We start from the raw sequence: 144,179 nt of genomic DNA, 5'->3' as shown, positions 1-144,179 counted from the left end.
ACATACAGTTTACAGTATGCACATCATCCTTTGAATACAAATTTGAGTGGTCTGAAACCTGCCATGGGTATTCGGTCACCATTGTACGATACTGGTTGTATGTCCAACCGCTCCAGCTCCGGGCCCAGGTGCAGCTTAAATTTTTCATCACATACTGCTCGTTGCACGATCGTGTAGGGTGACCCCGAAACCGCCACTATGCTGATTGGCACTCCTCCAATGTGCATGTCCTGCACAGGTTTGCTTGACCTCTTGGTGTCCACACACATAACCTGATCGTAGATGCACAGGACCGTGTCATCCTCTTCGTGGTCGCTGTCCTCTCGGTCCTCTCGACAGTGGTCCACGAATTTCACTACACTCTTCGCCGTCTTCCTCCGTCACACCTTCTCGTAGTGTCCCACAATCCCGCAGAACAGACATTTGGCGCGAAACGCCGGGCACTTCCTATCATGCGCTTCGTGAGATGTGCTACCGCACCGATAACATGGGTTCCTGGTGCCCTTCACGTAGTTTACGGGTGGACCTGGGTTTCCTTGCCATTTGTTCGGGCCCTTCTGTGGTGTTCCCTTGATCCTGTTGTCTCTCCTAGGTGCCTCCTCTTCAATTCTGTTGACTATGGGTCTGGCTAGTGTTTCCTTTCTTGCGGCCTCTGCGCATCCCCTCGCCAATTCTGCCTTTTGTACAATTGCCATTACTTCCTTCAAGGATGAGTCTCCATTGGCCCACAACTTTTCCTGAGCCGCTTTACTCATCGTGTGCATCACTATCTGATCCTTTATAAATTCGTCATGGAAATTCGCATACCTGCACGTGGACGCTAGTTTTCTGAGCGCCTCCACATATTCCTCGATCGACTCCCCTACTTCCTGCTTGCGTTGTTGGAAGTTGTATCGGTCAATCGAGATGCAGACGGCCGGTCTGTAATGTTCATTTAGTTGCTCTATCGCATGGGCATATACGTCATCATCCGTATCCTGTCTCTGTTTGGGTACTAGATTCTTGAACACCCTCAGCCCCTCCGGGCCTAAGTTGTGAAGCAGAATCCTTCTTCTCCTCTTGCTAGTGAATGGTTCTTCGTTCTTCGTCCTCCCACTTCATTAGGGGTTTCGGTAGAAAAGGTATGGGCGCCGTCGTGGAGGACGCTTGTGTGCACATGGTTTCGCGCTTCTCCGCCGGTATTGTCTCGCCTTGTCCCTTGGGGCTCCCTGGTGTGTTGTCAGCCCCTTCTCTTTTCGGGCTCAGTGGAGCGTTTTGGGCTACATCGGCGCTGCTGCCCCCTGTAGTCACCAGGGCTATGCCCAGCCAGTTTGTGGCCGGACGCGGTGGTCCTGCGTCTCTGCTCTGCAGTCCACTGCTGGCCAGGTCGCTGTATGCTCCAGCCGCCCTGCTGTTGTGGCCCTTTAGGTCTGCCCCTTTCACCCTGTGTGCCTGGGGTTGCATATGTACAAGGCGCTCGTACCTAGTGTCTTTGTCTGTGTTGTACTTGCTCTCTGCAGCTCTGGGGTCCAACCACTGCCCTGCCGTGCTCTCTGTCGTCCTGGGACGTCACCTGTAGTCCTTTCCAGCGTGCGCTGTGAGTAGTGGACTCTGCCCTGACTGTGTTCCCTGCACGAGGGTTCATTTATTTTTTCCTTTCCGTGTGGTTCCGTTTTTTCATCCGGCCCTCGTCGCCATTGTAAAGTTATCTCTCCTCCATAAATGAAAGGACAACTTCTTAGGGCTATAATACTTTTATTTAAGTATTCCCAACAGAGAGCGCCGAGCCTGTGGCTACTCCGGCTCCGGTCGCTCTAATGAATCTTCGCGCGTTCAACCTAAGATGGCGGATCGGCGTGCTACGTCACCACGCCGATCCGGGGACTAGAATGCTAACTCTACAGTATAGCTGCGTCTGTCACCTCCGGTTCCCTCTGGTTTTGCCTCCGTCCCTCCACTAACCTCAATGAGTGAAAGGCACAGCACTGATAATATCCTTGGGACTGGCAAGATGGGATAAGTACTTGAATCCACCAGTAAGTTCTTCCTTCAAAACCAAGGAAGCGCCAATTATCTGCTCAGCTGGGCACATGAGAGGGAATAATCCACCACAATAGGGCCAAGGGAGGACCCCCTACTTGTAATGATGGGAACGCACTGCAGCTTGATTCCAATGCAGCCCAGGGTAACCAACAAGATTCCTCCAGCAATTATGGCCCATGGTATAAAGGGCAGCAGACACACTACCACATGTTGAGGTTGCATGAGAGTAGCTTCGATGCAGCAAGTAAGACCCAGGCTAATAGCCCGCATTCACCTGACCACTGCAACAGGGCAGCCTCCGCGAATGGCACCATTGCTGCAGCATCAGATCATCCAAGTAGGGCAAGTGGAGTCCAGTATCCAAGCCGCCTGAAGGTCAGGCCGGCTGCATCATTTACTTCACATCGGGGCATAGGCCGCAGGCACAGGTCGCAAACGGCTTCTACGCCAATGTGCAAGTAGATGGCTATGAACGCAGCAGATGATAGCGCTATGAGTGCCTGGCCCACTCTCACACGTCTTGATTTTGTGAAAGGAGCTCTGGCACGGCAGAATGGGACAAGGGATTCGCACGTACTCCTCCGATCACCTCAGCAGGGGGGCCTCTGCACAAGGCACCAATGCTACTGCGTCAGCCAATCCAGGCAGAGCAAGTCAGATCTAGTATCCGAGCCACTTGCAGCTCAGGTCAGCTGCGCCAAATACTTTGCGCCAGGGCATAGGCCGGTGGCACAGGCTGCACACGCCCTTTCCGGCAATGTTGAACGTAGACGGCTGGGAACACAGCAGAAAAGAGCACTTAGAATGCGCAAAACAATCTGCCTGTTTAAGGGAGGAATCAATTCACCGATGCCAGGATAAATGCTAAATGTTGTGGATGGCGCGCAGAGCACTCTCCGAGCGTGGCCATCTTGAGCCTTGGCAAGCCCGCCCCCTTTTACCTTGTTTTTACTGCTTTCTTCATTCTCTCTCCCCATTTTTTCTAGGTGCTTTTCCTGGTTTTGCCTCGTTTTTACTGATTTCTGTCCCCCATTTTCCTGAGTGCTTTTTCTGCTTTTGCCTAGTGTTCTACTGCCTTTGCCTTCCTTACCTCCCATTTTTTTGTATGCTGTACTTGCTTCTGCCTTGTTTTTTAGTTCTTTCTCTTACCTCCCCCCTGTTGCTTTTCTAGGTGCTTTTTCTGCATTTGCCTAGTTATTGCTGCTTTCTCCTTCCTTCCCCATTTTTCTGATGTTGTTCTTGCTTCTGCCTTCATTTCATCACTTTCTCCTTCCTTTTCCAGTCTTTATGAGTGGATTTCCTGCTTTTTCCTCCATTTACTGTTTTCTCCTTCCTCCCCCCATTTTTCTTTCTACGTGCTTTTCCTGCTTTTGCCTCATTCTTTACTGCTTCCCCCCTATTTTCTGAGTGCTTTTCCTGCTTTTGCCTCATTTTGTACTGCTTTCTCCGTCCTTTCTCCATCTTTCTGAGTGCTTTCTCCTGTGTTTTGCCTCGTTGTTTACTTCGGTTTCCTTCCTCTCTCCCTTTTTCTGAGTGTTTTCTCCCACTTTTTCTTAGTTTTTACTGTTTTCTCCTTTCTTTCACCCCTGTTTCTCTGTGCTTTTTCTTGCTTTTGGCTCTTTTTTCACAGCTTTTTCTGCATAGAAGTTAGCAACTCCGCACCGTGAGACCCTTAAGGGAGATTTGCTGTGCTTCATAAATCCTGCTAGAAGCTGTGGAAAAGATATATACACAATATCTTGGTAATTTGGGAGGGAGATCTCATATTGCTGAATGATTTCACAGAATGGCTGAACTTGAGGGAAAAAAAAATTAAGTTTACTTGTGAAAACAGCAAGACTACTCTTCCGCTTCTTCATTTACTACTGTGTGCTAAAGATGCTGTGTTCTATTCAGAATTTTATACAAAGCCAGTGGCCCATAATTCATTACTGTGCTATGACATCCTTAATCCTTGTGCTCTACGGGACAACCTTCCGGTAGGACAGTTCCTCTGACTCAGGAGCAAATTTATTGAACTTGAAACATTCGAGAAATATGCGACTGAACTGAGCAATCATCTTACTAAGAGGCACTACCCAAGGGACTTGATCGGCAGAGTAGTGAAACATCCCCTGAATAACAACAGGGAGGCCCTTTTGGAGTCATTTACAGAACCAAAGTCAGGGAGATTGGCATGTGTCAGCACATACAGTCATATCCTATACACAATTAAAAAAGTGATCACCAAGAACTGGCATAGTCTTAATACTGGTGAGAGGAAACTAACAAAACTGTTGTTTGCTCTGAAATGCAACAGAAACATTGGGGACATTATAGTTCACACAAGACCATGAACAAGTCCTCATAGAGAGGTTCCACAGCCTTTATAGTCAATGCCCCATGTGAAAGGACATATACCCTGTGGAACTTGCTCTGTATTCCATTTCACACAACCAACCACTCAGATTGATCTTGGGCTAACAACACCATGGGTACTATACACTCACACCAACTGTAACACCGGTGGAGGGATTTATCTCATCACGTGCCCATGTAAATTGATGTATGTGGGCACGACTACCTGCAAAGTCAGAATAAGAATATTCAAACATCAGAGTTCAGTGAGATGCAAGAAGGCCAACACCAAACTCACTAGACACTTCCTACAATTTGAGCATTTAGGTGCTTTTTAGGCAACCCCCACTACACAATACAGATGAGCAGTTTGGAGACAGTGTTGTCCTGGAGGAAACAACTCTGGATCTTCCAACTTAAAAGACACTCCAGAGGTCTGAATGATGACATTCCGTGGACCACCTTATGACTGTAACTTTCTGAGTCTTATGCCCACAGCCTGTGATATTGAAGTGGCTTACATAAGAATTTATTAGTGTGTTTTTCCTTGTTTCCTTGAAACCTCTTTATGGCCCACTAAGGAGTATGTTGAAACTGATGTTGCCACCTGCTTTGGGCTCCTACAGACCATCCTATCTTTCTGGAACTATAGTCCTGGGCACTTTTTGAAAAGTTATATTGGTCTTTTCACCTGGCTTTCTATCCATATAACTACTTCTGTGAGCCCTATTCAGATGTCACTATATTGAAATACCAAGCAGGTCTACCTTCACCTCTCACCTGCCATTTTGCAGTGAAGCACTCCTCCGTGGTTTCCATTTCAATGTTTTTGGCCTCCATTCCTAGTTGTGTATGGACTTGTGTGCCTGTGATCTCTATTGATTTTTTCTGGAACCCATTCCTGGCCCTCTAGAGGCTACACTGACATTGATGTGCACACCCTACTCAATGGCCCCTGTAGACTTCAAGACTGCACCTTATATCTCTCATGTTACTGAGCTATGTATCCATTGATTTAATTGCCTCTATGAGCCCGGTTTAGATACAACTGTTGTGAAACGCCAAGCAGATCACACAATTCTGAGTTGAATTGCTGCTGTTACCATTCCTTTGCCTTTTTTGTCCGAAGTGTTCCTGGCCTTTATGTTACTGGCCTCTTGGTTTAGATTTGGATGGACTAACAGTCAGACCTGGTTGGTATTCACTTATGAATGGCTGGAGGACGTCAGGATTTGAGACATGGACTATAGGTCCAATGTTCCCCTTGAGTCCAGCCACACCTAGCTTGTTCCTGGTTGAAGGCCTCTTTAAAAAAATGCCTGGCCTTATTTCCTTCCTCTCACTGGGCTCCCCTTGGGAGATGCTGTTAGTTACTCATTAGGTATGTGGACTGTGTGGGTGACTACGACACCCGGGTTCTTTTCAGTTTTGCTTTGCTTGTGAGTTTGGGTGAAGCAACTGACCTGCTCCCTCTGTATTTTGGCTCATAAACCATGTTATGAGCAGACACAGATACACACCTTACATGAAACTGGAAGGCTTAAAGCGACAGCCCAACTCTATTAACTAGCCCTCTTGGCCCAATGCACACTTCCCCCTAAATAGGCCCCATGCTGATAGCAGTACTGAGATGCATGAGGAGCCCCCCCACCCCCGTTACAAGAACCATTGGCTGAGTAGACTCAAGCCCCACAAGTGTTTTGGTATGCATATTTACAGTTGTGCTTTCAGGGTCCTTCATTACATTTCCAGCTTTTGTCTCAAAATGAGTCTTCAAGTATAGTTCTATATCCCTCCATTTTCTGGAGAATTTGGAAGTACAATACATTCATGCTTAACTGAGTCCTGCTCATTTTGTAATGTGTATACAGCTCTGTGGCACAGATGACTGTCTGAGGCTTGGGAGCGGTATTATTTGACATGCTCTAGGTAAGACTGCCCTTCATTCCTTCGTGAAGCATGTGTGTGTATAATGATGATGGGCACGGCAGGCACTTATTCACATGAGATCACTAATCTCAGACAAAAGCTCTTTTTGACAAGCTATGTGTTACCTTGTGTAAGCCACCTCATTATTCTTTTGTTTTTTTCTTCTAGTACGACAGTCGACCCTTGATTTTTGGTCGGCCACCTCCGTAACAACCTGACTTACTTGTATGAGTCCAGAATTTTCCTATTTTAGTTGCAGGGTAACATTTCCATACTGGTCCTGACTAATGCCTTTAAAGTCCTAGTAGGTGACCTAATGGATGAAACAATCTGAATATATAGAGGGGGGATTTTTTCCAAAGCACCTGTCTTCTCTTCTGGTTTAACCCAATCCACAGGGGGCACCAGAATAAAGTTTAGATTCAGCCCACCAGAACATCATTTTTTATATCACTTGTCCTCTTTGCACTCTCCCCCTCACTCATCGACCTCCACTCTGTTTATCTGATTGAATACACTTCTGCTACTCTCCTTCGGAGAGTTGTAGCCCACACCAGGTAGCTTGTTGTCCTGGTGTGAGGAGGGAACCCCCTGATGAAGCATGTCACCTTCCAGTGAGTGGGATCTCTTAAGAGGGGAAGAATGTTTGATTTATTCAACATTCGGTCCATCATTTGTTGCCGCAACATTTTTCACCCTAAGTGGGATTGGTATGAACAGATGTGGGTTTCTTGCTCGCTGTGCCACTGGATTCCAGCTAGTTTGGCTGATGAGGGGTGATATACCTCAAAACCGGTTCTAGGATGCCTGTTTCTGGTCCAGGGAGATATCGGCTTGGCAGCTCAGGCTGGACTGTTCTCATAAGGAGCAGGGTCAAGACTGATTTGCATATGGCATGGTCCAAACTTGGGTGGCTTAGTCAGCAAAAGAATGATTGATTTAACCCAGATCTCTTGACTGGGGAGAATGTTTGAATTATTCAACATTCTGTCTATAATTTGTTGCCACAGTCATTTTAAAGGCAGCACTGCTTTTCAGAGTGCCTTTACATTACATTAATATGCAAATTCAACTTTGGAATTAAAGGTACTTCCAAAGTTTCAATCTCACGTTATTTATACATATACGTCCCCCCTAAGATTTCTCCTGGGTGCCTCAGGGGTAGGGTTCCTTGTAACTATAAGCAGGAACATTATAAACTATGTTTTATAAGCCCTGGTGAGGGAAACACTGCCAATTTCATTTTCCCCCATTGTAGAAAAGTAGCTCAATAGGCTCACATGGGAATCTTTTATTTAAGGAAACATATTGACAGGACTGAGCTATAAATGCCATTTACAGGCTTAGATGAATAGTTAGAATAAATCCAACTAGTTGCCATAGTTGGAAGTGTTATCACTATTACAGAAAAGAAGTAACAGAACATTTTTTTCTGTAAGCCAAAATCAAGACTTACAGCTGCCCTCTCCTGATTAGCCATCCTCTGCCAGGCTAAGCCAAGATGTCTTAATGAGGTGTGAAGTGACCTGCTAGAGAGACAAAGGATTTCCTGTGGGTGGACAACTGCAACTGCAGAAGCAAAAGGCAGGATGGGTATGAAGTAGCCAGACTGGTCTTCAAAGGGAGAATGACACTTTAGGACAGCACAGTCTCACCCCCACATTGTGTACCCCCGTGCCACACAGGAGCCTCTGTAATTAGATTAGTGAAGGGGCTGGCAGGGGTGTGTTAGGGAGTTTTAGCCACACTAGTGGGTTGTCTTAGCCAGCTCAAACCCCCCAGTTGAACATTTCTCAATTTTGGATTATAGAAGAATAGTGCTTTCTAGGACAAGAATATGCCACACTTTGGAGTAAGTGGCCATACCTGAGGGTGGTATCCTGCATCTCATTGGTCAGGGGTGTCCCCCGCTTGACGCCAAGGAATACTGAATACATATGGAAGAGTTGTCAAGCAACTCAGATCTACTGCCTGAAACAAGGAGAAGAAGGACTGCCCAACTGGAACCCTGATCTATATTAAATGGCTGCACTCTGAAGGACTGCACCTTCTGCACAATCTGATACTACATCCCTAAGGACTTTGCTTGGCTTCAAAAGGATTAGGGGTGGACTCCTTGCAAGCTACATGTTAATAGAGCCCACCTGCACAATCTTCACCATGAAGTCTCCATCCTTGAGTGCTTCCAGTGGACTTTTCAGGATTTGGCCAGGCGCATTGTGGGAACTGTAGTCTCAACATCCAATGGACCATCTCAGAGCTTCTAGACCCCTGGATTGGTGTTGTGGGCCCTCAAGGAGACCTTCTGGAAGAAGATCAGAAGTTCGGAGAAGATTTGAGAAATTTGTCCAAAAGCTCCATAATGTGACAGCCCCATTTACGAGAATCAGGCCAGCAACGTCAAACGTCAATCCAGTGTTGCCCCACTGAAAGCTCTGGAGCCCTTCTTCACTAATGAGACTCCCAGAAGTTGCCCAAGGCATTGTGTTGGACCAAGTCACTGTCATTGATTCCAAACCCGGCTACCTGGAGAGGCCCACTCTATGTCCAGATAACATTTTCCAGAAATGTTTATAAATGCGAAGCTGAAATTTTGAGAAAGGCATCTCGCTAAGTGGATCAGACCAGGGCTCCATCGCAGTAAGCCTCAAACTTTGACTTTTTCTTGATCAAGTACAACCAGGTGTCCCACGTAGGCCCTATTGTTTTTTAAGCACTAGAAAGTGTTTATTCTTTAAAATTCATATCGCCGGTTCCCTGCATTGGATTTTAGTCATTTTGATGTCTATTTTTTCATTGAAAATATAACCTATTTTTATAAACTGGTGTTGGATTTTTATTGTGTATTGTGTCTTCATATTTAATGTTTTGGTGTTTTTAAATGCTTTGCACACCTGTCTCCTGCTCATTGCTAGCCCCCAAGGTTTGAGCAGAGGAATAATTTACTGAGATCTTGACTGAACATTTTATTATGTTTGTGGCCTTAATACTAGTGGTAGGTCCCAACTTATGATTACTAATAAACCTCTTTCCAGGAATAACATACGTTAATGGTGTTAGATGAAGCAGCATTTTTAGCGGTTGAATCAGACAGGGTGTTACCCCTGAAGATATCATTGTGAGGATGTCGGAAAATGCCACACTTAACCACTGCCACATTTGTAAGTAACTGTAAGCAACTTAAAAGGTGGTAAGCTTTCGGTCTGCTCTTAACAGTGATTGTGTTCAGATACCTCTTTGCATTCGTTGGAGCATTACTCGAAACCCATACTTTGAGTACATGCACACACTCATAATCTTTTTTTTCGCTGGTATGCAGGCTCTGGTGAGATCAACAAGCTCTATCACTTCAGCCTTTCTTACATTTGTCAAATGGCAACCTTCAGCAATCTAAAACATGGTACATACAGCATAATCAGCAATCTGAAACACCATCATTATTTTGGAGGCATAATCAATCAATACATTAACTAGCAGTTTAGAAATGGCACATAGACTAAATTAATAGGGGTTTGGTTACATGGGTAGTAACAAGGATGCAATCATGCAATTACCCTTTCTCATGGGTAAGCCTTAATAAGGTAATATTCAGGGCTGGAAACTGGGTCAGGATGATATTAGAAGCAGACAAAAGTAAAATTCCACACCCGTAGAATAGGTCTGTAGATAGGGGCTGGGTTTTTGTAGTGGGGAGGAAAGCAGTCGCATAAAATAGCAAAGCAACAGTCAAAGGAAACTCAGTACAATATTTTCAGATGCTTTAACAAGATTTGCAGCAACCACCCCAGACTGTAAACGTCCACTGCAATGAGGCCGTTTCCACGCATAACCTTAATCACGCATGCATTGCAACGCATGCATGGTTACCATGAATAGCCTGAATAGCATTCACCACGCATACTTTTACTCCGAGATACCTAGTAAAGGCGTGTGTGTTAAAGGCAAAAATGTTAAAAGGGGGATTGTGTGCGTAAAAAAATCGTTCTTGGGTGGGTCTCCCCCCCCCAAAAAAAACGCACCAGTTTCCGTCAATATGTGGAGGCAATCAGTGTCATTAGAGGAAATGGAAAGACACTTCTGTTTCCCCTTTATGACGTGCAACGTCACCTCAGACGATCTTGGAGAGGAGACAACATGGAGAGGTAAGGGGAATTTTAATTTAAAAAAATATAAATATATTGAGGGGGTTGTGTTACGCAGGGGTCCGATTTTAGGGTTAAGGGGAGGGGTATTTGTAAGAAGGGTTTAGGGGTGGGGGAATCACAAAGGGAAACATTTTAAGGGGTTCGGGCAGGGGTAATTCTAAGAAGGATTTGGGGCTTGGGGTCGAGCAGGGGTATAGGGGAGGGGTATTTAAAAAAAATTGAGAACTAGAGAGGGAAGGGGGCAGGGAGCAGTTATAGGAAATGGTCAAGGGGTCTGACATAACCTTTACCAAGAGTATGCCCTTACCATGCATTAATTTACAATGAAAATCGTTGTAAAGGTATGCGTGGTACAGGAATATTCATGGTAAAGGTTATGCCTGTTAAAGGCATGCATTGCAACAGAATGCATTTTAACATCATACAACCACTGTATACATCAAGGGAACTCAGCCATGGCTAGGTCCAACATTGAAAAATAATGGGCTATGAATTTTTTCTGCTCCCATGACTCTGTACCCATACTCTAATCATAAATCCATTATAACAATACAAAGTAAATGGTGTAGCATTATCAATAAGTCCTAATAGATGTTCGAAAGTCAGTGGAAAGTGGAGAAGTGTGGCTCACCGGTTAGAGGCGGCAGACCCAGAAGCAGAGGTCGGCCCGGGACCAGGGTTCAATTCCCGACGCGGCAGGGTACGGAACCAATGTCAGCGGGCTCAATAAATCTCGCCTCGGTGCCTCTCTAACCATGGGTCCCACGCTGCAACTCTGGGCAATAGCTTGCTTAATCTCCACAACGGCCCCCTCGCTGCCGGGGATGCCTGGCTTCACCTTGGGGATGCCCAATAGGGACCATCTCACAGGGAAAGCCAGGACGGGTTCCCCAGCAGTACAAAGCGCCAAGAAACCCCAGGGTGAACGTGCGCTCTACAAATTCATACTAACATAACATAACAGTGCTTGCTTAGTTTTCACAAAGGCATTGTCAGCTTTACATGATGACTGCAAGGGTTCTGGGATATAGTTTCTGTAATATAATGTCTACATTTTTTGCAAAACTCTGCCAAGCCCAGACAGCTATCTCGGAGGGAGAACATTACAGGGCAAAGCAGCTTGCCGATGGCTTCAACTTCTTCAGAGGACAGGGGGCACTAACTAGCAGAAATTTCATGACCATAGTATCATCCTCGCTGAAGGCAGAACTGCAATTTCTGTTTTAAGGCATATGCCCTTTATTAGCCATTTCAATGAGGAGATTGGGCAGTGATCTAGAATAACAGATGTAAAAAAGAAACTGTCAGCATATTGGCCAAAAGTGGAACCCTGGGTGAAAATGAATGTGCTGAGATCGTTCTATAGGGCTTGGTAAAATATTCAAGTGGACAATGTAAATCCTTGAGAAGTCGGATCCATGAAATTTGAGATTCTCGGAACCTGAACAAGAAAAGATACTAACTCTTCCCATCTAGGGAGATGGAGAAGAATGTGTAACAGTGATCAATCATAAGTAACCATTGGGTAACGAAGGATGGTGGCAGGGTTAGAAACTACAGGGAAACGTTCTCTTGTGGTTAATCCTTAGTATCAAAAGAGATGATTGATATCTGTGACTAACTCTGGTGGCAAGGGGTTTAAGGAGAGAGAGTGATGGTTCTGTTCCACCTGGCGCTCCAGTGTAATGGATGGCAGGTGGGTATATTAATCCTGGAAGCTATCACAAACAGGCAGAGTATCAAAAGGGGTCACTGGTCTCCAGCTTACAAGCTAAATTCCCTAAGTTACACTTGTCACAGCCGGCATGCCTTGAAAACAAAAGGCGCTGCTCACTGGTGACACAGCTCTATTCAGGACAGATCATCAAAGCCATGAAGCTTTTTTTTTATAGCCTATATCTATTTTACAAGTGTTTATCTGAAGCTTTCTAGAGGATTTCTGAGTGTTTCCTATCAATTAGATGGCTCTTTTCTGCGGTAGATGAGCATGGAACTGAAGGTTGAGTTAAAAAAAATATTAAGCACTGGAAAGTTCCTGAAGTCCTGAAGATTATTGAGTGTTCCCTGCCAAACAGTGGACTGCCTCTGGCAGGAAACTGAGGCAGTTAGTGGAGATCTTTAATTAGAAGGCACAACAGTTGAACAAATAAACAACAAACCAGCATACCAGGTGATCTTGAGGTCAGCAGGAAGCAGAGACTTTAACTAATCAGCATCACCTGTTAGGGCAGTTGAACAAATAAACAACAGAAAAGCATGTCAGACAACCTTGGGTTCAACAGGAACAGAAGCTTCTAATTAATCAGCCCCACCTGTTTGTATTAGCTTATAAACACATATTTAAACTAAACAGTGCACAGCAGTGTGTAGAGTACATGGAAACTCTCTAACTGAGAAAAGGAGATGATAAAGGAGAACAAATAGCAAAGGCAGTGGGGTATTGCACCTATAACAACGAGCAGTCCAATTCACCATATTGCTCTTAAGGAGGCATTAAAGAACTGGTGCCATTCACCCTGGAGAGACTCATCCTAGTCTGGGGTGCAGCTGAAGTCCCAAATTTTATCTTTGCACAGGTTCAGGGGGTCTTCTTCCTTCCAGATTAGCATTATTCCAGCATTGCAGACCCAGCTCCATGGTCTTTGCAAGTATCTTTCCCTTGTGCAGACTTTTAAAGTGGGTTGAAAAGTTCTGGAGGGTAGGCACCTCTGACCCATCCTGGGGTTTCACATCATCCCTTCACACCTGCCCACCTCTCATGCACATAATTTTGGGAAATTTAGGCATTGTGACTTCAAGTGGTCTTCGAAAAGGATTTCCCTGGGTGCATCATACTGTCTACCACTGACACAGCTGTTTGATCCCTCCACCAAAACTTCAAAGGGGATTACCACCTCCTGTGTTTGGACCCAGAGGTCTGACTTTACTCTTTTGCTTGCTGGGTCAAGTGCAGTGTCAGGAGTTTTTTTAAAACATGAAGATTTACTCCACACACCTTCCTTTCCCAGGAACGGGGTCAAGAACTGTTAATGGCTCTTTTGTGTGGGGAGGCCTATGATCCTCCTGCTGGCCAGTAGAGTCATTAAATTAGCCCAGCAGGGTGTAATCAGTGAGCACACTGCCTTTCAGAAAGCCCTACAGACCTGCATGATGAACGCCCACTCACATTATAAGGCCTACACCAGGTCAGCACTAACCAATGAAGGTTCCCTTCAGTGATAGGCTACCAGGGCTGAGCTACACAGTTGTCTCAAGCACTTGAGTACAAGTTATGCTAATGTTTTAGTGTGTAACCAGCCCTGTGCGTCTTACCCTGGATGCACATCTACTGCCTAATTTTGTGGTGGTTAGCACTCTTAGTCAGTGAGTCATAATAACTTAGGGCCAGATGTACGACCCTTTTTTGCAGCTCCAAATGGGAGATCCTCCCGTTTGCGGATGCAAAAAAGAGTAATAGCATGTACAAATGCTATTTTGTGAGTTAAGCTAAGGTGGAAGGGTGTTGCCCTACAGCTCCAGAGCAGTGCAAAGGAAAGATAAAATGATAATAACAGAACGTTATTATCATTTTATTTTTAGTATTGAGCTTGCTGCCAGGTTAGAATGGGGTGGGGCTGGGCTGGGCTCGTGTGATGCCAAAGGGAGGAGGAGTATTTGCTGCACTATGAGTGTGCAAGGAGGATTGGTCGGTCGTCTTGGGATGGCCAAACTGTCATGCTCAGTTAGCGTGTTCTTCACCACTTGTATATCACACACTGGGTGGAGAACATGCACAGACTCCTACTCCCTGTCTGAGTGCCGAATAAGGGTGGGCGGAAAATCCGTCACGCTCGCGGATTTTGCGGATTTTGGGTAAATTTGCGATCCGCGAACGCTCGCGAATTTACCAAAAATCCGCAAATTCGCACACAGCGGATTTTTTTTTCTTGGTGATACAATTTTGCGGCGTGCGTTGTAAGTTCGCAATTGCGAACATGTAGGTGCGACGGGCAGCAACAATCTCGCACTCGCGAAATTACAAAATTAGCAATTCTGCACAAGAAATCCACTAGCAAGCAGCATGGACCTTCTGAAAATGATGATTTTTATCAGAATAACTCCTCAGGTTGACATTTGCCTGCCCTTTTTTGGATTTGAGGCCTTTTGACTTTCTTTGGATCACTTTTGGATTAGAAATAAACTTTCACAAGTAAGTTTGTTTGGGGCATTACATTTGCTGTTCTTCAGAAAAACGAGTTTTGCTAAACTGAAAGCACTCAGCAGCAGGAGCAAAAGTTCAAATTCATCATTAGTAACCATTCCCTGTAGTGCTTCCTGACTGGGGCCCCTCCAGAGTTCAGTTGCTAGTTGCAACAATTGTATGACCCTGCTCTGACCCTCACAGCCGGATCATAGAATAGCTACCAGTAGGCCACAAAGGTCCTGGAAAAAAAATTGCACTGCAACAGAAAGCAAATTACAGATAAGGAAGCAGGTGCCAGACTGGAATTTTAAAACAGTGACACATTAATAAATCAACCCCAAATTAATTCATGTCAGTTGAAGCAGGGCAGGTGTGCTTGCTTTTTCCCCCCATAATCTACAGTGATGATGATGAAACAGAGGGTGGCATTGATGTACCAGAGGGTGGCATGGGTGAAACAGAGGGTGGCAGTGTTGAAACAGAGGGTGCTGTGAACCTGTGATGATGAACCAGACGTAGAAACAACATAGTCGTGACCGTTGCGTGCCGACAAGTAAGTTCGCAATTGCGAACTGGTACAAAATCCTTGCGAACTGGCAGAAACCCTTGCGAACACAAAAAAAAAATCCGCAAATTCGCGAGAATTTGCGGATTTTGCGGATTGCGAGTTCGCAAATTCGCAAAATTCGCAAACACCAGATTCGCCAAAATTCGCCCATGCTTAGTGCCGAACCATGGCACTCAGACCAATCACAACGCTTCTGTCATGCTGGTAATAGCAGCGTTGTGATTGGCTAGGGAAGTCTGGGAGTCTGAGTGCTTCCTGTTTCCTGCATCTGACGAGGTGAGGGGCGTCTGGAGACCAGCAGGTACATTTCTTTTTTTATTTGTTTCTAAATCCCTCATCCTTTCCCCAAACCAGCCACCCTGCCACCATTTCCTTCCACCTGCCGCTGCAAAAGAGGTCCAGTGTCACTGTTACAGAATAACCACTAACCTGTTGGGGCCCGAGTCCACAGGAGTGTTGAGTAAGTCCTCCTCCCTCTCTGAAGCAAGTACTGAGAGCAACTTTAGATACTAATATCTCTTGCCACTTTCCTCAGGGACACAGGGGGGAGGAAATTATACAGGTAAGACCACACCAATCGGGAAATGTTATTCCAAGTTTAGCGAGCATGTCATCTGAATTCAAAATTAGAGAAAGAAAGAGACAAGACCACCTATTAGGACATGCCACAAAGCACAAAGCTTTATCCTTATTCGTCTTTTTGTTACCTAAGTGCATTTATACTTTTATGAGCGAAACAAGATTCACTTTCCATAATTATCTCTACGCATAATCCAAAGAAGAAGTATCCAGGAGTTTGAATCACTCCATATAGAAATAACAAAACTGTAATTTGTATCAAGAGCCAGTGCGAAAAATTAACTTTCCCAAACTGCTGTAGCGCAACTGTGCACAAATAGAAAATGCCAAAAAAACAAAAAAATGACAGTAGCGCTCCGGCACTAAACAACGAGATTTCTCAGAGGTAGTAAAACTTCAGGGCTAATATAAGTAATCACACTAAAGTCTAGCACAATACCGCTTTTGAATGAAAAAGCTTTGCGAGTGGTTGTAGCGCTCCTACGCTGACAACAGAAATGTCACAAAGGATTTGCTCTCCAGCGCTTTTGAAGAAGAAAAAATATATATTGTGAGGGTTTGTAGCACTCCTGTGCTAACAACAGTAATGTCACAAAGGATAATCGCTCCAGCGCTTTCATAGGAAAAAGTCTTGTGAGTGTTTGTAGCACTCCGTGGCATACATAGGTAATGATACACTCGACTATCTTCAGAATGCGGGCCGACCGACACGTCCCCGCAGGGGACACACATAAGAGGGCGGCCCCCTTAGTGCCACAAGATGGCGCACGGGGCAGCCCAGTATTACACGACCCTAAAGGGTCCTGGACGTCACCTCCGGCCGTGGTGGGAGGCGTGGAGAGGTATATATTCCTCCCCCGCCCACCTGGCGGCCTCTTTGTCCCCTCACCCTGACGCCATTTCTCTCGTGCCCAGGAGTTGCTGTTCTGCTCGCACGGTGAGTGCAGATACCTCCCCCTTTGCTGGCTTCCTCCCTTTGGGGGTTGCAGCTGGGCTGGGCGGCCTGCGAGGTGCGGACCGCTGTTGGGGGGGGTGAGCGCGCGGCAGCTCCCGATTGGCCTTGGGGGTCGCTGGCTGGCTGCTCCGGCTGTGGGAGCGCAGTGGGCACCGTATGGGAGGACATGTGGGGCAGCTGTTTTTCCCAGTCTGCTTTCACCATCAGGGAAGGTCTCAGAGAGGCACCGGCTGGGACAGGCCAGCAGGGTTTCGTCCCTTCTGGGCCTGTGCCCGATGCCCATTTAGAATGGGCACGATGGAGAGAGGTAGCATGCTACTTGAGGACTTCTCCAGTGCGCGGGGCAATGGATGCTACGGCCGGGCAGGCCTCGCTGGCTGTTGGGGTCTGGGGCATTCCTTTGCTGGTATGCCGCGGCATCATGTCGGGTGCCCCCACTCTCCACCTGGAGGGATGCCCCGCAGCACCGGCACTTGCACCGGCCCGGCTGGGAGGCGCGAGATAGGCGGGGAGCGGCAAAATGGCGCCCCATTGCTGTACAGGGCAGATCTGGCGCACAGTTGGGCGCTCCCGCTGGGCTGCATGCCCGCTCTTTTTTGCCGGAAGTTATATAGGGTGTAGAGCCTTAACTATTTTTGCATTTTAGATTCTGCCCGCATTGTACCCCCTGCGCGTTCGATGGAGCCGGATACGTCAGTAGTTGCACGGAGTTTACGGTCTCTGAGTGGCGAGCATGCTTATTTTAATACGGCTTGCTCAATGAGGGATTATTTGTGTTTGGGTAGTGCGCAGAGTGACAGAAATGTGCGCACCAGGACACCGCTTTCCCCTCGCACCGCGTTTCTCATCTGGGGGAGGCGGCGTAGTTAAGCTGAACACCGGGACGGGCAATTCATTATAGTTTCTCCACGCAGTGCTATGCCTGGTGTGCACTCGTTCTTCTTAATTTTAGCTTATGCCAAGGAGGAGTACTGCTTCGGGAGAGGTGTTAGGACGGCAGCTACGACTGCCGACTTCGGTGCAGGAGACCAGGGTTCGAGATCAGATGGTGGACCTACATTTCCTTTTCTCCAGTTGCACAAAATACGAGGGCTCCAGCCCAACATAGGTGGTTACTTGAAGCGGGTGAAAAATGTCTGCACATGGAAAAGGATTCTCTTTGAGAGAAATGCAACCAACAGTGTATCGTCCTGACATTGCGGACTGGAATCGAATTCTGAGTTAACTCAACAAGCAGGGAAGCAGGTATTCCGATTCCTGCCAACACAACGGGAGAGGGCGTGGTCATAAGCACAAATGAGAAGCCAAGCAATGGGCATCTTGTGCAAGGCGTTTTTAATGCGTCTGGCTAGGGAATGTCCACAAATGCTGATTCCCACTACTGAATGAAAAAGAGGTCATTCAGGGGACTGCTATCAGAAAGGCAAAAGAACCATGCTTTGCTCAAACCTTAAATGCACTTGAAGTGACATTACATATCCCAGGCTACAGCAAAGGACGCTCGGGTCTGACAGGTCTCCCAACCAATGGCCTATTTATCGGGCGGGGTTTTGTAGGGTGGAGAGCATGAAATCTACGCACTAAGACAGGGGCATGTACTTGTTCAGCTAGTTCCCATAATGTATCCTCAGGGGAATAACCTACCCAATCAATGAGATACTGCAGTTTGCCTATGTGTCTATGTGAATCAAGAATGCGTTTTACTTCATATTCCATTTCACCTTCTACAATCACAGGAGGAGGGGGTTTCTCAGTATCAGAACAGTGATTACAACTCTTTAATAGTGAAGTGTGGAAAAAGGGATGAATATGCATGTCATCAGGTAAATCTACTGTAAGTGTGACAGGAGAGATCACTTTCTTTAAGGGATATGGCCCTATACATCTTGGTTGTATTTTTTTGGGACCTGCTAACCTTAGGTTTCTTGTGGCCAACCATACTTGTTGTCCTACCTCACACACAGGAGCCGGACGACTGCATTTATCAGCCTGTCATTTCATGGCCTCCTTTGTAAGTTGTAGTTCTTGTTTAGCTTTTTCCCATATATCCACTAAGGCATCATGATGTGTTTTGACAACTGATATATTGAATAGGTGCAATGGTGTTTGTATGGGCAGGGATCTAGGATGGTATTCTTTAAAAGAAGAAAAATGGAGACACTCTAGTGGAGGAGTGTGTGGTATTCTTGTTTGCGAAGGGCTGAACTCAATTGCTCGTGAGGGTACTTAATAGGCACATTAAATCCTGTTTAAATGTCTGATTCATTCTCTCTGTTTGCCCATCATTTTGGGGGTGGTATGCTGTGGAGCGACTGTGGTCTATGTTTAGTGCGGTACAAATGCCCTGCCAGAACCTAGACACCAATTGTGTATCTCTGTCAGACACAATAACAGAGGGTATTCCTTCTAAACATATTATTTGTTCAATAAATACTTTCACTAGTTCTTTTTCAATGGTAAGAAAAGAGCCATCTTAGTAAGCATGATGACTACTACAAAAACAGTTGTGAAACCCTGCACTAGTGGAAGGTTCGTTATGAAGTCCATAGCAATGAAGTGCAAAGGGGTATGCAGAATGAATGAATGAATGAATATTGAGCTTGTAGGGCGTGAACTTAGCCCAAGGGCGTCAAGGCGCTATGGATATGGGTTATAATAAACCGGCCTTTGGTCTAGCACAGACAGAACAAGCATTCACATAGTCATATGTTCCAAACAAAAACACAGTTGAGAAGTTTCCAGGGTTTTCTCTCCCCTGGATGACCATCCAATGAACCTTGGCGACAACACTGGATTACTTGTTGTTGTAATGTAGATGTGGGTATCATCAATTTTCCTCATTATAAAAAATCTCTGCACAAGCCAAGCTCATTTGTTCAAGAAATTCAGGAGAGTTTTCAACTTTCTTCTCCCCTACTCCCGACATCTTTTGACTTGGTATGATAGGGAGAAAGCGTTCTGAGTTGACCTCATGTTCTTTACCCAATCTGGACAAGGCTTCAGCTTTGCCTTGTTGAGCACCCTGTTATATGTGATGACAAAGTCATATTCACTAAAAAAAATGTTGCAAGGAATTGTAGTGCTCCTGCACTAACAGTAATGTCACGAAGGATTAATGCTTCAGGGCTTTCAAAGGGAAAAGTCTTGTGAATGTTTGTAGCGCTCCAGTGCATATATAGGTAATTATACACTCGACTATTTTCAGAACAGTAGAGCACAAAATACGCAAACTACAGCCCACTGTAGGGTGTTCTTGAAGCGTGTAAAAAATGTCCGCACAAGCTAAAGGATTCTCCTGAGAGATATGCAACCAACAGTGTATTGTCCTGACACAGCGCAGGACGCTCGGGGTATGACATCCAGCAAGCTCTGCAGCCAAAAAGTAGTCCTTACTATGAGGACATTATCGTCAAAATAGATTAGGATTGGGACACTGCAATCTCCAACACAGGTGCAATCAGTACTGAGCTCTAAAATATCTTCCTTCAAACCATTAATATATAGGTGGAAAAGGAACAGAGCCAGGACACAGCCCTGGCACATTCCTTAAGCAAGATTAAGGGTGGGTGTTGTTTTCTCCCCTGTGGCATACCTCACACTAGCAGTGATCTCATTATGAAGTTCCCTGAAGAAGTTGATGATAAACTGAGCCACCCCTATATCAGACATAATGCTCCACAATGTGGCCATATTAACTGAGTAAAAATCGGAGCTCAAGTCCTTAAATGAAAGGTAGAGCTTGCCCCACTTGGCCACAGTGGATTTGCTAATTAAGAGGTACAAATTAAGGGATTTTTCGATTGTTCATAGACCAGTACGAAACTGAACTAAAGTTCTGAGAAGACATTTATGTTTACTGGCCCAAGACTGCAAACGTTTCAACAGAATCCTCCCCATTAGTTTAGATTTTGAATTTATTACAGAGATGGGGCAATATCACTGTTGCTCTCCTCTGGAACCCTTCTTAAAAATAGGTACAATAACAGCATCAGACCAACTCTTATTGGGGCCATCAGCTAGAACAGCATTAAGGATATTGGTCAAAAGCGATGCCCATAGTGAGATGGTAGACTCAAAAAGGTCCAAGTGCATCCAATTTAGGCCAGGGGCTCTTCCCACAGGGCAGCCGGCACCGCCCACATAACTTCGCTCAGCTTAATCTCAGGAACAAGATAGGCTGAAGCCAAGGACATAGAAGGCAGAGGAGAATCTTCCCCCCAGGGAGAGCTATCCATGGCATTACGTGCTAGCATACAAAAGTGCAAAATTGGAAGACCCAAATCCCAGAGGAATTACAGAGTGAGAAAGCAAACATGTTGTGTAGAAAGGAATCTGTTTCTACCTTGGACCAACCCCTGATCACCCCTATATTCTTGGAAAGTTATATAGGGCATGTTTCACTATGACTGACAGCTTGAAAAAGAGATAGGCGTCAATAGGGAGAGCCAGCAACCTATGATCACTAAAGGGTGAGTCAGCGAGATGGTATTCCAATTCATAATCCCTCCTTGTTTGTAAAATGAGGATAAAGTCAATATGATTGAGGGTACCCCTCCCAACAAAGGTAAGATTGTTAACTGATGTCAAAGTTGGGGAAACATGTGATAATATTAAATTATATTTTGCAAACAGAATGTTAAATACATCCCTGACTGGACAGTGGGCAAGGTGGGAGATTGGAACCCTAGAGTCATCTATCAGCCCGCAAACACTGGCTACAGAGTGCTGGCAGAGACGCAGATTGAAATCCCCCAAAAGCATCACCACATATCTTCCTTTCATATTACTGACACACTTGTCAATGTCCATAAGCAGGATACAAGCCAAATTCACCTTGGAAGTGTCAACAACATTATTATAAACATTAACGAGTAACATTAAGGTTTTGGCACACTGCAACTGAATAAGCTGATAGTTTAGAGAGGCACAACTTTACCATAAAACCTGAGCAGTGAATGACAATGAGAAAAAAGTAATACGTCCACCCTTTGTCCGACCCATGGTGCTAGGGATGGCTGGCATGAAATATGTGGCATAACCATTCATAACAACACAATCAATGAGCCATGTCTCTTGTAGACAAATCACAGCATAGCTATCAATAAACTTTTGCCAGTCAGGGCACCCCCATTTACTTGCCAAGCCTGCCAAGTTCCATGAGGCTATCAATAATGATGAGGAACTGCTACTTTTCTAGACAGGGCTGGATATAGGACATTCATTGACAACTGGTGGGATAATCTAATCCGGGTCAGATCTCCTGGGCTCTTTTGCACCCTGCAAGAAGGCTGAAATGACAGGATAGGTAGCCTCAGGGAATGTGTCTGTTTGATTCAGCTGATATATGGGGCAATCTGTTAAAGGTTGGAACGAGGCACCTGGGCGGCAGCAAGTAAGACAGATTAGACTGTGGTTGATACAAGTATCCAAGCAGGAGTGATTCAATGGACACATCGAAGGCAACCCAACAGACATCAGCTTAGTCAGAATAACCTTGGCTAAGCCCTGTCCATAAAGCTGATTACGATGCAGTCAGTATCATCAGGCTGATGCTTGTGACCTACCCAAAGGGACTTTGTGGACAAGGTTGATCTGGTTATGTAGCAGCAAAGGACCCCCACGCAGTCTGTTGTGGCCCATTGTACCACTTTATAGAGCAGCTGATCATAGTCTTCACGTCAATTGCAGGCCAACTGGGAAATTTTTTGAATCGTGACAAAGGGGGTTACCTGGGGAAGATGATGCAGTTGCAGACCCCTAGATGACAAAGGTGGCAAGGCGTGCCTGGCTCTGTCATCTCTGTCATCCCCAAGACCACTAGACCCAGAATGTTCAGTGTATGCCTCATTGCCAGCTATTTGAAGATCCTGTAGACCCGTCCCAGTCGCAGAGCCAGATCCACTGTAGGTGAGGCCAGGCGTTCACCCTGGTGGGTAGAAGCCAAAATTGCTGGAGCGGGACGCTGCACGAATGGAGCCAATCTAGAAATTCTGTCAGAATAAAGGTTGTTTTCTATGATGTTCCAACAATGAGTCATCTCTCATTTCGTTCAACACATTTTCCACCTTTGAAAATCGAGCCAGTATTGGTTCCAATTTGCAAGAGTGAGGGCACAGTTTTCCTGCAAAGCTTCTCAGCCATGTGGGGGATGTCATGCCCTGCATTGCTAGTTGGCTAGTGGCTGATGGCAAAGTAGGGAGCCTGGGCTAGGCTAGGCAAAGTTTCCGAAGGTCTGTTTGAATTTGGCCCCGTCTCCACTCTTTTCCTCTTGCCTCTTAAGCTATTTGCCTTTCCCATGTTGGCTGGCTAACAGTGGATTGAAGCTTCGCAAAGCAGTCATCAGGCAGAGTAGTCTCTGCGAAATTCAAATTCGCGGCACCTACATCTTGGAATTAAAAATTGGAACCTAGAAAAAACTGCACTGGTTTAGTTAATAAAATATCTTTTACAGGCCTTTAGACAAGTGATAGCCTTAATTATCCAGAAAGGCTAGGAGGTTGCTGATGTGTCTCAATCCCCATTAGCACACAGTGGAGTAGAGCTCCAAGATTGCGCAGGAAGGAAGCCATCTGAAAGGAGCTCCAACCAAGGGCCCAGGATCAAAGCAGGACTCATCACCCTGGGACTGTCGGTAAGTCTTACCCCCAGATTTAAAAAAAATTCCCTATCCCTGCTCCCACTGGTACTATAAGAGTGTCCTAGCCCCGAAATTGCTGCAAGCAGCCACAGGTCCAAAGCAACCTCTAAATCGACAGTGAGTTTTAATGCTTGCCACCTGTAAAAGACAAGTCATTTTCAGGTTTGCCTTTGGAAAGTGCTTTGCAAAGTATGGTATCTTCCACCATATTTAATGTAAGGAGCAGTAGCACAACCTAAGTTACCTAACATCAAATGAAAGCTACCCCTAAACGTGTCAAATGTAGAATGATAGTGAGCTTCCTTTACGCAGAGAACAAACAGCAAATAGGTATGCTTTTTCTATAAACTGTAGCTACAGCACTGTAAAGACTGAGCAGACACATCACTGGACACCCTGACAGACAAATCCAAAGAAAACCGATAGTTGACTTCAAGTTTGGACTGCATTGGAAAGTCTGTTGATAGACAGCCGTTGGCCTGTGCCTATGAAATATGTGCCTTTCCCCACTTTCAACCCATTCTAAATCCCTTGCTCTTGGAACAGCCTTGTCAAAGAGGACGCCAGCACAATGGTTGGTGCCTCCTGATTTGAGCGCCACCAAGCAGAGCCTTGCTGCTCTGAGCTAACTGCTGGCAACCTGCAACGCTTCCAGTTATTTTTGGTAAATATCTGAATTTGTGGGACATATGTTTGGTGTAAAAAACACTTGCATTTTGTACGAGTAATCCCTGCTACCAGAAATATGTAGGAGCCCACGTTGGGAAGAGTGGAGGAGTATAGGTAGAGAAGCCTGAAGTAAGATAAGGAGAAGAAGGATTGGTGGGAGGAAGATAAGAAAAAGGCAGTGGATAGATGAGGGGGAGAGGTGTAAGAGAGTTAACAAACTGCAGTGAAGGAAGGGAAAGTGTGTATGCAAAAAGGATGGGAACAAAGTTGAGACAGAGGTCGATGAGGGGCAAGGCTGTGTTTAAAAGGGAAGGAGAGGAAGGGCTGTCTGGTGGTGGGTGAAGTGAAAAACAAGCATTTACAATGCAATGGTTTCGCCTTTGTTAAAGTTAGAGCTATTGGCATTGCTCTTGACATTATTTTTATTTATGTATTTTTTAACATAAATAAATGGCATTGTCATTTACAATGCCACTAGCTTTATCTCTCGCAAATGACACACACAGAGCCCCCCCCACACACACAGCCACACAAAGCTCCCCACACACACAGCCGCACAAAGCTCCCCACACACACAGCCGCACAAAGCTCCCCCCACACACAGCCACACAAAGCTCCCCACACACACAGCCACAAAGCTCCCCACACACACAGCCACACAAACCTCCCCACACACACAGCCACACAGAGCCCTCCACACACACCCACATGGCACAAGCAGGCAACAGGGGCACACTGAGGCACAAGCAGGCAACAGGGGCACACGGTCGCACAAGCAGGCAACAGGGGCACACTGAGGCACAAGCAGGCAACAGGGGCACACGGAGGCACAAGCAGGCAACAGGGGCACACGGAGGCACAAGCAGGCAACAGGGGCACAAGCAGGCAACAAGGGCACATGGAGGCACAAGCAGGCTTCATTAAACTGGAAGGTTTAAAAAATGTTGCTAAAATGTATGTGTTCTTGCTGTTTTCTGCAATCCTGTGGTAGGCATGCCACAGAACAACTGTTGTACTAAAACTGTTTTGCCCCCAAAGCTGCAACGTGCTCTGCCAGAGTCCTTGGATTTGGAGTGTGCATATCTTTTCATCCCTTTGTTGTCCAAAATATACTGGGGTGCGGGGGGTTGCAAAGATTGTGTATAAGGGAATAGCGAGCAAGGAAAGAGGACTTTCTCTCGGAGATAAATAACAGGGCAAGTCTTATGAAAAGCTTCCTGTTTATGGCAAAGTTGAAGTTCATCACAATTCCAATGTTCTTCACCTTGGAGGCCATATAAAATCCCCAAGAGGTACACACCATGTAAATAGTAATAACTGGGAAAGTTCTGAGGAGTTTGTATGCCGCTGGCAGCATTCTTGTATCCACCATAAAGGAGTCATGGATGGTCAGAGACTCAAACAGTTGCATAAGCACCTGTTGGCACATCAGCCTCAAATTCCAGACAACATGAACTAAATGTTAAGTTGCTCTGAGAACCAGAACATTTAACAGACCCTGATATCAAACAAAACAACCTAGGTCTGGACTATAGTCTCTATTAACATTAGGAAATTCCTTCCTGGATTGCAACTAGTAGCAACCTGCATGAGTCTCAATCTGAGACCTTAGCTCTCAAATCTCCTAAAAAGGCATCAGTACTTGCATGAGCATTGAAATGATTCTCTACAATTAACATATTTTGGGGCTGAGCAGCATGTAGGGGCATAAAAATTCACTTTCATCTTAGCTGACGGACAGCACCACCACAGTAGAAATATTTCCTACAAAGTTTAGAATGGACTCCAACCGTCATCAACAACTGATGGAATGCAAAAGCGCACAGCAGAATGCACCCAACATACGAATCCTCAAGGCAGCCATTGCCAGGCTCACACGTTCACCAGGTGAACATCCAGGGTGAATTAAGAGATCACAATAAATAGTACAAAGAAACAGCACAATGACATTAAGAACAGTTCGCTGTGGTCCTGCAAACTTCTTTAAAGAACATATACAATGATGTGAAGGTCTTAGAATGCAATTGCATGTATTGTTGGAAAACATCAATAAGGCACTTGAGGATGTCACACCGAACGATGCATAAGTACAATATTGCACAGTGACTTTACTAGTTTGAAAAAACCATAAGTTCTGAAGAATCCATAGATTGATGTTAAATGTTGCATGGATGACTGATGGATGTGTGAAAACGTGTGTGTATGTGTACAGGATGGATGGATGTTTGGAAGGATGAAAGTGTGGATGGATGCAGGTTGTATTGTTGAAAGTGTGAATGGATGAAATGTTGGACGGAAGGACGGATAAAAGAAAATGTAGGTGGATGGATGTATAAAATGTTGCATGGATGAATGATGTATGGATGTGTGAAAAGGTGGTGTGATGAATGATGGGTGGATGGATGAAAGTGTGAGTTAATTGATGGATGTGTGAAAAGGTGGTGTGATGAATGATGGGTGGATGGATGAAAGTGTGGGTGAATTGATGTATAGATAAAATGATGGATGTATGAAGGATGTATGAAGGATGGGTGGAAGAATGAAAGGATGGATAGTTAAAGTTGCATGGATGTATGATGCATGTGTGAAAAGCTATGTGGATAAATAATGTGTGGCTGGAAGGATGTGATGTGTGTATAGATTGTGGAATGAATTTTTAAGATTAATGTAGAAAATGTTGCATGGATGAATGATTTATTGATAGTTGAGAAAGTTGTTGGAAAAATGATGAGTGAATGGATAGAAGGGTGGATGTGTAAATGATGTATGGATGGAAAGCTGAAAGTGGATGGATGTATTGTTAGTAGAATGAAATGGTAAATGAATGTGATGGATGGTTGTGTTGAAATTTATGTGGCTGTATGATGGGTGTATAGATTGAAGGGTGGATGAGTAAAGGATGGATGTATGGAAATGTGGAAGTGTGGCTGGATGAAGGATGGATGAATAAAAGTGTGTATGAAAGGATGCATGGCACTGTTAGATGGATGCAGGCAGTTGCTTTGAAAGTTCTTCAAACAACATATACAATGAAGTCAAGGTATTAGAAAGTGCTTTCACGTTTTGTTGTAAAACATCAATAAGGCATTTTAGGATGCCACTGAACTATGCATAGGAACTATATTGCATAGTGACTTTACTAGTTTTAACAATTCCATAACTTTCGAATAATTAGAAGATTGATGTCTGAAATGTTGCATGGATGAATGATTGATGTGTGAAAAGGTGTGTGGATGTGTAAAGGATGGATGTATGGATGGAAGGATGAAAGTGTGGTTGGATGCAGGATGTAGTGTTGAATGTGTGAATGGATGAAAGGATGCGTGGAATGATGAAAGGGTGGACGGAAGAAGGCTGGATGTAATAAAAGGTGGATGTATAAAATGTTGAATGAATTATGTATGGAGGTGTGAAAAGGTGGTGTGATGAATGATGGGTGGATGGATGAAAGTGTGTGTATTGATGTATAGATGTATAGATGAAAGATTGAATGGATGAAGCATGATGGATGGATGGAAAAATGAAAGGATGGATAGTTAAAATGTTGCATGGATGTATGATGTATGAGTGAAAATGTAGGTGGATAAGTATTGTGTGGCTTGATGGATGCGTTGATGTGTGTATAGATTGGGGAATTAATTTTTAAGATAGATGTCAAAAATGTTGCATGGACGAATGATTGATGGATCGGTGAAAATGCTGTTGGACAAATGATGAGTGGATGGATAGAAGTGTGTGTATGTGTAAAGATGGATGTATGTATGGGAAACTGAAAGTGTGGATGGATGTATTGTTAGTATAATAAATGGTAGATGGATGTATTAATAAAAATGTTGCATGAATGATGGATGTGTGCAAATGTAGGTGGGTGTATGAATTGAAGGGTGGATGTGAAAAGGATGGATGTATGGATAGAACGATGCAAGTGTGGATGGATGAATAAAAGTGTGGATGAAAGGATGCATGAAAGGATAAAAGGGTGGACGGATGAAGTATGGATGTAAGAAAAGATGGCTGGATGTATGTGTGAAAAGGTGCTGTGGTGAATGATGTGTGGATGGAGAAAGGGTGGGCGTATGGATGTATAGATGATAGCGTGGATGGATGAATGATGTATGGATAGGAGGATGAAAGGCTAATTGAAAAGTTGCATGGATGGATGTGTGAAAAGGTAAGTGGATGAATGATGGATGATGAAAGGGTGTGTGGATGGATGTATATTTGGGAGACTGAAATGTTAGATGGATGTTTGGATGGAGAAAATGTTGCATGTATGAATGATGTATGAAAAGGTGGTGGGATGAATGATGGGTGGATGGATGAAAATGTGGGCGTATGAGCATTATCATGGGAGTAGCATTTTTAATGAACGTTGGATATGTTTTTATGTTACCATTTTTTCACAATGTATAAGCCAGATGAATTTGCTACATAACATCGAAAGAGTGCACATGTGGTGTAGCTTCTGTAAAAAAAAATTTACACATTAACATTTTTGCATGTAGCTCAATTTGCTATAGAATAATTACATTTGTTGTAGTCTTTTTCAAGTAAAATTGTCCATTAACATATCTTATGTACTCTGTAATAATAATGCAAATACAAGATAAAAAGCTTTAAAAAGTTTTATTTAAGTAAATATATATTTAGTATTATTGTTTGCAAGCAAATTAAACTTTAATTAAAATACTGTATTTTTAGCCTTTTAACTGAAACATAATTTGAATATCTCTCATTTTTAATTAAAGAGAGTCTGTCAAAGAGATAGTCTATCAAACAGAGAGAGTCTGTCAAAGAGAGAGAGTCTGTCAAAGAGAGTCTGTCAAAGAGAGAGAGAGTCTGTCAAAGAGAGAGAGAGTCTGTCAAAGAGAGAGTCTGTCAAAGAGAGAGTCTGTCAAAGAGAGAGAGAGTCTGTTAAAGAGAGAGAGAGTCTGAGAGAGAGAGTCTGTCAAAGAGAGAGTCTGTCAAAGAGAGAGAGAGTCTGTCAAAGAGAGAGTCTGTCAAAGAGAGTCTGTCAAAGAGAGAGTCTGTCAAAGAGAGAGTCTGTCAAAGAGAGAGAGAGTCTGTCAAAGAGAGAGAGAGTCTGTCAAAGAGAGAGAGAGTCTGTCAAAGAGAGAGTCTGTTAAAGAGGGAGAGTCTGTCAAAGAGGGAGAGTCTGTCAAAGAGGGAGAGTCTGTCAAAGAGGGAGAGTCTGTCAAAGAGGGAGAGTCTGTCAAAGAGGGAGAGTCTGTCAAAGAGGGAGAGTCTGTCAAAGGGGGAGAGTCTGTCAAAGGGGGAGAGTCTGTCAAAGAGGGAGAGTCTGTCAAAGAGAGAGAGAGTCTGTCAAAGAGAGAGTCTGTCAAAGAGAGAGAGTCTGTCAAAGAGAGAGAGTCTGTCAAAGAGAGACAGTCAGTCAAAGAGAATACAAGATAAAAACCTTTAAAAAATTTTATTTAAGTAAATATATATTTAGTGTTATTGTTTGCAAGCAAATGAAACTTTAATTAAAATACTGTATTTTTAGCCTTTTTACTGAAACATAATTTGAATATCTCCCATTTTGTACATTGATTTACAGTCAAGTATTGTGTTGTTGTTCACAACTCATGTATTTTCCGTATGTATCCATTTTGTAATATTACATTGACATTTTTGGGCAAGATTGGCATTAGTGCTTCTTGAATGTCGTCAATGTCCGGTGGTATTTGGAAGTAGTCCAGTAGAATATTGTTATCTATTTCGACTGATTGTAAATTTTCTGCATTATCAATATGTACATTTAGTGTACTGTGTTCCTGATTCGCATTTTCGAGGCTATATATAGTCATATTTATTTCTTCTTCTGGCGGTTCTATTTTCTGTGAAGGAAAAAGAATTTAGTTAATTTCATATTTATGAAGTTATTTTATTTCTTTTCTTGTGTTGACCTACGGACAAATTTCTTGATATATGCAGTCTTAAATAATGTTAATAAGTAGTGAAGATAGTTTAAGAAAGGATAGATTGTGAGTACGTATAGTGAAAAGGTATAATAGAGGATTATAGACTGTTTTGTAATGTTATAGATACTTTAGTAAAAATACGTTTTAATAAAGTGGAGAGTATAAGTTAGCTTTATAGTAGTGATTAGTATAATACATAGTGTAGCTTAATGCATTTAGATAGAGAGTATTAGAAGCGATAGTTTGAGTGAATTTTAATTAGTGAATATAGAGTTTGATGGTGTTTTAAGAAGTAGATAGTATAGATTGAGTAGTAGAGCAAGTTATTAATATTTTCATAATTTGTACTTACTTGAAATTGTGTATTCCTTGTTGTGTTTAACATTTTATTGTTGTTAAATTCATGCACTGTCAAGTGCGTCATCTTAATGTAGGATCCAATTTCAATGGGAAAGTCTGTGGCATCTCTCCAAAGAGTTATTTTTACTGAGTCCGTTGTGTCTTTCACAGTTATTGATTTAAGTTTTGTATCTTGTCCGGCAATAACAATTGTTTTTATTTCTTCTTCCTGTAAGATAAAATTGGTAATAGAAATTAAAGAGAGTCTGTCAAAGAGATAGTCTATCAAAGAGAGAGAGAGTCTGTCAAAGAGATAGAGAGTCTGTCAAAGAGATAGAGAGTCTGTCAAAGAGAAAGAGAGTCTGTGAAAGAGAGAGTCTGTCAAATAGAGAGTCTGTCAAAGAGAGAGAGAGAGTCTGTCAAAGAGAGAGAGAGAGTCTGTCAAAGAGGGAGAGTCTGTCAAAGAGGGATAGTCTGTCAAAGAGAGAGAGAGTCTGTCAAAGAGAGAGAGTCTGTCAAAGAGAGACAATCTGTCAAAGAGAGACAGTCTGACAGACTCTCTCTCTCTTTGACAGACTCTCTCTCTCTTTGACAGACTGTCTCTCTCTTTGACAGACTGTCTCTTTGACAGACTCTCTCTCTCTTTGACAGACTCTCTTTTTGACAGACTCTCTCTCTTTGACAGACTCTTGCTCTTTGACAGACTCTCGCTCTTTGACAGACTCTCGCTCTTTGACAGACTCTCGCTCTTTGACAGACTCTCGCTCTTTGACAGTCTCTCGCTCTTTGACAGACTCTCGCTCTTTGACAGACTCTCTCTCTCTTTGACAAAGAGAGAGAGTCTGTCAAAGAAAGAGAGAGTTTGTCAGAGAGACAGTCTGTGAAAGAGAGACAGTCTGTCAAAGAGAGACAGTCTGTCAAAGAGAGACAGTCTGTTGAAGAAAGTCTGTCAAAGAGAGAGTCAAAGAGAGATAGTCAATGAGAGAAGAGAGAGTTTGTCAGAGAGACAGTCTGTGAAAGAGAGACAGTCTGTCAAAGAGAGACAGTCTGTTGAAGAAAGTCTGTCAAAGAGAGAGTCTGTCAAAGAGAGAGTCAAAGAGAGATAGTCAATGAGAGAGAGTCAGTCAAAGATAGAGAGAGTCTGTCAAAGAGAGAGAGTCTGTCAAAGACAGAGAGAGTCTGTCAAAGACAGAGAGAGTCTGTCAAAGACAGAGAGAGTCTGTCAAAGACAGAGAGAGTCTGTCAAAGACAGAGAGAGTCTGTCAAAGACAGAGAGTCTGTCAAAGAGAGAGTCTGTCAAAGAGAGAGAGAGTCTGTCAAAGAGAGAGCGAGTCTGTTAAAGAGAGAGAGGAGTCTGTCAAAGAGAGAGAGTCTGTCAAAGAGAGAGCGAGTCTGTCAAAGAGAGAGCGAGTCTGTCAAAGAGAGAGAGGAGTCTGTCAAAGAGAGAGAGTCTGTCAAAGAGAGAGAGAGTCTGTCAAAGAGAGAGAGGAGTCTGTCAAAGAGAGAGAGTCTGTCAAAGAGAGAGAGAGTCTGTCAAAGAGAGAGAGGAGTCTGTCAAAGAGAGAGAGTCTGTCAAAGAGAGAGAGTCTGTCAAAGAGAGAGGGTCTGTCAAAGAGAGAGAGTCTGTCAAAGAGAGAGAGTCTGTCAAAGAGAGAGAGAGTCTGTCAAAGAGAGAGAGTCTGTCAAAGAGAGAGAGTCTGTCAAAGAGAGAGTGAGTCAAAGAGAGATAGTCAAAGAGAGTCTGTCAAAGAAAGAGAGAGTCTGTCAAAGAAAGAGAGAGTCTGTTAAAGAAAGAGATGGTGCCAAAGAGAGAGATAGTCTGTCAAAGAGAGAAAGTCTGTCAAAGCGAGAGTCTGTCAAAGAGAGGGAGTCAAAGAGAGTCAATGAGAGAGAGTCTGCTCAAAGAGAGAGAGAGTCTGTCAAAGAGAGAGAGACTCTGTCAAAGAGAGAGAGAGGGAGTCAAAGAGAGAGTCAAAGAGAGAGTCAAAGAGAGAGTCAAAGAGAGAGTCAAAGAGAGAGAGAGAGCCTGTCAAAGAGAGAGAGAGTCTGTTAAAGAGAGAGAGAGTCTGTTAAAGAGAGAGAGAGGGAGTGAAAGAGAGAGTCTGTCAAAGAGAGAGAGTTTGTCAAAGAGAGAGTGTCTGTCAAAGAGAGAGAGAGTCTGTCAAAGAGAGAGAGAGTCTGTCAAAGAGCGAGAGTTTGTCAAAGAGTGAGAGTTTGTCAAAGGTGTAAGTATTGTGTGCAATACTTTTTGGTATATAGTGTGTGTGTAAAAGGGTGAATTTTTTTTTTATAAGCTTACCTCAGCAATAGTCCCAGAAATGCTCATTAATGAGCGTAGTGAAGCTGCTTTTACTGTTTTTATCGGTGATATTGGTGGAGCAGGGGGTTGTAGGATATATTGTGCCTCCTGTATTATTTCTTGAGGTATAGATAAGGGCATCATGCGTGATAGTTTCGTTTGTTTCGTGATGATAATCACATTGTTTTTGGCTAAGAAATTGCGAATCATAATTCCATTCCCTTCTTTAGTTTGCTGGTAAAATGGCTCATTGTAGCACGTTGCTTTAATGCAACTACTTTCATCAGCTAGAGCTAGATGATACATTACTTTGTGCTCTTGTTTAGCATTTGTATAGTTTGTTTTTGTCGAACATTTTATTACGTTGGCTCGGATTGTTTTTTGGTAAGGTTTGTTGTCTTCATGTTTCATTTTTTTGAGGTCTTCTATGGAAATCATCTGAAATGAGAGAAAATGTTAGTACACATTCTGAGCATACATTTTTCCCCTTTTGCTATTACCTGTAATAAAATAGCATGTTAATGAAGTGGTTGCATTTTAAACTGCCACCCATAATGCTTTGTGATCACTGTAATATGATTCTAATGTACCGTAGTGCATGATGTTGTCATTAGTATAGATGTGATCTAGTGTAGAATTGTAGTCTGTTGTGTATTGTTGTATTTTTTGCTGGCATTGAAATTGCTGCAGCATATATTCTAATAGCAAAGTTCTGTTTGGTGACATTTGTGTTAAATCTATATTGAAGTCTCCCATGATGACATATTTTGAATTTGGATACAAGTAAATTATGCTACTTAAAGCTTGTAATAATGTCTGCAAAAGTACATGTGGTGGTTTGTACAGTATAATAAATAAGTATTCAGAATCATTAAGATGCAGAGTGAAAATTAAAAAGTCAATTTCGTGTTGTGTTTGATATATTGGCGATAAAAGCATGTTTTTTTTGTAGTAAATGGCAATACCATGCTTAGTGTGCTGGTTGTGAAATTTATCAAATAATACTAGGTGATATTGTTCTATTAAGAACGTATTCTTATCTGCTTTTCTAGTTGTGTTGATTTCAGTAAGGCATATAATATCACTGTTCATGATATTTTTGTCTGATTTCATAGCAGTGTAATTTCTTTGCAAGGACCGTATGTTATGGACAATTATATTACACTGTTGTCTATAGCTATGTAATTGTGGTACTGATATTTGTAATAGCATGTGTGTTCTTAAACGTGTCATTTCTTCATGCACTTTTGGATGTACAGCTATTTTGTCTTGCTGAAAGTTTCTAATGTATATGTTGTCTAAAGATTTAGCTCTGCTTAAAGCTACATAATGTAGATGATGTACTTTACTGTTGTTAAAGTGAATGTAAATGGGCTCAATTGTTTCTCCTTGTGTTCTATGTATAGTTCTTGCAGAGGATTGTCTCAATGGGAATTGTTTGCGTATAATAGTTATAAATTTCTGTGTATATTGGAAATGCTGTGTAATAGCATGAATGGGTGTCCAATGAGGCAAAATATTACTGTGATATATGTGTTTGTTTTCTTGTCTTGTTAATTTGCCTACTGTTTCTTTATCAAAATTAATCCAAATTACATTTGGGCTGTTATTGATAGTTTCCACAAATTCTACTATACCTGTTGCACCATTTGTTAAACCATCATTGACATTTATATTGTTAGTTAAATCATATCTTAATTGCAATGCAATATGTAATATTGATGGCAGGTTCATTGTTTTAGTAGAATCTGTGGGCAACTGTTTTAGTATTTTTTTTTTACTGCTTCACTTAAGTCTGCTGCAACTGTATCTATTGCTGTAGCTGTGTAAACTGGGTAATGGGTTATATGTTCTAATAAAACTGCATTATTTACGCTATTGACTTCATTGTTAGTTCCCATAATGTAAGGGATCGTTTTGCTAATGTTTTCAGGTGGCTCTATTTCTCGTGTTTTTATCTGTATAATATCCTCATTTGTTTGTTTCCCTTCTCTTAATCTGTTTAGTAGTTGAGCAAATGGCAAGTCATTTTGTTGTCTCATTATTTTAGTCAACTCAAATAACTTGAAATGTGTCTGCCATAAATTAGTACTTACTGGCCTATATGAATGTTTTGGGTTGTCAAATATGTATGGGTCAAAAACTGGCTTCAATTGGTAAAAGTCTCCAATTGCTAAAATAGATATACCGCCAAAAGGGAGATCAGACATTTTTATCTCTTGCAATCTATTATGTATAAAGTTGAATACATTAGCCCCTACCATTGATATTTCATCAATTATTAGCAATTTAAGATGCATTAGCTGACCTTGTAGTGTGCTTCTATTCTCATGAGTTAGCTGTCTATGAGTTAGTGTTTGTGAAATAGGTATTTTAAAAGTACTATGTAGTGTTTGTCCTTGAATGTTATGTGCTGCTTTGCCAGTTGGAGCTGTAAGCAATACATATATGTTATCTGGGTTTTCTCCTGCTTTTGTATTGTAATAACGTACTAATGTTTGGTAAAGTGCTGTTATAAGGAAACTTTTGCCTACTCCTGCACCACCTGTACAAAATGTGTAGCATGGTGTTTCTTTAGTTTTAACCCAATGCAAATGATGATATATAAAGTTAAGTTGTTCTTCTGTTAGATTTTGCATTATACTATCATATTGTTCTTTTGGCATTATGTTATTGCTTATTGATTCTTCTCTACTTGTACTTCTAATCCCTAAATCAAATGATAGGTCATACAATGGGTTTTCATTATTTTGCACTTCATGGCATATGGTGTTATCTTCTTCTGTATCTATTGGTGGTAGCAATGTATCTAATATACTAGTTTCATTGCTATTAGTTGTTAGTTGTTTATTATGTTTATTATATTTATTATGGTTTGAATCAACTGCATTTTTAAGTTCTAGATAGCGTTCATAATAAGTTCCCTTGTTATTAATTATATTATGTTCATTTCGCCATGGGTAAAAAAGCATGAGCAATTCTCTATAGTAATTTTCTGAGTCATTTTTGATGTTAAATCTGCAATAGCGAATTACTCTTGCTTTTTTTCTTTTTATGCAGTTTGTTTCGTCTACTAAATTTATCTCAAGTTCTTCGTCATCTGAGCTATGAAAGTTATTTTCAATAAGGAAATTGTCATGGCCTGTTTCTTCTTTTCCTTTACATTTTTTCTTTTCATTATACATAGATGCATAGTCAGCTAATGTACATGTTTCTAATTTTACAGGGCGTTTACTATACCTGACTATAATATTATCATATTGTATTTTACAAGACTCATCTGGTAAAGAATTGATAGTTTCGATGTCTTTTAATAAGTATGTACGCTTTTCATTAGGACTTGTATTGATAAATACAAAAGATCTTGAACTTTTCCGTAAAGGAATTTGTAGTATTAGATATGCTGCTTCTTGTGCACTTATTTCTGTACAGTTTAAGAATTTGTTCCCTATATGCTTAAGTTGTTCCTTAATACTTGGATTAGCATGTACTTCTTTAGAAGCTTGGGCAATTAGTTTGCTCATTCCTCGCTGTGATTTACTAATGTATGAAACAATATACACAGCACATGCATATGCATCTAAGATGTATTGTATATCTATGTTTGCTTGCCATGCTTTCAAAATAGTTGGATTGTAGTTATTTATAAAGCATTCAGCTGGTGTTCTTTTCAAGAAAATAGTATTTTTTTGTATAATAGATTGTATACATAAAGTATATTGTTTTAGATCTATGTTCATTGAATGCAAAAACTGTTCAAAAGTATAATTTGAAAATTCTTGGCTATTTATAGTTAGATGTATTAGTTCAATTTGCTGTAAGAGCTCGTTATTTGTTTTGTCTAGCTCTATTGGTTCTAGTATAAAAGTTTCAGGCATTGGATATCTGGGATAATGATATTTGCATGTTCTTTTATGTTTGATACGGCAGTTCTTGGTATGGCCGTGTCTTTGTAGAGGTAGTAAAGACTCTATATCTGGTTCTTCTGTTTTTGCACATGTAACATACTTATTTATGAAAGTAGTGACTTCATCTCTATCAGAAGTTTCATATAGTGGAGCATTTTCTATCCATATTATAGCATGTATATGTGGTGATCCCCGTTGTTGGAATTCCACTCTATAAAAGTAATCAATAATTTTGCCAATTGGATTACTTTCATGCAATAAAACAGAATTAAATAATTTCCGAACTTGAAAGTCAAAATGTCTTGCACATGTAATGGGATTCTGCTGTATTAATTTGCATTTTGTTTCCCATGACATATTGTTAAATTCTTCTTTTGTGCATTCTGGTCTCTTTTCTGTACGTAATAATATGTTAATTAAGTGATACCATTTCGTTTCTGCAGCAGATAACGTTAAAAAAAATGTTGGTAATCCTAATTGTCTAATCATAGCAAAGAGGTCTTTTTTGCATTGCTCCCAATATGGTGGTGAACTACGGATAGTTTTAAGTATTTTGTATCCTTCATTATACTGCAAAATTGTATCTAATTTATTCTTTATGTCTTTGGCAGTTATAATGTTTCCATTATTAAAGTATTTCCTAAGAGATATAAATATTTTGCTCTGTAATTGTTTAATGTGTAATGTTTTTAATTTAAAGAAAAGATTAGTAACACACTTTGCTACTCTTAGATCATTACTTCTTACTTCTGATTGACAGATTGTGCTGTAATGTATTGGGACATGCCTTTCTTCATTAGTCGGCCTTCGTTTCCCGCCAAATATAGTTGGGAATGCCAAATATTCAGAATCTTTGTCTTCATACAGGCCTCTTGGTGTGTTATATTCTGCAGGTGCTAAACTTAAAATATTATTTGTTTCTGTAGTAATAGTTTCATTATCTAACATAGTATCTAAATTTCCTGCTGGAATGTTGTCTGAGGAATCTGACGTATTACTTGTATCTGAAGTCTCATCACAAGAATGTATATCTTGTGTTGTATAATCCCAATCTTCATTAATAGTGATTCCATATTCTTGAAACAAAGTGCTTGTAGTGGCTAAATATAAAGCTGCACGTTTAACTTTGTTTGGTCTAACATTTTCATAATGGGTATAAGATTTATAACTTAATTTCCTTTTTAATTTTATTGGAATTGTCATGTTATCATTAATTTGCCTTGGTAAAACAGTTACTGTTGTCATAACGTCTGCAGGGACATTTACTACTGCACCTGATAGAGATTTTTGGAATCCACGTGGTAATGTTCTAATTTGTAAAAAAGGTATTCTTGGCGATACTAATCTTTCTTCTAAGTTATGCAACTGTAAGACTGGTGGGATATCAGGAAATGTCATCCCATTATATACTGAACATGGAGGTATTTTGTCTTTTGATATATATGTGTAACATGTTCTGCATATCTCATTTGTTCTGTATTTGCTAATATTACATTCTATGAATTTAGCTCTCTTACTAATACTGTGTGTATTTTGAAGACTTTGCTTATGCCAGAGTTGATTGCAAATAGTGCATGTGTACTCGGGTCCATATCTTATTTCTTCCTGAAATATCCTAATTATCTCATTTGTTGTTTGACCTGCTATATGTCTATGATTAAGTTCATTCTCTTTGTTTTGTGTCTGTTTTCTTTTTCTAGTACTGTTTACTTCTAGAATTTCTATATTGGTTGGTTGAATTAGTGATTCAACATTAGCTGTTAATGTGTTTATTATCTCAGTATTGTTAAGAGCTATGTGTGAAGCTAAATAACTGTCTTCTGTTACATGCAGTCTATTGTCCTGACTATTGCTGTTTTGTGTGTTTAGTATTGTATTTTCTACTTGTAAGTTATTCGAAGGAATTTCCCCTAATGCATTTATAGATATATGTGTCGTATGAACATATATGCTTTTTCTCGACTTTACATTTCCTTGTCTATGATTCCGTTGTGTTTGGTGTAAACCTTTTTTGCTAATTGTTGTTATGTTCACTGTAGTTAAATCTAAAGTAATACTCTCAGAATTAGTAATTTGTTCTCTATTGCCTAATTTTAGGATGTATTCTATAATAAGATTAATAGAGTCAAGGTTGATAGCAATACATGTTCCATTAGGATGTTGTATTGCATTTTCATTTTGGCTATGTGAATCAAATAGAGAGTATGTATGTAGAGTTTTGAAGACTGAAATTATATATCTACCTATAGAGATCAATATACCAGTTTGTGAATTAATTGTAGAAGTTAGTGCAGATATAAATTTACTATGTAAAGTTTGTGCTGATTTTGTTAGTTCTTCGCTAAAGCATTTTTTGAGCTTTGTAGAATAGATTATGTCATTGCTAACTATGTAATTTGGTAACTTTAGAGGTTGCATACAATCTTGTTCACCGACAGAGTGCATTTCAGTGTACAAAGCATCTCCAAGATTCATAATACAGTGCAAGTCTACACTATCCCAAATATATGCTGGTTTACAGTAGTTCTTTAGAATAGCAAATATACTATTTTGAAGACAATGTGTATAGTGACTAGTTTTATCACTATGTGTATTTTTGTCCTGTGGATGTGTGTTATGTAAAAAGGGAATTTCTTGTCGTGTTTTTGTTAAAATATGTGAATCTATATTGGTATTATTTGTGCTACTTTCCTTGTTCTGCAATGTGCTATTGTGTATATTATCATGAAGTAAACTGTCATTACTTCCAGTAATAAGTTTATATGTATTATAGTAATCACTTGAATATGTGTTTGTATGTACATTACTTGTGTTTATTGTTTGTTGTACATTTATGTGTGTGTTATTAATTACATTAGTAGAATATGTGTTGGTATTTAACTTACTTGCTGGTATTGTTTGTTGTAGATTTATGTGTGTGCTATTAATATGTTGTCTTTCTGTGTTGCTCTTAAGTGTTTTCTTAAGTATACTTGCATATGTGTCAGTAGGAGTAGTCTCTTCTGGTGTATTAGTATATTGTGTTGTGCTGATCTGCTTGCTGTTCTTTTTAGATTGATTATTAGGCCCTGTTGTAGTGAGAATTGCACAGGAATACGTACTAGTACTAGGAGTATTATCTAAAAATGCTAATGGCTGTTCCTTATTCCAAAAAGTATTTTTTTTAGATTGACATCTCTGAAGGATTTTTTTGGCATTTTCTATACGCATTTCAAATGCTTGTGTGAAAAATTTTTCACTACCTTTAGTAGAATACACATAAAAAAATTTCGGTGCTACTGCATTCTTATTTTTTTCATGACGCACCATTGCTTTTTGAAGTGATTCTTTTGTAATCGTACTTATTTGTATTGGAGTTAATTCATACGGCACACAATTCAGGTTTGGTTTCTTAAGATAGTGTGCCAGATTAGTGATGTACTCTAGAAGTTTTTCAAATGTGAACTGTATAGTAATACATGTTCCATTTGGATGAGGCATTCCAGTCTTATCACGACTATGTGAGTCAAATACAAAGTATGAATCATTTTTCTTAAAAATGGAAATAACATAAATTTCCATGCAAAGTATAACACCGGAGTTGGAATCAAGTGCAGGTTTTAATATTTTGTTGAGATTTGGAAACGAAGGGTCACATTGTTGTAATATGTCTCCATAATAAGGTTCTTTAAGTTTAAGAGAATAGATAGTAGTATTGTGTTCAATAAAATTAGGTAACTCATCTGGATGCCTAAGTTGTTCGCTATTAAGTAAATGCATATCTATATATAAAGCATCACCTAATTTCATAATGTAATGCAAGTCTTCTTTAGTCCATGTATGTGCATCTTTGTAATAGTTGTGTATAATTGCAAAAGTACTATTTGGCAAGCATTGATAACCTCTCGAATTGCATGTAAATTTGTCATGACCTTGATGATAATCTGCTGCTAGTATTTGCATGTTAGCTAATCTAATTTATGAAATAATTTGATATCGCTACAGTATTGCTAGATTTTTTTGTTATCCGCGAGTCTATTTTCGTTCTCTTATTTAATCTATATATATATATATTCAGGAAAGATTCGCTTCACAGAGGAAAGAACCGGAGGGACACAGGCAGGGGGTCACGAAGAAAGCACTTTATTACAGCACAGGAGGCATGACGCGTTTCGGGAAGAGTCCCTTTATCAAATGCCAAACACCGACTGCTGCCACCTGTAGCTTATCAATGATCCATCTTGCTGCCATTGGAGGAAGCCCAGCTGAGCCAATTACTATCCTGATCGCCTGGACGCTGCCCCGTTGGAGACTTCGTTTCCCAGCATGCACCATCTTGGCTGCCAGGTAAGCGTTTTCAGTTAAGCTCATTTGAACTCCATAATAGAGTGCTGGCGATCGTGATCAAGCTTGTGTAGGTGCAGTTTAAAATAAAACAGTGTCCTTGCTGCTCCAAAGTCTCTCCCGGGCCCCCTTGACGTCTCACCACAAAGTACAAAGTCCATGGAGGTGTGGAGACTCAGCTACAGTGATGCCGATCCCTCCGTGCAGTCACGGACTGCGTTTGCAGCAACACCAAAATGTTCCTTGGTTGCGGGGGCCAGAGCTCTTCCGATACCTCGGATCCCATGAAAAGCTGCAAAGCAGACACCCTTAGGCTCCGGCCACAAAACGAGACGGGTCCCCCAAACACGCCTAGGGTATGGCGCGTAAATATTCAGGAAAGATTCGCTTCACAGAGGAAAGAACCGGAGGGACACAGGCAGGGGGTCACGAAGAAAGCACTTTATTACAGCACAGGAGGCATGACGCGTTTCGGGAAGAGTCCCTTTATCAAATGCCAAACACCGACTGCTGCCACCTGTAGCTTATCAATGATCCATCTTGCTGCCATTGGAGGAAGCCCAGCTGAGCCAATTACTATCCTGATCGCCTGGACGCTGCCCCGTTGGAGACTTCGTTTCCCAGCATGCACCATCTTGGCTGCCAGGTAAGCGTTTTCAGTTAAGCTCATTTGAACTCCATAATAGAGTGCTGGCGATCGTGATCAAGCTTGTGTAGGTGCAGTTTAAAATAAAACAGTGTCCTTGCTGCTCCAAAGTCTCTCCCGGGCCCCCTTGACGTCTCACCACAAAGTACAAAGTCCATGGAGGTGTGGAGACTCAGCTACAGTGATGCCGATCCCTCCGTGCAGTCACGGACTGCGTTTGCAGCAACACCAAAATGTTCCTTGGTTGCGGGGGCCAGAGCTCTTCCGATACCTCGGATCCCATGAAAAGCTGCAAAGCAGACACCCTTAGGCTCCGGCCACAAAACGAGACGGGTCCCCCAAACACGCCTAGGGTATGGCGCGTAAATATTCAGGAAAGATTCGCTTCACAGAGGAAAGAACCGGAGGGACACAGGCAGGGGGTCACGAAGAAAGCACTTTATTACAGCACAGGAGGCATGACGCGTTTCGGGAAGAGTCCCTTTATCAAATGCCAAACACCGACTGCTGCCACCTGTAGCTTATCAATGATCCATCTTGCTGCCATTGGAGGAAGCCCAGCTGAGCCAATTACTATCCTGATCGCCTGGACGCTGCCCCGTTGGAGACTTCGTTTCCCAGCATGCACCATCTTGGCTGCCAGGTAAGCGTTTTCAGTTAAGCTCATTTGAACTCCATAATAGAGTGCTGGCGATCGTGATCAAGCTTGTGTAGGTGCAGTTTAAAATAAAACAGTGTCCTTGCTGCTCCAAAGTCTCTCCCGGGCCCCCTTGACGTCTCACCACAAAGTACAAAGTCCATGGAGGTGTGGAGACTCAGCTACAGTGATGCCGATCCCTCCGTGCAGTCACGGACTGCGTTTGCAGCAACACCATATATATATCTATTGCTAATTTATATTTTATTTTGTACTTAACTATAATGCAAGGCAATTAATTGAACACTATTTTTTTGCTTTGTATTTTAGGTAGCAGATTTAGATGTATTTTGTTTACAATTTTAGTGATGTACTAGCTATAAGTTATACTATTAGCATATATATATATATATATATTTGGATATATTTATATGTATATATATATAGTTATTTTACTGTTAAATATATTCCAAGTTACAGGTTGATAGCTTATTTAAAAAACATACTTCTAATTGTATATATTTCCAAACAATTAGCAATTGTCTTTATAAAAGAAATAATTTTCAATGTTAAGTATATAAATATATATATATTTTTTTAATAACTAATTATATATCTGATTTTGTCTAGTTTTTTTTCTCTAAATCCACTCTATTGTTGTTTTGGACTTGTTTTATAGTTGGAGCTGGTAGCAAAAGAAAAAGCAATTACTTTTACTTTTTTGTTTACTATTTTTTTTTCTTAAGATTAATGTTACCTATGGAAATCTTCTATATGATCTTTTCGAATTCTAAGTATATACAAAATATATATATATATATATATATATATATATATATATATATATATATATATATATATATATATATATATATATATATATATATATATATATATATATATATATATGGGTGTGTGTTGATATGTGTCTTGCTTTTTCCCTTGCTATTTCTATACTTACAAGTCAATACAGAAGCAAAATAGATACTTTTACCGTGATGATGTTTTCACTGATGTTGTGTCAAACAATTCAGAACGTCTGATGTTATTCAATCAATTGGCAATCTAAGGAAGAATGAAACAAGCATTAATATTGAGTTGACATATTAATATAATAAAAGTGGCTTGATACTCCAGACTATGTGTAGAAGTTGTATGTGTAGTATGTGTGTGGACTGAGTGAAGCATATTAGTAGTCGTAAATCGAGTTTTAGAAGTGTATGTAGTATAGACTAACTAGTAATGTATAGTAGTAAGGAGGATAAAGTGAGCAAGATAGAGAGAGATGTAGGGCAGGACGAAGAGATGTTAATAAAGAGGGGTGGTTAGGCAATATTGAGAGTAGTGGAAAGATGAAGAGAAAGATAAGGAAAAGAGAGAAGTCTGATAAGGAAGAGAGGATATAGAGGTGTAGAATGTAAGCTACAAAAAAATCGAAATGTAAATTACATGAAGTTATTTTTATGAGAAGTTGTAAATAGTGTATTAGATGCATTGTTTGTAATTTTAAGCAAGTACAAAGGAATAGGAGAGGTAGTGAGATTAAGGAACACTTAATCCCTTGTTAAATCTAAATAAACAATAGAAGAGACGTTAAATACATCTGAATTTGCCACAGATACTGAGTGATGCAACTGGGGAATTGCACACTCACTTTAGGTGGAAAAGAAAGCCCTCACACACCGACCTAGTCAGTGTCATGCTTCATCATTGGGCCCCACCAAAGAGGCCGAATGCCTCTTTGGTGTGCTACGACGCCAGAAGACTGCGGAGCAGGTTTTGTGAAAAAGGCATGTTGTGAGTTTTATAATTAAAACTGCCTAATGTGTAAGTAAAAATCTATAATTCTTGATGCTTAGTACACAAATGAAAGAGTTATGTGTCTGAATTTAATGCCCAAGGTAATGGATTTGTTAATTTAAAATACTAATTAGTCAGTCAACATGTTTCATGTTTTACAGTTGTTTACATTTCCTTAGGCATTTATAATGACAGAATTATACCCCGGCGGTATGGACTCTCTAATCGCCCACCCTGACCTGGGGGCGTGAAAGTGAAAATATCAAAAAAAAGATTTAGTGCATAAAAAAAGGGGGAAGAGCAATTGCTCATTCCAAAAATACTCCTAATTGCGGAGTGTTTGTGCACCTGTAAAAGAAATAACAGACAAACATATAAAAGTTTCACACAATTAGTTGTAAATATAAGTCATTGCGTTTGTCCAGGGTGTTCTATAGTTGTTGCATAGTGTTCCTAAATAAACACTATAGTTAACATCCTCTATATAGCCTTATAGGGATGCTCACACTAACTTAGTAAAGTGAAGTGGAAAAGTGTGTAAAGCACACAAAGTAGCTAGAAAGTGTTGATGAACAGAGGAGACACATAAGAGATCAAGAGAGCTAGAAAGCAAGAAGAGAAGTAAGTGCAGAATGGAGTGAGAAGATAGCAAGTAAAAAAAGTGCAAGATAGAAAGTGAAGACAAGATGGAGACGTAGATAGAGAGTGAAGACAGGAAGGAGAGAGGACAAGAGAGAGAGAAAAAGGGAGGGTAGGATGTAGGGCATGAGCAAGAAGGAGGAATGGAAAGGCAGAACAACATAGGGAAGGATATAGAGAGTGAAAGTCACAGAGTGCAAAAGGAAGAGCAAGAAAGAGAGAAAGCAGGAGTTAAAGGGAGGGTGTCCATGAGCAAGAAAGAATTAAGAAGGGAGCAGTTGGAAGAGGGGGCAAGAGGGAGAGTGATGGCAAAGGGAAAATAGCAGAAGGGAGATAAAAAAAGAATGATGATAGAGAGGGAGTAAGAAGGAAGGAGAGAGAGCAGATGGAATAAGAGTCAAGAGTAAGAAGAAAGAGAGCAAAAAGGAGAGAGAAAAGAGAAGAGAGTGCAGAATGGAGTCAGAGGGCAAGAAAGAGAAGGAGTGCAAGATGGAAATGTAGCACAATATGGGGAAGGAGATAGAAAGTTAAAGTAAGAGAGAGGGCAAAAGGGAGAGCAAGGGAGAGAGAGAAAAAGCATGATGTAAAGAGAGGGATGGAAGAAAGAAGGTGAGAGGGTAGATGAAGAAAAGCACAAGAGTGTGAATATAAGATGGAGTGGCCAAAATAAAGAGAAATAAAGAAGGAATACAAGATAGCGACATAAGGAGCAGAGAAAGAAAGGAGAGAGATGGAAAGGGTATGCAAGAAGAAGAGAGGGCCAAAAGGTAAGAGCAACAGGGAGAGAGATAAAGATCGAAGGAATAGGAAGAGAGGGCAGGAGAGATAAGCATGATAGAAAAGGATAGAGAGAGCAAGCAGAAAGGAGAAAGGACGCAGGGCGCAAAGGGAGCAGCTTTTTTGCGCAGGCCAAAAGCTAATGAGAACTGTAGTGTGTGTTTGGGTCGGCCCTCGTCATTCATTGTCTGGCTCCATAAATTGAGCCTAGCCATTGGACGAGGGGCCTGTCCGTCAATTTAAAGCAGACTCAGGGGCGTTCAAGATTCTTTGGCTTTTGCCGACAAAACGACGCCAGGACGCCCCCGATTGTAGCCCGGCATTGCCGGGACCTGCCTTTGATGACGTATCAGGTTTCTTTGTCTGTGGCGGAAAAAATTGCAGGTAAGCGATGGTGTCTTTTGTAATATAAATGACTGTCTCTTTTGAATGCCCCAGCTGAAATGTTTAATGACGTATTTTTTTTTGTTGTTCTCTGCAGGTATTTGGCGACGGCACAGTGGGGGTAACAATTTACGGTCTGTATCCTTGGCTTGCTGTCTGTCTCTGTCTCCATGGTAGAAGGGATTTCTTGCAGGTAAGAGATGGTATCTTTTAAGGACAGAGATGGAGAGTGAAGGCAGGAAGGAGATAATACGCAGGAGTAAGAAGAAAGGCAGAAAGTAAAGGAAGAGTAAGAAGTAGGGCATGAGCAAGGAGGGAGGGAGAGAGAGCAGATGGAAGAGGGTGCAGGAGAGAGGTATGGTAGAGAGAAAAGAAAGCATAAAAGAGATAGAGAGAAGAATGAAAGATAGGGAGGAAGAGGAACACGGAGAGTATTAGAAAAGAAGGAGAGTGCAGGACAGAGAAGCATGATAGATAGAAAAGGAGCAAGAAGAAAGGAGAGAGCAGATGGAATAGGGGGCAGGAAGAAGAAGGAAGAGAGCAGAAAGGAGAGATATAGAGAAGAAAGAATAAAGAAGTAATTTTAAAAAAGAAGAGAGAGTGCAAAAAAAAGAACGGAGTACGCAGAGAGGAGGTAAAAAGAAGATAGAGAAAGAGGAAGAGGGTGCAGGAGATAGAAGTATGATCGATAAGGAAGTAAAGAGGACGCAAGATAATGGAAATCTTGAGAGAGAACGTAGAAAGGGGAAAAGACTGCAGAATGGAGGCATAGGGCAAAAAATAGAAGGGGTGCAAGATGGAAAGCCAGAACAAGATAGGGAAGGAGATAGAAAGTGAAAGTCACAGAGTGCAAAAGGAAGAGCAAGGAAGAGAGAAAGCAGGGTGTGCATGAGCAAGAAAGAATTAAGAAGGGAGCAGTTGGAAGAGGGGGCAAGAGGGAGAGTGATGGCAAAGGGAAAATAGCAGAAGGGAGATACAAAAATAATCATGATAGAGAGGGAGGAAGAAGGAAGGAGAGAGAGGAGATGGAATAGGGTGCAGGAGAGAGAAAAAAGAGCAAAAAGGAGAGATAAGAGAGTGCAGAATGGAGTCAGAGGACAAAAAGGAGAAGGAGTGCAAGATGGAAATGGAGAACAACATAGGGAAGGAGATAGAAAGTGAAAGTAAAAGAGAGGGCAAAAGGGAGAGCAAAGGAGAGAGAAAATGCATGAGGTAAAGAGAGGGTGGGAAGGAGGGCATGAGCAAGAAATAAGTAAGTATGGAGCAGTTGGAAGAGGGTGCAAGAGGGAGATTGATGACAAAGAGAAAAGAGCAGAAAGGAGGGAGATAAAAAGAGAAGCATAATAGAGTGGGAGCAAGAAGGAAAGAGAGAGCAGTTGAAATAGGGGGTAGTAGGGAGAAGGAGAGAGCAGAAAAGAGAGATATATATAGGAGAGCAATAAAGAGAGCAGGAGGGAACAGATTGTGATGGAAGAAAGAAGGTGTGTATAGATGAAAAAAGCACAAGATTGTGAATGTAAGATGTAGTGGGCAAAATAAAGAGAAATAAAGAAGGAATACAAGATAGCAACATAAGGAGGAGAGAAAGAAAGGAGAGAGATGGAAAGAGTATGCAAGAAGAAGAGAGGGGCAAAAGGTAAGAGCATGCAAAGAGAGATAAAGATAGGAATAGGAAAAGAGATGGCAGGAGAGATAAGCATGATAGAAAAGGGAGAGAGGAAGCAGAAAGGAGAAAGGACGCAGGAAATAGAGAGATAAAGAATAAATTCAAGAGACAGCTACATTTAGGAAGTAGAGAAAGAAAGGAGAGAGATGGAAAGGGTATGCAAGAAGAAGAGGGTCAAAAGATAAGATAGCAAGAGGGAGAGAGATAAAGATAGAAGGAATAGGAAAAGAGAGGGAAGGAGAGATAAGCATAATAGATAAGTAGGGAGAGAGCAAGCATAAGTAGAGAGAGCAAGCTGAGACGCAAGCTAGAAAGAGCATCAGAGAGAAGGTAAGGAGGAGTAAAAGTGAGAGCAGAATAGAGTGAGTAAAAGAAAGTGCATGATAGAAAGAAAGAGAAGAGGGGAATACAGGAGAGAGTGTAGAAGAGAAAGGATGCAAAAGAGGGAGAGGAAAAAAAAGAAGGAAAGTAGGAGAAAGTGAGGAAAGAATAGAGCAGGAGTAAATAAAATAGAAAGACTGCTGGCAAAATCATGAATGAGATGCAGAGTAAATGCAAGAGAGAGGAAAGGCAAGAATGCAAAATTGAAAGGGAAGGCAAGAGAAAGATGTATATATGTTGCATGTGCTGTCTCAGTATCTAATCATTTGCTCATCTCCAAACTAAATCAAATGTTGTTTATGAGGCAAACTTTTGTGTATATCCAGCAAAGAATGCCCAGTACAGACAGAAAGAACAAAGTCTTAGTTATAAGTTTTCCTTTACCTTTGACCTCTCTCCTGATTACGACCTCACCAGTGCTGCTTTCATCTCCAAAGTAAATTAAATGTTGTTTATGAGGCAAACTTTTGTGTATAACTATCTAGCAAAGAATGCCCAGTACAGACAGGAAGTACTACCCAAAAATGTCTAAAGTAAAATAAGTTTTAAGTATTAACGTACCGTGTTGAATGAACGAATTTGAAAGATGTGTCCTCGATGGGGCAGTTGCACCAAATGGCAAATTTTTTGTCCTGTAAAAGCAAAATATACCGTTAGCAAAAGTTTGAGAAGAGTGAGGACATTTGTGTGAAGTATATTAGAAGTTGTAAATAGAGAATTAGAAGCAGTATGTATTATAGAGTAACTAGTATAGTAGTAAAGACTATAAAATAACAAGGTGGAAAGAGATAGAGGTCAGGAAGAAGAGAGAGATGGATAGAAAGAGGGGAAGATAGGCAAAAAGAAAAGGAGTGAAAATAAAAAAGAAGGATGATGAACCGTGCAAGTTAAAAAGAAGCTTGATATGGAGAGAATGCAAAGAAGTGAAAAGACGACAAAAATAAAGACAAAAATAAAGAAGTAAGAGTGCAGGAAATTGAAGTATGATAGATAAAGAGTGAAGCATAATAGAGAGGGAGCAAGAAGGAAGGAGAGAGCAGCTGGTAATTGAAAAAAGGAAGAGAGAGTGCAAGAGAGAACGTGAGGAACTTTTTTTGACAAAAGAATGTCAAAAAGGGTATATAAAGAAGAAAACCACAAGAGTGTGAAAGTAAGATAGGTAGAGTGTGCAAAATTGAGAGAAATAAAGAAGGAATACAAAAGAGCGAGATATAAGGAGGAGAGTAAGAAGGAGTGGTGGAAAGTGTCTGGAAGAAGAGAGGGGCAAAAGGTTAAGATATCAAGAGAGTGAGAGAAATAAAGATAGAAGGAATAGGAAAAGAGAAGGTAAAAGAGATAAGCATAATAGATAAGTCGGGAGATAGCAAGCAGAAGGGGGAGGACGCAATAAATAGAGAGCACGAGAGAGAAGAAAAGGATGGGTAAAAGTGAGAGCTGAATAGAGATGGAGTAAAAGAAAGTGTGCATGATAGAAGGGAAGAAGATTAAAACAGGAGAGAGAAGGTATAAGAGAGGGCATGAAAAAAAGAGGGAAAAGAGAAGAAGAAAGAAAGTAGGTGTAATAGTGAGGGAAGAATAGAGCAGGAGTAAATTAAAGAGAAAGACTGATGGCAAAATGGGAAAGGAGATGCAGAGTAAATGCAAAAGAGATAAAGTCAAAAATGCAAAATTGAATTGTAAGTCAAGAGAGTGAAATGTATGTATGTTGCATGTGCTAGCTTAGTATGTAAGCATTTGCTGCCGGGACCTGTAAAGAAGGTGGGGATGAATATATAGGGTGAGGGCAGAAGAGTGAGAATGCAGGAGAGAGAAGGAGAGCAAAAGAAAGAGAAAGTCGGAGAAAAGGAGAGAAGAATAATGCGAGAGTGAAAGAAAGGACATTGAATGTAAAATTGTGAAGGAGATGCAGAGTAAATGCAGAAGAGAGACATAAGGAAAGGCAAGAAAGAAATTGAAAGGGAAGGCAGGAAATAAAGAGATCTATGTATATTGCGTGTGGTAAATGAGTCAAAGCATTCCCTACAGGGACCTTTCCAAAAAGTGTTTGTTATAAGTTTTACTTCTCTGTTGATTCCAACTTTACCAGTGGCGCTCTTGTACAAAAGCATAAGATGTGCTTTAGGAGCGAAATTTTGTGTATAAGTATACAGCAAAGAATGCTTAGTACAAACAGCAATTATTAAAAAACGAAATGTATTAAGTAAAATAAATAAAGTATTAACATACCGTGTTTATATAACTAATTTCAAATTGTGTAGTCGATGGGTCAGTTGCAACAAACGTGTACTTTTTTACCCTACAAAACAAAAATAGCATTAGCAAAATATTATGAGTGCAGGCCAAAAAAGCAGTGATTTTCTCATTCAAACTGTGCAAATTGAATCTTAGCCAAAGCTTTGCGTACTAGCAATTAATGCGTTCTAATGTAATAGTATGGCAATTATTTGCGTCACGTTACTGGTTTGTATGTGCCTTTAAAAATATAGAAATCCGCGCATGCACGTTGTGAAAAAAAAAAGAAGGAATGTTGTCAGTGTTTTATTTAATTTCTCGCATCGTGCAAAGCAGTTTGTGAACTAAAGTTGTAACTGAACATATATATATATGTGTGTGTGAAAGATTAGTCTGACCTAAATCACTGAAATGGATTAACAAAAAACATGGTGATATTGGCAAAATGTATATACAACACAATTGAATTGTAAAGTGATACGTATTCTTACTGCAAATTAGTTTTACAGAAAGGCATACTTACATGCGCAAACATTTTCATCCTAAATGCACAGTTTGCAAACATTTATATCGTAAATGTACCTATTGGCGATGTATGAAAAAGAACTCAAAGGCATTAAACAAAAACATGGGGAAATTGGGAATATGTATATGCAAGACAATTTAAATCTAAAGTAATACGTATTATTACTGATTTGTTTGCGCGTATAAAAACTGTAAAATGTGCTCGTAATACCGCTGCTCAAAAGAACAGATTACTTTCACAGAAAGGCCTGAACTTACATGCGCAAACATTTTCCTCCTAAATGCAGTTTGCCGATGTATAACTTTGTACTGAAAGTCGTCGTGTCTCACCTTATCCTAACTGTTCTTTATGCTCTGAGTAAATGTAATGGGCCTTCATGCTCTGACTAAATCTAGTGTTGCGACAAACACATGCTTGTGCTCATCTAACTCTCAGCCCTACGATTTGAGCATATTAAATAAAAAAAGGGGACAAATTACTTTCACAGAAAGGGCTAAACTTACATGCGCAAACATTTTCCTCCTTTATGCAGTTTGCCAATGTATAACTTTGCACTGAAAGTCGTCGTGTCTCACCTTATCCTAACTGTTCTTTATGCTCTCAGTAAATGTAACGGGCCTTGATGCAATGACTAAATTTAGTGTTGCGACAAACACATGCTTGTACCCATCTAACTCTCAGCCCTACGATTTGAGCATATGAAATAAAATCTGGCATCGCACAAACAAGGCACCCAAAATGTACATAATGACGAATTGCATTAAACAGCAAGGCCTTACAAAGTAAGCATGTGTTCGAATTTTCAAAGGCCATGAATAAAGTAGACATGCGCAAACATTTAAATCGTAAATCTACCTACATTTTTCTCCTAAATGCAGTTTTCCGATGTATAACTTTGCATTGAAACTCGTCGGTCTCACCTTATCCTAACTTCTTTATGCTCTCAGTATAAAATCTGGGACAAATGACTTTCACAGAAAGGGAGAAACTTACATGCGCAAACATTTTCCTCCTAAATGCAGTTTGCCGATGTATAACTTTGCACTCAAAGTCGTCGTGTCTCACCTTATCCTAACTGTTCTTTATGCTCTCAGTAAATGTAACGGGCCTTCATGCTCTGACTAAATCTAGTGTTGCGACAAACACATGCTTGTGCTCATCTAACTCTCAGCCCTACGATTTGAGCATATGAACTAAAAAAGGGGACAAATTATTTTCACAGAAAGGGCTAAACTTACCTGCGCAAACATTTTCCTCCTAAATGCAGTTTGCCGATGTATTAGTTAGCCCTGAAAGTCGTCGTGTCTCACCTTATCCTAACTGTTCTTTATGCTCTCAGTAAATGTAACGGGCCTTCATGCTGTGACTAAATCGAGTGTTGCGACAAACACATGCTTGTGTTCAGTTAACTCAGCTCAACAATTTGAGCATATGAAATAAAATCTGTCATCGCACAAACAAGGCACCCAAAATGTACATAATGACGAATTGCATTAAACAGCAAGGCCTTACAAAGTAAGCATGTGTTCGAATTTTCAAAGGCCATCAATAAAGTAGACATGCGCAAACATTTATATCGTAAATCTACCTACATTTTCCTCCTACATGCACAGTTTGCCGATGTATAACTTTGCACTGAAAGTCGTCGGTCTCACCTTATCCTAACTGTTCTTTATGCTCTCAGTAAATGTAACAGGCCTTCGTGCTTTGACTAAATCTAGTGTTGCGACAAATACATGCTTGTGGTCAGCTAACTCAGCCCCACGATTTATGCATATTAAATAAAATGTGGCATCGCACAAACAAGGCATCCAAAAAGTTCATGAATAAAGGAGACATCCGACAACATTTATATCGTAAATGTACCTATTGCCAATGTACCAAAAAGAACTCAAACGCATTAAACAAAAACATGGTGAAATTGGACAAACGTACAGGCAACAAAATTTAATTCTAAAGTGATTCATATTATTACTACTTTGTTGCGCGTGTAAAACTGAAAATTGTGGTCGTAATACCGCAGCTCAAAAGGACAAATTACTTTCACAGACAGGAAGGAACTTACAGTTTATGTCGAAAGGCTCCAGTCCGCTGTCTCGAAGTATACCTCCTGAGATCGGTCGAGAAATCGAGAGGCTCCAGTCCACTGTCACGAAGTATACCTTCTGAGCTCGCTCGAAGAAATGTTTCTTTCCGTGGCTGTAGTCCTTTACATACTGTGGAAGACAAAAAAAACCGCAGTTAGTTCATTAAATAACAAAAGACTTGCAAAGTTTGTTGTTAAGAACATGTAGGTGAGATGTTGTTTAGGATGTTGCTGTCTCGACATATGTAAATTGCCGATAGGAGGCTGTCTGGCCGAATGAAAAGGTCGTGGATGCTGTGACTCGTTAGAGTACTTAGTGGCAATGTGCGACTTTTGCCGATCTTGAATATCAAAGCTTAGTGGTAGACGAGTTGGCGCCACGCTGCCTGCAAATACAAAAAGAAGTGCTGGTGAATATCATTTTGTTAAAGTAGAAAAACACGATAGCTCTTTCCAATAATTCCCTACACAGAAAGCACACGATATAAAATAACTATTAAAGTAAGCATAATAGAATTACGACACCACGCCGCCGACATATTCCTGCAAATAAAGGGAAAGAAATGAAGTTAGAAATTACTTTTGAAACGTAACAAAACACTCCGGGTATTCGAAAGTGACAGTAATTCTTTAGTTACCAAAAACATCGCTTACCTGCAAGTCGTCACGCCACGGATGAGACCCGACACGGAAACACTAGAGAGAACAGGCCAAAAAAGAAACATCAGAACATAAACAAAATAGCCCGAACACCTGTTACGTTAAATCTACAACACCTGTAAGAAAATACAAATTACATTTGAATCTATCTACACCGAGTCGCACTAAGACATGACAACAGCGCTTACCTTAAAGTTGTTCGTCCACGGGGAAGGAAACCCGACACGTCACGGCAGGCTACACAGAAACACTAGAGAGAACAGCCCAAAAAAGAAACATTAAAAGAATATAAACAAAAAAGGCTGAACACCTGTAAAAGAAATACTAATTACATTACAATTTAAATCGCGTACCTGAAATTCCTTCGACCAAGGAGACGGAGACAGACAGCCAAAGATCCCATGACAAAATGGCGACCGGAAATCGTTCGCACGCCGCCGCCGTTCAATTCCTGCAAAGAAAGGAATATACATAAACTCAAAAATACCTTTTCCATGTTAAAAAACTCACGGGCATTGAAAAGGGACAGTCATTTGTTACAAAACACAACATGGCTTACCTGCAAGTCGTCATGCCACGAATGAGCCCCTACACAAAAACACAAAAGAGAACAGTCCCAAAAAAGAAATACATTACAATATAAACAAAACAGGCCGAACACATAAAAGAAATTACAATGACATACAAATTTAAATGGCGTACCTGAAATCCATCGTCCCACGAAGCCAGACACCGAGCGCAAAATGGCGACCAAAACCGCGACCACGCCCAGATCCCGGGACCACGCAGCAACGCGGAAAAAAACCTGCAACGAAAGTGATATAAATTAATTCTAAAAAAAGCTTTACAAAGTTACAAAAACTCACAGTCATTAAAAAGAGACAGCCATTTATTAATTACAACACACACCATCGCTTACCTGCAAGTCGTCACGCCACGGAGGAGACCCGACACGGAAACATTAGAGAGAACAAGCGCAAAATATATAAAACAAATAGGCTAAAGACTGTAAAACACATAAAACAAATTACAATTATATAAAAATTAAACGCGTACCTGAAATCCATCGTCCCATGAAGCCAGACACCGAGCGCAAAATGGCGACCGGAAACCGCGACCACGCCCACATCCCGGGACCACGCAGCGACGCGGAAAAAAACCTGCAACGAAAGTGAGATAAATTAATTCTAAAAAAAGCTTTACAAAGTTACAAAAACTCACAGTCATTAAAAAGAGACAGCCATTTATTAATTACAACACACACCATCGCTTACCTGCAAGTCGTCACACCACGAAGGAGACCCGACACAGAAAAATTAGAGAGAACAGACCCCAAAAATAAATATACATTACAATATAAACCAAAAAGACAGAATAGATATAAAAGAAATTACAATAACATACAAATTTAAATCGCGTACCTGAAATCCATCGTCCCACGAAGCCAGACACCTTGTCCAAAATGGCGACCGGAAACCGCGACCACGCCCACATCCCGGGACCACGCAGCGACGCCAAAAAAAACCTGCAAAAGAAGTGAGATAAATTAATTCTAAAAAAGCTTTACAAAGTTACAAAAACTCAGTCATTAAAAAGAAAAGAGACAGTCATTTATTAATTACAGCACACACCATCGCTTACCTGCAAGTCGTCACACCACGAAGGAGACCCGACACAGAAAAATTAGAGAGAACAGGCCCCAAAAATAAATATACATTACAATATAAACCAAAAAGACAGAATACATATAAAACAAATTACAATAACATACAAATTTAAACCGCGTACCTGAAATCCATCGTCCCACGAAGCCAGACACCGAGCGCAAAATGGCGACCGGAAACCGCGACCACGCCCAGATCCCGGGACCACGCAGCGACGCAGAAAAAAACCTGCAAAAGAAGTGAGATAAATTAATTCTAAAAAAAGCTTTACAAAGTTACAAAAAGTCACAGTCATTAAAAAGAGACAGTCATTTATTAATTACAACACACACCATCGCTTACCTGCAAGTCGTCACGCCACGAAGGAGAGCCGACACAGAAACATTAGAGAGAACAGACCCCAAAAATAAATATACATTACAATATAAACTAAAAAAGACAGAATACATATAAAACAAATTACAATAACATACAAATTTAAACCGCGTACCTGAAATCCATCGTCCCACGAAGCCAGACACCTTGTCCAAAATGGCGACCGGAAACCGCGACCACGCCCACATCCCGGGACCACGCAGCGACGCAAAAAAAAAAACCTGCAAAAGAAGTGAGATAAATTAATTCTAAAAAAGCTTTACAAAGTTACAAAAACTCAGTCATTAAAAAGAAAAGAGACAGTCATTTATTAATTACAGCACACACCATCGCTTACCTGCAAGTCGTCACACCACGAAGGAGACCCGACACAGAAAAATTAGAGAGAACAGGCCCCAAAAATAAATATACATTACAATATAAACCAAAAAGACAGAATACATATAAAACAAATTACAATAACATACAAATTTAAACCGCGTACCTGAAATCCATCGTCCCACGAAGCCAGACACCGAGCGCAAAATGGCGACCGAAAACCGCGACCACGCCCAGATCCCGGGACCACGCAGCGACGCAGAAAAAAACCTGCAAAAGAAGTGAGATAAATTAATTCTAAAAAAAGCTTTACAAAGTTACAAAAAGTCACAGTCATTAAAAAGAGACAGTCATTTATTAATTACAACACACACCATCGCTTACCTGCAAGTCGTCACGCCACGAAGGAGAGCCGACACAGAAACATTAGAGAGAACAGACCCCAAAAATAAATATACATTACAATATAAACTAAAAAAGACAGAATACATATAAAACAAATTACAATAACATACAAATTTAAACCGCGTACCTGAAATCCATCGTCCCACGAAGCCAGACACCTTGTCCAAAATGGCGACCGGAAACCGCGACCACGCCCACATCCCGGGACCACGCAGCGACGCAAAAAAAAAACCTGCAAAAGAAGTGAGATAAATTAATTCTAAAAAAGCTTTACAAAGTTACAAAAACTCAGTCATTAAAAAGAAAAGAGACAGTCATTTATTAATTACAGCACACACCATCGCTTACCTGCAAGTCGTCACACCACGAAGGAGACCCGACACAGAAAAATTAGAGAGAACAGGCCCCAAAAATAAATATACATTACAATATAAACCAAAAAGACAGAATACATATAAAACAAATTACAATAACATACAAATTTAAACCGCGTACCTGAAATCCATCGTCCCACGAAGCCAGACACCGAGCGCAAAATGGCGACCGGAAACCGCGACCACGCCCAGATCCCGGGACCACGCAGCGACGCAGAAAAAAACCTGCAAAAGAAGTGAGATAAATTAATTCTAAAAAAAGCTTTACAAAGTTACAAAAAGTCACAGTCATTAAAAAGAGACAGTCATTTATTAATTACAACACACACCATCGCTTACCTGCAAGTCGTCACGCCACGAAGGAGAGCCGACACAGAAACATTAGAGAGAACAGACCCCAAAAATAAATATACATTACAATATAAACTAAAAAAGACAGAATACATATAAAACAAATTACAATAACATACAAATTTAAACCGCGTACCTGAAATCCATCGTCCCACGAAGCCAGACACCTTGTCCAAAATGGCGACCGGAAACAGCGACCACGCCCACATCCCGGGACCACGCAGCGACGCAAAAAAAAAACCTGCAAAAGAAGTGAGATAAATTAATTCTAAAAAAAGCTTTACAAACTTACAAAAACTCAGTCATTAAAAAGAGACAGTCATTTATTAATTACAACACACACCATCGCTTACCTTACAGCGAGCCAAGGATCCCGACCGGAAATTGTTCTCCCCGCCGGGCCGTCGCAACCTGCAGAGAAAAACAAAAAAAAAACGCGATTAAACATTTCGGATGGGGCATTCAAAAAATACAGTCATTTATATTACAAAAGACTCCATCGCTTACCTGCAAGAAATCCCTTGGAGCACGAAGACGGAGACAGACAGCGAGCCAAGGATCCCGACCGGAAATTGTTCCCCCCGCCGGGCCGTCGCAACCTGCAGCGAAAAACAAAAAAAAAAACGCGATTAAACATTTCGGATGGAGCATTCAAAAAATACAGTCATTTATATTACAAAAGACTCCATCGCTTACCTGCAAGAAATCCCTTGGAGCACGAAGACGGAGACAGACAGCAAGCCAAGGATCCCGACTGGAAATTGTTCCCCCCAACGGGCCGTCGCAACCTGCAGAGAAAACAAAAGACACCATCGCTTACCTGCAAGAAATCCCTTGGAGCACGGAGACGGAGACAGACAGCGAGCCAAGGATCCCGACCGGAAATTGTTCCCCCCAACGGGCCGTCGCAACCTGCAGAGAAAAACAAACAAAAAATACGCGATTAAACATTTCGGATGAGGCATTCAAAAAATACAGTCATTTATATTACAAAAGACACCATCGCTTACCTGCAAGAAATCCCTTGGAGCACGGAGACGGAGACAGAAAGCGAGCCAAGGATCCCGACCAGAAATTGTTCCCCCCGCCGGGCCGTCGCAACCTGCAGAGAAAACAAAAGACACCATCGCTTACCTGCAAGAAATCCCTTGGAGCACGGAGACGGAGACAGACAGCGAGCCAAGGATCCCGACCGGAAATTGTTCCCCCCGCCGGGCCGTCGCAACCTGCAGAGAAAAACAAAAAAAAAACGCGATTAAACATTTCGGATGGGGCATTCAAAAAATACAGTCATTTATATTACAAAAGACTCCATCGCTTACCTGCAAGAAATCCCTTGGAGCACGAAGACGGAGACAGACAGCGAGCCAAGGATCCCGACCGGAAATTGTTCCCCCCGCCGGGCCGTCGCAACCTGCAGCGAAAAACAAAAAAAAAAACACGATTAAACATTTCGGATGGAGCATTCAAAAAATACAGTCATTTATATTACAAAAGACTCCATCGCTTACCTGCAAGAAATCCCTTGGAGCACGAAGACGGAGACAGACAGCAAGCCAAGGATCCCGACTGGAAATTGTTCCCCCCAACGGGCCGTCGCAACCTGCAGAGAAAACAAAAGACACCATCGCTTACCTGCAAGAAATCCCTTGGAGCACGGAGACGGAGACAGACAGCGAGCCAAGGATCCCGACCGGAAATTGTTCCCCCCGCCGGGCCGTCGCAACCTGCAGAGAAAAACAAAAAAAAAAACGCGATTAAACATTTTGGATGGTGCATTCAAAAAATACAGTCATTTATATTACAAAAGACACCATCGCTTACCTGCAATTTGTTCCGCCACAGACAAAGAAACCCGACACGTCAGTAAAGGCAGGTCCCGGCAACCTGCAGAGAAAAACAAAAAAAATACGTCATTAAACATTTCGGCTGGGGCATTCAAAAGAGACACTTATTTAGATTAGAAAAGACATCATCGCTTACCTGCAATTTGTTCCGCCACAAACACTGAAACCCGACACGTCACCAAAGGCAGGTCCCGGCAATGCCGGACCAGACACGGGGGCGTTCCCGGCGTCCCGTGACGTCGGCAAAAGCCAAAGAATGTCGGGAACGCCCCCGTGTCTGGTCCGGCATTGACGGACAGGCCCCTCGTCCAATGGCAAGGCTCCGTTTACGGAGCCAGCCAATCAACGACGAGGGCCGAACCAAAGCACCCTACGGTTCTCAACAGGATTTCGCCTGCGCGGAAAAGCTGCGCAGAGCGCAGCTTCCGCTAGGCGAAACCTAAAAAGGGCGGTGTAGCCCTCAGAGGGGGGATTGATGGAGCAGGGTTTTTTGTAAAAAAGAAACCTGCTCGGATTGACACCCCCGTAATACATACTAAAAGTGTGCTGTGGAAACTAACATGCAAATCACATCAAACACACGGGAAACCACGTTATGCATGCGTGCACTAATGTGAAGTAATGCATGAAAGAACTGAGCCGCATTTTACATTGCGCTTCGAAAGAAATAAGAAACAGTGCATGACTAGGCCGCATTTCACATTTTGCATTTTGCTTTAAAAATAATAATAAATAATGCCACTTTTGCTTAAAGCTTTGCTAGGAAAAATACTAACATGGGATAATGCAAAGGTGGGTGGTAAACAGTGAAATGTGCATTTCTATGTAATTAATGAATGCTTATGTTTTATTTGCCATAGTGAGCTGAATAGGCCTGCGTTTTCCCAAAACATGGGCATGATAGATGGGGGCTAGAGAGAGCATGAATAACCCAACAAATAGACAGAAAAGCTGCACCCTGCATAAATGCCTGAAAAGTCAAGGTTGTTCAGCTACAGCAAACATTGTCTGCCAAAAGATGAGACTGGCCATGGGACCCAAGACTTCTGCGAACGTAGCTGAGAGATACATGTGAAATAATGAAAAAGTTACATGAATTATAATGAATGAGCAAGTCAAAAATGAAGTCATGAGAAAGGATGTAAAACAAAAGACAGTAGAAATGTTGAATGTACTCATGGTGGTGTGACAGACCACCTCCCGGGTCACCCAATAAGAAGCCGAATTTTATGAACTGTTTCAACTAATGTGGGTTGGACATGTAAGTTTTAGGATAAAACTGGGGTGCCTTTGGGGATGTGGTTTAGAGTGTCCTTCGGGGAAAGAGGAGATAGAGAGGAGAGCAGAGAAAGGGGTGATATGTCACTGTCTGTTAGTTTGCAGAGAGACCTAGCTGTTCCCGTCCCTGTCCCATTCATGAGTCCTGAAATCTTTGTTCCCTGAATCTAATTCAGGAGACCCCCACTACCTTCTTGGTCAGAGGGTTGTTATTTCACTGATCTTTGGATTAGTATTATCCTTCTAACTCATACTTAGCATAATCATTTGCAAATGTATTTTTGTCTTTGAAACTTATGTCTCTTCATCTATCCCCTCCGTCATATCTATATTGTTTCACATTATTTTGCTGACACTTATGTTCCTTTATCCGTCCACTCCTTTATATGCATATCGTTCATTTGATGATGAGTATGACGCTGTTTGCAATTTGCTGATGTTTTCTATCCCTCTTGTGAATTTCTTTGCTTGCATTTGTAACCTGTATACAAGGAGAATTCATTATTCACATTTATTTGAGATAAACTTTATTGATCATATCGAGAGTCTGTGATTATTTAGCTAACTAGATAGTTTGATAGATAGTACTATTATTACCATCAACTACTCAATCAATTGGTCCATCGACCAGAGGAAAGAGAGTTGATGTACAGGTTTAGTTATGTATTTATAAATGTTAGACACAAACCTGTAAAGGAAATACATTTTGACATCATTAAAACTTTTCCCCCTGTGCATCAGGGGTTTGGGTGAATGTGTATGGGTCATTTATATATGATGCTATTGAGTATTGATCCTTGATTAGGTGTCACACTGGATCAGTTTTCTGGTAGCAGAGGACGGTTTGATTATTGATTAGTTTGGTAATAATTATTGATTATTGATTATATATTCTTAACATGAAACGTTAGTGTCCTGTTCTATGTTGTCTAGACGTACAGGTACAGAGTTACCTGAGGAATCCCTGGAATGGAAATTTAGCCTGAAGTAGGCAGAAGATTGTGTATAAAGTTATCACACTGGACTTTGTCTGTTATTATAATGCTATACGGCCGAAGGTTGTAGGTGTTTTATTTAGGGACAATTTCGTATGTAAGTAGAGTGTCTGAAATAGGGAAGGATCCACTTCCAAAACTATGGCCTTATCCCCAGGCGAGTAACAAGACCTCTTTCAATAAAGTCCTCTTGTGAAACTTTGGCCTTATCCTTAGAGGAGTACCAAGTCCACCTGCAGCTTGTTTGGGTGTAAGATAGCGCTGGTCTTTGTTTTACTTGAAGTGACATATTTTTCTTTAGTAAGTGAAAACTATCTCTTTATTTAGTGGAACAGACACGCTAGCATTGTTTTGTGTTGTTACTAACAAGAAAATTGATTAAGAAAACTTAAAAAAATATTGATGTATTATTTTGTAAAGGGAGGGTCAGTTCTAGAAGGAGTAATACTGACGTCAGAAAAAGCCACACTGGTATTGGTCAGATAGAGGGTGTTTAAGGAGCTGTGATTTGTCAACTTACATGAACTGCATTTGTAATTGGTTGAGACGTTGCTTACATAGTAGAGCTCTAATTTGACAGTTGGTGTGAGTAGCACTGGTATAGGACAAGAACTTACAAATAGAATAAGTAGAAGTACAGAAACGTTTCCTTGTTTGACTTATTGAGATACATTAGCATAAAGAGTCTGAAAAAGAAGTTGCTTAGGAAAATAAAGAATTTATTTAAAAAGGATAAACCAATAGTGACTAGAGTGGGAATTCCTATTCCACCTTCAAGAACGCCTGCTTCTTTTATGATGTTGGAACGAGGATATCATAAGTGTACTTGGTTGGAGAATTGGGTGGAAGATACAAAGGATGATGGTGATATAGCTTTCCCACAACATGGTTCGTTAAACGTAAGGATATTGCAGAATTTGAGAGATTGAATGAATTCTCTAGAGCCAAATCCCAGACCTACCAGTATGAAGCATTAGAGGAATGGGAAGTTGAGGCATTTGAAAGAGAGAAATTTAGAGGTAACATAAGATACAGAAATATGATGTTTGAATATACTTTTGAGAGGATGGAAGTTATAAGATGAAAAGATGGAGGATAGCTGTGATAATGGAAGGTTTGTTTACAATCTTAGTTGCAGAAGACCGGACAGAAGGCAAATGTAAAGAGATAAAGAAAAATATAGAAACTATGAGATTATGCTATGACCCAAATGATTCTGATGATGAGTTGTCAGATGACATTTTGACCAAAAGTCCGCCGCCATACCAAGAAGGTTCAGGTGAAGTGACTCCAAATGCACCGCTAATGGGAACGCCATTGATTCCACAAGTCCCGATAGAGTAGAACAAGAAAGTGAAAAAGACATGTTGAATAATTGAAAAGAAGAACTGACTGAGAAAATAAATCAGTTACATTTAAATGCGGAAGCATTGACGGTACCAGTAACGATCGGTCCTATAATTCCATTGTATGGAGAAAAACAGAATACACCAAAAGTACATACGTTGACAGTTCCAAGGAGTAGTGTAAGGAGTGAAATGGTGATGGTAAATGAACAGGTTAGACAGGCTGAAACAAGTACCTCATTGATTGATCTTTCGGTTTGTGAGTTAATAACTGACACCCCTAAGAGGAGTGCACAAATGGATCTGAGGAGAATAGAGCCGATGGTCACTCCAGTGGCAGGGAATTCAACAGGTCCTTCATCAGCTGAAATAGATGACTGGATAAAGGGGATGGAGAAATGAAAACCCCAACCACAGAGCATAGATGTGAGTAAATTGAGAATAGATTTGGAAGAGATGATTATTAGTACAATAAGTCCAGACAGACTAGTGACTTACAGAGGTTAAGAGCTGTTGTTTTTGTGTAAAAGTATTACCTGGAGAGTAAGGAATCTTCACAAGAAAATAACTGAGGCTGCAAATAAATATGGAGTAGACATAGGAAAGTCAAAGTTGGTGCAGAAAACATACAGGATGGATTTTACTGATAAGGATTTGGAAAGTTTGAATGTGTCTGGAAAAAGATTGCAGATAAAGGAGTTGATGAATATTTTGAAAAAAGGGGAGATCCAGAATGATGGAAAGGTAGATGGACGAAAAAGAAATAAGAGGCAGCTGGTAAAGGAGAGTCTTTATTTCCGATGAGAGACACAGAACAAGCTGAAAGGGCGTGTCCAATGAGAGAAGTTCCAGGTGGCGCATATGTTCACATTCCTTGGACGAGACAGGATATATTATCCTTCACAAATGATTTTTGTAGATTAAGTGAAAAACCAGTTCAGTGGTACAAACAGGTAGAAAGGTTTGTGAAAGTTTCAAAGGTTTTGTTAAAGGCTCTAGATGGTTTGTTTGACATTTTCATTCCAGCAGATTTGTGGACAGAGTGTAAGATCACTGTCATTGGCCAAATGAAGAATATCCTAAAGATCCTAAAACAGGTGCACCATCTGATGTGGTGATGAAAAAGTATAGTCAGGTAATCACCTTTTTGAAAGGGAACATTTCCCCCCAAAAGAAACAGATTAGGTTCAGATTGACAGGACGACCCAAAAACCAAAGGAATCAGTACATCCCTACTATGAAAGGTAGTTGCAGGTATTCAAACAGTACATTGGGTTTGAGAATATTGGAGACAAAGATATGGGACATTTTGTGTATCATTTTGTGTTTGGATTGAAACCAGAAACTAGTAACATGATTCAGCAGCATTTGACAAGCGTGGAGAATCACAACACGTGCACTTAGGACCCGGCCTCTCCGGACCCCGCCCGCTCCTGGTCTCTGGTGGTTGGTCTGGCGGACGGCCCAATCGGCGTCCGGCCGACCCATTTCTGCTCCGGCGATATCGCGTGACCCGAGGGTCAGGGGTGGAGACTCCGGGTCTATTTAGGGTCAACTCCCTGTGACTGGGGTCTCTGTTCCCGCTATCACTCCTTGATACCTGACTGCTCACGCCGGCACCTGGCCATTCTCGTGATCCGGGCCGAGCTTTCCGAAACTATAGAAGCAGAAGACTCGAGCATCGTTCGTGTAGCCAGGTAAGGGGTCGAGTGCCTCGGGGGGCCTCGTGGGCAGCCGTGAGTCACGGTGGGTGCTGGGAGGGGATAGGAGTGTCGCTGCCTTACGGGGCTTACGGCTGTGTGTGTGGTTCCTCGTGGTGCGGACTCTTGCCGGGCGGCGTGAACGGTGCGTAGGGGTGCGGGAGCAGGGAACGCGCGCTTTAGGTGTTATAGCAAGGTAGCGCGAAGAGCTAGATAGTTAGCATGGCGCCCAAAAAGGGAGGACAAAAGCGGAAAGATTCTGAGCCTGAATTAGCACAGATTATGAAATTACTGCAGAAGAAGTTGAGCAAGGAGGCTCCTGATAGCGGGGATGAGAGCAACGCTTCTCAGGGGGATCAGCCCGAGGTCGTAGAGCGGCCGCGCAGGGGGGTGCCACCAAAGGTCGCTGATCCTCCATTAAAGAAGAAACCTAAGGCACAGCCTAAAAAGAAAGGGGGAGCCAGGCAGGGGAAGGGTAGGCCTAGCCCTGTCAGGGGGAAACAGGATGAGGGATCAGTAGGTCCCGTCCCCACGCCTCCGTTAGATGCAGAGCTGGTGTACCTTTCTGTCCCCATTCCGAATATACCCGCGCCAGTAGACCCAGTGGGTTCAGTGTTGTCCGAGATTAGGGAGGCGCTGAAGGCGTTGGCCTCTGGAGACCCGGGACCAGTAGTTACGGTCCCCCCGGCCCCACTCCCACCGCAGCCGGTGGCCGCAGTGGCAGCCGTGGGCGATCCATTAGATAGCTTGCTGGCGTCGGTTTCCACATTGGTGGGCCAACTATCAGCTCCGGAGAAAGTATTGGAGAGAGTGAGCGCTGGAGCGGCGGTACCGTGGGGGCCCCCTCAGGCCACAGAACAGGGCACGTTGCAGGACATTCATAGGCAGTTGGCCCTCGTAGTCGAGTCGCGCAAGGGGTTGCCTAGTGTAGCGATTGGAGCCCATCCCCCCGCGACAGCGATAGCTGTAGCACCTACAGGAGGTAAGCCTGGTGACACTACAGCAAGGAGCAGCGAGGTGGGGGATAGTCAGGGGAACGTATTGTCCCAGTCAGGGATGTTAGCTACACATGTGAGTGTGGAAATGCGAGAGAAGATTTGGAAGGGTGCCTACGTAGACATATTCTCCCTTATCAGGCCAAAGAGAAGAGAGGAAGATTACAAAGACAGGGAGGGAAAAGAGCATTCCTTCCGAGATCGGAGACCTAGGATTGAGGAGACGATTACCAATTGTTTGTGCGGCTTTCACGTTTATATGACAGTGTTGTTGGAAAGAAGGCCGGAGTTGGCGATTCCGCTGGTGTTTTATACCAATAAGATCGTGAAGGCTCACTCCACGCATGGTGGTTCAGCCTGGTTGACATATGATAGGGAGTTTTGCTGGGCGAAGGAAGAAAACACCTCCATTTGTTGGGATCAGGTTGAGGTCAATGCCTGGTTGGAGAGCGTGAGCACTAGGGAAAACCCGGCAAGGCAGCCCTTTCGGACTTCCCAGGGAGGGCTGGGCGAGAAGAAAGGTACATGCTGGGCATTCAATGGCAAAGGGTGCACGTGGCCCCCGAAGCAGTGCAAGTTTAAGCACACATGCGCCTACTGCGGTCACCCGTCCCATCCCGAACCAAAGTGCAACAAGAAATCCAAGGAACGGGGGGGGGGGTAATGCCTCTAAGGATATCAAGCCTCCCCAAGTCTAAACTGCCTACTCCTGTTGATATTGAGAAGCTGATCTTTTGGTTGGACAGGTATCCAGATAGGGCAGCTGCTAGGATGTTGTTCGAGGGTTTTTCCAGTGGTTTCCGTATCCCAGCATCGCATGTCCCCCCTATTACTCAGTGTAGGAACCAAGTTTCAGCAAGAACTCATCCCTCAGTAGTGGCCACAAAGGTGGAAAAAGAGCGGGCCTGAGGCCGAGTAGCAGGCCCGTTCCCGGCTCCTCCCTGGGAGAACTATGTGTGCTCCCCTCTGGGAGTAGTGCCCAAGAAGGAGCCGGGACAGTTCAGAATGATCCATAACTTATCTGCACCGAAGGGTGCATCGGTAAACGATGTCATCGACCCGGCAGTATGCTCAGTGAAGTACTCGTCCTTTGATGCCCACGGTTCAGAAAGTGAAGGAGCTAGGTCGTGGGGCGTTGTTAGCGAAAACCGACATTGAGTCAGCATTCCTCTTGTTACGGGTACACCCTGAGGATTACCATTTGCTAGGCTTTCAGGTCCAACAGCAATTTTATTACGACAGATGTATGCCTATGGTTTGTGCGGTCTCCTGCAAGTATTTTGAGACGTTTAGCTCCATGCTGCAATGGGTGTTTTAGCAAAAATCCGGATGTACAGATGTGGTGCATTACTTAGATGATTTCATGGTGATGGGTCCCGCATGGTCGGATGCCTGCGCGTTGGCCCTAAGTCAGCTGGTGGCTATGCTAAAGGATTTTGGGGTGCCGCTGGCACCGAGCAACACAGTCGGCCCCGACACGTGCATGTCCTTCCTGGGCATCGAAATTGACACAGTAGCGGGGGAATGTAGATTGCCAATGGATAAAGTAAAGGCCTTTTCCCTAGCTATTGAGGTAGCATTGGCGTGTCAAAAGGTGACGTTGCATCAGTTACAAGTTCTTGTGGGTCAGCTAAACTTTGCTTTGCGTATCATTCCCATGGGACGCCTTTTCTCGCGGTCTATAGCCAGAGCGATGGTGGGTCTTACCCAGAAGCATCACCGGGTGAGATTAAAAGCAGGGGTGAAGGAGGACCTCAAGATGTGGCGAGACTTCCTGGCAGATTTCAACGGGCGGGTAGTATGGCCCGCGCCGCCGGTGTCCAGTGTGGAGCTAGGATTATACACCGATTCAGCTGGAAGTGTTGGTTTTGGGGCAATCTTGGGCCCTGCCTGGTGTGGGGCGGTTTGGCCAGCGGAGTGGCACCGAGCAGGCTTGACTAAGAATTTAGCCTTTCTAGAGCTTTTTCCCATATAGGTGGCAGTTACGGTTTGGGCAGAGCGCTTCAGGGACAGCGTCGTGACCTTCTGGTCGGATAACATGGCAGTGGTTCAGGTTATCAATCGGCAAGGGGCGACTTGCCCACATGTGCTGAGGTTGCTGAAGTTGTTGGTGTTGGCATGCTTGAAATTGAATTTGACCTTTAAAGCTGCGCATATACCTGGTGTTGATAACCATGCTGCTGACGCTTTGTCTCGTTCCAAGTTGCAGGACTTCCGGAGGTTCCACCCGCAGGCGGAAGAGCGCATGACGACGTTCCCTACGTCACTGTGGAAGATTGGAGCCCCCCTTTAGCGGGGCTGGTAGGTGCCGCTCTGTGTGACCACACCAAACGTGCCTATCAGTCACAGTTTAATGTTTACAGATCATTTGTGGAACAAGCTGGAGGGTCTAGGATCTTCTCAACTGAAACAATGTATGCCTTCTTACAGGTTCTGCGGGATCAGGGCAAATCAGTGTCCTATGCTAGGGCCACCTTGGCAGTGATAGGCTTCTTCGCTAAACTGGCGGGGGAGCGGGACCCTGGGGCTTCATTCTTGATCAGGAAGGCCTTAGCGGGTTGGGCCCGATTAGACTGGCCACGGCGGGACTGTCGTAGGTCTCTGGATCTCCCGACCTTGATTGATATTTTGGGGGTACTGCCTGTTATTTGCCAGTCACCGTTCGAGGGAATCATGCTGGGGGCGGCATTCTGCCTAGCCTTTTACGGGGCCTTTCACCTGGGTGAGATCGTTGGAGCCTCCAAGGTAGACCATGGGGGAGGGTTGCAGTTCAAGGATATCTCCCTTTCCTCGGGGGGCCTAGTACTGCGGTTGGGAAGTTCCAAGACAGACCAAATAGGAAGGGGGCTCACCATCCGTTTGCTGCCAGCCCCAGGGATAGCAGCCTGCCCCATATCCCGTATGCAGGCGTACTTGGCCCGACGCCCAGCAGGGGGGGGTCGGCTCTCTTTGTCCTCGAAAACGGGGATTGCCTGTCTCAATACCAATTTAAAGCAGTATTTGGGTTGGCCTTGGGGAACCTGGGTCTGGGAGCAGTGGGCTATTCTTCTCATTCCTTTTGGATTGGCGCCGCAACTTTGGCGGCAGGGGCCGGTCTCGCCCCCAACGTGGTAAAAGGTGTAGATCGCTGGACCTCGGACTGCTATAAGCGATATGTGAGGCCTGAATTGTTGTAAAAACATGTGTGTGCAGTGTCTAACGGCTTCATCTCTCTCCTTTCTGATTAGTATGCCCGCTTCCGTGGTATGGGTACTCGGGCACTCTTTCGTGCGTCGCGCGGCGGTGCGCTTGCAGCGAAGAGAGGTGGTGAAACCGGCCACATTGGGCGAGACCGAATTCGTATGGCACGGCGTTGGAGAAATGCGTATCCGACACTTGAGGCGGATCGTCGAGGAGCTCAGGGCACGAAAGCACAAATCGCCGGATTGGATTATTCTACATTTGGGTGGCAACGACATGGTCGACAGAGGGCGCTTGGCTGTCAAGGAAGCCCTACTAGCAGAGTTTGCCTGGCTGGGGCATGAGTTACCATCGACAAAAATAGTCTGGTCTGGCATGATATCACGCAGGGCATGGGGCCCAGGAGTGCGTCCTAGATCTTTGAACGTCTCGGTGAGGCGATTGAACGGCGAACTAGCAAGGTTGTGCTCAGTAAAGGGCCGCTTGCGCAACCTCCAGCTCCGGATGATTTGCGGAGAAGCAATGTACCACCAGGATGGGGTGCCTTTGTCGGACTATGGAACTGATACTTTTATCCGAGAACTTTGGTAATTTATTCTGAACGCAGGTGGGGAGGGTGTCAGACCTGTGGGCCTTTGCCACCCTTGTGGCGGAGAAGAGACCTGCGATCAGTAAATAGTGGCTAAACAAGATGGATGGGAGCCCGCTTGCCGGACTCCATAGGCCAGCTCTGAGGGGGGATATGGCAAGCTCTCCACTAGGAGGAAGTGACCACCGGCTGGGGAGGCTATGGCGACAGATTTCGAGCCTCCCGGGCGACCCTGAACAGCCTGGTGGTCGAGAGGTGGGCCCCGGTAATGGCGGACAAGGATAGAAGGGCGGGACCCACCACTCTAAGGGGCAGGTGCACGGCACTTGGTGTAGGATACCCTGTTGCGAGATGCGAACCAGATGGTGTTCCTCCCTTAGGGTTGGGAAGGTGATGGAGCATGATATGCTCCTAAATGTAGTTATGTTATAACTTGTGATTTTAGATATGCATGCTATTGCTTGTCATGTTTATACAATGTGGTGAATAAACATGGCCTTTTTAACCCCACATGAATCTCTGGTGATTTCAAATGTGGGGATCTTGCATGTCTAAGGTAGTTGGGCGGCGAAGGGCATTTCTGGAGGGTACGGGTCCTATGACAAGCGTGGAGAATCACGACGCGCGCACTTAGGACCCGGCCTCTCCGGACCCCGCCCGCTCCTGGTCTCTGGTGGTTGGTCGGGCGGACGACCCAATCGGCGTCCGGCCGACCCATTTCCGCTCCGGGGATATCGCGTGACCCGAGGGTCAGGGGGTGGAGACTCCGGGCCTATTTAGGGTCAACTCCCTGTGACTGGGGTCTCTGTTCCCGCTATCACTCCTTGATGCCTGACTGCTCACGCCGGCACCTGGCCATTCTCGTGATCCGGGCCGGCTTTCCGAAACTCCCACCCACCCGTCCCTTAGAATAATGGATTGAGGGGCGTTCTGCAAAGAAGAGACCTGCGATCAGTAAATAGTGGCTAAACAAGATGGATGGGAGCCCGCTTGCCGGGCTCCATAGGCCAGCTCTGAGGGGGGATATGGCAAGCTCTCCACTGGGAGGAAGTGACCACCGGCTGGGGAGGCTAGGGCGACAGATTTTGAGCCTCCCGGGCGACCCTGGGCAGCCTGGTGGTCGAGAGGTGGGCCCCGGTAATGGCAGACAAGGATAGAAGGGCGGGACCGACCACTCTAAGGGGCAGGTGCACGGCACTTGGCGTAGGATACCCTGTTGCGAGATGCGAACCAGATGGTGTTCCTCCCTTAGGGTTGGGAAGGTGATGGAGCATGATATGCTCATAAATGTAGTTATGTTATAACTTGTGATTTTAGATATGCATGTTATTGCTTGTCATGTTTATACAATGTGGTGAATAAACATGGCCTTTTTAACCCCACCTGAATCTCTGGTGATTTCAAATGTGGGGATCTTGCATGTCTAAGGTAGTTGGGTGGCGGGGGCATATCTGGAGGGTACGGGTCCTATGACCTACTAGCAGAGCAAAACAATTGACAAAATATTAAGGTATGCGAAGTATTGTAGTGATGACATTGAATCAAGACATAAAAAGTTAAAAGAAAAAATGATGTTTGCACAAGTGAAGGTAGCAGAGGAGCAAGAAGGAAACAATGGTTCTCAAACAGGTTATCAGATGAATGGTCAGAATCAAATTGGACAGGTACCCAGTGGAGGTAGAGGAAGAGGCAAAATGAGTAAAGAAGAGGCTAAAAAGACATTTCCTTGTCATGCGTCTGGAAAATATGGACATTGAAAGAACGAGTGTAGATCTGCTCAAAAGAATAATGGGGAAATCAAAATTTAAATCCACAGATGCAGAATGAAGTCGTTGTGAATCAACAGCAGCAGGTAGTTGCTCCACACTTACACGTGCCACAAGCTCCTATGCCAAATAATGTGAATGCTCAAGTGAAGAGGTACAGAGCGAACACTAGTTTTCACAGAGGTGATCAAGTTGGTAAGAATCAAAATGTGCAAATGGTTCCTCAATACTGGTTGCAGTGCAATAAGAGTTATTCAGACTCATCTCAATGGCAGTGCCTGAGGGGGGAGGAAAAGTGCGTACTTGGCGCATCTTTGGCGGTAGATCAGTCCGGTCAATTTGTTGTCCGCCAGGCGGAAGGTAATAATATTACATTCCTAGTGGATACTGGTGCTACCCGTTCTACTGTAAGAGCAGCAGAAATTCCAAACCTACCCCTCTCAGGAGAAACTATCTAAGTTGTAGGAGTCTCAAATAAGCATATTAGAACACCAGTCACAGGTCCAATAGAAGTTCATATTGGAAGTTTCAGAGACCTTCTTCGTTTCGTAGTATGTGAAACAAGTCTGTTGAATCTCCTTGGAAGAGAGTAACTGTATAAAATGAATTGTACCATCTATTGCACGCCAGGTGGTATTGTGTTTCAGACACCTGATGAGGATGTTGCATTAAAGATGATGCTAGCGCAGCAAGGGACAGAAATGGATGAGTTGTTTTCACTTCTCACACAAGAGAATTTGTGACTAAGAGAAGTTATAGTGACTAAGAGAAGTTATAGTGATGTGCAGTTCATTATAGCAAATCCACCATTCTTTGTTCTTTGGATTACATTTTAAGAGCTGTAAGTAACAAACTGATCTCGGTGTTAAAAGCAGTATCCCACTTACCTAGCTACATAAAGGCATCTGCATATTATTTGATGATTACTTTGCACATGGGCTGATTGAGAACACCAAGCAGCCCTGGCAATTTTATCGGACCGGCTCTCATGGTGGGGGTGTGTCACGGAGGGAACAAGTGTGAAGCAGTGCTGCTTAACTAAACCGGCCCGCAGCACTGCTGTTTTTTTTTTTGTTACTGGGGGCTGATATTGCAGCACACCTGCAAAATGGACCCCTACCACTCCAAAACCTCACCCCACCCTTCCAGCCTCCCGGGGAGGGAAACGCTTGATGCTCGCTACAGCCAGCCAGGCCCTGGCTTTGCAGGAAACGTATTCACTCTTTTTGCTACTTGGAATCAAAACTTGACTAGGTAAAACAGCAAATAAATTAACCTCAAGAGTTATCCTTCCATTAATATTATTACTCAAGATTTTCTGGGCACACAACATCTACGCTACGACCACACCACAGATTCCCGACCCCAATCACCTACAATGCATCCTTCTCAACACCCGATCGGTCCACAGGCACGCCATTGACCTATGGAATCTACTAGACACCATCTCTCCAGACGTCGCCTTCCTAACAGAAACATGGATGAACGCTTCCTCCGCCCCAGACATCACCATTGCCATCCCTGAAGATTATAAGATCATACGCAAAGACCGTACCGGCCACACAGGAGGAGGAATCGCTATCGTCCATAAGAAATCAATCCGCATCTCAACCAGCTCTGACGCCAACCTCGCCAACTCCGAACACCTTCACTTCCAGATCCACACCGACCCCAAGACCACACTCAGAGGCACCCTCCTTTACAGACCACCAGGACCCCGCGCAAAATTCAGTGAAGACATCACGGACTTCATCACTCCACACGCGCTCCCCTCCAAAGATTACATCCTTCTGGGAGACCTCAACTTTCACCTCGAAAAGATCAACGACCGCAACACCACCACCCTCCTGGACAACCTCGCCAACCTTGGACTTAAACAACTGGTCACTTCCCCCACCCACATCGCAGGTCACACACTCGACCCCATCTTCACCTCCAGCAATCATGTCTCCTTCAACCACACCACGGATCTCCTCTGGACTGACCACAGCTGCGTTCACTTCACCTACAACAAGCCAAAACCCATCAACCACCTCCAACCAACTCTGCAAAGAAACTGGAACAAAATCACCATCGACCAGATCTCCTCATCGCTCCTTCTAAACACCCCAGCCCACTCTTCTAACCCAGACCAAGCCGCCGCCAACTTCACCCTATGGTTATCCAACACCGCCGACACCTTAGCACCACTGAAAAAACGTCAAAGCAAACATGGCAGCAAGAAGGCCTCATGGTTCAACAATGATCTTAAGAAGTCCAAGAAACTCTGCCGCTCCCTTGAAAAGGCCTGGAAAAAAGACCCAACCACAAGCACCAAGGACGCCTTCAAAAACGCCACCCGCACACACCACCAACTAATCCGAAAGGCCAAGAAAACAGCATTCAAGGATCGACTTGACAACAACGCCCACAACAGCAAGGAACTTTTCAACATCGTCAAGGAATTTACCAATCCCTCGGCCAACTCCAACGACATCACCCCCTCTCAAGTCCTCTGCGACTCCCTAGCCTCTTTCTTCCACAACAAAATTGCAGACATCCACAACAGCTTCGACAACCAACCCGGAGACCAACCCACCCAACCATATGCTGAACATTCTCCCCCCTTGAACACCCTTAACGACTGGAACCCAATCTCCACTGAGGACACCATCCGCCTGATGAACTCCATCCACTCAGGATCCCCCACAGACCCATGTCCTCACCACATCTTCAACAAAGCAGACTCCGTCATAGCACCGCCGAGACGTCATCAACTGCTCCTTCAACTCCGCCACCTTCCCGGAAAGCTGGAAACACGCTGAACTCACCGCCCTTCTGAAAAAACCCACAGCTGACCTCACCGAACTCAAAAACTACCATCCCATCTCGCTCCTTCCATTCCCGGCCAAAGTAATCGAGAAAGCTGTCAACAACCAACTCGCCGCCTTCCTCGAAGCCAACAAATCCCTCGACTCCTCACAGTCCGGCTTCCGAGCAAAACACAGCACTGAGACCGCCCTCATCGCAGCTACAGACAACATTCGAACTCTACTGGACAATGGAGACACAGTCGCCCTCATCCTCCTCGACCTCTCTGCAGCCTTCGGCACAGTCTGCCACAGCACCCTTTTACAACGCCTCAGAAACATCGGAATACAAGGAAAAGCACTTGAATGGATCACCTCGTTCCTCACCAGAAGAACGCAGAGAGTCCGCCTTCCACCATTCAAGTCCGAGGCCACTGAAGTCATCTGTGGTGTACCACAAGGATCCTCACTCAGTCCCACCCTCTTCAACGTATACATGAGCCCCCTCGCGGCCATCGCCCGCCAACACAACCTCAACATCATCTCCTACGCGGATGACACTCAACTGATCCTTTCTCTCACCAATGACCCCAGCACCGCCAAAACTAACCTACACGAAGGAATGAAAGAAGTTGCCGAATGGATGAAACAAAGCCGTCTGAAACTGAACTCAGATAAAACAGAAGTCCTCATCTTAGGTTCTTCCCCCTCTGCATGGGACGACTCTTGGTGGCCGGAAGCCCTTGGAAAAGCACCCATCCCGACAGACCACGCACGGAACCTAGGCGTTATCCTGGACTCTTCACTCTCAATGAACAGACAAGTCAGCGCCGTATCCTCATCCTGCTTCAACATTCTCCGCATGCTCAAAAAAACATTTCGCTGGATCCCCACCGAAGCCAGAAAAACAGTCACCCATGCTCTGGTCACGAGCCGACTGGACTACGGAAACACCCTCTACGCAGGTACCACCGCTAAACTCCAAAAGAAACTCCAACGAATCCAAAACGCCTCAGCCAGGATCATATTAGACATCCCGCGCAACGAACACATCTCTGGTCACCTGAAAGACCTCCACTGGCTACCCATCAATAAGAGGATCACTTTCCGACTGCTAACCCACGCACACAAATCACTCTACGACATCGGACCAGAATGCCTCAACTCACGACTGTCCTTCTACACCCCCTCCCGCCAACTACGTTCTTCCAGCCAAGCCCTCGCCACTGTACCTCGCATCAACAAAACCACCATGGGAGGCTGATCCTTCTCATACCTGGCTGCTAAAACATGGAACTCACTCCCCACTTACCTTCGCCTTACCCAGAACCACCTAGCATTCAGAAAGCAACTTAAAACATGGATATTTGACAAGTAATCCTCCCCCCCCCCTAAGCGCCTTGAGACCCTCTGGGTATGTAGTGCGCTATATAAATTCTCTGACTTGACTTGACTTGACAAAGATCTCTACAGCAGGTGCCTTAACCACATAAGACATTTTAAAATGCAGACTCTTCAAATAATTGAGCAGCATAGATGTAATGCCACATTTCTCCTTGCTGACATTTTTTGTTTGTTTCAGAGTTTAGAAAAAAAGATCAATGTATAAATTGATGTCCAGATTTTGAGTTGGGGAGGGTTGCACTACTTTTTTGGCACAACTATGACAAAAATTCGGAATGGTAAATCTCGTAATGTGCTCAAATGTATTCATAATAGACCCGCTAAACACATTTTTGAAGTCTTTAGAGCTGACGTCACTTCTTGAGATGTCACTTCCTCGGAGGTCATAGGTTGTGATGCCACTTCCACGTTGTTTCATCCTGCGAAGCCACATGCGATGTCACGTTCCATGATGTCACATGCTGTGATGTCACGCTCCATGATGTCACCTGCATACTGCCTAACTTTCTAACTCACCCGCTTCTGTTTTTTCAGAACTTACGCCCTATTACTTGTGAACAATGTCCTTATTTCTGCTGCACAGTAAGGAGTACTTATGGGCTGTAGCAGCCAGACACAACACACATACTCACTTGGAGCACACCCGCAGGGTGGGAAGTGGCTGGGAGGAGGCAGCCTGGGAGGGACTTTCCTGACCCTAGCGATCTCACCCGCCTTCGCATTGCAGAATTTCACACAGAGTTAGCTCGGGGCGGTATCGCAGGGTAGAGGAAGCGAGAGCAGAAAGCGAGTGACGCATGACGTTTGGGTGCACTGAGCTCCCGGTGCAGCAGAGCTTCGGGGGAGTGAGTGCGGGCGGACAGATGTCTCGAGCAAGAAACCCGGCCATGGCGCCGTTCCAGCTTGGGAAGTGTACAGTAAGTTCTAAGCCATCAGTCTACCCTGCTTAATCATTTGTGGGAAAAGAGGAGGGACATAACGAGGTGAAATTAAAGTCCATGCAATAACAGTCGCATGTTTACTGTCAATGGGAAGATTCCTTGGGTTTTATGTATTTTTGGGGCGAAGTGGGGTGATTGGTGGGGAGGAATATATCTGACAACTGCATTTCAGCCTAAACGAACTTCTGTGCTTCCTTATAAAAAGACACAGGCTACAGCGAGTACGACTTACCTGACTGCATGGCTTTTATGTTTTAAGAATATCGTCCTATTTATGTAAACCTGGCAAGGGGTTTGGCTGCAGAGGTCGAGCAGGGAGACTTCTTTTCACTCTCCAAGTGTCAGGAATGACATCCCCGTAAAATGTGGGTTGGGCTAAGTGCTAAAACAACCATTTACCCAGTGCTGTAAACAGACAGGTACTGTCAGGTACAGATCACTCGTACTTCTTTACTTTTAAAGGGAGAGAGGCAACACTTTTCAGCAGTGGGTACAGTATTTACAGCGGTTGAGTACCCGCACTTCTCAGCAATAAACAGGTACAGTGGGATAGTGAATGTCCGGACTACAAAATTCCCATTCGAAGCACTGCATATACCCACAATCATTCCATAATAAACTGCATAGCAGGCACCTACCGAGAACTAGAAACGGGTACCAAAACATACAGCTCGAAAACAGTAATGGCCAAAATGCCAACCAATGATGGTTTTGCCTAGGGGTGTGCGACATATCTGTAATTTAGTCTTGGGTAATTACATAAAATTTCCTGAAATTTATACCTTATTATGTGGAGTGCAAATCGGCCATTTAGCTCTGTCTTTTAGCGCGCGAAATGTGTCCTTGCTTCAATTTCTGCTACAAAGATGTATGTTGGTCGGAAAACCCCACAAAAACACAATTGCTGTGAATAACAGCTGCTGTCATGTTTTTCCTGCGCTTCTGCACTATAGTTTTGCCACTAACAGACATAATTACACAACTGGAATAATGGTATATTATTGGGAACTTTATGTAACCCAAAATCCCTAAATTAAATGAATTACGTCAGTACTTTCCTCTCGTTTTCTGTGCATTCCTTACTGGGGTCCCCCCCCCCCTTTATATAGTTCAGGACAAGCTGGCAAATCCGTTGCTATGAGAATGTTCTGTTATAATGACAGGATGCTTCTGGAACAGCGCACGTACTGTTCAGTATTCTATGGTACTATTCAATGCTTTAGGGTGTGGTTTTGGCTGCTCACCTTGATAGTGATTCCCAATATGCCAAGATGCTAGACATGTTGACAAGATGGATGCATTAAATACGGCTGATTGTGCAGGATAGGATTGGGGCTTCTATTTTAAAAAATATATATTTTTATTAAGAATTTTTCCCGGTTTTTTTGGTGCATGTCCAGGACACGACATGATATAGAAGGTAGTATACAGACACTCGTATTTCGCACATAGTGGTTACATTAATCACATTCTGCAATATTCTCTTATTATACTAAACAAAGAAACATTAAACAAGGTGTCAGGGGAAACTTTCCAAAAACAACCTGAAAAAATAGAAAGAGAACAACAAAAAAAGCAAAAAAGAGAAAAAGAAGAGAACAAACCAAAACACATCATAGTCAATCCCCAATCTACAAAACACATTCTTCTTTTCATTGCTTAATCAGGTCCCAAATTCGCTCCCCTAACTTTCTCCCTTTTTTCCCTTCCTAGCATAAATTGCAGTTTCTAACTTGTAATTTGACAGCAATCTAGCTAACCATTGGTGGTATGTCGGAGGTGTAGCGTCTAACCAAGCCGAAGCTATACATAACCTCAAAACTGCCATTGCGACAAATATGAAATAAACCTCCTTAATCTGTCTATCATTGTTATTGACACCGAGTAGGATCATCGAAGGGGTCAAAATAATCTCAACACCTAACACTCTGCGGAGAAATATCTCAATTTCTTTTTGTGTTGGTTGCAGATACGTACACGTCGCAAAGATATGTGCTAGATCAGCTTCTATGTTTCCACATCTAGGGCAGTTAATTCCCGAAGTCCCTCCCCATTGTGCAATTCTCGCAGGGGTATAGTATAAGTGATAAATAGTTTTATAATGTTGCGCCTGGAGAGATGCAGAATACAAGATACTCTGCCCCCGATCTAATGATAGGTGAAAGCACTTCTCTCCTATTTCTAACTTGGTCACCCATTTCTCCGCCATCCTATCCATATCATTTTGTTTCGCTTTTATCAACTCAGAATAAAACCTCCTAATTGTGCAATCCAAACCTGCTTGTATAATATCCATAATTGGAATTTTATCAAACCCTGCCGCCCCCCCCCTCTTTGTGTCGATATAGCTTCTCACTTGTAGGAATTAAAAAAATTGCCTTGACTCTAAACCATACTTTGTCTGTAGCTCCGAGAATTGAAGCATACCTTGTGTACCCCTAACATCACTAATCATCCTTATCCCCTTCCTCCCTCATTCTCCAAAAACCGGTCGCGAAAAAAATATCTGCAGGGAAAGTAGGGTTAGCACTCATCCTAGTGTAAGCATTATATTTCCCAAGTCCAAAACTTTTTGCAAACGCTTTCCAGATACAACGTGCTGCCGCAATCGTCTTGAACCATGTCCTTTTAAAATAACTAGAGTCAATGTGCTTCAAAAACAGATTCTCCGCTTCTGCCCCCATAACTAAACCATATATTGCTAATGTACCAAACTCATCCTGCCCCTCTGCCTCTGCTCCCCCTACAAGACCTGCCATATACTGAAGTGACGCTGCCCAGTAATAGAGCTTTAAATCTGGTAACGACCAGCCACCCCTACTCCGGAGCAATGCCATATATCTAAGGGCTCTCCTTGTCTTTCCCTTGACCCAGATAAATCCATTGATCATGTGTTCACATACCTTAAACCATTTAGATTCGAACAGCAATGGGATTGCTCTAAAGATATATAAGAACTTAGGTAAAATCATCATCTTTATAATGTTGGGGAGTCCCACAATTGAAAGATGCAGGTTCTCTAGCCTATCCAAGTCCTTCCTCACTTTAGCCATTATTGGTGTTATACTTTTCTCTACTAAGGTACCTAAGTCAGAGGTGATAGTTACCCCAAGTATACTCCAGCCTGCACCACTCGATAATCAGTACAGACCGCATGTTGATTTTTTATTATCTGCGTCTTAGTGGTATTCAATGCATATCCGGAAACCTGGCCGAATCTCAGGGCCTCAATCTCCACCTGCACTATGGCGTCTGTGGGGTTAGGTGTTATCACTGCCACATCATCGGCGTATGCGAGCACCTTGCATTGCCCCATACGTGTATGCAGGGGGGGTATCTTCTCACACATCTCTATTCTTCAGATCAGCGGGTCCATATACATCGCAAATAAAAGCGGGGAACAGGGGCAGCCCTGCCTGGTACCCCTCCTTATTTGAAGTGGGCGGTTGTTCCTGCATTGATTCGAATTGCAGCCCTCGGGTCCATATATAGTGCTTGGATTGCTTTAATATATCCTTTTCTAAAGCCTGATCTTTTTAAATATGCCACAGATAATCCCAAGAGACCCGATCAAAGGCTTTTTCTGCATCCAATAGCATTACTGTCATCGGGTCTCCTGCGACCTCTGCGGCATCGAATAACGTGGTAACCTTGCGTGTATGGTGAGTCGTGCCCCTACCTGGAATAAAACCGTGCTGGTTACTGCTCACCAGATTACCTATTATTTGAGCAAATATTGTTGCTAATGTCCTAGAAAATATTTTTGTGTCGGAGTTTATGAATATAATTGGCCTGTATGATCCAGGTTCAATGGCTGGTTTCCCTTTCTTTAAAATTATAACAATATCGGCCCCTCTCAACGACCCTGTTATGTAACCCCTTCCTGTGCTTTCTGCATCATTATAACCATGTCTTCGCAGAGTACATCCCAGAATACCTTATAAAATTCCATTGGGATTTGATCTGGGCCTGACACTTTTCCTGAAGGGAGATTTGATATAGCAGCTTTAATCTCTTCTAGATCTAAGGGCTCTTCCAATCCTTCAGATTCTGTCTCCGACAGCCGTACCACCGGGATGTCCTCCAGGTATGCTCCTAATTCCTCAGGATCTCTGCCTTGCTGATCGTCATACAGTGCGGCATAAAACTTCCTAAACACCTCCCGTATTTCGTCCTCATCTGTGTGTAATCTCCCTGCTGAATCTCTGATTTCCCTTACCTCCCCTGAAGCGGCCTTTTGCCTTGTGCGTATGTCCAGAGTACGCCCAACCGTCTCACTAAACTCGTGGCATCTCTCCCTTTTGGTCATGAAAATCTTAGCTGCATTATTTGCAATATCCTCTTTCGCCTCCATTTTTGCCTTTGCTATCTTTATGAGAACATGATCTAACGGGCCCCCTGTTAACACGCAATGATTAAGGTCCTCCTCCGCGTCCAATAATGTCCTAGCTAAATCCCTATTCCTAATCTGCTCCTGCCTCCGTTTAAAAGTATTGAAGCTCAGGGTGTCCCCACGCACTCCCGCCTTAAAAGCATCCCAAACTATTCCGGTTCCCGCACTACCCCTATTGATCTCGAAATAATCTTTAATCCACTGTGACATGTGCTGTATATATATATGATCCTGTAGAGCCCTCTTTCAAATGTCCAGACCCTCTTCTTCCTACAGTAATCAAAAATGGAATGGACACTTGTTTCTACAAAACCATTGGTTTGTATTCGAAAACCCTCATAGACATCCTGGTATTGTCGTTTGCGTTGTATCTTTTTTCCGCCCCATCAGGTGTCATGGCGTATTCATCGGGTGATCGATTGACGTGCTGGATGCCTGCCTCACCTGAGGCTACCTCTGGTACAAGTAGAAGTGTCCAGAGATCAAAAACATATATGTGAAGGAATAGACTACAAATAGTGTCTAATCAAAAAAGATTATTTATTCTGGATAGTTAAGCACTATGGTTAAAAGAAGGAGTTGCGATATGTAGGTGGTCAAGTTACTGGACTACCATATCTCTTGAAAGACGTGTCGACATGTTTCAGCTCACTTGGCCCGGTCGGGTCTATGGAGCTTTCGTCAGGACAAAAAAAACGTATAAACTAACAGAAACGTACAAAGGATAATAAAGGAATGTGCCTCACACAATTTGTGTGGGATTCAATGTTGAGTAATGGGAAATTCCCATGCTGTTTTGCGCAAAATGAGCACTTCAACAGGGGACCCAGAGTCGCATACGTTTTTTTACCATGAGGTACAGCTTTGTGTCCCTTGTGCTGACTCTTCCCCTGGCTATGGAAGCCAGGGGAAGAGTCAGCACAAGGCTGGAATGCCAGAAACTGGTCCTCGGAAGCTTGTTTCTGGTCCAGGGAAGACATGGCTTGGCAGTTCGGGCTGGACTGTTCCCATGAGGCACAGGGTCAGACTGATTTGCATATAGCCATGTCTGAACTGGGGTGGCAGAGTGGGCTAATGAACGGTGATGGATTAAACCCAGATCTTTTGACTGGGTGTGAGTGTTTGATTGATTCAGATGCTCCGTCCATCACCACCCCCTTAAGCACAGGGCTGGCTGCATGGCTATTTCGATATATAAAAAGGGCGATAAGTCCAAGCCAGGGAATTACCACCCTATTAGTTTAATCGATTCCATACAAAAAATCATAGCACGTATGGTCTTGGGACGGGTCCAGGGCTGGATTGAAACAGAGGACATACTATCTCCCATGCCGGCGGGCTTCAGATCGGGAATAAGCACCATAGATCAGGTGTTTAGACTCTGCCTGATCTATTGGAAGGTGGTCTGGCTTGGCGGCGGTACCATCTTTGCTGCATTCATTGATCTGAAGTCCGCCTTCGACCTGGTGCCAAGGGACAAACTATGGGGTGTGTTGGAAAACCTAGGATGTCCACTAGAACTACTGAACCTCATTATTAGATTCCATGAGGATAACTACGCAAGAGTAAGGTGGGGTGGCCAGGGACAAGTGACAGAAACATTTCCCGTAACTAGAGGTGTCCGTCAGGGGTGCGTCCTGGCCCCAACACTTTTCCTCCTATTTATCGACCAAGTTGTGAAATTCTTCATGGATACCCCCACCGACGCCCCAATGTTGGCTGGGATGAGATTCCCCCTTCTCATCTTCGCCGACGACACCTTACTCCTCTCAAGAACACGTAGCGGGCTCCAGCGGGCCTTGGACCGCTTTGAGGAGTACTGTGCTATTAACAACCTGGTGGTAAATGTGGGGAAAACGAAGTTTATGGTTTTCACTAGAAACCATCCAGTCCGGAGCTCCGTGAGGTTGAACGGAGTTAATCTCGAGCAAGTTGAGACCATGACCTACCTGGGGGTTACCCTTGACAGCCGTTTGAGATGGAAAGATCAAACTAACATCCAACATCTCAAACTTGCACGGTTGACTGGCTGTCTTATAAAAGAGCAAAAAGGATCTACCACCAAGCGGGTTCTCCCAGCCCTCAGGATCTATGGGGCTATATGGACCTGCTCAACCTATTTAAAACCCAATGCAAGTTCCTCCGGAACTTAGTAGGTCTCCCACAGTCGACCCCCTCTATTCACCTTTGCCTGGATCTAGGGTGCCCTCCTATCAACGAGATGGCTAGATTTAGGTTGGTGGCCATGTGGAGACGAATATGGACTTCTCCTGGCCTGTTTCTCTTCGCAAAAGAACTAGCTGAAGTCAGGTCAATTACTGGATCCGGGAAAATCCCATGGTTTTAAGCTGTGAAAACCATTCTCACTGACATGGGTTTAGAACATCTCTGGTCATCCCCCCAATCTAACGCTTTCCCCTCCAAACAAGAGTTCAAATCCCTGTACTGGGCCTCGATCCGTTTAAAAAGAGTTTCACTCTCTAGCAATAATAGCCTTACAGGCAGGTTTCTAACATTTAAGCTTGACCCATCCAGAGAATCCTATTGGGATGTAATAACCAAACCGTTAGACAAAAAACTGTATCATCAGTTCAGAGTGGGGTCTTTGCCTCTGAACTCTTTTGCAAACAAATGGTCCACAGGGTCATCGATTAACTGTAAATGTTGCCCAGGACAGAAAGAATCGGAGGGACATTTTCTTTTTGCTTGTCCCAGATATTCTGTACCCCGAAAGAAATGGTTAAAACCACTGTTTCAGAGATTACCATTTAAAACCTCTGCGGAAGCCATTTGGGCGCTAAAGACCAACACTTCCTAACTCTTTGGTGTAAGTCTGGCTAAATATTTGGGCTGGGCCTGGCTTTTAAGGTTAAAATACATGTCATAGCTTCCAGGGCCCACACATAGTGTCTCGTAAAGTGATAAAATATGTATATTGCTTAAATCACCTGCCTTTAGATTTTTCCATCTGCATCTTTTGCACACCAAGCAAGAAATGGTTTCCCATTATTCAATATGACTTGAAATGTATTACTAAAACACCATGTGTTTTTTTTTTTATTTACTCAGGTTTTTCTTTTACCGACATTTAATGCTTTTTTTAACTATTCCTTTTTTGGTTTGTTCGAAATGCGCCTAGTCTTTGTTCATGGATGTTTTGTTTTTCTCTCCTTTCAAACAGTTTTTTTTCTTGCTTAAAATTTTCTGTTGTTTGACTTATTATTGTATTTTAACGTGTCTTTTATGATTTGTTAAAAATCAAAATAAAGACTTGAAACCTGAACCTGCCATTAAATGCTTCTAACTGAGTTATCACCCATAAAGCCATGAAACCATAGAGATTTCTTTTCCCCATCAATATTTGTATCTGATTTCTCTTTAATTACTGTTTTCATAGTCACCATAGTGCAATATGTGCCCAATCCTTCCCACACCCGTCCTGTTCCACCTGTGCATCTTTTTAAACTGTCGTGCCCTGCACCCCTTCTCTCCCCCCCACCCCAGACACCCCACCCTTACGAGCCCCCCCTTACTGGCAAATAGGTCGATCCTGACCTATGTATGACAGCATAGGCTCAAGGTGCCCCCCCCCTCTCCCCTTTCTTCGCCATACATGCTACCTATTTTTGTGTGCTGACCCTCATTTCATCACCTTGTCTCCCCATTTTGTGCTAGCGTTTACCTACTGACTACAAACACACTATTGATGTGCCTTTCCGTTGACTTGTTTTAGAGCCACTATCTGACTATTCTGCCCCCTACTCTCCTTTAAGGAAGTAAGGTACTCCTGCACCAGTACTTCAGAATAAAACACCCTGAACTGCCCATTAACTCCTACTTTGAGGCGGGATGGGAACATTAGATAAGCTTCACACCCAACATTTTGGAATGGGGTTATTAAATGTCTCATCCGCCACCTTCTTTCAACGGTGGCGTGACAAAAGTCCAGCCGGGGAAAAAAAGTTGCATCTTTGTACACACGTTTAGCCTCTGGTTTTGCCTTGCTCATTATTTCTTCCCTTAACAAAAAGTTCCCTACGTATACCAAGATCGCCCTTGGTTTGCCAGCTGTAACCCCCCTTTTCTGCACCAAAGGGAACCGATGGGCTCGCTGAACCTCACTTTCCCAGTCCCACTTAGTAATCTCAGGGAATGCTCCTCTAAGCAACTCCACCACATATTCCCAGACTTCTTGCCCCTCCTTCCCTTCCTCCACCCCAAGCAGTCTTATTTTATTTCCCCTTTGTCTGTTTTCAAAGTCTTTGAGCTTCCAAAGGACAGCTGATGCTGTTTTCTCCTGCTCCTGTCTATCCTCCTGGATCTTCGCAACTACATCTTCCAAATTCCCAGTCCTTTCCTCGACCTCCGTAACTCTTGCAGCCATATCTGCGCACAATTTGTTTACTTTTCGCAGAGACCCTTGTATATTTTTATTAGCATGTCTATCTCTTCGCCCTTCAGCTCTCGCTTCGCATCTGCTTTAGAGTCGTGAATAACAGGTCAAAGTTGGAGTTTTGACTCTGTGCCTGCTTGGGTTGATGAGAGATGTCGTCTACCCCTTCCCAATAGATCTGCCATGTAACAGAATAATCCCAGTCTAGCTTCTTTGCCACTTCCAACTGTGCCGGGCTTAGCGAGTTTTGTGCTCTTGTCTGCGACCTCCTTTTGGCACTATTTGACTTCCGTTGTACAAGAGCTCTGTGCACTGTTACCCGTTCTGTTTCTGATGTTTCTAGCTCAGAGTTCCCTGTTTGTTGTTCCGGTGATAACAAGACCAAATCTGAGTCTGACTCTATACGTTCACTTAATCCTGAACCTGTACCAGTGCCAGAGCCCTCTTCGTCATCCTCATAATCGTCATTAACAGAAAAAAAGCACTCATCACTGGGCAAACCTGGCACGATTGTGCAGTAAGTTCATCACTATGATGCTCCCCTCCATTGTTTACCCCATCTTCCTTTGAGTTTGTGTCCAGCACATCTATTGCTCTTGTACTGGGTCCACTTGAGGTACTCTACCCGGGGGGTTCAGGTTCATTAAACAATAGGTCCCGCTCCCCAGACTCTCCCTTTTATGCAAAATCGCTGCTCATTGCCTGTGTCAACACCTGTGTCATTGCTTCCTCACTTTCCCCCTGTGCCTGTACCTGTGCCTCAGTGGGAGTCCGCTCTGCTCGAAGATCAACACATTCAGCCTGCTGTGTTTGCTGTATCTGTTGTAGTTGCAGAGGAGCGGGCATTGCTAGGCTCTCGTCGCGTGTATCCGTGCAGCTCTCCCTCCTCACTACGCTGCTTGCATTCTGCATTTCTGGAACCGAACCCGTGACCTGCGCCTCCGTCACCGCCAACTGCTCGTTGCTCGCCTTACTCGTCTCACCCTGGATGGGTGAGCTGCTTCTGCTGATATGTAGCGAGTGAGGAGAGGCGGCAGGAGAGATGGTTGATTCTGCGCTGCCCTCGGAGATGGTGCCGGCCCAGCGGAAAAGATTCAAACAAAGTAGGTTCATGAAAGACCAGCTCTCTTCCCCCTTCTGCTGCTGTTCCGGGCTCCGCATTGGCCGGTCGGTCCTTGACGCTTTTCTTGCTCAAAAGCGCCTTTATTTTCTTATCTTTCTCTTTTTCTTTTTTAGTTGCGCTCTCAGTCATTTTTTCTTCTTTCTCCCAGCCAGCTGCTCTCCCAGCATCCTTCCGAGCCTGAGTTTTTGCCCTGGCCTTCACTCTCAGGTTGTCCGATGGGGCACCGGGGTCACTCAGAGCTGCACTCTCATTCTCATTCTCCTTCTCCAACAAGTCTCTCCGCTCCTTCACCAACCGCTGGTTTTTCGGGGCCATGTCTCGGGTCGAATCACACCAGCAAAAACTGTAGCAAACGATGATCACTTTAATTGAAATACGAGAGCTCTGGGTGATGATTCTAGGCACCTTCAGTCTTAATTTACTCAGCTGAGGCCGTCGCATCTCCGTCAATTGTCTGTTTGTTCCATTAAGTCAGTTACCATTTCGTTTTAGCTGTTCTTTGCAGATAGCACATAGGTCGGTATACGACAGCTAAGAGGGTCAGCATACATGCATCCCCAGGAGGGAGGGAAAGTGCGACCGTCCCTTACGGCCTGCCGGCGGCCATCTTGCCTTGTCCCAGGATTGGGGCTTCTGAATATTTTAGAAAACTTGGTTAATATGCATGGGATCCGCACAGAAAGCCAAACTATTACTCAGTAGGCCTACGGCTGCACTCAGTGAGCTAGGGTACTAGTCAGTATTTCAACAGTACAGTTGTATCGCTCAATATGCCAAGGTGCTACCAATGTGACATGGTGCTGCAGACTATGGCAGGGATTCTGCATAATATGCCAGGGTCCTCTTCAGTAAGCTGATCCAAAGCTAGACTTGGTGAGGTGTCATCTGCTGCCACTGTTGTGTCCTGATCCGCCTAATCCTACTCCTTGCATCTAAGGTATGGTGGACCGGTTCAACGGATGTATGCCAGAGCAGCAACACATTTTCTGTTCAATTAGGAAGCCTACTGGTACTTTGTGTGTTTTGTGAACTAGAGGTATGCTCTTTTATACAATTTCTAGAAAGACATTCATTTTGTATGTGTGAGGGAAAATGTCACACTTTCTCCTACCCCTAATCTGAAGGCCCAAAGGCCTGACAAGCTGCAGCTCACTGCTGTATCCCAGTGAGTATAGTGGTCACTACAGCTTATGTTTATGGTGATAACTCTAATTCTTTTCAAACATCATCATTGTCCCACACAGAAAGTTTTTTTTGAAAAACATATGTCTATTTATTATTTTTTTTTAGGTCATTCAAAAATCCGAACACAATAAAGACATCAATATGTATACATTCTATTTACATCTCAAAACATAAATGACACAGCCCTCTCATAACTTCAATGCATCCAACATTCTCACACCCATCCAGACCATCATCAGTCATACCACTAGACAAAATACAGAAAAAACAGATAATTACAAATAATTTGCATTCATATTTATACATAGAACCAAGCAAAGAAGGAAAATAGAAGAAGAAAAAGCGTCGACGCGCGTTTCGGAAAAGGACCGGTATCCACCAATCCTTCGTCAGGGCGAAATAAATATGTACAATTTCTTCAGTATCTTCTCAAAACATCGGAAGTATACCAGTAGATTTAATATGATAAATTTCATACAGCGTGACAAAGTGGCATCAGGACTGTATCTTCACATCCTTACATTGAGTCTTTAAGGAATATCTGTGGGGACAATGAGACATACTCTCGATAAGGCTAATCAAAAAACAGAAAATATTTACTGCTGGGAAGCTACCACCAAAGAAAAGGATGCACCAGAATAAATATATAGCAAAAGAAAAATTAAAAGAGAAAAGCCACAGTATACCAATCGAAGAAATAGGGCGAATGGAAGGACCAGAAAGTACAGAAAATAAGTATAGATAGACATACGGCCAACACCATGTGACGAAATACACACCACCAGTGAACCATACTTCCATGCATGTGATGTATAGGACCAAGTATCCAAGGAGCACATACTAAGCATGGGCGGAAAATCCGTTTCGCTCGCAGATTTTGCGGATTTTCGGTAAATTCGCAATCCGCGAGATTCGCGAATCTCCCGCAAAATCCGCAAATCCGCGAGCAGCGGATTTTGCTCGCACTGCTCGCACTGTTCGCGTGAGTTCGCGGCTTCCCAGTACAACTTCGCGCCCCGCGAATAAGTGCAAAATTGCAGAAATACAATCTTAGCAAAACTGAAACTACTTACCAGGTTCAAAAGTTCAGGCTCATCATTAGTAGCTATTTCCTGTAGTGCTTCCTGAGGGGCCCCTCCAGAGTTCAGTTGCCAGTTGCAACTATTATGTGACCCTGCTCTGAACCTCAGAATAGTTACACATATGCCACAAAGGTCCTGAATTACAGCTAAGGGAGACAAGCAGGAGCCAGGCTGGAAGTTCAAATCCATTAATCAGCCCCTAATTCATTATTGTCAGTTGGGGCAGGGCAGGTGTTGTAACTAATTTTGCAACAATGAAAGCACTTAGCAAGTGCAAAAGATCACTAATCAGGAAGCACTAAGGAAGCAGGTGCCAGCTAAAAAAATATTCTGTGACACATTAATCAGCCCCAAATTAATTCAGGTCACTTGAGGCAGGGAAGGTGTGCTTGCATTGCCACAATAATGTACCGTAGAGAGGTGTGGCTCACTGGTTAGAGGCGGCAGACCCGGAGGCTGAGAACGGCCCGGGACCAGGGTTCGATTCCCGACGCGGCAGGGTCGAGGACCAGGGTCAGCGGACTGATAATTCTCGCCTCGGTGCCCACTTTGGGCAGTGATCACACTCGGTAACTCTGGGCATTAAGCTTGCCTCATCTCTACAACGGCCCCCCACAGACGCCGGGGATGCCTGGCTTCACCTTGGAGATACCCAGCATGGGACCATCTCACAGGGAAAGCCAGGACGGGTTCCCCAGCGGTCATTCGCGCCAGGATACTCCGGTAGTAATTGAGCGCGCTACAAAACACCTTACATTTACATTTACATTTACATTTACTGCCTGGACAACCAGAGGGTGCTGTGATGAAACAGAGGGTGGCATGGGTGGGCCAGAGGGTGGCATGAGTAGTCAGAGAGTGGCAGTGGTGACAGAGAGTGGCAGTGATGAAGAAGAGTGTCCCAAACAGGCTGGACACGTAGAAACAACAAGTTCGGGAAACTTGCGACCCGACAGGTAAGTTGGCAATTTGCGAAATTGTACAAAACCCTCGCGAACTGGCAGAAACCCGCGCAAACACAAAAAAAAAAATCCGCAAATTCGCGAGAATTCGCAGATTTTGCGGATTGCGAGTTCGCAAATCCGCACAATTCGCGAACGCGAGATTCGCAAAATTCGCCCATGCTTAGCACATACCCCTATATCGGTACAGGAAACAAGCTTAGTCGTTCGAATACTCGAGATAATATTCACAGGAGCATTGACACGAAATCTAAAGGAACAAGAGGGGAATAAGTCCAGATGAACACCAACTAAAAAAACTTATATCTCTGCCTAATGGGTCATTGGTAAAAAGCGAAGTTTTTTACATTTCCTGGGGTGAGGTGTACCTCCAGTATCTCCACACATGAATATTCTGCAAGACCACCGTCTAAGTCAGAGATAGCCCTTTCCTTCTATCCTAACTCCAATGTCCATAAACCCCCATTAGAGAAATAAACGAGTCTCCTTTCCCACCCACTACATAGAATAAATGTCGGGGTCTTTAATGAAAGGGCGGGAAGAGCCAAAAAGATGGCACCTGGAATCTAGCTAAGATGCAGGGTCAAGATCTCGTAATATCACTCATACCCTATCCCAAAATACTAAGAACCTACCGTGAGTATAGTTATCGCAGAGAATGAAAATGAGTCAAAACGATTCTTCAAACAGTGATATATAAAGGGGGCCCAAGTTCCTGAATTGTCTCCAGACGGTGTATATCCAGTGGCTATGAATATGCAAGGGATACATGGTAAGAAAAAGACTTAACGTAAGTTAGAGGTTAGATAAACAGACTGCAATGAAGACGGGGGATTCCCAACAAAATTGTCTCCTACCGCGTGAAGGTAATGCGTCTTCCTTCAAGGTGTCGCAACGTGGATCCAGCAATTTTAGTGAACCGGGCCAGAATGTAGAGAGAGAAGCACTCTCTTATATATACGGTCCGCCCTCCTAATTGTGATAACTCGCACCTGAGTGTGCACCGACATTGAAAACAGACTCCACACTACTGCGCATGTGTGGGCCTAGAGGAAGAAAGCGGACTTAACGTGATTCCTTCAAGACGTACATCAAGGCTAGTAGCGTATGAGTGGCCCAGAGGTAGAAAACGGACTAAATACGATGCCTCGTAACATGAATCGAGGCTGATAGCAAAGTCCGAAGGGATGAACCCAATTCATAAGAGAGATGGCAATAGTTCTCGCCCGGGGCCCCCAAGGGAATAAAATAAAACAAAACAACAAGCCACCCGGAAACCGAATTGGTAAATAAACAACGATAAAAAGTGATAACAGGACCTCAAAAACCCGGGATCCACGGGGAAGAAGGAGGAAGGAGTAAAAAATAAAACCTACACAAAACCATACAGAACAAGGAGTCAGAAGGACCCTGAAAAATTGGGTCAGACAGATAATGTTTCAGCTGAGTACACACGCAATAAAGAGAGATAAGCCCCTCACCTATAGGGAAATCCCATAAAAGGGCATTGTGCCAGGGTATGGATTCATTGAGTCCTGATTCTGCTGTTTGTAAAGTATACCGTATTTTCCGGCGTATAAGACGACTTTTTAACCCCTTAAAATGTTTTCAAAAGTCGGGGGTCGTCTTATACGCCGGATACCAAATTTTCAGAGTGCAAGCAACACTCTACCGACTATGAATTTGCCCCCACGAACCCTCCAATATGACCTGGGCTCTTACTCGCGCGTTCATACTCTCTGTGCCGTATGAGGACTTTATCCGAAGGTGTCTGCCCGCTTCACAATAGGACCGGCAATGACACGTACATGAAGAGAAGTACACGTTTACCGCTACATTACGTACCGTAATCAAAAATTGCACATGATTTCAAAATAGTGCAAAGTTACTTACAGTCCCGTAGTGCTGGGAGAGGGTCTCACGGGGCATTTTGTTATTTTCTTCCTGCGTCTTGAGCCTAGAGACACAGTGGTATATGCGCTGATCTGGCGCCATAATCCTCACGTTCATCGGAAGTAGAGGAGCGTCACTAGCGCACGTCATCTACTGAGTTCATGAACATGGAAAGGGGACTTCAGAAGGTTCCAGCCGGCGGAAGTGGGGGTCGTCTTATACGGCGAGTATAGGACGAAACCTACATTTCATCATGAAAAGTAGGGGGTCGTCTTATACGCCGGGTCGTCCTATACGCCGGAAAATACGGTATATCCAAAACACCTCCCTTTTGGCCCTATATCCATTGATGTTGTTATTATTAGGTTTGTGAACCTTTTCCAGAATTCTCCATCTTAGATCACTGAGGAGATGTTGTTTTTCCTGCTAGTGGGCCACCAGAGGTGCTCCACTTTTGTTATTTTTGATGGCCGACCTATGCTCACTGAGTCGGAATCTAAATTCTCGACTGGTTTCACCCACATACCCCAAGGGGCAGGGGCATAAAATGAGATAGATCACGTTAGATGATCTACAGTTCGTCATTTCTTTGGCACTGAATTTATTTTTACCCCATGTCAATTCTGAGGAGACAATTGCTGACTCACAGGCATGGCAATGGCACATTTGTGGGTGCCAAGTACGGGATTTGACCCTGTGATAGATTTCTAAAGGACTTGGGCCCGAGATATAAGTTTAGAATGGACTAAATGATTCCTAAGATTTTTATTTCTGCGAAATGCAAAAATAGGTTTAGGAATAGCCATTCCCTCTGATCCAGAGTTCATTATGTGCCACTGAGAACAGACAATTTGTCGAATTTGGTTATTAAAGTTGGAGTGACGAGTCACACAAACCAGTTTGGGCTCAGTCGTCTTAGTATCGTTGTTCAAGAGCGCATCCCTATTGTAGTATTTAGCCCTCTTGTATGAGTCCTTGAGTAATCTAGATGGATAACCTCGTTTAAGCAATTTCAATCTTATTTCCTCCGCATGTATTTCAAAATTACGCATGGTCGTACAATTGCGTCTCAACCTCAAGAATTGGCTAAATGGTATCCCATCTTTCTGGCATCGAGGATGGAAACTCTCGTATCTGAGGAGGGTATTGCGTGCCGTCGGCTTGTGTACAATGACACCTCAATTGAACCGTCCAATGCCATAATCCAGATGTCTAAAAATTCAATTTTGTTCCTACTTTTATTGGTACTGAACTTGAGGTAAGGATTACATAGATTGAGCCACAGAGTGAATTCGTCCAATTGTTCTTCTGGTCCCCTCCAAATAAAAAAGACATCGTCGAAATAACGATGCCAATGCAATATGTTCTCAAAAATGGGAGCAATTTCACTCTGATATATATATATTAAGGTAGTTATAGTTAGGACCTTGTTTTTCCTATTCAAAAAGTGTTTTTTCTTTTCCCAATAACTTTGACACTGGTTGACAAATCTTCACAAAATTTTCAAAAGTGGTGGGGCACTCCGGTCAGCTCCTATCTTGAAAGTTTCAGGGGGATTCTGCAAGCGGGGGCTAAGAAAAAAGGGGGGGTCCCAAAACATGTTTTCTCTATGTTAATTCTGATAGGAAACTTTAGACACAGCTACAGCCCGTACTACTGAACGGAATTACACCAAATTTGTCAAATAGGTAGCCCTTATTTCAGAAAGAAATCTTTTTGTTAAATGGTGTAAATCCGTTCAGTAGTTCCTGAGATATAAAAAAAAGGTCAAAAAATGCTTTTTCCATAGGAAACTTTAGACATGGCTTCAGCTTGAACTGCTAAACGGAATTACATCAAATTTGGCATAGAGGTAGCCCGTGTTTCAAAACAAACTCATTTTCTTAAATGGTGTAAATCCGTTCAGTAGTTACTGAGAAAATAAAAAAAATAAAAGTTTTGATATTTAGAGGCACAGAGGATTCGCGGACCCTTCCGACCACGAGCTTTATTCTAATTGGCTGTCAACACTCCGAACCAGGAAGTGTTGGCAGCCATCTTGTGCCTCGGTAACCGAGGCACAATAAAACAGGGAAAAATAGGTGTAAAACAAGAAAAGGGGGCAGGGTAGAAACACCCTGACCCCTAGGCCTGCTCAGGGGGTTCCACAAGGACCCCAGGGCCAAAAAAAGCATTTCTTGCAGAGAAAATAAAAAAATGAAGCGTAGGCTCCCTCCCTTCGTCAATATTTAGCCCCTGGGTGGGGCAGGTCCTGGGGGCAGTGGAAAAAAAATGTGGGGGCCCTAATCCCCCCACACTGCCCCGGGGACCGCTACCTCCCCAGTGCAAGATAATGGAGTTGCGGACAGCACGCAGCCCCCCACAGCCCTGGGGACCGCCACCCCCGGGGCTTCTTTTTTAATCTATGGGGGCCGCACAGCCCCCCCCTTGGAGCCTGTGATGGCCCAGGGGAACGCCACCCTCCCAGGGCCGGCTCCTGCAGTGTCCCAGGGTGCCCACCCCCAGAACACTGCAGTTTGCTATGACAGGGCGGGAGCCCTGAGGCTTCCGCCCTGTCATAGCAAACTTGGTTTGGATTGTGGAAGAGAGAGCAGGAAATCTCCTCTCTTTTCCAAAATCCAAACTACACTGCTTTTCCATACGGGGAGCTGCATGTCAGCAGCTCCCCATGTGGAAAAGCAGTGCCGGTTCCTGCAGGAGGTGGGGAACCGGCAGGGACCATGGGGGTATTAGGGATCCCCTCACGGTCCCCAACGGTGAGGGCCATCCCCGGGGGATAGGGTCCCAGGGCTAGAAGTGGCCCGGGAGGGGGGCCATGCGGCCCCGTCCCCAACACATTTATTTTTTAAAAGGCAGGCCGCCTCAGGCATGGGGTCCCATGGGACATAATTGGCCTGAGGAGGGGGCCCACACGGATGATTTTGCAACAAGGCCTCTTTCTGCTCCTCTGCTGGTTCTTTCTGCACATGTCTTGCCTCTTCCTGCAGTTTTCTTTGTCTTTGTAGACTTCTATTGCTTCTTTCTGCATTTCTTTTACTTATTGATGTGTGCTTTTTCTGCTTTCTTCACATGAAATTCACTGAAAAAAACATAGGTTTCATGCACAATATAGTTTGAAATTATCATTTAAAAACCTTAGAAATTCACTGAAAATACCATACGTTTCAGGGGCGTCATAGTTAGTTGACATTTCACTCGTACAAAACAATAGAAACTCCCCCGTTATAGTTAGTTCAGATAACTATAACTCGCGCCCCCGCAATGCACTGCTGATGACATCACACATTACATCACTCATGACATGGTCAGTGACATCACTTATGACATCACTGATGAAATCTCAAATGACATCACTGATGACATCATCCAGTGAATGTGTGTTTTTGTGAAATTTAAATTACATTATATGTATATGTCGAGGTCGATGGAAGAATAAGAGGGTATCTAAGTGTCTAAATGGATGCTTTTGTTTGTGTGAAACTGATTGCTTCTATCTTTTGTCCATGAGGGGGCCTCTCCTAACCCCCAGAGACCGTCAACTCCCCGGAGCTTAATTTATACAAAATGCCAGGGGGCCGTTGCGGACCCCTGCTGGCCCGGGGGCCACCACCTCCCTGGGGCTTTAATTGTAATTGATATGGAGGGGTCACACGGACACCCTGGAAACCCTGGAGACCTCCACCTTCACTTAGCTTTTTTAAAAAGTCAGGCAGGAGGGCCACACATTAACCCCAACAGCCCTAGGGACCACCACCTCCCCAGGGCTTAAATGAAAAGTAATGCAGGGGGCCACATGGCCCCCAGCAGTCCTTGAGACATCCACCTTCCCAGGGCAAATGAGATCAAAGGTGAGGCCGCATAGCCCCCTCCGGGAGCCATAGATGAGCCTGATTTTCCCACTGACATAGCTCTTTGCTATGGCTTGGCAGGTTCTTTTCCGCTCCCACCAAGCAATAGCAAACACTGTTCTACTCTCGACAAGCGTAGGCATTAACAATGCTCTTACTTGCTAAAAGCGGACTAGAATTGCTTTTGGACAGAGGGAGCTGCATGTTCAGCAGCCCCCTCTGTCCAAAGGCAATGTCAGCACCCGTAGAACGCATGGAGCCTGCATGGACTGCGGGGACGCTGAGCCTCCTCCTGCATTCCTCATTAATGATAAGTGAGCGTACTTGTGAGACTTGGGCACTTAGAACAGAGACTGGGCCCTGGGGGATGTGACCTGGGGCCACCCTGCCCCTCTACCATCATACATTTTTTTTATTAAAAAAGAGAGGCTGGGCACCAGGGAATTTGGTCCATGGTCAGACTGGGAAGGGGGCTGCTCCTTCCCTCCGTTTAATGTAATTCGAAAAAGAAAAAGGCTGGACCCTGGGGGATGGGGTCCCCAGGCTGATAATGGCCCTGGAAGTAGGGGGGGGGGCGTGCAGCCCCTCTCCCCAATTTAAAATAGGCCTGGCTTCAGGGAATGGGGCCCCCTTTCCGAATAAATAAATAAAAATGTTTAAAAGGAAGACGGGCATATTGCTGGTGGACCCGCCTCCTTTCTTTAATACTCTGCAAATGCGCCTCCTGCCACACTGATGGTTGGGGGATGAAGTCCACTTGGCTGCAGAGGTTCATTGGGGGCCAACAAACCCTCCTGCTACCTCTAGTAAATCCCACATAATAGGGCTGCTGAGAGGTCATCGAATGCCACGCCCTCTTTCTCCACCACTCTCCAAATTTGCCTCCTGGCACAGTTCTAGTAGGGCGATGAAGTATCCTTGGCTCCTGAAGGTCCTTGGGTGCCAACAAACCCTCCTGTAACCTCCTGTAATTCCCACACAGCAGGATTGTTGAAAGGTCTTTGGAGATCACGTCTTCTTTTTCCACCACTGTGCAAACACACCTCCTAGCACACTGCTGGTAGGGGGGTGAAGTCTCCTTGGATGCTAAGGGCCCTTGGAGGCCAGCAAGCCCTGCTGTTACCTCCAGTAAGTCCCTACACAGCAGAATTTCTAAGAGGTCTTCGGAGGCCACGCTACCTTTCTCCTCTACTCTGCTAATGCTCCTCCTGGGGCACTGCTGGTTGGGGGATGAAGTAATTTTACATGCTTTGGGTTCTTGTGGGCCCAGAAGCTCTTCTGCTGCCTCTAGTAAGTCTGATACAGCAAGATTCCTGAGAGCTGGTCTGAAGCCCTACCCTCTTTCTCCACCACTCAACAAAAGTAACTACTAGTAAAACAAAAAACATAGAAATTCACTTAAAAAACCAAAGGTTACAGGAACGTTATAGTTAGGAAATAGAATTTGGAAAAACATTAGAAATTCACTTAAAAAAAATTAAAGTTACAGGGTTGTTATAGTAAGGAAATATAATTTAAAAAAACATAGAAATTCACTGACAAAATATCAAAGGTTACAGGGACGTTATAGTTGGGCTCAGATTTTACAACTACAAAAACAGGGAAATTTGGTAGTTATAGCTAGTTGAGCTAACTATAACTTATTCCCATGCAATGCACTGCTTATGACCTCACATATTATATAACTCATGGTATAGTGAGTGACATCACTGATGACATCATCTACAGAACCACTCACACACTGACTCACACCCCCAGAAAACCACTTTTATACCCACTCACATACCCATATAACCACTTACATACTCATTCACAGACCAATACCAGTACTCATATACCCTTTAAAGATTAAACCTTAGTGCTAGTTGGGAAAACTCATTTTCCCTATACGCCTATACAAACCAAGTTTAAACGACACAAACTTAAAAAATTCTAAAGTCATAGTTATAACTTTAATTTACAATCTATCCACCACCTTCAAATTATTATAAGTAACAGATGTCATAACACACACTTTTCAGCTCGTGAACCAGGCAACTCTAACTGTATCTCACCGCTTTACCATGCACTGTGTGGTGATAAATAATGTCATTTGAGAAGTTATGTGCTCTTATGAATATTATAATTTCACAAGCTATATCTGTTGTACTACGCAATGGTATAATCGGTGCTTAGAAAATGCATGAGTTGTAGTGTGGCCAGTGAGATGAAAAGACTGTGTTCGGAGGTTCAAGACATAGTAATTTGAAGAGGTGGTGCATAAATTATAAAGTGAAGTTATAAATATAACTGTAACATTTTTAATGTTTGTGTATTTTAAGTTGGGTTAATATAGAAAGAAACCACAAAGTACTTCTAACTGTCAATTATCCTTAACCTTTGTTTTTTTATTGTATATTAATAGATGTTTAAAAAAAATAAAAATCTATTTAAAATCACCGTGTGGATCATCAATGATTAGAGAGGTGTAAACAGGAGTGTTTTACAATACAGTGAAGGAGAACATCGTAGAGCCAAGTGTCAAAGAATGGACCATTGTATAGTGGAATAGAGTGGAGTGGAGTAGAGTGGAGTGACTTAGCATACCGTGGAGTAAAGTGTTATACAATGGAGTTCTGTGGTATGTGGCATTGTGGTGTGGAGTGTTGTAGACTGGAGCTGCTTGTTTTATAGTGTAGTGGCGTGTTGAACAGTAGAGCCGAGTGTTGTACAGTGGAGTATCATCAACTGGAATGTCATGAAAGGTAATGTTGGAGTGGGGTGTCATCGAGTAGAGTGTTGTAGGGTGGCACAGAGTGCAGCACAGTGTTGCAGAATGTAGTGGAACAGTGTGGATTTCATTGGAGTATAGTGTTGTATAGATCAGTGCTGGTGAGTATAGTATTGTGCAGTAAAGTGTTGAAATGTAAATGTTTTGCATTCATTCTAATAGTACATTGCTCTGTGTAATGTTAGCATTCACTGCACCATTTTAAATTGAGCCGCCATTTTGAGCTATGATCGAAAATAATTTCTGTCTCACTTTGTCTGGCTCAACAGAAAGCAGCTGTGATATTCTTTCTATTCCGTATTCCTCCAAGGTTGAGCTTTGCTGTGCTAATGAATCGACTGTTTCTTTCACTGCATACCTTTCTCGCTAGATTAGGCCTTCTCCCACCCTTACAGCGATGAGTACAGGCAGAGTAACCTTGGCTCTGAGATAACATGTACCCATGCCTGGGATTGCAACTCATCCTTCTCTATCTCCATTGTTCACTAGCTACCAACTGGAAATTTCCAGTCTGTGCGCGTATTTAGTGATCCTGAAAATGTACATCTTACGTTGTCCTATTGGTAGAAGTCAGTCCCTCTGCAGCAATCTAAGAAGGCTGGTCAGACCGGATTCCACTCGAGTGTACTTTCAGTAAATATCTTTGGTTTTTATTCTCTACTGTTTGACAGTGACAGTCTTCATTTGTGAGGAAGGCTGAGAGGTGGTCATGTGTGTTCCGGATGACCCTAATCGGGTCACTTTCTTCAAGAGTAGCAAAGAGTCTCATACAGTATAGTGTTGTACTGTGGAATATTATTATTTGTGAGAACACAGTGCATGGCAGAGTGGTGAGTTACAGTTAGTGTTATCTAGTTAGTGAGCTGAAAAATGTGTTCAAAGAGGCCCGCTACTAATGTGAAGGTGGTAGATAACTTGTAAATGAAAGTTATAACTATAAATTTAGAATTTTTTAAGTTTGTGTCGTTTCTCTATTAAGGGCCTGATTACAGTGTCATCAGGAAAGGCTCCAGATGGGATTCGTTATTGCAGAATCTGATTCGGAACCCTTGTTGTTGAACGAATCGTACAGATTCCTCACCGATTAATTACGATGCCCGGAAACTGTTTGAGCAGTCCAAATCGGTTTCGAAAGGCATCTGGACTGCCCGAGTCTTTCAGAGCCGATTAGTACAGCTCTATGGACATGGTCATGGTTTCCGGATGGACAGCCGTTCTGATTCAGTTTACCCGAGGTGAAATGGCTGCCAGAACCAGTCTTTGTGGCCTGTTGCAGACCCCCCTTCATCCAGAGACATACTAATGTAGCCTGTGGGGGTACCCAAGGGACCCCACTTCTCAAACATGCCAAGTGTGGCAGGCACCATGGGTTGCCCGCCACACAGTGCACAGTTTTCCCCAACCAGCCTTTTTTAATGGGAGCCTGTGTTCTCATTCACAACACAGGCTCTCATTGAAGTCAATGCAAGTTTGACCGAATGATGATGGGAAGCATCATATCGGTCGTCCGGACTCACAGGACCTGATTCACTTGGAAACTATTCCAGAACTGATTGGTTTGGGACAATTTCCAAATGACGTGGTAATCGGGCCCTAAGTCGGGAGCCCCCGGTGACCCCTGCCTTCTGCAGGAGTTACATCAGGTCTCAGCAGCAATCTCTACCTTTCTCATGCCTTCAATCAACATGGCACTTGAGTTAGGCATTTTCCCTGAGGTCTGGAAAAAGGAATCCATCCTACCTATATACAAGAAACTGAAGTTTTTGTCAAAACCATGAATCAGGATATCTCCACCTTCCTTAAAAGCGCTAACAGCCTTCACCCACCTCAACATGGACTCCAGTAATATCATTGCACAGAATCCACCTTATTAGCTGCAGCAAAAGCTATTAGATCTCTAGTGAATAATGGAGATAATACGGCCTTGACCCTACTGGATCTTTCAGCCTCCTTTGATACGGTTGACATCCTGACAAACAATCTAGAAAGCTTAGGCATAGGAGCATCTGCCCTCAGATTACTAAAATCTTTTTTGTCCAATCGAAAGCAATCGGTGGAGTTGGACAGTTTTACATCGGATCACTTTTCGCCACCATATGGGGTCCTACAGAGGCACTCACTTAGTCTTACATTTTTTAATGCTTACATCCCTCCTCTGATTAGACTGGAATTCAGGTTCTTGGGTAAATCATATGCCAATGACACCCAAATTATAGTATCAGTGTCCACAGACCCCAACACGGTGGCCAAATATTTTTGATTATGTATGTTGATGATTGTCACCTGGATGCGGAAGAACTTTTTAAACATAAATCCTGATAAAACGGAAGTGCGATTATTTCTGGTACTCTTTCTTGTGGCTGTCAAGCCTTGGTCCCCTCCCTTTTTCATTGCAAAAGGACAAACATGTGGGAGTTACCTTGGACTTAAATCTTCCCTTCTTCAATCACTATAAACAGGTTACATCTTATTCTTTCCTGAAGGTTAAAAATCCTAAAAAAAATCTTACCTTTTATTCCTATGGGATGCCAGACTCCAAGTTTCGAACTCAATCCTATGGGAAGATATGCAGGTAAAAATGTTACACAGCATTCACCATTCTGTCCTATAGGCAAGATAGCCTTTCAAATGCCAAAAATGAAATTGGCTGTATTTCAGTATCAGGTCATGTTATACACGCTGGGACATGTCCCACCTTTTACATATGCATAAACAAAGTGGAATCCACTCAAAGTGATAGTGATCCCTATAGTGATGGGGAACACACAGTGTTGTTTAAATGCCCCTCACACACCAACAGGCCCCTTGGTGTCATGCTTCATCATCGGGGCCTTCGCACCCCTCTACGGGATGCGGCATGCTACGACTCGCGGATACGCAGGAGCACTTGGAAGTGAACTATGTGTGGGGGTGTGTGTATATGTAACAAAGGAGTGAGTGAGGTGAGGTGAAAAAAGTGAAAAGTTAAAAAATACCTGGCACGTGGGAGGAAAAAATATTTTAATTTAATCCCTGGCTGGTATTTTTAAAAGAAGTGCAGGGCGTGGTTTAATAGATACGAGTTAAGGTATCGAAAACCACTATTAAAGGTGTCAACATGTTTCGGAGGTCACAGCCTCCTTCTTCAGGACAAGGGTTATGCACTTACCCTCCCCTTACTCACATGCACAATGTAAAAGTGTATAAAAAAGTTAATTACCACAATGTGTAATATTCCTAACAATGTTTTAGTGTTAGTGAATGCAGTTGCGCCCAGTTGGCGATAGAACCTGCGGAGAGAAATGCATAAATAAATACATGGGTCTGTAACAGACAGATCAGTTGAGAAGAAAAACCTTCTCTGAATGTCACCAGGTCAAACCAAAAATCATGGGACCCTGTGAAAAGTAAAAAAACACACAGATGGACACAACACAGTACTGAGATACATATATACAAAACACATAATTACTCTCTGCTCAGATGGAAAGAGAGCAAACAATAAGAAAGAAAAGTCTTACTTAAAGTTCTCAACTATAAGACCTCATGAGCCTAAGCGTATATTGGGGATCCTTCCTTTCTGCTCAGAAAAGACCTATAACAACATTAATATACGGGATTCAGTTGGAAAAAAACGATACTTAATGCACCAAACTGATGAACAAATGCTCGTCTCTTTCACCCAAAACTCACGGTTACTGCAACAGCTAATCGCCTGCCTTCCCTCAACGCGGCTCCGATGAAGTGAGCATAGATCGCGTTAAGGCCCTTATATATACTACCTCTGGGAGTAATTAGTGGTAGTTAATTGAATGATAAGGTCCGGTAAATGCCCAAATACGGAGATCGTAATCTCCCAGGTTCCGGTGTTGCGCTCCCGTTGAACTCTACCTAACGCGCATGCGTGTACGGGCTTGTCTAATACGCATGCGCGGCTAAAGGAGTGACCGCGCATGCGTGGAAAACGAGCGCTATATTCTACAGCGAAAGCCGGGGAGGCTCGAATTAAAGTGCCGGAGTATAAATCAAGCGCGCTGTATTGCTAGACTGGCTTATCATGTCTGATAGAATGCGGGGACAGCGAGTGGGTCTTTTATTCAGACAGGCCTTATTGTTGTAACAGTAATAAATAGAACGCATGTACTACGTTGTAGTGCCAAGGCTACAGTGAGTATCTAGAAGGGCTCATAATGTCTAATAGAATATGGGGGCATAGCGAATGGGTCTATTACTAAGACTGGTCTAATTTATTTTGCCTGTGAAACAGGTGAACATGATGGAGAGGTAACAATATGACCTAATAGACCCCATTCATCATGATTACGGATATGAACAGACAGTTATCAGAGAGGGTTTTTTATCTTAAGAGGTTCCAAGGAATGGAATCATTAAGCCCTGTGGTGTCAGTTCCTTCTCAAATGGGACACAATGGGAGCAACGTGTGTTCACAAATTGCAACAGCAAGAATGTTGTATATTTGATCACGTGCCCATGTGGAAAAGAATACGTGGGTATGACAACAAGACCTGTAAAAGTGAGACTGAATGAACACAAAAGTAACATCAGGTGTAAAAAACTCACAACTAAAATGTCAGCCCACTTTATTGAACACCAACACTGTGTAAATGAATTACAGTGGACGGTTATTGAACAACTACCCTCAGAGGTGGGCCTCCTGGAAAAAGAACAACGATGGGTGTTCCGGTTGGGAACTGACACCACGGGGTCAGTTCCCCTGTCTGAATAAAAGACCCACTAGCTGTCCCCGCATTCTATCAGACATGATAAGCCAGTCTAGCAATACAGCGCACTTGATTTATACTCCGGCACTTTAATTCGAGCCTCCCCGGCTTTCGCTGTACAATATAGCGCTCGTTTTCCACGCATGCGCGGTCACTCCTTTAGCCGCGCATGCGTATTAGACAAGCCCGTACACGCATGCGCGTTAGGTAGAGTTCAACGGGAGCGCAACACCGGAACCTGGGAGATTACGATCTCCGTATTTGGGCATATACCGGACCTTATCATTCAATTAACTACCACTAATTACTCCCAGAGGTAGTATATATAAGGGCCTTAACGCGATCTATGCTCACTTCATCGGAGCCGGGTTGAGGGAAGGCAGGCGATTAGCTGTTGCAGTAACCGTGAGTTTTGGGTGAAAGAGACGAGCATTTGTTCATCAGTTTGGTGCATTAAGTATCGTTTTTTTCCAACTGAATCCCGTATATTAATGTTGTTATAGGTCTTTTCTGAGCAGAAAGGAAGGATCCCCAATATACGCTTAGGCTCATGAGGTCTTATAGTTGAGAACTTTAAGTAAGACTTTTCTTTCTTATTGTTTGCTCTCTTTCCATCTGAGCAGAGAGTAATTATGTGTTTTGTATATATGTATCTCAGTACTGTGTTGTGTCCATCTGTGTGTTTTTTTACTTTTCACAGGGTCCCATGATTTTTGCTTTGACCTGGTGACATTCAGAGAAGGTTTTTCTTCTCAACTGATCTGTCTGTTACAGACCCATGTATTTATTTATGCATTTCTCTCCGCAGGTTCTATCGCCAACTGGGCACAACTGCATTCACTAACACTAAAACATTGTTAGGGATATTACACATTGTGGTAATTAATTTTTTATACACTTTTACATTGTGCATGTGAGTAAGGGGAGGGTAAGTGCATAACCCTTGTCCTGAAGAAGGAGGCTGTGACCTCCGAAACATGTTGACACCTTTAATAGTGGTTTTCGATACCTTAACTCGTATCTATTAAACCACGCCCTGCACTTCTTTCAACAATACCAGCCGGGGATTAAATTAAAATATTTTTTCCTCCCACGTGCCAGGTATTTTTTAACTTTTCACTTTTTTCACCTCACCTCACTCACTCCTTTGTTACATATACACACACCCCCACACATAGTTCACTTCCAAGTGCTCCTGCTATCCGCGAGTCGTAGCACGCCGCATCCCGTAGAGGGGTGCGAAGGCCCCGATGATGAAGCATGACACCAAGGGGCCTGTTGGTGTGTGAGGGGCATTTAAACAACACTGTGTGTTCCCCATCACTTTAGGGATCACTATCACTTTGAGTGGATTCCACTTTGTTTATGCATACATTTAGGGAGACTGAATCCACTGACTCTCTCTCTCCCCCCTCTTGTTAGAATCCACCTTTTACATACACTGCACCCTGCACAGGGGGTACCTTGGGTCTACCATAGTGGTGTTCTGGGTATAAGAAAAGGGAAGGGTAAGACCTGGTAAGTGGGTACACTGGGCAGGTCGACATGACAGTAGGCATGGGTGAATTTTGCGAATTCGCAATTTGCGAATTTGCGATCCGCAAAATCCGCGAATTTGCTTATTTGCGTATTTTGCGGATTATGTGGGTAATGGCCGGGTGGGAAAACGGTGCACATCGCTAGTGTGAGGGGCAGGGCCAAATGGGCAAGGCTTATATGCGAGTTCACATGCCTCTTGTGTGCATAAAAGGACAGGCACGGCAGAGAAGCTCTTGGTCACTGGAACTGCAGAGGGATTGAGGTCGTGAAAGTCAATAATGCAAAGACTTCCATCAAGCATCATAGCTATTTTTCGATGATATATATAGGGAGAACGCACACCTGCCCAGCCTCGACAAAACTCACATTTTTGGGGGGGCTGATTAACTTTGCCATCACACCAAAGAGCGCCGGGGTCCCTCGAGTGAGCTGTCCATCAAGTGGGTAAAGGCGGCGAAGACGTTGCACACACCACTAGTGTGTGGGGAGGGGCCAAACGGATGGGGCTTATATGCGAGTTAACATGCCTCTTGTGTGTATAAAAGGACAGCCACGGATCAGAGAAGCTCGTGGTCACAGGAACTGCACAGGGATGGAGCTCGTGGAAGTCAATTATGCAAAGGCCTCCATCAAGCATCATAGCTAATTTTCGACGATAGATATGGAGAGAGCGCACACCTACCCAGCCTCAAAAATACACACATTTTTGGGGGGGGTGATTAACTTTGCCATCACACCAAAGAGAGCCGGTGTCCCTCGAGTGAGCTGTCCATCAAGTGGGTAAAGGCCATGAAGACGGTGCACACACCACTAGTGTGTGGGGAGGGGCCAAACGGTCGGGGCTTATATGCAAGTTCACATGCCTCTTGTGTGTATAAAAGGACAGGCATGGATCACAGGAACTGCACAGGGATTGAGCTTGTGAAAGTCAATTATGCAAAGGCCTCAATCAAGCATCGTAGCTAATTTTCGACGATAGATATGGGGAGAACCCACACCTACCCAGCCTCGACAAAACACACATCATCCTAACTATTTTAGGCCATCCTAAAATAGTTAAAAGTTCAACAGACTTGAACTTTTGCCCCCCAAATCCGCCGCTCGTGGATCTTGCGGATTTTCAGTAAATTTGCGGGAGTTCGCGGATAGCGGATTTACCGAAAATCCACGAAATCCGCGAGCGGAACGGATTTTCCGCTCACCGCTACATGACAGTTAGCAAACTGTGCACAGACACTGCAGTGGCAGGCCTGAGACATCTCTTTGGGGCTACGCATGTGTGTGGCACAATGAGTGCTGCAGGCACACTAGTAGAATTTGAATTACCAACCCTGGCACACAGAGTGCACTTTATTAGGGACCTACTGGTAAAGTCAAAATGCCAATCAAAATAACAATTGACTCAGGAAGCACTTGCACTTTGACATTGATCAGCAGTGGCAAAGTGCCCAAAGCATCTAAACCATCAAAAACTAAATCCAGCACAGTGTAAAAACTACAGGAGGGAGAGGCAAAAAGTCTGGGGAAACCACGCCAAGGATGCCAGGTCGAACAATAGGGTATAATGATAGTAGCGCCAAGACGTCTTATGATAATCATGCGTTTTAAAAATACATTAATATTAACATTAACAGTGGTATCCAATGGAATTGAGTAGAATTAAGTGGGGTAAAGTGGAGTGGCATACACTGGAGTGGAGTAGAGTGGAGTTGGATACAGTTGAGTGGAATACCGTGGAATAGCATTGAGTGGAGTGTCATACAGTGGAATGGCATAGACTGGAATAGCATGTACTGGAGTAGTGTATAGCAGAGTGTCATAGAGTGGAGTAGCATACACTGAAGAGGCATTGAATGGAGAAGCGTACACTGAAGAGGCATAGTGAGGAGATTCATACAGTGTAATAGGGTGGAGTGGATTGGCATAGAGTGGAGTTGTGTACAGGGTAATAGCACAAATTGGACTGGTGTAGTGCTGATTGTTGTACAGTAGAGTGACATAGAGTTTAATAGGGAATGGGGAATAGTGTACCATGGGATGGTGTATAATGGAGTGGTGTAGACTTGAGTAGCTTACAGTGACATGAAGTAGAATGTCACAGCATACAGTGGAGTGGTGTACATCAGAGTGGGGTCCTAACGAATAGCATAAAATGAAGTGGTTTAGAGTGAAGTGCCATACACTGGAGTATCATAGAGTGAAGTAGCATACAGTGGAGTGGCATACAGTAGAAAAGTATAGAATGGAGTGGTATACCAAGGAATGGTGTAAGGTGGAATATCATACACTGGAATAGCGTTTAGTGGAGTGGCATACAGTGGAGTGCATACACTGAAGAGGCGTGGAGTGGAGTTGCATAAAGTGTAATAGCATAAAGTGGACCGGAGTAAAGTGAAGTTGTGTACCCTTGACCCTGCTTGCAGGTTAGGCCGCTTCCCACGCCGCCCAGCACCACTTGTGTGTTCATGCCTTTAGCCCCCTGCTGCCTGAGTTCGCCGTCACTGTAAGCCTGCTGTCCCCTTTCCAGCATTTCTCTTTTGTGCCCTTGCATTATTATTTTTGACCCTTGTGATCTCATTGCTGTTAGTTGCCCCCTTTTCTAGCGTTTTTCTATCTGTGCACCCTGCATTTGTATTTTGCTCTTTTTGTGATTCTATTGCTGCTAGTTGTATTTGTTTGTACTGTCCCCTCCTCCGCTATAACTCCTGCTCGTTTCCCGCTGCTGCCTCCCCTGCGGACCCACCCCCCTGCGCTCCCATTCGCCACCCGCTCCACCATCCCAACTGCTCCTCCCTCCCACCTCCTCATAGGGGCCATGCAAAAGGCACGCCAAAGGCGTGCCTAAGGCAAGCCCGTCTGTGCTTGTCCGCGCCTGGACCGCGCCCAGCACTAGAACCCAACCCATGTTCCCTGGGAACACAAGCTGCCCGCCTCCGCCACAAGTCCAGCACCCTCCACGCACTCAACGCCCGACGATCATGCACCTGCTGCCTGGCCACCCCAAAGCGCACCCAAGGACTCTTCTCCTGCCGGAACTGCAGCTTCACCAGCATCCGGCCCACCAACCAACCTACCAAAGATTCCAACTACCTCCGATGCATTCTCCTCAATACCCGCTCCGCAAGCAAACATACGCTAACCTCTGGGATCTACTCAACTCCGACACCCCAGACGCCGCCGTCCTGACAGAGACCTGGCTGAACCCCTCCTCGGCACCCGACATCGCCATAGCCATCCCAGAAGGATATAAGATCACCAGCAAGGACCGCACCAATGGAGTAGGAGGAGCAATCGCCTTCGTCCACAGGAACACTCTCAAAATCTCGACCAGCACTGACGACACCCTCAGCACCGCCGAACACCTGCACTTCCAGATTCACACCGATCCCAACACCACCCTCAGAGGAACCATCGGACCCTGACCACAGTTCAGCGACTCCATTGCTGACTTCATCAGCACACACGCCCTCACCTCCACGGACTACATCCTCCTCAGGGACCTGAAGTTCCACCTCAAGAACAACAACGACACCAACTCCCCCATCCTGATCATCAACCTCAGCAACCTTGGACTCAGACAACTTGTCACCTCACCCACCCATTCCACCGGCCACACGCTTGACCCCATCTTCTCCGCAAGCTCCCACATCTCTTTCATGCAAACCACCTAGCTCCACTGGACCGATCACCGTTGCATCCACTTCACCTCCCAGAAACCCACCAGCGCACCCAACAGATGCCGTGCTGCTGCTGGAGCAAAGTCACCGAAGACCAGCTATCCATCACCCTTGCCCGGAGCCCACCCGCAGACCCGAACGACCCCGACGCCGAAGCGCGCAACCTCAGACAGTGGATCAACGACTGTGCCAAACCCTCGCCCAGCTCAAGAAGCAATCCAACAACCACACCAACAAGAAAACAGCTGGTTCACCAAAGACCTCCAGGCCTCCAAACAAACCTGATGAAAGCTGGAAAAGAACTGGATCCGTGAACAAACACTGGAAAGGCACAGAGCCCACAAGAACGCCACCCCAGACACCACCACCCCATCAGATCCGCCAAAAGGGCCTCCTTCAAAGGCCGCCTAGACAACAATGCACACAACAGCAAATAGCTATTCAACATCATGAAGGAACTCTCCAACCCCAGCTTCAACTCCAACGATATCTGACCTTCGCAAGACCTATGCGACTCGCTGGCCACCTTCTTCCAACGCAAGATCGCAGACATTCAGACAGCTTTAACGCCGCGACTGCCCCAGCAACCACTGAGCCCCCGCCCACACGACCACCATCTGCACCAACCGCCTGATCTCCTGGACCAACATCGAAGACAACACCATCAAGATCATGAACACCGTTCACTCTGGATCCCCGTCAGACCCTTGCAAGACCACATCTTCAACAAAGCTAGCACCACCATCTCACCCCATCTCCGGAAAGCCATCAACATCTCCTTCGAGACAGTGACCTTCCCAGAGAGCTGGAAGCATGCAGAGATCAACGCCTTACTCAAGAAACCCAAGGCGGACCTCAAGGACCGATCTCCCTGCTCCCGTACACGGTGAAGGTCATTGAGAAGGCAGTCAACAAACAACTGACCATCTTCCTTGAGGAGAAAAGCATCCTAGACTGTTCCCAGTCCGGGTTCAGCAGCAACCACAGCACTGAAACTGCCCTCATTGCCGCCACAAATGACATCAGGACCCTGCTAGAAAACTGAGAAACCGCGGTCCTCATCCTCCTGGACCTGTCAGCCGCCTTCGACACAGTCTGCCACCGCACACTACAAACACGTCTCTACAATGCCAGAATCCATGAGAAGGCCCTGGACTGGTCCACCTACTTCCTCTCCGGCAGAACACAGAGCGTCCGCCTCCCACTTCCACTCCGAAGCAACCAAGATCATTTGCGGCGTACCCCAGGGCTCATCCCAATGCTGTTGAACGTCTACATTGCACCGGTCGCCCACGTTGCACGACTGCAGGACCTCAACATCATCTCTTACGCTGACGACACCCAGCTGATCCTCTCCCTCACCAAGGACCCCCACACCACTAAAACTAACCTCCACGAAGGAATGAAGGCCTTCGCTGACTGGATGAGGAACAGCCAACATAAGCTGAACTCAGACAAGAAGAAGGTCCTCATCCTCGGATTCACCCCTCGGCCTGGGACGACTCCTGGTGGACGACTGCACTAGGAACACCCCCTACACCAGCCAACCATGCACGCAACCTAGGGGTCATCCTCAACTCCGCCCTCTCCCTGACGAAGGAGGGCAACGCCATCTCCTCCTCCTGCTTCAACACCCTCTACATGCTTCGCAAGATCTACAAGTGGGTCCCCAGCAAAACAAGAAGGACGGTCACCCAGGCCCTCGTCAGCAGCAGACTGGACTACGGAAACACCCTCTCTGCAGGAGAAACTCCTGAAATGGCTCCAACGCATCCTGAACGCCCCTGCACGCCTGGTCCTCGACATCCCTCGCCACAGTCACATCACACCCCACCTGAGAGACCTGCACTGGCTCCCTGTCAACAAGAGGATAACCTTCAAGCTCCTCACCCATGCACACAAGGCATTCCACGACACCGGACCAGCATACCTCAACAGCCGACTGAGCTTCTACACCCCCACCCGCCAGCTCCGCTCCGCAGTACGCGCCCTCGCCACTATCCCACGCATCCGAAGAGTTATGGCTGGCAGCAGATCATTCTCACCACCACTTCCACCTCGCCGCGAAGACATGGAACACCCTCCCCATCTGCCTACGGCAGACCCACGACCTCCTGACCTTCAGAACACTGCTCATGGAAAGGGGCGACCATTCGGTCCCCCCGAATGTATGGTGGAGTACCACGATCCCCCCGGGAAGCCATCTTGGGCGGGAGGCGAGTCTCGGCTGGTATGCCCGAAGCGGCGTAGCCGGGGCGTGCCTTTTTCCCGCCCTGGAGTGGGCTGGCCTAGACACTGACGCGGCCGGCCACGCCCTTGGGGCAGGCAGGGGCGGGTTTACGCCCGCCCTGAAGACGGATAAAAGGAGCAACAAGCCAAGGAAGCATCCTCTTGTTCCTGTGCTCTGAAGCTGCACCACCTCACTGCACGTGAGCTCGAGACGGAACGAAGAGCCAATTTTGACCCACCCACCAGCCCCTGAGGACAGCAAGTGGTTTTGAATAAAGTTTGATGTGGTAATTCTAATTTTGTTTGCAGGTTCGGATTATTATCGTGATAACTTTGAATATGCAATAAAGAATGGTCAATTTGTGGTATGTTTTGCAAATAAAGTAATCCTGCTCTAGTGTTGATCAGTAAGCATGCTTTTAATAAAGTTGTTGTTGTTACTGTCTTTTAAGTAAATTAGTCATTTAGTTTAGAATTGTCGTATTTATCTTTGGTCGGGCGGTAAGGTCATGATTGGTGAGCACTAATTGGAAGATCCCTATGAGTGGGCGTCACCCATTACGGATGGGAGCGCTCGGGGGAGGTGGCCATTGGCCCCTCAACGGGGAGGCGGTCCCTTCTAAGGATGGGCCGCCGAAAGGAAAGGAAAGGCGGTCAAGGCCCCTTCCTGGGTAGGAGGGGCTACAGCCCCCTCCTGGAGAATTTCCCGGGGCCAGGACATCTGCGACGGCAGATGTGGTAAGTTGTGTGGGGTTTGGGGGGGGTCTACGCTACCTTCTAGATACCTCACACGAGTCCTCGGACGACCTTTAAGTGGCGTCGAGTTTATTGGGGCCCCCGTCAAGTCAAGGGAAATTGGTAGTTGCACTTGAGGTACACCTCTGTGCGGTCGCCCCTCACAAGTGAGGGGGATATTTCTGGTTTAGGGATCTTGACACCGGTTACGACCTTGCCGTTGGCCCTTAAACGTTAGGATGTACAATTTCAAAATTTCAAGTTAAATGTTTTGTAGGATGTTAGTTCGGCTAGGAGAACCTTTGTATTAGAGAATATGTTAAGGTTAGCCAAACATCGCAATGTCGTAATGAAATTGTACATAATATGAAACTGTTATTTTAATGTTTTAATTTTGTTTCATATTTTAATAAATACGGCCGGGAGGGTCACTCCCTCCCGTCTTCCAAAAGTTCAGAACTGTTTCCGGTTTCCCATCCTTGGGGATTGTGTTGAGAGGGGGTGGCGGGTATCTCAGCCATAAGACCTGGCTCTTCAAGCAGTAGCAGCATTCCCCCCCTTAGTGTCGTGAGACCCTCACGGGTATGTAGTGCACTTTACAAATGCTATGATTGATTGATTGATTGATTGTACAGTGTAAAAGCAGAGAGTGGAGCGCAGTGGCATATAGTAGAATAGTGAAGTAGCATACAGTGTAGTGGCATATTATGAAGTGGTGTAGACTGGAGTGAAATACAGTGGCATGGGGTCCAATCGAATATCTTACAATTAAGTGGGATAGAGTGGAGTGCCATGCACTAGGTGGCATTGAGAGGAGTAGCGTACAGTGACTTTACATGCAGTGTAAAAGAGTAGACTGGAGTGGTGTGTAGTGGAATCTCATACAGTGGAGAGGCGTAGAGTGGAGTTGTGTAGAGTGGAATGGTGTATAATGAACTGGCTACAGTGCATGGCACACGGATGTATGTGAAATTTAGCAACAATGTTGAACCTGGTGTGCACAGTAATGCAAAACAGTGAATTGCGCTACCTTTAATTTCACCAGATTTACCAATCAACGCAGGGCCACGCATGGTGGCCTTGCATTCCTTTGTAAGTATGACTTAAGTATTGCATTGCCAAAATTATTTTTACATTGGTGTATCTACACAATTTTCAGCAATTTGGTCCAGATGTACATAGGCCTCCATTTTGCATTTTCATAAAAGCTAATATTTGCATTCACTATTAGGAAATCGCAAACAGCTATGTACAGCAATGTGCATTCCACTGTTTTCAATTCCCAATGGGTCACAAGGAACCGACCTCATTAATATTCATGAGCCAGGTTGTAATTTGCAACCCATTGGGAATGGCGAGCACTCACTGGGATGGTGGCCTGCTGTGGTCTGCAGACCACCATGTCTGTGACTGCTTTTTGAATAATGAGCTGCGCCAACAAATGATAGATGGAATGCTGAATGTATCAAACATTCAACTCTAGTCAAGAGATCTGGGTTAAATCCATCATTCTTTTGCTCACTACACCACCCTATATTAGAACCAGCCATATGCAAATCAGTCTTGACCCTGCTCATCATGGAAACAGTCCAGCCCCAACTGCCATGCTGGGTCCTCCCTGTTGCATTCTTATTGCCCCTGAGTTCTGTATCCAAAGAACACTTTCACACCATGTGTGGCAACTGGCAGAGTAGGTCTCAGGATGGAGAGAGACCCTCCCACCAACCTCTGTGGGTGTGCTTGTAGGTCATATGTGTGGGCGGTATTGTTTTATTATTTGGTGGCATAAGCTGGCATAGGGGTAACCCTCTGGCCTAAGGTCATCCCTGAAATGTGGAGGGAAGGACCCATATAGGGATATGTCAGACTGGTCCTCATTGCATTTGAGTTGGGCCTGCGCTAGCCATTTAAAAACGTCTGCAAGACAGTTTTTGGCTACGTCAGGGGACATATCATTTTCCTTCCACGTAAAAAGGAGCTGGGTATCATCAGCATACGCTATACTCTTTGTGCCTAGCTCCTTCGCCAGATAGATTAAGAGCGTGACGCATACATTGAAGAGAAGGGGGCTTAAAGTTGAACCTTGTGGGATGCCCGTGGTCACCTTTCTTGGTGTTGAAGAGAATGGGGGGCAGCCATTCCTGCTGTGTTCTATTCTCTAAAAAGGATTCAATCCATTCCCACACCAGGCCAGAGATTCAGATATTGGAGAGATGGGCCAAGATTTGGCAATGGGGCACCGTATTGAAGGCGGCAGAGAGGTCCAGTAGGATCAAGGCCGCTATGCCGCCTGAATCTAGGCATCTAATGGCCTCTGTCATGTCGACCAGGGCCGTCTCAGTGCTATATGAAGCCCTGAACCCTGACTGGGCTGTTTGAAGGGCACCAGAAGTCTCAACAAACTGAGAGAGCTGTTTGTGAACTGCCTTCTCACACACCTTTGCCACACCCGGGAGGAGTGAGATAGGATGGTAGCTAACTAGTGTAGCGGGGTTTAAGAAAGGCTTTTTTAGCAGGGGGAGTAGTTTCGCCTGTTTCCACTCCAGTGGAACCGTAGTGGTTTGAAGTCATAAACCTGATTTAAGGGTTTGAGGATGGCCAATGTGTCCAATAGAGGAATGGGTAAAAAGTTGTCACGAAAGAGTGAGCTAAGTCTGGGTCTGGGGCAGTCCGGAGGGGGTGTTCCAACTGCACTTGGAAACCAGACACAATGCTGTCCTGGATTGCTTCTCGCACCAAGAATTAGAGGCGGGAACAACCATACGTTCCGGATAAGGCTTCAGAAAACTCTGGACAAAAAAATTGCCTGTGGCCTTCTTAATGGCAGAATAATAATCATTCTGGGACTTCCTTAGTGCTATTTTGATCAAATGGGCAATAAGCTTGTCTCCAGCTGCGCTCCAGCTTTTTACATGATTTTTTTAGCTCTTTGAGTTTGTCAGGGAACCATGGTTTGGACGGGCTGTTTCTTACTCTCTTGTTTATGGTATTTCTGCATTAGAGAGGAGGATCATTCCATAATACTTTCCCGCTTTGGCAAGGTATTGCCCCCAACCGTGTTCGTTGCCATTTGATGGTTGGGAGGTGAGGGTTCTTATTAAAACAGTGTTTTCTTTTGGTCTTGGTATGTACAAAAAGAGCTGTGAGCTATTTGGGGGATGTTTGTTGTACTGACTTACAAATGTTGGGGTAGGGGTCTTGTTTGATGTAAATGTAAATGTAAATGTATTTGAGCTTATATAGCGCACAGCTACCCACAAAGGGTTTCCCGGCGCTTGCTTAGGGAACCCGTCCTGGTATTCCCTTGTGAGATAACCCCGGCAGGGTATCCACAAGGTGAAAGCCAGGCATCCCGCCGCGAGGGGCCGTTGTGGAGATTAAGCAAGCTATTGCCCAGAGTCGCAGAGTGTGAACCCATGAGTTGAGAAGGCACCGGAGCGAGAATTATCGAGTCCGTGGAATTTTGAGCACAAGACCCGCCGAGGCGGGGAATTGAACCCTGGTCCAGGGCCGATCTCAGCTTCCGGGTCTGCCGCCTCTAACCCCTGAGCCACACTTCTCCACTGATGGGTAGTTAATTCAGTTTGGATCAATTTAATATATTGTCATTTTGTTTTCAGACCACATATAAATCTAATAGCTCTGCTTTGAACACTGTGCAGTTTTGTTAGTGTCTTCAGTAAACTATGGAGCAGTAACATAGTCTGTATAGAATGAGGAAGATCCATTGAATTTTGTTGAGCATGGAGCAAACTTTGGACAAGTTGTAAAGGTTTTGATGGTTATTTTTTTGTTATTGCTTGAGCTGAGGGATGACAAGAACTTCCCAGGTTAGTGGAAGGTGGAAGTTGGAGAGAGGATGTGGCCTAACGGCTAGGGCATTGGACCACGAAACTGGGCAACCAGGTTCGAGTCTTGGCAGGGGGGCTCAATATCCTGTGATTCTGGGCAAGTCACTTAATCTCCCCGTGGCTAAAACAAAAATGGATGTGTATGTCTTTAACACAACTGTTGCTCATGCAAAGTGCTCTGATACCTTTGGATCTAGTTCTATATAAAACTATTTAAAAAAGTGTATTCATCTATGGTATGCTCTGAAGTGTTGCACATCTGGGGGATTTCTAAGTGTTTCTTTTAGGCTTGACTTGGAAAACAGACATATGAATCAATACAATTACAAGATCAACATTCATTTACCTACTATTCTGTGTTCTACTATGGGGATTTATTGGTAACTCAAATAAATAAACAGGTTTGCAACCCAGCACAATGAAGTTGTGAATGGCATGCTAAGACACAACCTGACCGGAGTCAAAATATCTTTAGTGTCTCTCTATCAGTTCCTTAGTATCTGTTTCTCCGAGGCTAATGTCTGTGTCTCAAAAGCATATTTGGATGTCTTGATAGAGCGTGTGCCTATTATTCTACCTCTCGCTGGAACACTATTGGACACACTTTAACTCTTTCATTAATCCCCCCTTCACTTCCCCCAATTGCTCCCTGTTTCTCAGATAACACCAATACCTTTTAGTTTCATGTTAAATTCTCTCCCATTTACATTCTAATCTTATTATTTTTAGGAATCTGTCAAATGGTCTTCCGCTTTCAATATGATTTGTCCCTCCCCTCCTATAGTCTCTCCATCTTTCCATAGAGCAATCAGTTGAATTATCCAACCAGGTGCTTCAAAACACTTTGCGCATGCTTTCTTTTCCTGTCCGCCCCAATATACAATGCATTTTGTGCACATATTTGCACTTTCAATGATATGGATAGGTGTACAACTTCAATATTTTCGAATTATCATGCTGTGTACATGGGCGTCCGCTGACATTTTTCCAGGGGGGGGGCAAAATGTTAACGTCATCACCAATGTTCCCTCTAATTTTTTTCCTCAGTGTGCGGCAGTATAAGGTCTCTGTGCGTTGCAACTAAGGCTATGTGCGCCGGGAACCAGACTGCGTATGTGGTTGCAGAGCCAAACATCACTACAAACCTTTGCTTAAAAAAGTGAAAAGAGAGTGCATTTCCACACATGTAGCGCCACATGAAGTGTCTTCAGGCAGGTTTTCAATTTAGAAATACACGCAATTACATGGTTACACAGGGGAGTACACTTTGGGTTTAGAAAAGCACAGAACTCCAATGGTGGTATCAAAATAAGATTTTACTGAAGATCCTCGGCTCAAGGACTGTTCATAGGGTGGGGAATGTTGGAAGCCTATACAAGATCACTTATATGCACAATTACATAACATATTTACAATTAGACGTGCAATCTACGGAGTAATGTCTGCATATCCCATCAGAGATAGTTTGTCACCAGTCCAAAAACGAGTCCCCTACAGCAAATCATCGTAACAACTTCTGGATTAAAGTAACTTGTGGTAAAGTCGCAGTCGGGGTAGTGAATGCTTTGCAAAGGCTGGTCGTTGTTGAGACTGCGAGGTAAAGGAGGTTTCCAGTGACTAATATTTCTGCTGGAGAGATGTTTGTCTGGTTGCAGTTTTGACTCATCATAAAGTAGTACAGAAGGTTAATATGCCTGTTACAAAAGTGTGTACCATACACAGAACTTTATTTTATGTTGATAGCTCAGTAGGTTACTGCTTTTGTTGTAGAGAACCTTTGGTTACTTGCAGTTCATGAGTTACAATTATGATATAGGACAGTAACCTATGAAGTGTCAAAGAGCTGCTTGCAAACTGCATGGTATAGGTTAAAGAGTTATATATTTTTTCCTTATCTCACTATACTAATGATGGTAAAAAGGGTTGGTTTGGGTAGAAATACATTCTTATTAGTAAAGACAACAGTATGTGGGGTCTTTATTTTCCTAATTGCGTTCAACAAAGGGCCATCAAATGTATTTCAGTTGATGTCTTCTGGCTGTGGCAGAGTTAATGTTACTCTCTCGCTAAATGCAGACTTATGTTCATTAATTAGCTCTTCTTGGGTTAATTGCTCAGATGAATCTGAGATTTAAGTAGCAGATTGCTCATGCCCTACAGGATCATCAACCAGATTGATGGTCTTAACTTTCCGTTGCCTGTACTAGATCTACATGGTTTGCTAGTAAAATTGAGCACAGCCAGGAATTCTCCACTTCCTCTACAGACTCAATGATGGAGTTATTTTATGCGGATAGTGCTTGTTTGGGTGAGGTCTTGGCATTGAATAAGAATAGCTTGGTACGTGAACCTGGGCCTGTATCATGATAACTTTATGCACTGACATTTCACTGTTTCCAGGTGCGGTTACATTTAAATTCATAGATTGACTTATGCTGAACCTCTGATCTGGATTCAATAGTGAATCTGACTTTTGAGGAATGAGTGGACTGGCAGTTCTGCAATATTTTCTGTCGTTGAATAAATGACTGCTGCAGAGTCTTTTAAAAACATAAATTTACAGCAACGGTTCATTTTCCCAAATGTCTGTATTGGCGATATCAAAGGATTGCCATGGCCTTCACTTGCTTTAGTTGTGTTATCTGGCACAATGTCTGTCTGGGGTTTTCATGCGATCTTTTTTTGATTCAATCATTTCTGCGCAGCCTGTTGTCTGATCTTACCGGATTTCATTTTTCCTGTAGACGCCATGGTTCCCTTGATTAGTCAAGCCTGTATTGCAATCTTAACAATAACAGGAGGTTTAAATGTTTTTGGTATGTTTGATGTGTCATGGGGGAGCAAGCACTGAGCTCACTGACCTTGTGGGGCCATCTCAAAGAGGATGCACTCAACTCAATATGGCTACACTAGCATCCACCCTACCGCAGTCCCTTTTCAGGATTCTTGAGTTCTGAACTTCAATTTCAATTTGGTTCAAGAGAGTGCACTGAGACACAATCATCTCAGGGCATTTCATGGCAGAACGCTTCAGTATTTCAGCCTCAAGCGATTCAGGGTTGAGCACCCTGCTCCAACCCTGAGCACTCCCCGGCTTCCCACAGATGTAGACCTCTGTACCTCTCTGTCTTCACCCACTGCACGCCGCTCTCCCAAGATAAACCAAGCAAAAGCAGGCGAGGGAGGGAGGCTTAGGAAGAGAACTTCTTGGCTTCACAGCCCCTTAAAAACCTCACTGTATGCCTCTGTTCTCTCCACTTAATGATGCTCTCCGGGGTTGATATGAGTGGGAACTGGGCATAAGAAGGAGGCCCATAAGATCAGAGGGAGAGCTTAGTCCTCTGAAAGACCGCTGAGGACTGCTGAGAACAGCTGTGTAGCTCTGCTCTGTTGCTGAACCACACCCAGTCTCCAAGATTTTAAAAACTTTGTTTTCACTTTTCCCATTTGCAAGAGTATCATTTACAACAAAAATGTTTAATAAATTGACCCAAATATATTTTTTCAGAAAATGAAATAATTGTCATCGATTCATGGAATCTTAGAGTGTTTGCGTACTTTTAAAGCCTACGATGTCCAAATCTCTGACTTTGCATGTGCAAAACAAAATTCCCAACACTGAAAAGGCATATGTTGAGCAGAAGAACCCAAGGAATGACAAACCTGTTTGTCTTGGATATCACTTCCTGTTGAGGAAGTATAGAAAGTCAATGCTTAATTTGTAAATAGAAGAATGCCGGTGCCCGAAGCTCTGGCTCAGAAGTCCTCTTTTATTTATTTATTTATTTAATGCGATTTTATATAGCGCGAACATTACCCGAAGGTGTCAGAGCGCTTTACAAAAGAACCAGTTGCGTTACATAACGACTTTGGATTACATGAGTCACAATAAAAGATACAATCCGAAAAAAATTCAAATGTACAAGTTGTAAAGTTACTCAAGGAAGAGATATAAACGGATAAACTCTAAAATCACATAGGAATGGTAGTAAATACAAAGGTCTACTACATATACTAGTGGTTAGAGTTATATATATACAAATAGTAAATTCACTGAGGTTTACATTTTTACAGTAATAATCACACCTTAGCAATCTAAGGGGCAGGGGAAGGAAGAGGGGGGAGAACAGAAAGTAAGGGAAAGGAAGGCAGAATAAGGAGAGGAAGGTGAAAGTGAAACAAAACGGGCGAGGGACCAGAGGTATGAACAAGATCGACAACGAGGAGTAGGTCCATGGCACAGGAGAGACAATAGAAAGGTCGCCCGGCTGGGACAGGGAAGAGGTCAAAGATCATTAAGATGGCGGATCAGGGACAGAGGAGTCAAAGAAGAAAGTCACAAAATGGGTGGAGCATAAGAGTCCAAGTCAGAAAGTCAAGGGAGCACATTCCAAAAGCAACAGGAGCAAATTTTGTGGAAGGTAACTAGAGGGGGAAAAGAGCCAGAGAGCCAGGAGGGAGGAGGGCAGTCGGTTTCAAAGTCATAGCCACACTGTCCATGAGAAAAATTTCAAGGCAGCGGGGGCAGTAGTGTCCGATCCGGTGTCCATAGGTCAAGGAAGCATGTTGCAGGCGCCAAAGCAGCAGTCCATAGAGCGGGAGGCAACAAAGAGCGGTGCCGAGACTTCATACCTCTGCTATGTCCCCAAATCCGGCCAGATGTCTTGCGAGGAGGCGAAACAGTCAGCAGCAACGCGGGCATTCAGTAGGCGGCCCCAACCTCCACCTCCTGTGTCTCCCTCGTACCGATGTGGCAGGCAGGCAGGACAACCTCGATGGCAGTCTTTCCCTACAGGGGGTAAACCGGCAGAGCTGTACCTTGGGGGTGGGGACGGCGAGAGGGCTCCGCAAATCAACAAAGCTAGATGCAGCAGTATCAGGCTCCCATCTTATGGCCTCCTGGGTGCAAGCTCGGTATCCTGCAAACACCATCTTAGTTCACGGTTGCTGCAGCTCTTTCTAAAACCCTTGGCCACTGCGTGTTTTCCCTGCGAGTCCTTCGGTTCCTACGTTCCATAGGTGCCAATGAGCAAGATTCATAGCTGCCAAGGTTTCAGATTGCTAATGTGTGACATTTTCCTAATTTCAATGTAATTATGAGTGGCATTCAAAGACAATGAGTGACACTTTCTCACGAGCTAAATCAAGCAATGAAGAGGAGGGAAACATATAACTAGCAGAAATGACACTTTTTTGAGCCAGGAGAAACTATGAGATCATCTTAAAACTGCTGCATAGTACCAGAAATGGAAGGGCACTGTCTGGCCTAACTGTCCCAAACAGGATGTGAGAGGCTCCAGCGCGCATGCTCTCAGTTGCCTGCAAATAAATGATCATAATTACTGTCTTGCTTTCAATCTGCAGCTGCCTGGTGTTCTGGAGGGCACCGAAATAGTCTGCACATGGAAGCCTCTTCACTCAACTCTGGAAGAAAAGCGAAGAAGTGTCCTGATTAAGTGTACCCCAGAAGCCCCGACTAAATGCACTCCTAGCAGTGTCAGCATCCAGTGCTGTGCTGCCAACATAGAGAGGTCAGCAAGAGGCTGTGCCTACTGCACCGATCACACATGAGCCAAGCAGTTCCCAGCTCCTACTGGCCGATTCTATTGTCTTGTGATTGCGGAAGTGCTTAATGGACAGACATGGAAGCACTTCAGCAATCAAAAGAAAATAGAACAGGCCTGGCCACAAGGTTGTTGATGAAACCAGCAGGAGGTGTGAACTGCTTGGCTCATGCGTTCACACTATATACAATAATATAATTAAATCTAAGATTATTTAAACTCACCTGACCTCGATGGATCAGAGTTTTCCAGGGCCAAGCTTTGTTCCTGTGCCAGCTATACTACGTGGTTGTGGCTGGCATCCTGCTGGGAGCAAACCCCTTCGAAGCTTGTGTTTTCCGATTTTCGTGACTTCCTTTAACACACGGACTAAAAACGTCACTGTTCCTGTTTGTTCTCGCGACGGGCTTCACCTCTGCATTTATCGCCCTCCCCAATAAAACCAAATATACACCGACTCTCATCTCCACAACTTCCACTCTGGTGTGGCTGAGGAGAGGCGGGAAAGGTACGGGGTGCATACCGGAAGTTTCCTTTGAAGTTGTATCTACGTGCGCCTCTGGGTTAGAAGTGATGCTTCAATGCACACTCCATGTATACTGCGCGCAATATGTAACACAGCCGCTGCTTTCTCAAGCAGACCTAATCATGGACTAGAGGCAGCCCTGACGAATTTCAACTGACTTAAATTAATGTAGCCACCTGTTACTTTTATGCTTTTTAAAGTATTTTAAATATACAATTCCATACAGTAAATGTGTCAATCAGGAACCCTTTGAACTTTCTGCGGAGTGTTAATACTCACTCTTTCGGACATCTGGAAAGGCATTTCCTCCCTGCTCTTTCTTGTAATTTCACGTGTGCAAATGAGGCACGGGGGGTGAAGTGACAGCTGATGAGCGGAACAACGGAGGGCGCCCGACCTCTTTACAGAACCTTGATAACCATATTAATTGATCTGATGCGATAGCTCTCCGAAGAGTTTAATATGAAGGACACTGGCCAGGACTCCTCTCACTGCCAGATACTCCTTGCAATTTTATCTGCCTCTTGCATGTTCGTGCTTTCTCCCTTATGCCAGTAGGAAGTGTGGAGATGCAGGGGCTAAGAAGAGGTAAAAAAAAAGTCAAAGCTCATTAACGTGCAAATGGTCTTTTAACGACCTGTGAAGTACTCGGGCGGCTGTTGTGTGCCCGCGAACCTGTCTCAGCCCGGGGGTTCACACAGGACGGTGGGGGTGTGGAGGGGGGCTGAAGCTGAAGCAATTTGAGCACATTGGGCTTTGCATGCCTGCAACACTCTGCCTCCCGTCTGGATTTCGCGCCGCTCGCGTTTTAAAAGCGGCGGTGCGACCTGTCTCGCAGGGATGTCTGTGAGCTGTGTGCGCACTAAATCCAGGACACTGCGCGCTCCGGGTAACCATCGTGCGCGCGTGCCCACGCGCGCAGGTTAGGGGGAACAGTGGTCATCACCATCCTCCGACATGATGTGTGCCAGGTGGAGCACAAGAAACACTGGGGCGCATAACTGGGATAGACTCAATTAAATGCCAGGAACCCTGGACATGTGACTGACCCTGCCACAAGCCAACATACACCACCTGCAGGGAAAACGCTAAACTTTCTGACAAGGTGCTTTATCTCTGTCTGCTAGGTGTGCACACTTCCGGGTCATCGATTCAACACCAATCAAGGCTGTCTTCAGCACAATGCGATTTTTATCAGAATACTTTAAAACAGCCTATGATTAAAGCACCAGATTAAATGTACTGTATGCACAGTTTATGTTAGGGATTATTTGTAGCACACATATTTACCAATATTGGCTTCTTGGTGCTAGAATTCATGATAACTTTTATCCAAAATTAAAGCACAACGTCAAAGTTAGTAATAAATAATGCAGCAATCACACACGCTAGTGATGCACCAATGAGTGCTCCCTTTGCTAGAATTCCCTGGGCATTGCTAAATTTTACACACATTCAATTAATTTATACAAAATAAAATGTATAGGTCCAAATGTTAGCTATATTTTTTTAAAGTAACTTAGAGTCCCTCTACGTGTAGTCAATGTCAAACAGACAACGTGCGAATGTTTAGGGATACAATTAAGCATGGGCGGAAAATCCGTTCCGCTCGCGGATTTTGCGGATTTTCGGTAAATTCGCAATCCGCGAACTTTCGCGAATTTACCGAAAATCCGGAAATTCGCATGCAGCAGATATTTTTCCTTGGTGATACAATATTGCGGCGTGCGGCGTTCACTTACCGTCATTCAGCATTTGCCGAGTTGTTTTTCTCAATATTTTGTGAGTGCTGGTCCATTTTGGATCTTGCTGCGGGATCCCGCGGGAGTTTGGCGATGTATCGCGAGAGTTCGCAATTGCGAACATGTAGGTGCGGCGGGCAGCAACAATCTCGCACTCGCGAAATTACAAAATTTGCAATTCTGCACAAGAAATCCACTAGCAAGCAGCATAGACCTTCTGAAAATGATGATTTTTATCAGAATAACTCCTCAGGTTGACATTAGCCTGCACATTTTTGGATTTGAGGCCTTTTGGCTTTCTTTGGATCACTTTTGGATTAGAAATCAACTTTCACAAGTAAGTTTGTTTGGGGCATTACAGTTGCTGTTCTGCAGAAAAACGAGTTTTGCAAAACTGAAAGCACTCAGCAGGTGCAAAAGGTCACTCATCCTTAGTAACCATTCCCTGTAGTGCTTTCTGAGGGGCCCCTCCAGAGTTCAGTTGCCTATGTTTGTTTGGGGCATTACAGTTGCTGTTCTGTAGAAAAACGAGTTTTGCAAAACTGAAAGCACTTAGCAGGTGCAAAAGTTCAAACTCATCATTAGTAACCATTCCCTGTAGTGCTTCCTGACTGGGGCCCCTCCAGAGTTCAGTTGCTAGTTGCAACAATTCCATGAGCCTGCTCTGACCCTCACAGCAGGCTCATAGAATAGCTACAAGTAGGCCACAAAGGTCCTGGAAAAACAATTGCACTACAACAGAAAGCAAATTACAGATAAGGAAGCAGGTGCCAGACTGGAATTTTAAACAGTGACACATTAATAAATCAACCCCAAATTAATTCATGTCAGTTGAAGCAGGGCAGGTGTGCTTGCTTTTCCCCCTCTTAATCTACAGTGATGAACCAGAGGGTGGCATTGATGTACCAGAGGGTGGCATGGGTGAAACAGGGTGGCAGTGGTGAAACAGAGGGTGCTGTGAACCTGTGATGATGAACCAGACGTAGAAACAACATAGTAGCGACCGTTGCGAGCCGACAAGCAAGTTCGCAATTGCGAACTGGTACAAAACCCTCGCGAACTGGCAGAAACACTTGCGAACACACAAAAAAAAATCTGCAAATTCGCAAGAATTCGCGGATTTTGTGGATTGCGAGTTCGCAAATTCGCGAACGCCAGATTCGCAAAATTTGCCCATGCTTAGATACAATAATGGCCAGCTCCCTTATGCGGAAGCCCGGACCGTAAATGTGTGGCACATGCGGTGCCCGCAGTGGCGGCGCATCACAGGTCCAGGGATGCTGAGTCCTACACAGTGGTCAAAGTGGGGGAAAAAAAGTAGGGGAACAGTGGGCGGAGAATCAGAGGGTGGGAATAACCCAAGGATTGGATCTGTGGATGGAGCCAGAGGTGTGGCCAGAATGCGCAGACATTCCAATTTTTAGTATTTGTTTGGCATTTCACTGACCAGTTTAATCAGCCAATGAATACACATGATTATAATGAGTTATTGACATTAAAATATATTCACAAAGTGGGATATGATTCTAATCACAGAATGTTCCAAATACGATAAAATGTGGAAACACAAGCCATTTGTCTCCGAGCCATGGAGTTTCTGTCATCAGCACTACTCCCTTTTTCCACAACAGCAGTTCAAAATTGAATGGCAAAATATCCTAGTTTGCAAATGTTTTCTCTAAAATGATGGCTCTGCCATATTTGCCTCATAATGCAAGATCTGATTCATGATCTGACGATTTAAACTAATAAATTGTTTGTGGCACAAACATATCAAAAGTTAATATAAAATGTGACTTGTGTTGCTGAGGAGTGGATGGCCTATTGTAAAGGTTGACTGGTCCCCTTTCTCACTGCTGCGTTTGTATGTTACACTGGTACTAATAAGGCAAAATCTTTCAGAGACTGTTAGCTTGTTTACACACGTCAAAATAATAAACTATCTGAAAATATACTGCATTACGGTGCAGCCTTTTTTTTAAATGCATAATTTAGTCAACACTACGGCATAATGTTGTCATTAAGCATGGGCGGAAAATCCGTTTCGCTCGCGGATTTTGTGGATTTTCGGTAAATTCGCAATCCGCGAGATTCGCGAATCTCCCGCAAAATCCGCAAATCCGCGAGCAGCGGATTTTGCTCGCACTGCTCACACTGTTCGCGTGAGTTCGCGGCTTCCCAGTACAACTTCACGCCCCGCGAATAAGTGCAAAATTGCAGAAATACGATCTTAGCAAAACTGAAACTACTTACCAGGTTCAAAAGTTCAGGCTCATCATTAGTAGCCATTTCCTGTAGTGCTTCCTGAGGGGCCCCTCCAGAGTTCAGTTGCCAGTTGGAACTATGATGTGACCCTGCTCTGAACCTCAGAATAGTTACACATATGCCACAAAGGTCCTGAATTACAGCTAAGGGAGACAAGCAGGAGCCAGACTGGAAGTTCAAATCCATTAATCAGCCCCTAATTCATTATTGTCAGTTGGGGCAGGGCAGGTGTTGTAACTAATTTTGCAACAATGAAAGCACTTAGCAAGTGCAAAAGATCACTAATCAGGAAGCACTAAGGAAGCAGGTGCCAGCTAAAAAAATATTCTGTGACACATTAATCAGCCCCAAATTAATTCAGGTCACTTGAGGCAGGGAAGGTGTGCTTGCGTTGCCACAATAATGTACACTGACTGGACAACCAGAGGGTGCTGTGATGAAACAGAGGGTGGCATGGGTGGGCCAGAGGGTGGCATGAGTAGTCAGAGAGTGGCAGTGGTGACAGAGAATGGCAGTGATGAAGAAAAGTGTCCCAAACAGGCTGGACACAAGTAGAAACAACAAGTTCGCGAAACTTGCGACCCGACAGGTAAGTTCGCAATTTGCGAAATTGTACAAAACCCTCGCGAACTGGCAGAAACCCGCGCAAACACAAAAAAAAAATCCGCAAATTCGCGAGAATTCGCGGATTTTGCGGATTGCGAGTTCGCAAATCCGCAAAATTCGCAAACGCGAGATTCGCAAAATTCGCCCATGCTTAGTTGTCATCCTTTGTTGCATAATTAATTCCAGTGGCCCCACAGCAGGCAGCACATGTTAAAAGTGCTTGTGAATGAAGCAGGGAGACTGTGAAGTTTGCGAACTTAGGGGCCGAATAGGATGGCGGACGGATTGCCTGCGCCAGGCCGGCGGTAGCCACCGCCGGCCCGGCGGAGGCAATCCGTCCGCCATCCTCACAGAATAGACCCCCCGCCACATTAGGATGGCTGGGGGGTCCGTGGGGGATGGCAAGACCGTCCGCTGCTTTTCTGCCGGTTGCCTTCGCGACCTGCGGAAAAAGTGCATACATATGGTGGTGGTGTCTGCGAGATGCCGCCAGCCATATTACGATGCAGGCGGTCCTATGCCTTTCCACGGCGGCATTGCCGCAGTCGAAAGGCATACGGTCTTTGCTTTGGGGCCCCGTTGCTGGCCCCCAGGGTGAAGGAGGGTGGGAGGTGCACATGGGGGGTACCTATGGTACCCCCCTGCGTTTCAAAGTACAACTTGGCAGGCACCGCGCGGTGCCTGTCATGTTGTGCTTTGAAACGCATAACATGCATTTTTAGCATTGCGGCGGCTGGTGCTTTTAGCACCGCCCGCCGCAATGTTAAAAATGCAGGATGCACCAGCCACTGTGGTGGGTGCATCTAAATTTGAGGCACGGGCTCCGCCCCTGTGGCGGATGGTCCCTTCCTCTGACCGTATGGCGGACGGACTTTGTCCGTCCGCCATCCTAATCGACCCCTTAGTTTGGTGTGCGTGCAAATCCTGCATTGCCAATCCCTGGTGAGTTGCAGCTACTACTGCTGAAACAAAGCCAATGGAGGCACCTATGGGTGAGGCAGACTGGCCTCAAGGGCCGGGCCAGCCATAGCAGTGGTGGTGTCCTGTGCATTAATGTTTGTTAGTGCCCCCCAATGACCACCTCCGCCATGGATTCCCTCACTACCACCCTTTAACTGTGCCACCCAAGTTTCCATAACCACTCTCTCTCAGATGCATTTAATTTGATTTACAGCGTCACTCATACCATTGTAGGGTGTCAGAGCACTTTACATCACACACATTACACAGAGACAATCAATATGTGTGTAAATCATTGTATAGAAAATGTTGCATAAGACTAAGGACTACAAGGTGTAGGAGTCACATGATAACCATACTAGTAGCCCGTATAGTTTAATAGAGATTGGTCTGGAGAAACACAATACCCAGAATTTAAAACTTAATACCATTGTTGGGGGTTCTCCTTAATAATCAGAATTGATTTCTGTCTAAAAGAACACTTTTTGGGACATTAGGATAATCAAAGACTGGGGGGGGGGGGGGAGTAACATAACGCTCTAATTTATACCTTGCAGTTTGTATGCAGCTCTTAGATGACAGTTCATAGCACACTGTTCTAAGTTAGGATTTTAACTTATAAACTGCAAGTAACAAAAGTATCTCTCTGATAAAAGCAGTAGCCCACTGACATATTTACATTATGTGTACTTTGTGATCTGCATGGCGCAGCAGGCACATTAACCCTCTGAGCTGCCTTTCCATGAGTCAAAACTTCCACTAGGCAAAATTCTGATCTCTCTCTAGGAAGAACATTAATCACCAGAGTCATCATGACATTTGGGTGTTGCCGAAAATTGCTGGAGACAAGGAAGGAGGCAGCAAGCACTTTTAAAACCATAATATACTTGCAAACATGATGCCTCAACCTAAAGTCAGCACCCGGTGCGGTCACACTAGTTGCACCACCCTAGAGCTGGCCCTTCTCAAGGGTCCTCTGACCTCAGTGACTGTTGTTCTAGGGTGTGCTGATTCATAGGTCTGCCCGCAAGACTGGAGGTGAACTTCAGTATGGATAGTGGTGGACAAGCCTTGAAGGTTAACTTACACTTGTCATGCTAGGGTCCACCTGCTGGTGCGAAGACACCAGGACTTCTAACGTGTTGTGAAGCCTTCTGAGGTCTAGCATGTGATTGTGCTCTCGCAGGAGAGTGGTCTGGTGGGCTGGTTATTAAGGCTGAACCTGGTTCCTAGTTCCAAATTCAGCAGCTCTGACCATAGTGCGACATCCTCTCCCCCTACTGAACACCGTACTGCCCCACTGAGAAAAACTCCCACTGTCTTCAACTACAACCCAAATGTTGCCCGCTATAAACACCTGGATGCGGCTCAATTTAAATTACGCACGAGACAAGAACAATATGCGGCCTACAAAAAAAAAAGTAACAATATCCTGGAAAAAGCAAACACTTTGGTAATGCAAATTTTAGCAAACCATGGGAAATTTAAGCAGGAACAGCATGATTGCCTTAATGCTTTTACACTCACTATTCAGAAATCAGTAAGTGCTTTTGCCTGAAAAGTTAAGGGCACGACTACAGGGCCCTGAATGGACCTATTTCAATGGCCATTGCTTATATTCTTACAAAACGTAAGCAGTATGGTAAAAAGACCACATCCCTGGACGCGGAGCCGCAGCACACATTTTGTTTTCCAATCCACACATTGGTGCACTAGATCCAAGTCCAGGGAAAACAAAGACAAGAAAACAAAAATAGCGCTTCACTGGCAAACTCTGTAAAAGTGGCGCTACTGTGTTTCAGTGTGAATAAAATCAGTTTGGCCAGTTTGCTACAACTCTGTCTCATTTTATTTAGTTATTTACCTATTTTTCATATTTTTAGCCTTTTATTCCCATTGCTGCACTTTGGAATTAAAATGTCAGAAAAATACGGTATTTCCAGCAAAAGCGTCTTTCTTTTTTGGATCCATTTCACAGGGAAGCAAATAAAAGAAATGAGAGGAAAGAGAGGGAGAACCCTGTCTTGAAGTCTCGGTTTTCATGGGCGTCCGCAGTGGGGGCAAGGTGGGTCGCTCCAGGGGGGGGGCAAGCGACCCTGCTTGCCCCCCCCTGCGGACGCCCATGGATGTGTAGAGTTTCCCGCTGTATTCCAACTCTTATGTTCACATCAAGCATGAGATGTGACAACATGAATTTTAACAGACTTTGGGTGACATAGATAGACAAGGAAATGTGGGTCTCCACAATATTGTACATCTTTGATGTATCCTTGTACCTACACATTGCACATGTTGGCTGGACCATCAAAGAAGAAAATAAAAGCGCAAGAAAACTAATATCGTTATTATTTATTTATTTTATTTATTTTAAGAATTTATAGAGCGCGACTGTCACCGTTGCAGGCATCCTGGCGCTAACAAAATCCAGACCGTGATAGACAACAGAGGCAGCGAAGTATGCCTGGGGAGCGAAGGCTAGCCAGGGAAAAGCCAAGTTTTTACCTTTTTCCTAAACTGCATAAGTTCATTAGTGGCCCTAATCTCGATGGGGAGAGTGTTCTAGAGTCTGGATGCAGTCACCTGAAAGGATCTGCCACCAGCTCTGACCTTCTTAAATCTGGGAACAACTACCAGTTTAGCATCCGATGAGCGAAGGTGTCTGGAAGGAGTGTACCAGACAAACTTGGACCTGAGGGGGACTGGGCCGCATCCGTGAAGAGCCCTAAACACAATGCAAAGGGCTTTAAATTGAATCCTCTGTCTAAGAGGAAGCCAATGTAGTTTTGCAAGGGCAGATGGACCATGAGATCTCCTAGGCAGCCCCAGCGCCAATTTAGCCGCCGCAGATTGAACCCTTTGGAGTCTGTCCAGTAGATACTCAGGGGACCCGAGCAGGAGGGCATTACAATAGTCCAACCTGCTCAGGATGGTACATCTAACCACCTGGACGCGGGCATGAGATGGTAGCAGGGGCAGAACCTTCCTGAGTGAGCGAAGGATAGAAAAACAACAGGCCGATGTTTTCTGAACATGGGTGTCCATACTGAGCCCATGGTTCAGCATGACTCCCAGGTTACGGACAGAGTCCGAAGGCCGGACGGTAGAGCCGGATTCCGGGGGCCAAAAATTGTTGGGAAACGGGCGAGGGATCCTTGTTCCAGCGCTAAAAAGCACTTCAGTTTTCCCGGCATTAAACTGAAGCGAGTTTGCCTTTAACCAGCTGGCCATATTCCTGAGGCAGTTGTGTAAAACATCCACAGAGATGGACTCCTCTCCTTCCAAAGAAAGGATCATCTGCGTGTCATCGGCATAATTAATAATTCGAATGCCAAAACCTTTAATGAGCGAGATAAGTGGCCTAAGGTAAATATTAAAAAGGATAGGGCTGATGGCAGAGCCCTGGGGCACATCATGCAGGACCGGGGAGAAGGGGGATTGAAAAGGAGGCATAGAAACCGCCTGCTGCCTGCCCTGCAAAAAAGAATGGAACCAACTCAGAGCCGAGTCTCTCACCCATGTCTCAAACAACCGCCTTAACAAGATCTTATGATTAACCGTGTCAAAGGCGGCAGACATATCAAGCAGAATAAAAAAAGAAGCCTGATTTCTGTCTGCACGCCTCTGAAATTCATCCATGGCGGTGATGAGGGCTGTTTCGGTCCCATGGGCCGACCGGAAGCCAAATTGGTCCTCGTCAAGTAGGAGAAGTTGTTCTAAGTGGGTGGAAAGAGTGTTACTAACCACTCGCTCAACAATCTTGGCGGGAAAAGGCAACAGTGAAATGGGTCGGTAGTTTTTTGAACACTCTGGGTCCAGAGAGGATTTTTTCAACAGGGGGGAGACGAGCGCACGCTTCCAGTGGGCTGGAACGGTGCCGGTTATCAGAGATTGATTGCAGATGAGATGGAGGGAGGGAAAAAGCTCGACAGCAAACTCCTTCCAAATTTTAGGAGGGAGCGGGTCCAGAGGAGAGCCGGAAACAATCTCTCTCGCTATATTAGAAAATTGTTCAAAGGTGAGTGGCTGGAAACTGAGCTAGGGGCTTTCCAGAGTCAAAACCGGGTTGGGTACCTGGTTAGCCAGTGGAGCGGGTCTAGATTCCAGGGAGGAGTCACTGTCAAGGGAGATGTCCAAATCTAGAAGAATCATATCGATTTTTTCTTTAAAGAATACGGCAAGATTGTCACAAAGATCTTGAGACGGGACAATCTCGTTCTTGCACGCGTCTGGATTGGTAACGCTGTTTAAGATGTTAAAAATACTCCTGGCATTATTGTTGGGATTACAAATCAGAGAGGGGTAATAGTCAGCTTTTGCTCTCATGAGGCTTTTATAAGCAAGAATTTTAGTTTTCCATATTTCTTTAAAGGATTCATTGTAGTCGTGTCTCCATTTCCGCTCTGCTTGTTTGCAGTCCAGTTTAGCAGTTTTAAGAGCGTCGTTGAACCAGGGGGCAGAGACTCTGCCTCGAAGGATACGATTCTTTAGAGGATCCCGTGAGTCAACGACCGATGAAATGCTGGTGTAAAAAGCATTATAGTTTTCATCCGCACCCTTGTTTACATCAAAAAGCGGGTCCAAATGGAACATTTCACCAGAAGAATGCAATCGAGAGAGCGTTTTCCAGTCTCTACATTTGATTTCTCTAGATGGAACTTGTAGCTTATATGAGGCCAGTTTCTTATATAGGAAGAATTTAATTAAGGAGTGGTCTGTCCAATCCATTGGCAGGGTGTCTCCCATGCCCACCAAGTCTGGTCCCGCAAAGACCAAATCCAAAAGGTGGCCTGCTTTGTGGGTGGCTGTAAAAACCAGTTGGGAGAGACCACAACTGACACAAGTTTGAAGGAGGTTTCCAAGAGCTGAGTCGAGTGGACCATTACGCCAAAGATTAAAATCCCCAATAATAAGTAACTTTTGATGGGATAAGGCAATATTGATCAGGGTGGTAGTTACCGCTTGTTGCTGTGCCAAGTTGAATGCACCTGGAGGGCGATAGCAGACTAGGCAGGTAACAATTGACCCAGGGCGAGTCAAAATAGAGAGCCCCAGCATCTCGATACCCGGGGTAGGGTCTAAATTAAAGACCTTAATGTTACAAGAAGATCTGAAAATCACTCCCACACCCCCGCCCTTGCCTAGGAGAGTGGCCTAGGAGAGTGGAGAAATTTGAACCCGTCAGGGCAAGCAAAGCCAGGATCAACCCAGCAATCTGGTCGGGTCCATGTTTCTGTCATGAACAGAATATCTAGTTCATGAGATTCCACTAAAAGCTGGATCTCCGTGGAATGTTTAGGCAAGGAACTAACGTTTAATAGACCACAATTCAAAAGGTCGTCACATATTATATCAGCTCGGGGATAGCACGTAGGAGCAAATGAAATAGTACCTTTGTCTGCGTGTAGCTGACCCAGTTGAATAAGCTGCTCTCTAGAGTAGGGTGGCCCGGGAGGTGAAGGCTCCTGGAATGAGGGATCAAATCCGGCAGCATGGGTGGCCCATGGCGCTACCTCGGCGCGGACGAGCGCAGACGAGCTTGCCTTAAGCGCGCCTTCGGCGCGCAAACGGCGCGCCCGCTGCGCTAGTCGGCTGGGCCTCCGGAAGAGACATATCATATTGGGTGTGAGTATTAAAAAGGGGGCGTGGCCTATGTGTTGGTGGGCGTGGCCTCAGTGTGCCGAGGGTGGCGGCAGCCTAGCCAGGTGACCACGGCAGCGTTAGAGTCTGCAGCACGGTGGAGCACAGAAGTAAAGTGCAAGTGAGTGATCAAAAAACACAGAATACACAGTACAATTTTAAAATAAAAGCAGCAAGATGGAAACTCCCGGCTTCCGCCTCAGGAGGTATGGATTCTTGGGTCGCGCTTGTGATTCAGCGCGCCCTATTATGAGCATCTATATTGTATACCACTAATGTTGATTGCATATGTGTGCTCAGGCTTTGAGCTGTTTCTACAGTGAAACTGCTGCTTGAGTTTTAGAACGTAGCTGAATACTATTTGACAACTTCAACTGCATGTTTTTAATTTACTTTTTATTTCTTCATTTCCACGCAGTGTTCTGAGCTGAATTGTCTTCATTGGGCAGAGGAAGAAACAGAACACTTTCCACTTAGACATGTGTGATCGATTCAACTCCAAATTTTCAGTGGCAGTAAATGCAACAAAGGAATGATTGGGAACTGATGAGAACATGCCTGCTGAGTTCTGTTTCGACTCACTAAACGGTTCCTGCGAGAAGAGCAGCTGGGCTCTTGGCATTCGCGTCCCTATGTATACCTTCATGGTCTGCACGATACTGGCAACAGTTGCAGGAAACCTTGTGGTTATCATCTCCATTGCTCACTTCAAGCAGCTTCACAACCACACCAACTACCTAATCCTCTCCATGGCCTCTGTGGACCTACTCCTAGGCGTCATGGTCATGCCATTCAGCATGGTGCGCTCAGTGGAGCATTGCTGGTACTTCGGGGACTTCTTCTGCCAGCTGCACAGCAGCATGGATGTCATGCTCAGCACCGCTTCCATCTTCCACCTTTCCTTCATCTCTGTGGACCGCTACTATGCTGTCTGTGACCCACTGCGATACAAGAGGAAGATCAATTCTCTGGTCATCGTTTCTATGATCTGCCTCAGCTGGGTGGGCTCTGCCATTTATGGCTTTGGTGTGATCTTCCTAAAGTTGAACCTCATGGGATCAGAGCAGTTTTTTGACGATCATATCAATTGTGTTGGGGGCTGCTTTTTGTTTTTTAATAAAACTACAGGTGTCCTGTCCTCTTTGATATCCTTCTATATACCAGGATTTATTATGTTATCGATTTATGGAAAAATATACAGCATTGCTAGGAGGCAAGCTAGGGCCATCACGGATGCCGCATACCAGTTTCAGTGTCAGGTTGGAATTGGGGAAAAGAATCAGATCTCCCGCATCCGGGAAAGAAAAGCCGCCAAGACGCTAGGGATAGTGATGGGCGTGTTCCTGGTATGCTGGTCCCCCTTCTTCTTCTGTACGGCCACGGACCCCTTTATGAACTATGCCATACCACCAATTTTAATTGATGCTTTAGTTTGGTTTGGGTATCTGAATTCCACATTTAACCCCATGGTGTATGCCTTTTTCTACAAGTGGTTCAGGCGAGCATTGAAGATGATCGTATCTGGAAATGTTTTCCATCCAATGTCTTCCAGAACTAAACTCTATAGTAATTGACTAATGGACACTGTATATGGCAGTTTGAATTTCAGCAGTCCAAACAAACCTAGCAGGAGTTCCATTTCAATTCAGGCCAGATTCACTGAGAGCAACTGCATTTTTAGTCCCTGAATACAAAAAAAAACTGCGATAGAGGGAAAAAAACATTAGCAAAGTCAGAAGGTCTGGCTTGCGTTTTGAATTCTGAGTAAAACATTTGAACACACTGCTGCAGTGGAAAGCCACACAGAAAACATATTTCTGTATACAATCATCCATAAGCTAAATAATTAGTGTGTGGTAGTTCAGTATACTTTTGAGATCTAAAATAGTTCCTCTTGTACTGCAGTGCCAGCAGTCCTTGGAGGTGGAATGATACAACAAACAGACAGTAACATCAGGTGAGAAAGCAATACTTCTCGGGGAGGAGGCAAATCCCACTCTATGTAGATTTACAGGAGTTGAAAGAATATGTCTTGTACAATGCTGAGTTGTCAAGTAAAAATGAAGATAATTCATTGCCCTGTCGCTCTTTGTCGATTGCCAGGCTGAATGTTGAGGATTCAGAGTGGCCTTTTATTCATGAATCATGAATTTTAAACGGGAAAATCCAGCAGCTCGGCATCTATCCTCATCAATTGGAAACTTAATCTGTAAATCATTAGATCTGTTCTGAAATCTCCGATGGTTACCGTCAATTTTAAAATAATTTAAACTTATTTATTTATTTCCACAGAGGATGTGAAATTACTGGATTTACATATATTGATTGACAGTGTATATGCATTTATTTTCATAGAAGAGGAGCCAACTCGTGCATGATATTGCCTGATGTCACTATTAACAATAGCAGTAAGAAACTAATTTGTGTGTTACTAATGGAGGGAATGTAAAACAATTGGAAATATAGCAAATGCTCTGCACACGTCGTCAAGATATATTTAGTGTCTCAATGTGTATGAAAAGCATGTAAAACTGACTTCCTATTGCCAACCTTCACCAGCATTTACCGCATGCATGACACCCTCCCTCAGGAATCTCAGAACCATTAAATCAATCAGATCTCAGGGGTGACACAACAGGAAGTTGTAAGTCGGGCTCTGTGAAGGCGCTAACATTCTGCTAAATAAACAACTGCATCCAAAACGTGATGCAACAACAATAAACAAGAAAAGGAAAGAACTGACCTTGAGATTTTTAAAGGGATGCATGCTGAACGAGCTGTACCGATGATCCTTTCCTATTTTCGTGCACTACAGCTGCAAGTGCTTTCGGGTTGCCATACCAACCATATTTATAGTTAATTATGGGAAATGTCTAACTGGCGGGTAGCCAGGATTTCTCAACTTATTGGGCTAGGGCAAGCAGAGGTTGGTAGGTATAAGGGACTTGGAGCTTTCCCCTCTGTTTTTGTTGGAAAATATGAGTATTTTATTTATGGCAGTGGTTCTGTTCCTTTTGACTTCCATGGACGCCAGTAAATCACTACTGAAGGCCTGGGACAGCTACCTAAACAGTTTCCTTATTTGAATCTCACAACACTGCACAAAAACACATGTACATGAAACGGGTAGAGAAATTATGGAAATGATTTCATTCTCAAATGAAAAAGAAGTAGGCTGACATCGAAATTGAAATTACCAAGTTGGAGCTTTCGTAAATAAAAAGCAATGTGTCTTTTTGCCTCCTAATGCATGCTCTGTTTTTGTTGTTGTTAGACCTGGCATCATTGGCGTGGTTTCCCCTGACTTTTTGCCTCTATCTCCTGTATTTTTGACGCTGTGCTGGATTTCGTTTTTGCTGGCTTAGATGTTTTGGGCACTGTGCCACTGCTGATATGTGTCAAAGTGCAAGTGCTCCATGAGTAAATTGTAAGTGGGATTGGTTATCCATAATTGGCATACTTGTATTACCAGGAAGTCCCTAGTAAAGTGCACTGAGTGTGCCAGGGCTGGTGATTCAAATGCTACTAGTTGGCTTACAGCACTGATTGTGCCACCCACATGAGTAGCCCTAAAATGGTGTCTCAGGCCTGCCACCTCAGTGCCTGTGTGCAGTTGCTGCCATGCTGCCTTGGCCAGCGTCCACACTGGCCAGGCCTAACCCTTCCCTTTCTGTACACACTGGACACCCATATAGAAGGCCCAAGGTACCCCCTGGGCAGAGTGCAGTGTATATGAAAGGTAGAGCATGTACTGGAGTGTGTGACATGCTCTGGTAGTGAATGACAGCCATTTTCGTTTTTCACTGCTGAGAGGGCTATCTTGCCCATAGGCTATAATGGGAATGAGGAGTATCATGCTTACCTGCATATCTTCCCATAGGACCAGGATAGAAAATTAAAGTCTGGTATCCCTGAACTCAGAATTTAATAACACATCTTTCAGGAAGGATGTTTTTTAAATCCTGTGTTTGAGAACAGCACTTTTAGAAAGTGGCTGTTCTCTTGTCTAACCTTTCTGTGTGCCTTTGCCTGTTTGTGAATTGACTGTCTGGTTTGTGAGTGACAGGGTCTGGGGAGCCCCCAGGAGGCTGGATGAGTCAGCCTTAGGCTGAATGACCGCATCTGCATCTTGAGTGGTGGGAGGGGATAGCACATGGACCTGAATTGGGCTGTGACTGCCTTCCACAATGCTGGCTCCACCTCCTGCTGGGCGGCTGATGACCCTGCTCCTCTCTCTGAAAGGAGAGGAGAAGACTGAAAAACAAAGTGCTCAGGAACTGACCGGAACTGGTTTTGACCATGCCAAGGCCTCTCTGCCTCTAGAGAACAAAGGAAAGACTGGTATAAGAAGGGCTACTCAGACTACAGAACATTAGATCATCAAGAAGGAACTCTGCCAAGGAGAAAGCTGGAAGACTGAAGAGGAAGGACAGTTCTGCGGTGTACTTGTGGGCTGACCTGCAGTTGCTTTGCTGCCAAGGAGAGGGGAAGGACCTTGCTGTTGCTGTGTCCCCTTGCTTGAAGACATCTCCAAGGGCCTGAGTAGAGCTTGCTCCCTGTTAAGAAGTCCCAGGAGCAAAAGGACTTCACCCCCAGCTTCCCCCTGTTCACTGCTATATGAGTTCTGCCCTTCCTAGAGCGCTTGGTCCAGTTGTGGTGCCTCTGGAATTTGTGCATGCTGTTTGGGAAGCTGGACAAGGAGAAACTAAGACAATCTGCAAATGTTCACGCATCGCTCACTTGCGGAGCGCATTCCAGACAGTATGAGGAAATTTGAGATCGAGATCGTCACAGCATCTGTTGCTGCTGCAAGAACCAACGCATCCTTCGCTTGCGGAACGCACCGGCCCGTTGCGGGAAAATTACTGTCGCTGCAAACATCGTCACAGAGCCTGTCGTCGCTGGGTGAGATCACTGCACCGCTTGCTTGCGGACTGCATCACGTCGCTGCGAGCATCGTCGCAGAGCCATCGCATTGAGGGGCTGCGAGAGGAGAAGATCGGCGCTGCTCTGCGCATCGCCGCCACACCTGAGATCGTCGCCGCTTCGAAGATCATTGTATCGTGCCTTTGCGAGATGATTCCTACCGAACCTGCACACTGGAATCCATACAAGGTATCGCCTCCCTCCCCATACAGACCCCTCCCCAGGGTCTCAGGAATGACGGATCGCTTGTTTTTGAACGCTGCAGCTTCCATTTGGAACTTTTGTCGCATCTAAAGGTACTTTTGGCTAAACATGACACAACTGTGGATTATTTTTACGCAAACCCTAGAACTTTTTGAGAATCATATTCCTGAACTGTGCATGTTGGATTTTGGTCATTTTGGTCTTGTGTAGTTTAGATAAAGATACTTTATTTTTCTAAACTGATGTGGAGTCCATTTGTGGTGTTTCCACTGTGTTACAGTGAGTGTTGGTGCAAATACTTTACAGATTGCCTTTGATAAGCCTGTTTGCTCATGCCAAGCTACCAAGGGGGTGAGCAGAGGTTATCAAAAGAGTGTATCCCCCCTTACCCCAACTAGAAGCAAGGGTCCTTATTTGGACATCGGTACCTACCTCTGCCAACTAGAGGCCCCCAGATCTAACAGCTGTCACATACCATTGCTGCTTCCCTTGAGTCCACTAATAGTTCATAGTAGATTCTGTTTCCTTAATAGTACTGTTCCCACATATCAAGATAATGATACTAGCTTAACTTATGCCTTCCAATTTCTTCAGATATACAAGACATTTTAACACTTTCAATTAAACAAACATGTTTAATAGTAATTAAGGATCAACACATAACAAATGTTTTTTTGTAGCCACTGTTGGATGTATTCTTTTTGAGATGGATAGCCAGATAGTCAATTAGATAGCTGGATAGAGAGGGAGATAGCTGTTAGGTATGCTAATCAAGTTATATTTCAAATAAGTAAGATTTCTTGCTAGTGCAAGAATTGGCTTCTACGTTTGTGGGTGCCAGTGTTCCTTAAATAAGAAGTGCTCAATATGTCATTTTTTTTTTCAAATCAGCTCGAGTTAAGTTTTGAGACTTTTATTTATGAAATATCAGTCAGGATCTAGGCAGTAAGCGATCGCACTGCTGCCTTGCATGTATTTTCTTGGTGTAGCAGTAGGTTAGCTCACTTTTTACATGGAATTAAAATGACGGGCCGACAAGTTAGCACAGTTGTAATTTATTAACACTCTGTCTTTGGAATCTTTGCAGGATTTTGTATTTTTATTGCGAATAACATTTGATGAACATCGGTCCCAACAAACCTATTTATTTACTGCAAAGAAAAGGCATCTGAAAGAACTAGCAGCCTACCAGACGTTGCATTATTTGTACAATCGTCTTCTGTTTAGTGGCAGCCATGGCATGCATCATTATGTCTAAGATATTTTTCCTGGATGTGTGATTAACTAGTGCTGAAGGGAGCAACCACAGAATCCATCTAAAATTACATTAATAGGTTCAGTAAGAATCGCACAAGCCAATAAAATACACATTTATTGCTGTAGGTAGCTATGTAGGTAGTGGTAAATTGGCAGCAGTGGATGTATTCATTACCTCACATGTAAGCCTTTCCTTTTAAGTAATTCAGTGCCAGTGTTTGCTGCCATATGGGGAAAACAAGGTTGCTCCAGCCAGTACTGGGTGTGTTGCTGGTGAAAACTCACGACCCAGCATGAAAAAATTAGCAAATAAATGTTTCATAGTGGCTATGAATAAATAAACTATGCCTTGCAGCCACTGTTGAATGCATAGTTTGCAATTGGTAAAGGAACAACCTTGAATGCCCAGGCAGAAGAAATTAGCAATTTAATAGTGGCTTTGTGTAATTAAACAAACATAGGGTATATTCACCTCAACTTCCACCTGGAGAACAACAATGACAGCAACACCACCACCCTGCTGGACAACCTCGCCAACCTCGGACTCAAACAACTTGTGAACACCCCCACCAACTACGCCGGCCACACGCTCGACCCCGTCTTCTCCTCCAGCAAACACATCTCCTTCAGCCACTCCACCGGACTCCACTGGACAGACCACAGCTGCGTCCACTTCTCCTTCAAGAAAACGACGACCCACTACCACCCCCAAAAGGCCCCCCGCAGAAGCTGGAGAAAGATCACCGCCGACCAGCTCACCACCTCCCTCAGCCAGAACCCTCCCACCATCACAACGGACCCCAACGAAGCAGCCCACAACCTCGCACAATGGATCACCGACTGCGCCGACAAACTCGCACCACTGAAGAAACCACCCAGCAGACCCCACAGCAAGAAAGCCTCGTGGTTCACGGACGACCTCATAAACTCAAAGAAAACCTGCTGCTCCCTGGAGAAGACCTGGCGCCAGGACCAGACATCAGAGAACATGACAGCCCTCAAGAACGCCACCCGCAAGCACCACCAACTGCTCCGTACCACCAAGAGAACCACTTACAAACAGCACCTGGACAACAACACCCACAAAAGCAAGGAACTCTTCAGCATCGTCAAAGAGTTCTTCAACCCCAGCACTTGCAACAACGACATCACAATCTCGCAAGACCTCTGCGACTCCCTCGCCTCGTTCTCTCACTGCAAGATCGCTGACATTCACGACAGCTTCAGCGCACAGACCAACAACCCAACCACCAACCCAGCGCACCCAACCGCCACCCTCTGCACCTGGAACCCGGTCAGCACCAAAGACACCGCCCGCACTATGAGCACCATCCACTCCGGGTCCCCCACCGACCCATGCCCACACCACATCTTTAACAAAGCCGACTCCATCATCCCACCCCAACTCTGCGACGTCATCAACAGCTCCTTTGCATCAGCCACCTTCCCAGAGAGCTGGAAGCACGCCAAACTCAGCGCCCCCCTGAAAAAACCCACCACAGACCCCACGGACCTCAAGAACTTTCGACCCATCTTGCTCCTCCCGTTTCCTGCCAAAGTCATCGAGAAGACGGTCAACCAACAACTCTCCGCCTTCCTCGAGACAAACGGATCCCTCGACCCATCACAGTCTGGTTTCCGAGCTAACCACAGCACTGAGACTGCCCTCATCGCAGCCACCGACGACATCAGGTCAATGCTTGACAACGGGGAAACCACCGCACTCATCCTCCTGGATCTCTCAGCAGCCTTCGGCACGGTATGCCACCGCACCCTGATCCAACGCCTCAACGACACCGGAATCCAAGGCACGGCCTTAGAATGGATCATCTTGTTCCTCGCCGGTAGAACCCAGAGAGTTCACCTCCCCCCGTTCCTCTCCTCGGCTACCAAAGTCATCTGCGGCGTCCCACAAGGATCCTCGCTCAGCCCCACCCTCTTCAACATGAGCCCCCTCGCTGCCATCGCACGCAAACAATACCTCAACATCATTTTCTACGCCCATGACACACAGCTGATCCTCTCCCTCACCAACGACCCCGCCACCGCCAGGGCCAACCTCCAGGAAGGAATGAAGGACGTCGCAGATTGGATGAAGCTCAGCCGCCTGAAGCTGAACTCAGACAAGACGGAGGTCCTCATCCTCGGACCATCCCCCTCGGCCTGGGACGACTCCTGGTGGCCACCTGCCCTGGGCACCGCCCCCAAACCCACAGACCACGCACGCAACCTGGGCTTCATCCTGGACTCCTCCCTAACGATGACCAAACAACTCATCGCCGTCTCATCGTCCTGCTTCAACACCCTGCGCATGCTCCGGAAAGTCTTCAGATGGATCCCAACCGCGACCAGGAAAACGGTTACCCAGGCCCTCGTCACCAGCCGCCTAGACTACGGAAACACCCTCTTCTCCAGAAATACAGCCAAGCTCCAGAAAAGACTGCAGCGCATTCAGAACGCCTCGGAAAGACTCATCCTGGACATCCCCCGCCACAGCCACATCTCTGCCCACCTGAAGAATCTGCACTGGCTCCCCGTCAGCAAGAGAATCACATTCTGGCTACTCACCCACGCACACTAAGCTCTCCACGACGCGGGCCCCATGTACCTCAAGAACTGACTCGCATTCTATACGCCAACCCGCCAGCTCCACTCCGCCAGCCTCGCCCTTGCGACCGTCCCACGCATTCGCAAAGCCACCGCCGGAGGAAGATCCTTCTCCCACCCGGCAGCCAAGACATGGAACTCCCTCCCCACCCACCTCCGGCTGACACAGGACCACCTCGCCTTCAGGAAGCAACTCAAGACCTGGCTGTTCAAGCAGCAGCTCCCCCCCCCCGCACCTTGAGACCCTTACGGGTGAGTAGCGCGCCATACAAATTCCTTGATTGATTGATTGATTGATTCAAAAGAATGTGTGATACTACTGCAAGAGTAGCGTAACGTAACTTCCAACATCGCAGCCCATTGGGAAAAATAACCCAGTGACAACGTGGAATTCACAAAACAGCAGTAGCAATGAATAGTTTGCAGACACCACAGACAATGTCAGCGAAACAACCACCTCGACAGAGACAAAAAGACAAACCTACGATGTGCAAAAGCAGGATTAGATAATAGTGACAATCAGCGCAAGGGCAGCAACACTCACACGTAATGCAGGAAAATAGTACAAGAACAGCATACAGAAAATGCCACCGAACAAAAATCATCAACAGCGGAGTGCCATGGATGCACCCTGGCCAACTGCAAAGGACAACATGCACACCACAACATCCAAGCACCATGGAAGAACAGAACCGACAGGCACACCACAGGAAAGAGACCAGTGGCAGGTAAACCAGAGCCGCAGGAGTGACACACCCACTGTGCAGCATAGGCACACAATCAGGAGTGCACCCCGGCAGTGACAACATCCTGGGACAAACAACACCCCCCTCCATTTGAAGACAGTACACAACTGGTCCAGCAAATGTGCACAACCTGCCAAATCACATATGAAATTGCAGGGAAACGTAACATCAAAATGTACAAGTACAAGCTGAAACCTGCAAAAATGTTTCATTCACACATGCAGTGCTTTTGGACATTTCCTACTGTCGCTTGATTGCCATGGACAGTCACAATGTGACGTGCTCGTGAGAAGTATGCATCAATGATGGTATTCCTACGGGCCATTCCTGCCGCTGCTGCAGTGGGATGTGGGCCACCTGCCCCATCACCACCATCATCATCCGGTACCTCTGGAACTGGGATCCATGGAGCCCTGGTGCGCACACAGATGTTGTGCAACACACAACATGAAATGATCAGCTTGCACACGATGTCCGGGCTATACAGGAGCTTCCCACCTGTGCCATCCAGGCACCTGAACCGTGACTTCAACACGCCAAATGTGCATTCAATGATGCCCCTGGTATGTATGTGGGTCGCATTGTACTGCCTCTGGGCGAGTGTGTTTGGATCTCGAAGGGGTGTCTTAATCCAAGGGCAGAGTGCATATCCTTGATCACCTGTGACAGTGCAGGGAGAAAAGAGTCAATACTTGGTTCTGCAGGATGTGATGGCAGGTCCACCAATCCAGTGATGAAAGTGCTGGCTGCGTGTGGGGGGAGTGTTAGGCAGCCCACAGTGAGTAGCTGATGCTGGCAACTACACCACCAGTCTTCAGGCACTCAAGGGGGTATGACACAAGTCGCTCAGGGCTAGTGCACCGGTGCTGCTCGTAGCCGCAAACTTTGCCGGGGACACTCTGCTTAACCTGCCAGGAGGAAACCATTGCCCAAGAGCCCCTGCTGAACACACCTGCGGTCCCTGTTGCTCCACCTACCAGCGCCTGAAAACTGCTCACGCTCATAGCCGCAAACCTTGCGGGGACACTCTGCTTAACCTGCCAGGAGGACTCCATTGCCCAAGAGCCCCCACTGAACACACCTGCGGTCCCTGTTGCTCCACCTGCCAGTGCCTGAAAACGGCTCGTGGCCCCTGCTCTGAGGGGGCGGATCGTAGCCGCAAACCTTGCCGGGGACACTCTGCTTAACTTGCCAGGAGGACTCCATTGCCCAAGAGCCCCTGCTGAACACACCTGCGGACCCTGTTGCTCCACCTACCAGCGCCTGAAAACGGCTCGCCGCCCCCGCTCTGCGGGAGCCGTTCATAGCCACAAACCTTGCCGGGTACACTCTGCTTAACCTGCCAGGAGGACTCCATTGCCCACGAGCCCCTGCTGGACACACCTGCAGTCCCTGTTGCTCCACCTACCAGTGCCTGAAAACGGCTCGCGGCCCCCGCTCTGCGGGAGCCGCTCGTAATCGCAAACCTTGCCGGGGACACTCAGCTTAACCTGCCAGTAGGACTCCATTGCCCAGGAGCCCCTGCTGAACACACCTGCAGTTCCTGGTTCTCTGCCTACCAGCGTTATATAACTGGATGTAACCACTGCAGAGGGGGACGCGCGCGGGATGAGCCAGGCGAAGCCTGGGCCAAGGGCGGGGCCATCTGTATCCTTCAGGGGCCGGAGGAGGCCGGGCTGGGCGACCCCCCTAACTTCACCCCTACTACTTTTGCTTTCGTAAGGCTTTACACACGCTGTCGCACAACTTTCCCATATTCAAGCTCTGGGGTTGGTGTAATATCAAAGCGTAAAAGCTGTTGTATATGTCATAGACTACACGGTCAGGAAAGAGAAGGAGGGCGGTGGGGTGTTAGTGGTACACTAGACCAGTTCATCACTAGAGCCTATTAGGTCCTTGAACACGAAACCGCTATCACTGAGCGACGCCTCTCCGTTGAGCCACTGAATCATAAGCTTTCTTCCTTGGGGCCATTAGCACTGGTTACCTCCCCTGATAACGTAGAGGAGCGTATCAATACAGATTCAACCATCAATGTGTTGGCTAGCTTGCGTAGTCCCGCAACTAATGCCTAGGGGTCCGTAGTGCAGGGACCTTTAGCGCAGACATATCCCTCGAATCCTTTACAGGTGGATATGTTAGACAGGGAACGGATGACCCGGCTGTAGCGCTAACTGATATTCTACCCTGCATATGTTCAGACCATTACATGATAAATTGCGATATCCCTATTGACGGCCATCTGCTTCAACCTCTACCCCTTAAATCCAAAAAAGTTTGTCAATGGAGGAAAATTGACTCAGAAACTCTTACGGACACTCTTCTTAAAAATTCACAGTTTTATGATACGCATGGGGCCCTTGATCAGGAATATGCATATCTAATGCAAAATCTTGGTCAGGCTATTGATCAAATAGCACCCGAAAGAAATCAAAAGATAAATAGAACGGTAAATGGAGCCCCATGGTTCAATTCCTCCTTGAGGGAACACAAAATTAAACTTCGTCTTTTAGAGAGACGCTGGAGGAAATCAAACGATCCCATTGACAAGGACCACTATAAATCGTTTCTTAAATTGTACAAAACCTGTATTCGTTCAACAAAAGCAGAGTACGATGAATCCCGAATTAACAACGCGGACAATGTCCAAAAAGAAACCTTCAAGATCTTATCAGAGTTGAGCAGGAAAGTAGAAAGATCAGAATCTCCAATTGATTGTAACGCCTTTAAACACTACTTCCTCGACAAAGTACAAACTATTCTTAATGACATCAAGAATACCTCCAGCAGTCACTCCTCTCTTCCATATCCGCAATCCCTTCCGTCAATACATACCATCTCTAAGTTTCCTCCGATTGCTTCTACAGTCTTAGGACAGCTCATGAATCGAACAAAATCTGGCCCCCCTGCATATCCATGCCCCCCTAGCATCTTTCGCATGGCGCTTCCTGCCCTAGAAAGTCATTTTGTTTCCCTACTAAACAAATCATTAGACTCTGGGCAGCTTCCATCCAGCTTTAAAGAAGCACGAGTTAGGCCCCCAATAAAGAAGTCGGGGGCTGATCCCATCAACCTAAAAAATTATAGGACAATATCTCAGCTTCCTTTCTTGTCCAAGATTTTGGAACAACATGTTCTGATATCCTTGTCATCATTCCTGGAGTCACACCATC

The 144,179-nt window shown here is 44.5% G+C and overlaps 2 protein-coding genes across 2 annotated transcripts; one reads left to right on the top strand and one right to left on the bottom strand.

Moving 5' to 3' along the window:
• Nucleotides 1–29,284: 29,284 nt before the first annotated feature.
• LOC147708818 (uncharacterized) lies at nt 29,285–48,507 on the bottom strand. The gene is made up of 5 exons (XM_086927437.1): nt 48,306–48,507; nt 43,092–43,162; nt 32,584–33,021; nt 30,298–30,513; nt 29,285–29,861 (listed from the first exon to the last, which is right to left on the bottom strand). Exons 3-5 carry the CDS (start codon nt 33,019–33,021, stop codon nt 29,601–29,603), a joined length of 915 nt encoding a protein of 304 aa, XP_086783563.1. The 5' UTR covers nt 43,092–43,162; nt 48,306–48,507; the 3' UTR covers nt 29,285–29,600.
• A 26,850-nt stretch (nt 48,508–75,357) lies between these two features.
• On the top strand, nt 75,358–133,337 carry LOC147708817 (trace amine-associated receptor 1-like). The gene is made up of 2 exons (XM_086925397.1): nt 75,358–75,541; nt 131,685–133,337. Exon 2 carries the CDS (start codon nt 131,821–131,823, stop codon nt 132,838–132,840), a length of 1,020 nt encoding a protein of 339 aa, XP_086781523.1. The 5' UTR covers nt 75,358–75,541; nt 131,685–131,820; the 3' UTR covers nt 132,841–133,337.
• Nucleotides 133,338–144,179: the final 10,842 nt, after the last annotated feature.

The sequence above is a fragment of the Lissotriton vulgaris genome, chromosome 6 (genome assembly GCF_964263255.1).
Source record: "Lissotriton vulgaris chromosome 6, aLisVul1.2, whole genome shotgun sequence".
NCBI lineage: Eukaryota > Metazoa > Chordata > Amphibia > Caudata > Salamandridae > Lissotriton > Lissotriton vulgaris.
Note: the sequence above shows the minus strand (reverse complement) of the source record. Positions and strands in the feature narration are given on the sequence as shown.

Bases quoted from the DNA above. Each gene is read 5' to 3' on its own strand.
- LOC147708817 (XM_086925397.1), top strand. From the start codon at position 131,821: ATGCCTGCTGAGTTCTGTTTCGACTCACTAAACGGTTCCTGCGAGAAG.
- LOC147708818 (XM_086927437.1), bottom strand. From the start codon at position 33,021: ATGATTTCCATAGAAGACCTCAAAAAAATGAAACATGAAGACAACAAA. The intron at 30,514-32,583 runs GTAAGCTTATAA...TTTATCTTACAG, and splicing joins TTTCTGGGACTATTGCTGAG to GAAGAAGAAATAAAAACAAT. The intron at 29,862-30,297 runs GTAAGTACAAAT...TTTCCTTCACAG, and splicing joins CAAGGAATACACAATTTCAA to AAAATAGAACCGCCAGAAGA.